Consider the following 140,840-nt stretch of genomic DNA (forward strand, 5'->3'; position numbering starts at 1 on the left):
GAGGGACACGTGGAACCACACGTGTTCCAAGCACAGAGAGACTGCGGGAGGAACCGCCTGAGGGTCTACTCAGCTGGCCAGGGTGCAAGGCCCAGCTCAGGCTCTGGGAGTCCACACAGACGCCTCGTCACACCCCCACAAATCTAGGCTTGGAAACGGGGAGTGGAGAGGCTTTGTCAGGGCCGAAGGATGTAGAGGAGGGCGGGCACGGGAGGGGCAGGAGGGAAACCCAGAGAGGACGGAGCCCGGACGGGCAGGAAAGCGGCAGGCGAGGTGCCCACCAGGGACACAGCTGGGGCATGCGGGCAGCTGGCGTCCACCTGCCAGGAGCCTCCTGAGCCTCTCCAGCCCCCCGGGAGATGGCACAGCTGGGCAGTCGGACGGCAAAGGCCTGGCCCTCCCACACCCATGGGTGGGCTCCGGGTGCTCAGCAGGATCCCAGAGGCCTGACCGTGCCCTCATCCGCCTCAGTGGGATTTGCACCCCTTCCTGCTCATGGGGAGACCCCAAAAGTAGTGCTCCTCGGCTGGCACTGAGCTGCCGGGGCCTCAGGGAGAAGCAGATGGTGGGTGGCTCGGGAAGGAAGCGAGCCTGAGGGGCCGGAACAGGGGCTCCTACTTCCCAGGGAGGCTGAGGCAGGACCATCTCCTGGTTCTTACATGCCCAGAGCAGAGGGCGGAACCCCCCTCAGGAAGGGCAAACCTCCCCCGCCCTGTAAACAGGCATCACGAGGTCTGAAGCCTGGAAGACCAACAAAGTGGCCAACAGAGTCAGGATTGAAATGATCAGCGTCAACTGTTCGTGGTCACCTGCTCTCAGGTGAAGCTCAGCCTGGCCCTCGGGGAGAGCTGAGCCTGGCCTGGCCGGACCCGGGGCTCCCCGGGGAGGGTCAGACAGCAGCCGGCCAGGGGGCCCAGACTGGGCTCTGAGACCCCACGAGCTGGCAGGGACAGCAGGAGCTGGAAGTGTGAGGACCAGCTCTCACTGCCCCCATGTTGGACGCCCCTCCCTGCCCCAGGGTCACAGTGCCCCGAGCAGGGCAAACCCGAGACCCCACCCACAGGCCCCAAGACAGCACGAAGCTGAGTGAGAGCGGGCCACGCCGGCACAGGCGGGAAGGCACTGCCCGGCCAACGTGTGTCCTCAGGGCAGGTCAAGTGTCCACTGAGACCCAGGGTAGAGGCCCACCATCCCTGTCAGTGTCTGGGGGTTCAGAAACACACACACCCACACTCATACATACAGACACTCACAGGCACACACATTCATACACAGTCACACACATACGCTCATGCTCTCACAGACACACTCATGCATACAGTTACCTTCACACGCATACACACACTCACGCACACTCATACACTCACCCACTCACCCATACACTCATACACATACATACACTCATGTATATTCACACACACGTACACCCACATACATTCACACATATTCACATACACATGCTCACATTCGCACGTGTACACTCACACATACACATGTATGTACACATTTACGTGCACTCATTCAGTTCACATAGGCACACAGTCGCACACTAGTGCTCGGATGCTCAGCCTCACCCCCACACACATGCAGTCACAGGCCGGGGGCATTGTGTCCCGTGGTCAGAGGAGGTGCTCTGTGGAGCTGTGCTGGCCGCCCAGATGGTGGCATGTGACATTATCAGTGCTCATGACAGCCGAGCAGGGAAGTGCCCAGGGGGAGCCATGCTGCGTGCGGGCTCGCTCGGCCTGAGGAGCGAGGACCGACCAGGGCGAGGGAGAGGCCGTAGCTGGGCTGGCTCGGGGGCCTGGAGAGGTGGGCTGAGACCAGCGCAGACCCTGGGGAGAGGCAGTGGGAGCCCTTCTGGGTGTGGGGTGGGTGTGTCGGGGCTGCTGCCCACGGGGACCTGGGAGGGCCACGCACGGCCCGGCCTGGGCCCTGGCCCCCGCGGTCAGGCTGGACACGGCTACTCTATGGAGAAGAGCCGGATGAGGGCACAGCCCTGCCCACCGCCGGAGGCCAGGCCTGGGTCTGACCCTGCTGCGGCACCTCTGTAAACCGCAGAGCCCAATAACAGACCCCACACAGACCCTCACAGACCCTCATAGATCGTCAAAGACCCTCACAGACCCACACAGGCCCGCACAGACCCTCACAGACCCTCATAGATCGTCAAAGACCCTCACAGACCCGCACAGACCCGCACAGACCCGCACAGACCCTCACAGATTGTCAAAGACCCTCACAGATCCTCACGGATCATCTGTGAGGGTCTGTGGGGGTCTCTGAGGATCTTTGAAGATCCATGAGGATCTGTGAGGGTCTTTGACAATCTGTGAAGGTCTGTGCGGGTCTGTGAGGGTCTGTGAGGGTCTGTGGGGGTCTATAAGGGTCTGTGAGGGTCTTTGATGATCTATGAGGGTCTTTTACTATCTGCGAGGGTCTGTGCAGGGGTCCGGGTCACTGACCCTCGCTTTGACCTGAGCCTTGGGCCGGGTCTCAGGCCAGAGCAGCTGTTGCCCGTGGCTGTGGGGCTCTGCTGCCCCACCCGTGTGGTGGACAGTGCCCTGCCCTGGGGTTCCCACCGCCCCCTGTGTTTCCCGCGCCCGGAGGCCATGACCGGGATGGTCCGGCCCCTCACATCCTGTCCCGTGTGTGGGCAGCTGAGGGAGCCGCATTCCACACAGGCCCACGGCCAGCCCAGCCCTTTCAGCAGGCGCCAGAGGCTCTTCCTCGCCCAGAGCCGGGCCAAGGGGCCTCTCATTCAGGAGGCAACGCAGCTCCTCTCAGAAGGGCCCCAAGAAAGGCCACGGGCACTGTGAAGGGAGCCTTTGTTGGCAGGAAATAACCCGCCCATTCATCCTCGGCTGCTTTCAGCGCAGGAAAGTGGGGAACTCTGAGTTAGCCGGGCTCTCTCCAGCACTGCCACCATCCCTCCCAGGACACTCTGACTCTCTTCAGGGACTCGACAACCTACCAGAGAGCAGGGCCCGCTCCCGTCCCACCCCCCGCCTCACCACGCGTGCACACGCGTGCCTACACGTCAGAGCCTGGCCGGGGCTTGTGTGCCTGCGACAACCACGCGTCATGTGTGTGCAGCTGTGTGCCCACATGTGTTGTGGGCTGTGGCAGGCGTGTGCATATATATTTCTGTATGTTTCTGTATGTGCATACTCATGTGTGGATTGTGTGTTTGTACCTGTGTGCAATGCACATGGGTCTGCCTACATGTGTGTGTGTGCAGGAAGTGTAAGCTGGTGTGTGTGTGTCTCTGGGTGTGACTGCGAGTGTGTCTGTGTGCATGCAGAAAAGGTGAGTTGGGGTGTGTGTGTCTGTATGCCTGAGTGCGTGCAGGAAGTGTATGTGTGTGTGTGCATGTGTGTGCACGTGTGTGTGCATGTGTGCACAACTACAGGAGGTGTGGACTGGGGTGTGTGTGCGTGTGTGCATGCACGCGTGTGTGTATGTGTGTGCATGTGTGTGTCTGTGTGCGTGAGCATGTGTAGGAAGTGTGGACTGGGGTGTGTGTCTGAAGTCTACATGTGTGTTCGTGCATGTGTGTGCGTGCATGCATGTGTGTGTGTGTGTGTGCGTGCGTGCGTGCACATGCGCCTGCAGGAGGTGTGGTAGGGGAGCACCAGGGAACCCAGAGCCGTTTGCTCCGTGGAGCTGACCAGTCATGAGCACAGGGACTGGTGGTCAGCAGTGGCCCCGGGAGGGCGGGTCACTGGGCTTAGCGCCAGGGTCTCCCAGCTCCCAACTGAGCACTGTCCTAGGCTCCTTCTGCAGGAGACCTGCCCCGGAGGAGGCCGGAGACCTTGGAGATGGTGGCAGAGGGGCCCCCGCCAGTGCTTGGGGACAGTAGTTCAGGCGCTCGGTGTGGCTTTGAGTCCCCGGGCCCTGCCCAATGCTGGGCCAGCTGTGGAGAGCAGGAGCCTCTCTGTGCCTGGCGACCGCACACTCAGGCCCTGCACCAAGCGTCTAGTTCAGAGGCCTGCAGGCACCCGGGCTGGTCGGTGTTCCAGGCCTGTCCTGGTGCTACACCTCACAGCCTCCCCTGGACACAGGGTGTGCCTCGGAGGGGCCAGACCCCTGGAACCAGCTTGGGGACATAGGGAAGCGACAGTGGCCAAGGCACCTGCATGGCTGCTGGGGGTCAATCCCAGCACCCCAGAGGGACCCACAGCCCCCCCACATACTCGGCGTTTCTGCCGGAGACATCACACAGGCTCGAGGTCATCCTGGGGGGAGCACGGCCAGGGGCTGGGGGCTCACACAGAGATGCCCCCGCAGTGCGCGGCTCGGGGCCCCTCGGCCTCTGCCCCTCTCCTATCTCCATGGCAGGGACTCCTGCCCTGTGGGAGAGCTGGGTGTGCAGCCTACATACCAACAGGGCCCGCCCGTCGCCAAGCGCCCTGCCCGTTCCCCAGGCGCTCAGACACTCGATGCTCGGGGGCTGCGTTCCCAGGGACCACGTGGGCGTCGCTGGTTGTGACTGGGGGTTCATGGGACGGGGCAGAAAGGGCCTGGGAGTGTGGCTGCCCCTGGGGCCACAGGCCACACGTGCCCCTGCCTGGGAGCCAGCCTCCACCCTCCCTCCCTCCCTCCACCCCACCCCCAAAACACTGACTTCACAATGACACCAGCCACTCCGAGACCTCTCAGGTGACTAGGAGTGACTCTGCCCGTGCGATAATAGGTGATTTTTTAAAGGTTCCTTTTTCCCATTTTCCTACACCAGAAAATCAAAACAGGTGCCTCCTGAGCAGTGAGCCAGGCTGTAATGCCCACCAGGTTCTCGACGGTCATTCCCTGTCCCTCCTGCTCAGCACCTCTCGTGAGTTTCTGCCCGTGGTGGCTCACTGCCCCATCCACCTCCCACTGCGAGGACGTCCCCACCAGACCATGTTCTGGAGGTGCCGTCCTGTGCTTACTGGCAGATGCTGCTGACCAGACTGGCCTGGACAGAGGGTGGCCGGCAAGGTCTCCTCCAGCAGTGTGGCCGCACACAGCCCCCTGAGAACCTAAGCGGTCGCTCGCTCCTGTGGACAGGTCACTCGGCACCCAGCACAGCAACATCAGTGTCACAGAGGGCCCAGCCCTCGCTGCCGTGCTCCCAGCAGGCCCAGCTGTGCTCACTGGCTGCCTAGCAAACGCGGTCAGCTCGTCTCAAGCCTGAGTGAACCGACCATAGAGAAGGAGCAGCCCAGGGTTTGACCCGGGCCCACGCCAGGGAATCCCCTGAGCAAGCCACAAATACAGCAGCAGGTGTGAGAAGTAGAACTGGCGAAGGGGACCGGGCAGCTCTGAGGAGCAGCTGGTGCCGGGCTCTCGGGAGAAGCTCCCACTCCACAGTTGCCCTGCACCAAGCAGAAGCAGCTCTGAGCACCAGTGTGTCTCTGGAACTGAAGTCAGAGCGATCCAGATGGCCCCACGCAGCCGGGCAGAGGCTGCCGGAGAGAGAGCGGGGGAGTGAGGCCGCTTTAAGGAGAAGCTCTTGGTATCGCTATGACACACGGAGCAAAGAATCTGCAGAGCAGATATTTATGGCGTGGAACGTGGAGGCCCAGCACCGACCTTCCCACTCTTCCAAATAAGAGCAGGGCTGAGCCGGTGAGGTGCACAGTGCATGGCCGCCTGTCTCTGTGGGTTGTGGCCGCCTGTCTCTGTGTGGGGTGTGACTGCCTGTCTCTGTGGGGTGTGGCAACCTGTCTGTGAGGTGTGGCTGCTTGTCTGTGGGATGTAGGTCCCTGTCTCTTTGGGGGGTGGCCGCCTGTCTGTGAGGTGTGGCCGCCTGTCCGTGGGGTGTGGCCGCCTGTCCGTGGGGTGTGACCACCTGTCTGTAAGGTGTGGCCGCTTGTCTGTGGGGTGTGGCCACCTGCCCTCGTGGGCCTGCTCCCCTTCTGCGGGAGAGCTCCTTGTGATCCCCCGCGTCTCCCCCGCAAGGCGCCATCAGAACACTCTGTGCCCAAACACCCTCCTACCCCCACACGCCTCTGCCTTGGTATGGAGTGTCCCAGCCTGTGTGCCGGGAAGGAGCCAAGCTGCTCCGGGACAGAAGTTCCGGGCTGCGGCCCTGGAGCGATGCCCTCCTGTGTGCAGAGAGAGACCCGGCGACCTGACTGGGAGCCCAGGCCGGGCCTTCCCGTGGGTGACGGAGCAAACGCTCCTCCTCAGGCTCCTCCAGGGAGTGGGGGCAGCCGCCCTCGCTGGCTGCTTTGTGGGAGAAGAGCAGCAGAACTCAGAGCTCCCGGAGAGCGAGAGGGTGAGCCCTCGCGGGCCAGAGCAGCTCCTGCTTCTGTGCTCAGGGGCCCGAGACACCCCTTGGCTTCTGGGGCAGGTGCCCGGTGGCCAGGGCGCGGCCAGCTCCCACCGCAGTGGTCTTCCCGCCACGGCACGCACGCGTGACTTTGTAAGGAGAGGAAACACTCAGCACTTAGCAAACGGACTCTCTGATCTGCTGCCCCAAACGTTTCCCCGCCGAGCAAACAGGGACCCACTGCTCCTGGACAGCAGCCCGCGGGCGGGGTCAAGGTCAGGGCCTGTGGCTGCTCTGATCCAAAGACCACACAGAGGAAAGTGCTCTGGGAGAGGGGGAGGAGAGGGGAGAGAAGGAGAGAGAGGAAGAGAGAGGGAGAGAGAGAGAGGGAGAGAGAGAGGGACTGAGGGAGAATGAGAGGGGGAGAGAGAGGGAGGACACACTGAACACACTTGAGCACGGGAGCGATGGCGATCATCCATGAGCCGTTCCTGCGGACGGACTCAGAGAACACTGTGCTGCTGAGTGTTAGGAGTCGCAGGCTGGAATGGTCCTGGAGGGGTGGGTCCCGCAGCCCCAAATCTCAGCAGGGAGCAGGGCACTAGGCAGCTGCATGCCAAGGCCCACCTGGCCATCTGCTGCTGCCCAAGCTCAGCACTTTGTCCAGGGTGTTTCCTACAGGTGCTCCAGGCCCCAGGACTCCTCGTGGCAGTGCTCAGGCCAGCTGTGCTGGGATGCCCCAGGGACCAAGCAGAGTCCAGGGCGCTGCTGGGCCATAGCAGCCTCTGGGCCCAGCAGCGTTTGACAGTGAGACAGTGAAGGTGATGCAGACAGGGCCCAGAGCAGGTCACTGACGCTTGAGCTTGGTCGGAGTCTGTGGCGACCAAGTGGCAGAAAGCAGAGCAGCAGCGGGATGGGTTGTGGCAGACGGGTCAGTGTGACGGCAGCCGAGTGTCTGACACACAGCACACACACAGCTGCACACACAGCCGCACACCCACTACCCTACACACACTCAGCTACACACATAGCCACACACACAGCCACACCCAGATGCACAGCCAGCCGCACACCCACTACCCTACATACACCAGCCACACACACAGAGCCACACACCCACTACCCTACTCACACAGCTGCACACACAGTCACACACTCAGCCGCACACCCACTACCCTACACAAACACAGCCTCACACACAGCCACACACACAGTCGTGCACACAGCCGCACACCCACTACGCTATACACACAGCCACACACACACACACACACACACACACACACACACACACCCCATGGGGCTGGAAAGAGGTGGCAGCTCTCCCCGCCCACTGCCTTGGCTCTCTGTGAGACCCTGTAGACAGGTATGGGGTCTTGAAGCCTCAGCTCCAACCCTCACGCACAGCCACTCCCACCCCCGGATGCTCCTGAGGGAGGCGCTGGGCCCTTGGACGCTCCCAACGGGGGCCCTGGGCCCATGGACAACCTGACAGGTCCCGGTCAGCACGGTTTTTCCTGCATTGTCGCTACCTCAGGTGTGAGCTGAGAACGCAGCGCCAGCACGTTGTCCCCTGATCTCACGGCACCCCCACTCCTCCTGGGGGTTCAGCCTTCCAGAGCAAGCCCAGAGGCCAGGCTCAGCCCAGCACCCCCAGAGGGGCAGAGGCAGCTCATCCCAGGACCTTCTCAGCCGCCGGGCCGACTTTGCTCCTCCGCAAGGCCAGGAGCAGCCCTGCTGACCACGCGGGCTAGCGCCCTCTGGAGTGAGACCTGGGTCCCAGCTGCAGCCCAGCAGGTGCTGTCACCCCAGGTGTCCTTCCGGGCCTTTTTGTCCCCTTTCTTGCTGCCCCCACCTGCTGAGCTCAGTCACCCTTCAGCTGTGCCCTTGGCCGCTCGGGACTGTGTCCATCTGAAACAAATCATTTACATTCGGGAAACTGGAAAAGAACAGAACAAACAACACTGAAGCGCCAGTGGCCTTGCTAAAGCCCAAGGCAGAAGGAAGGAAGGAGGGTCCGGGCAGCAGCGAGGGTGTGAGGTGCAGGGCCTCTCTGTCCAGCCTGGCCCCTCTGACAGGAGCCCCGGCTGGCTTGTCCTAGAGGAGGAGGTGACACTAATGACAGCCTGGGGGCAGCACCCACAGAAAGGAGGCGAAAGGAATGACCTAGAGCAGTGTCTGCAGAACAAGCACCCGCAAGGGCCCCTTCTCTAACTGCAGGAAGTCAGGCCGCCAGGCGCACACAGCTTGGGACGGTGCCCGGTGATCCCAGCATAAAGAGCATGGGCCGGCATGCAGGCGCCACACACCTGCTAGAGGGGTAGGGGGCTTCCCTCCCAGTGCTCATGAGGGCTTGCCTATCCCCCCAGAGATGGCTCGAGCTCTCACCCTGCACCCACTGTCAACATTCCCCACAGACTCAGATTCGGCGTCGGAAGTGCTGAGCCAAGGCCCAGAGAGTTTGTCTGGGGTTGGGCTCCTGCCTTGCCCGCGGCTGACCCAGGTCTGATGCCCAGCACCGAGCAGCAGCCCAGAGAAATTCCCAAGTACAGTCAGATATGAATGAATGAATGAATGAATGAAGAGAGGGGAGCTTTGGGTCCACCGCTGGCTCGGCCCCAGCTCCCAGGAGCAGAAGCCAGAGACCCTTAGCTCACACGACCCTCTGAAGGAGCAGGGTGTGGCCACTGCTCAACCTGGACTGGATGTACCAGCCAGCCCGTCGACACATGTGTGGGGTCCACCCCAGTAGTGAAATGACCCCCAGGGATTTATCCCATCGCTGCCCCTCCTCTGCAGGCCAGCCCCAAGCACTGGGCTCTGCTCCTTCATGCTTCTGACCTGTATCCGGGGGCACCGGCCTGTGTTCTGGAGTCTGCAGGTGTCCAGGAGGAGGAGAGTCTGGCGGGAAGGCAGAGCCAGGAACTGCCCAGCCGGACACTGCTGGCGGGGGAGCTGAGGTCAGCACAGAGCCGCGTGGACGGACAGAGATCCCCGCCGAACCCCCAACTATCACCCGCCTCCTCGGCCCCCTCCCAGGGCACCTCCCACTCTTGGACCTTCAGGCCCCCTCCTCCCTGTGCCCAGGGGTCTGTGATCCGCGAGGGCAGCGGCTTTGGTGAGGGGCCATCCTGAGCCCAGCGTGAGTGCCCGCCCCTCTGCTGCACCAGGCCCAAGCTCCAGCCCAGCTCATCTGAATTGCAGAAAAGCGAGTCATTTTGATGCAATCTTTCATCTGTCTTTCCCCTGCCAACCGCATTTCCAAACCAGTTGAGCGGTGAAATGAAACCAGCCTTCTAATCTGCATGTCTTTGCCTGGGAACAAAGTCCTCTGTGCCCTCTCAGCCAGTGGCCCACCCAGGTCCTGCCACCGTCCCAGGACCTGGGGGTCCCAGTCTCTGGAGGATTGCTAGGCGCCCGCCTCGACTCTGGAAGCATTTTTCAGATGCTGTTACCAGTGCGGCGAGCCGGACTTGATCTGGGGCCCAGACGTGCATGCTTGCTCGACTTAGCTCTGTTGCCGTGTTTTACTTCCAACTTGAAAGCTTCAGCCGAGCAGAGTTTAAATAACACTTCTGAAAAGTTTTGTCTTTTAGCCAAGTGCCAGAATGTCTAGGTAAACAGCGCTGCAAGCACTCACGGGCTTGATTTATTTCAGCTATTTTCCCCGGCTGGATTTCTGAGATGGGTTAAGACTGGATTTCTTCCAAGCAGCTCTGGGCAGGAAGAAAACTTGAAAGCCCAGGAGAGCCTGAAGTACCTGCACTCGGACCCTGACACAGTTACCGGGAGCTGAGTGCATGCAGTCTGAATTCTCCCCCTTGCCTCAAGTTCTCCTGCAAACACAAGACTCACTCTTCACGCACTTCTCTGGTCCGGTTATGGGACAAACATGGTGAGCTGTGAGTGGACCCTACACACTCAGTAACACACAGCAAGAGCAGGCTCAGTAAAAGACCCGAAGATGGGGAACTAACTGGAGCCTGATCACCCCAGAGAGGAGGAGGAGGGGACCACCCCGAGGCCCAGAGGTCTGCTCGGAGCATAACTGTCCTCTTCCGCTCCTATTTATTGTCTACTTGATTTGGTGGCCACGCCAGCAGTGCTCGGGGCGTGCTCCTGGCTCGATGCTTGGGGATCGCTCCTGGGGAGACCCAGGGGACCGTTCAGGGTGCAGAGACAGAAGCCGGGCTGGCTGCTTGCAAGGCGAGCAGGTTACCTGCCAGCTATCACTGTGGTTCTTGGGTTTGGTCATCACACGCTCAATGCTCAGGGTTTTCCCAGGGGCGCTGATGACCTAAGCCCAGGTCCTGTTTCCGCCCTGGCTGCTGCCCATGGTGGGATGAGCATGGTGCCCTGAACTGCAGTAGTGCTGTCACTGCAGAGTGACCTGCATCATGCATGACCTGTCCCCACCCACTGTGGCTTCCACGGCCCCTTCTCCTTCCCAAAGGGACTCGATCTTTTCTTCTCTTTGTGGAGCGGGACTGGAACCCAGCTCTCCTGCATGCAAGGCCCAGGGCCCCAGGAAGGCTCTGAGTAGCAGATTTGCTAAGGGACCATCCGGCGTCAGCTCGGGTGGGAGTGATGGAGGAAGACGCTGGCCTCCGAGAGTGCCCGCCTCCAGCACGCCATCCCCCTCTGTTCTTGTGGGCTACACCTGGCGGTGTTCAGGGTTCGAGGACCCCACATGGCCATGGGGAGAGACACAGCCGGCCTGCTGTGCTCGCTCCCACCCTCCTCCCGTTCTCTTCCACCCAGCAGGAACGTCACAGAGTGTAGGATGGGCTTAGTGCAGGCACAGTCCTGCCGGGCAGGACCCGGGTGTCGGTGAGGGGCTCCCACACCCCACTGCCCTGGCTTGCAGAGGCCAGCATCCCGGAAAGCTGGGGGCGGGGGTAGAGAAGCTTCTCCTGGCCAGAGCCCCTTCCTGGGGACAGACTCAGACGCCCACCTCTATCCTGCTGGTGCACGGCCTCTCTCTCAATGAGGAGGCAGAGGCAAACCCACTGACCACAGGGCTGGGATCCCGGCGGGCAGCACCTCCTGACACATGCAGCAGATGGGGGCTGTCCGGGACACACCTCGGCCAGCAAGAGGGTGAGAAGCATCTTGGAACCACGTGCCAGCCTGTCCTGGGCTTTGCTTCACGGCCAGGTGCCTGGTGACTCGGCCACCAACAGCACTACTCTGAGGAGTCCAGGGGCCGGAGCTTGGAGGGGCCCCTGCACGAAAGCTCCAGGCCAGAGGGGTCCCTGCATTAAGGCCCCGGCGGAGGGGCCCCGCCTGTGTTTCAGCCTCGCCCTGGGCTGCGTCTTTGGGTGAACTGGGGGAGGGAGGCAGCTGTGTGGCTTGTCGCGCCTGAGTTATCCTGGCCGAGGTGACAGGGAAGCTCTTAGTAGCTTTGTTAGACTTTGTTAATCTGAAGGTTCGCTGGTGACTGTCTCCACTTGGATTCTGATGCTTTGGCTGACTATGCTTTGGGAGTTTTGGCTGCACCTGTCAGCGCTCTCAGACCTCACTCCTGCTCTGTGCTCAGCCTCATGCTGGACTTGTGAATAACAGAGATGCTAGCCTTTTATTTTATGTTCACATTATTCACAAATCATTACGGGAAAGGTAACAGTGAGAATGTGTTTTAGGGCCAGAGAAATAGCACAGGTGCTGAGGCACTTGCCCTGCACGGGCCAAGCCGGATTCGACCCCTGAGCACCTCCAGTAGGAGGCCTGAGCGGGGAGCGCTCGGGGCTGAGGGCCCGGGACCCGAGGATCAGCCGCCCACACTCACTGCCGGCTCTAGGGGCTCTGCAGCCCACATGGCACCAAGGGAGCGGCTCTCCCCCGACTCAACTCAGCACTCACTGCAGCCAGGGCGGAGGCGAGGTGGGCGGGGTGGGCGGGGTGGGCGGGACCCTGGAGGGAGGGGCCGTGGTGGGGCGGAGCCAGTGTTGGGGCGGGGCCAGTACTGGGGTGGGGCCAGGACTGGGGCCTTGGCCCGTTCTGGAGGTGGGGCCAGGGCTGGGGGCGGGGCGAAGACCGCGGTGGGGGGGAATAGGGCGGGGCCAAGGCGGAGACGGGCATCATAGGGAAAGCCCGAGGGTGGGGGCGGGTCTTCACGGTCGGAGCGGAACCTCCTGGGGGCGGGACCTGTAGGGAAGCTGAGGGGCCCCAGGAGAGGGCGGGGCCTCCCGGGGAGGGGCGGGGCCTCTTGGAGGGGCGGGGCCTTCGCGCGGGCGCGGTCTCCCGGAGGGGCGGAACCTGCGCGGACGGGGCGTGGCCACCCGGAGGGGCGGGGCCTGAACGGGCGGGGCGGGCCTCCCGGGGGCGGGGCCTGCGCGGGCGGGCGGGGCTGTGCCTCCAGGCCGCTCTCTGCAGCTCCCGCCCGCCCGCGGCGACCCGGCCACCCACGGGGGCTCCGCGCGGCGCCGACCCCCGGGCGCGGCTGGGTCCCGCACTGCCCCCGGACATGGCCGGCCGCCCTCAGTCCTACCTGAGCCCGCGCGGGGTGCTGGTCACCGACTTCCCGGTGCACGGCGAGAGCCCCCCGGACCAGGCCGACCCGCCGGACCCCTCGGACCCGCCGGACCCGCCGGACCCCCCGGACCCGCCGGACCCGCCGGACCCCCCGGACCCGCCGGACCCACCGGATCCCCCGGACCCCCCGGACTCGCCGGACCTCCCGCGCCCCCCGGATCCCCCGAGCCCCCCGGGCCCCCCGAGCCCCCCGGAGCCCCCAACCCCCCCAGACCGCGCCCCGCGGCAGCTCATCCCGCGCGCGCTGGCCTCCGAGCCCCGGCGCCGGCAGAAGGCGCGCTGCCCGCTGGACGCGCTGGACGCGCCAGCCGCGCCGGACAGCCCCGGGCCCCCGCGCCGGGGCCTGCGCTCCACGTCCTACCGTCGCGCTGTGGGCAGCGGCCTGGAGCCCGCGCGCGCCGCCAGGAAGAAGAACCGCGCGTCGCAGCCCGCGCTGGCCGCCGTGGCCGAGGGCTGGGGCCGGCTGGCTGGCCGGGGCAGCATCCAGGTGAGCGGCCCGGCCGGGGCGGGGGCGGGCGGAGGCCCTGGGAGCCCCGCGGGGAGAGACCAGAACGGGCCTGAGCGCTAGGACTCCCGGGCTGACCAGGGGGCACCCAGGCCCACCCGGCCAACACCCACAGGCAGAGACCAGTGGACCTGGCTTTATGCTCTGTGTTCTGGGCCACACCAGAGGTGCTCAGGGCTGACTCCTGGCTCTGTGCTCGGGTCACTCCCGGCTCTGTGCTCGGGTCACTCCCGGCTCTGTGTTCAGGGTCACTCCCGGCTCTTGTGCTCGGGTCACTCCTGGCTCTGTGCTCGGGGTCACTCCTGGCTCTGTGCTCGGGGTCACTCCTGGCTCTGTGCTCAGGGCTGACTCCTGGCTCTGTGCTCGGGTCACTCCCGGCTCTGTGCTCAGGGTCACTCCTGGCTCTGTGCTCGGGGTCACTCCCGGCTCTTGTGCTCGGGTCACCCCTGGCTCTGTGCTCGGAGTCACTCCTGGCTCTGTGCTCAGGGCTGACTCCTGGCTCTGTGCTCAGGGTCACTCCCGGCTCTGTGCTCAGTGTCACTCCTGACTCTGTGCTCACAGCTCACTCCTGGCTCTGTGCTTGGGGCTCACTCTAGTGGGACTCCGGACCCCTGCCGTGCCAGAGATGGTACCCAGGTCCCCTGGTGCAAGGCGAGGGCCTTCCCGCTGTGTCTGGCCCCAGTAGCTGGCTTCTTACACCGCTGGTCACAGCCCCACGTGGGGCAGCATAAGTTTTGAAAAACATATTTTAAAGTGAATGTCCTGGTGACTACTTGTGGCAGGGGTTTGACCTGCAGCCCCTGACCAGGTGGCAGCAGTTTCTGAGACTGGAAGGGGCAGCAAGTGGCAAAGCCTGTGCCGTTCAGGCCAGGAGCAGGGGGGCCCGAGACACGGGGTGCAGTGAGGGGACATGCCTGCCTTGGCCGATCCGGGTATGATCCGGGCACCCCAGAGGATCCCCTGGGGACATGCTCGGGGGCCTCTGGGTGGAGCTGGGATGGCGGTGCCTGTGTCAGGGTGCTGCTGCAGGTCTCCTCGAGGCCAGGGCTGTGGGTGCTGCTTGGGGTAGCCTTGCCACGCACAGTGGGGCGCTAGTGGGGGACCCTGAGTGGTGGTCTCTCTTCCCCGGACCCTCTCCCGGGCAGCCACAGACAAGTGACCAGCAAGGCCTGAGTCCTGCTCCAGGGGCCGGAGTCTGGGCTCGAAGACCCTAGGAGGGAGGGGCCACGCAGCCTCGTGAGGCCGTTGTTCACCCCCTGCTCGTGCTTGAGCCTCCCCAGGACCCTGCGCTCTGGTCCTGGAAGTGCTGAATCTCCCAGCGACGAGAACCTCCCCCCCCCACCCCAACACACACACACACACACTGCTGCGTTTCCCGTTTGGCTCACTCACACAGTTTGCCTTTTCTTTCTCTTTTTTTGTTTTGCTTTTCTCGTTCCTTAGAAAAAAATGCTGAAAGGACAAGGAGCATTCGATGGGGAAGGTAAGTGTTTTGATTTCCAGACCTCGTGCTGTGTCAACGTGGAATATCAATTATAAATGGAAATCCCGCTGCAGTCAGCAAACATACCGAGGATGAGAAAAACGTCCGCTCGTGCCGTCACGCAGTGTGAAGCTGTGCACGCAGCTGGGTTTCCTGAGGGAGGCTGGGCTCACGGCAGACCCCTGCGGGCTGCCCGTTTCCTGATGCCCCATCATCTGCCTCCGCAGGGCCCGGAGGTGCTGTTCCTGAGCTGTGGGTTTGGGTCTGATGTCGACCCTCCTCCACTCCATCACGCGTCCCCGAGACATCCACTCTCTTTGGTTGGGGTCTGGGCGGGACTGGGGTCAGGCGCGGTGACACTCGGTGGCCTGGGCCGTGTTAGTCCATGGCAGGCCCAGCGGTGCTACAGCGTGAGGCCCACTTAGCAGAGGCGGCTGGCGCGGTGCCTGGCCACCCCCCAGCCCCAGATGTCTACTCTCTTAGTGTCGGTTCTTGTCACTCGCCTCCTCCCACCCACAGAAACAAGGTCCCCTAGAGCTTGTAACTGTGCACATTTGGGGGTTAAGAGAAAAGCCCCTTGCCAAGTGCTCAGGTCAGCGTTCGCTCTGTGGGTTTGTGGGGTCTGCTTCCAGCTGCAGGAGCCTGGGGGGCAGCGCCCTGCCCTGACCCGTCCCTGTGTCCCCCTGTGCCTTAGAGGACGCACCAGCGGGACCCCAGCCCCTCTCCGGCCCTGTTCTGTGCCTGTTTGGGTCCCGCCCGGCCGTGCTCAGGGCCTTCTCCCGGCTGTGCACTTGGGGTTCCTCCTGTGGGCTTACGGGACACACGTGGTGCCAGAAGTGGAAAGAGGGTCAGCGCATGGGGGTCCAGGGCCTGTCTGCCACCCGTCTCTGGCCGCCGCTGCCTTGTGCTCCCCGCTCTCTGTCACTGCAGCCCTGGCGCTGGGCTGGCGTGCCTGCTCACTCTGGTGCCATTGGGGCCTGCACACGGGTCATGCGTGTCCATCTATGCGGAGGCTGTCCCCGTGTGGGTCTCACAGTCCCAGCTCCCGCCTGTCTGTGCTCAGGAGACGGGTGAGGGGCTGGCGGCTCTTACCCCCCATGCGTTTGAACGCGACTGCTGGCTCCCAGGAGCCACCCAGAGCGGGTGGAGAGTCAGACTGAGTCGCCCTGGTCCGGTGAGAGGGAGCCACTTGGCGCGTGCTCCTGGCCAGCCCGAGCTCCCGTCTGGAATGCAGCAAGAGCCAAGCCAGTCAGGGCTGGAGAAGGGAGTGGCCTCCCGGGGAGGTGTGTCAGGCCCCTCTGTCCAGGGCAAGTGTGATACGCTGGAGTCCCTTGTACCCGCTTGCACCTGAGGAAGTGCGGGGGGGGGGGGGGGGGGGGGGTGCGGCGCGCGGGCCCCAGCAGGCACTGCTGTCCCCTTCCCTACCCAGCAGGCGGTGCTGGGAGTGTTGGGCCGACACCGCCCCAGGCCCAGCCTGCCTTCTCAGCCTTGGAGCTGGGGGCTGGTCTCACAGGAACACACACACACCCCGCCCCCACCCAGATCTACCGCGGGCCCCCCTCCCCCACTTTTCAGCCACACCTGGGGCAGCGCCTGGCCCGTGCCCAGCTCAGCACCGCCCGCCTGCTTGCTGGCAAACCCGTCTTCTGTCCAGCTCCTGTCTGGTGCTGTGCCTGGGCTCTGAGCCCCCACCCTGCATCTGTCCCCCAGGCCCTGTGTGTATCACCCTCCCAGGAGCCCCGGGGACCCCCTTCTCGCTGGGCCAGAAAGCAGCAGCCTCCTCAGCACCAAGCCAGACCTTCACGCTGACTCCCCAGCCCAGCCCAGGTCCTGGCACACGCAGCTTTGGAGCAGAGCCTGCCCCAGGGCCTTTGCACCTGTGGCTCCCGCACAGACCTGTCACTGGGGCTGTCTGGCCCTGCGGGTGCTGCCCATCCTTTCTTAGGCTTTTCCTCTCTGCCGCACTATGATTGGTCTCCTAGCTACTCCTGCTCCCAACTCAGCTGACCCCCAGAGAAGTAGCTTCATGTCCTTGCTCAGGGCTTGGTTAGTGGCCCAGAAGCCAGTGGCAGGGACACAAGGGCGGGGGGGAGTTTGGTGGTCTTGGCCCATGAGGCCTGGCAGGTGGTGCAGGCTGGTGGGGTACGGGAGGCGGGCGTGTGGGTGGTCGTGGGTACTGCCCTGCCCATGCACCCTCCCTCCTGCAGCGGGGGGGCAGTGAGGGTGATGGGCGGGTCGGCGGGCGGGCGGTGAGCTGGCCTGTGTCCGGCCCGCAGGAGATGCTGTCCTCCCCCAGAACCACCAAGGAGAGTCAGAGCCCAGCGAGCAGAAGGCAGACGAGAGCGCCGGGGCCCAGCCCAAGCCCGTGTCGCCCACCTGGAGCCAGCTATCCGCCGTGAGTGGCTCTGGGGGCCGGGACGCATCCCCTGGGTCTCCGCAGCCCCAGTGTGACTGTGGATACTGGGTTAGGCCGGGCTGCCTTATTCCGGACGTCTCCTCCTCTTGCTCCTCCTCCTCTTGCTCCTCCTCTGACTCCTCCGACTCCTCCTCCACCCTGCTGTCCTTGCAGGGACTGGCCAGGGCAGAGTGGCCAGTCCCGGGCAGGGCTGGGTGTCTGCAGCTCAGCGGTGCTCCCTGGGATGCTTGTGCCAGCTCGGGGCAGTGCTCCCCCTCCGTGGGCCACGTCTCTGGCCTCACAGGCTGTGGCTGTGGCGCAGGGCAGCCTGGGGTGGGCTGGAATCAACCTCTGGGCCAGCTGCCACCCTTCCAAGTGGGCACTGCCTGGAGACCACCGAGGCAGCAGTGGGCGGCTGGTGTCCTGTTGTATGGAAGCCTCCAGCCCCTGGCCTTCGCACAGGGCCTGGGTACTCGGTGGTGACTGGTCACTTCCTGTCCAGCGAATGACTTCCTGTCTTGGCCAAATGTGTGTTTGGATTTGGGGAGTTTGTTTTCTTGTTCTATGTTAGACCACCCCTGGGGGTGCTCGGGGCTTACTTCCAGTGGGCTCCAGGGACCCTCTTGATGCCAGGGATGGAACCAGGGTCAGCGTGTGCACGGCCAGCGCCCTGCCTGCCATCCCCTCCAGCCCCAGATGTGTGTCTGTGGCTGGGGGACAGTTTCCTGTCCCGGCCCCTGGGGTGTCCGGTCCTCTGGCTTGGCAGGTGGACACACGTCCTGTGTCAGGGTCCTGGCCAGTCGACTCTGGCACACTGGAGTGTGATTCCCCAAGCCGCTGGACTCACTCCCTATAGGAGACGGAGTGGGAAGGGGAGAAGCCTCTGCCCTGGCCTCCCGCGCACCGCAGGCCCCCGCCGCCCCCGAGAAAGAACCGCGCAGAGAGGGGGAAAGCTGGAGGTCAAGCAGCTCCCCGTTTAGTAGCTCTCACACAGGGGTATCTTTTTTTTTAATTTTTATTAGTGAGACATCATGAGGTACAGTTGTAGACTTACAGAATTTTGTGCTTGGTTTTCAATTATACAATGATCAAACACCCATCCCTCCACCAGTGCCCATTTTCTACCACCACGGGTCCCAGTATCCCATCCCCCTCCCACCCTGCCTCTGTGGCAGGGCATTCCCCTCTGTTCTCTCTCTCCTTTTGGGTGCTGTGGTTTGCAAAAGAGGCATTGAGGGGCATTCATGTTCGGTCCATAGTCTACTTTCAGCATCACACAGGGGTATTTACACATACATCTCCGAGGGCAGTCCACACAGCTTGGTACAGGCGCAGGACAGATGTTAGTTGATGATTTACATTTCCCGCCTTCAGGGCTGGGTGTGTTAACGGGCAGAGGGTGAGGGTGCGTCCTACCTCCTGTTATCCTCTCAACCAGGGCGCCTTTCTGGGTGGAGTGCCAGGGCAAGGAGCGCTCCTGTTTCCAAGGGCAGGGATTTTGGCCAACAGTCAAAGTGAGACCCCGACAGTCCTGCACCCACCCTCTCCGGAGTCTGCTAGGGACACGTCCCCAGAGTGGGGTGATCCTGAGCATGCGGCCAGGAGAGGGGCCCTGAGACAGCCCCGCCCACTGCCCACGGACTCCACATCTGGGGGAGTGAGACCTGCACCCCGAGTCCACCTGGCTCTGGATTCTTCATTTTTAAAAGATTGATCGTTTGGGACCTCCAAGTAGAGCTCGGGGGGCTGAGAACCCCTCCTGTGACAGGCCAGTGCAGAGCCCGGGCTGGCGTGTGTGGAGCCCAGGGCTGGCGTCTGCGGGGCCTGGCGTTGCCTTCTCTTCTGACCGTGGCCTCACGTGACCTGAGGGCTGGCATCCGCAGCAGCTGCCCTGCCCACCAAGCATTGCCGCCCCAGCACTATCTCGGAGGCAGAGACCTAAGCAGGAGTGCGGGAAGCAGGTTGCTGAGGGACCACGGGGGGGGTCCCTGCTGACTGTGCAGGCTTGCCCTCGTCTGACTCTGGGGTGGTTCCCAAGTCTGCATGGCTGTGCCCGGCCCTGCCCCATGCCCCGACCGGCCGCACTTTGGACCAAAACACTGGGCGGTGGGTGCACCTGTGTCTGGCTGAGGGTGTGTGTCCCTGGTAGGACAGACATCGCCCGCCCTGCCTTGGAGGGCGGGAGGCCAGGGGGCGCATGCACCTGCGGGGGGCCAGCTCGAGGCTCCATGACCTCCGGTCATCAGCGGCTGCACCACGACGTCCCTCCCGGTCTGGCACCTCGGTTCCGGGGGCCTGTCAGCTCCTGCTTCTGAGACAGGCCCCTCACCTTTCCCATCATTGCGTGCACATACATGCACACACCGGGTACATGTATGTGCACATGTGCAGGTATGATGGCAGTGCACGTGGGTGAGTGAGCCCATGTGCATGTGGGGTAAATATGTGTGCACACATGACTATGGGGCACATGTGAGAACACATGGGTGTATGCCCTCACATGTACACATGGGGTACATATGTGTGCATGTGTGACTGCAGGACACGTGCTAGTGAGCACACGTTTGTGTGACCTTACGCATGTGTGTACACACAGGATACATATGTGTGCACATGTCAGGTATGACTGTCGTGCATAGCACGTGGACATGTGCCCTTATACATGTGTGTGCACATGTGACTGTGAGTGAGCATGTGGACTTGTGCCCATATATATGTACAAATGTGGGAGTCTGCACACATATGTGAGCACGTGGGGTCCCCATGGGCCGGTGTGCATGTACGTGTGCGTGTACATGCACATGTATGTGTGCGTATGTGTACATGTATGTGCATGCACGTGTGCGTGTGTATGCATGTGTGTACATGCATGTGTGTGTGTATGTGCGTGTGGGCGTGTGTGTGTGTGTGTGTGTGTGGGGGGGGGGGGGGTAGGCAGGCTTTGCTCTCCCTGCAGCTCTCTGCATTCCTGCACCACAGCGGCTGACCCTCTCGCCTCCTTGCAGAGAGAGGACTGGAACCCGGTTTTCCTTTGAGGAGAAACATGTTCCGTGTGGCTTTGGGCACAGTCCCTGATGCTAGCCCTGGGCTTGTCCTCTGCCCAGACAAGACAGAGACCAGTGTGCTCCTTCACAGAGATCACAGTATCGCGGGGTCACAGATAACGGGCCGGAGAGAGGCCACACAGGCAGGGCAGTGGCCTGGCATGCGGCTGACCCAGGTTCTGCCCCCAGCACTGCCTGGAGCGAGCCCTCAACAGGGAATAGCTCTGAGCACTGCTCGAGGTTCCCCCAGAGGGAACAGGCTGAGCCCTCTCCTGGCTGACGCTGGGGGACGCTGGCATCTCAGAAGCCTGGGGGCGGCAGAACCAGCCCTGCAAGCCAGGCCTTTAACTGAAATGGTTCATCTGGTGAAGTTCTTTATGAGCATCGTTTTTGAATTTTGAATCAAATCTCTCATTTTCAGGGTTGGTGGCAGAACACGTTTCATCTGTTTGAGACCTAGGGTTCCAATCCCAGCACCCGAGACTGAATGGCTGGACGGACAGGGCATGGGGGGATTGTGGGTGGATGGGGGAGGAGGGACGGAGAAGGGACAAGTAATGGATGGATGATGGGTGGATGGGGATGAGGGTGGAGGAGGAATGGATGGAGGAGGGCGGAGGAGGGAGGGATGGCTGATGATGGAGGGATGGATGATGGTAAATGGTGTTTGGAGAGTATCCAGAATGAGGGTTGGACCACCCTGGCCTCACCTGGCCGTGCTCCGTTCCAGATTCTTTCTGGTTTTTACAGGTCCACAGGGCTGAGGGCTCACGTTTGCTCGAGGCATGGGCCGGGGGCACACGTGTGAGCCGAGGTGACCCCGACCCTGGCCACCGCAACTCACCTGCATACTCTGCCTAGGTGAGAAGGAATGGACTCTCCCAGACTGTGAGCCAGGAGGAGCGTAAGAGGCAGGAGGTAGGTTCTGAGGGTCGGTGCTGCGGCTGCTCCCAGCCCAGATAGACCCTCCACACTTCCAGCTGAAGCTTGCTCGCACGGCGTGGCACTGGGTGGGTGTGACACTCAACTGGTGACAGCCACCCCCAGAAAGGAGGTGTGATGTCCCCACGGCTCCTTATCTTATTGGAGCCTTGGTATGTCCCTTGGGCTCCCTCCTGGTGGGAGTGACCTAGGGGGTACCTGCTGGCTCTGGAGGCCTGGGACTGTAACCCGGTCAGTGGCCTGCCCTCCAGCCCTGGTTGTCTGGTTGGCCTGTTCCTGGCGGTGCTCTGGGCATCCCGAGGTGCGGGATGGGGTCTCCCACGTGCCGTTGGGCAAGGCCCCGCCTTCGACACTGAGTTCTCATAGGGCTCTGAGGTGGACAGAGGGTTGGAGAAGGGACATTGGTCGACGTGGGAACCGGCCAGGTGTGATGGAACCTGGGGCCCTCAGGAGCAGTCTGGCACCCCTGTCCGTGCATGGTGCCCCCCACCAAGCACGGCACAGCCCCGATGCCCAGGACCGCCCCTGGGAAAGGGTCTGCTGAGAAGGCGGAGCCACGTTGTGCCAGTTGGGGGCAGATGCCGTGTGGGCGCTGGGCGTGTACGCTGCCCATCTGTATCTGTGATGCATCACGTCCCATTCATCCTGCCATGGTAGCACAGCCACAGGGCTGCCCCTTACAGGCGGGAGGCTGACTCCTCACCCCGTTGCTCTGTCATCAGAGCCAAGGGGAACGCCAGGGCACCCCGGGAACGTGCTCTGACGTGCGTATTCCCCACGTCTGGGAGAGCAGAGCCATCCAGAATACCCGTGTCACTGGGCGGGGGACTGGCCAGCGTGGGCCACCTTGTCATTCTCTCTGGTTCAGAAGGGAGATAATGCCACGAAACGTCCACCCGGTTCTCCCCTTCCCGGTTTCTGGAGGCCTTGTGGGAGTCACCAGGACATGCCTGTACTTGGGCTATGGAAGTTATAGCCGGGGGAGTTGCAGCCAGAGCCTCCAACCAGGGGTTACAGCTGGGGGAGTTACAGCCAGAGCCTCCAGCAGGGTCAGTCAGAATCTTAATATAGTTGGGGGGTTACAGCCCAGGGTCAAGTCAGAATTACAGGTAGGGTTTCAGTTGGTGTCATAGTCGGGGGGTCACAGTCATGGGTCACGGTCAGGGGTCACAGGTTGCTTTCAGGGGGTCACAGCCATGGATCACAGTCAGTGGGAATAGGGCCACAGTCATGGCACAGCCAGACACAGCCGGGAGTCACAGTCGGGTACAGTCGGAGGTTTCCGTCAGTCCCATTGAAGGTCATAGTCAGAGGTCACAGCGGTTATAGCCAGAGGCTCCCATCAGAGTCACAGGGGTCACAGCTGTTCACAGCCAGGGTCATCCTCGGGGGTACAGTCGGAGGTTCCCGTCAGGAGGCGCAGCAGTGGGTGGTGAGCAGAGGGGCTGTGAGCACCCACTGGCCGTGACAGTCTCTGCACCTGCAGCCCTGGCGCTGTGCGTGGTGTTGCAGACACATGCCCTGACAGATGCCTGCTGTCCTGACAGGCCATCATGGAGGTCATCTCGTCCGAGCGCTCCTACCTGCTCAGCCTGCACACCCTCATCCGCATGTTCAAGGACTCCCAGGAGCTGGGCCAGACCATGACCAAGACGGAGAGGCATCATCTGTTCTCCAACATCACCGACGTGTGTGAGGCCAGCAAGAAGTGAGTGCTGGGCTGAGTCCTCCCTGAGTGCTGGGCTGAGTCCTCTCTGAATTCTGGTTGTGTCTCTGCCCCAGGACGTCCTCCCTTGGGGTCGGGGAAGGTGTCCCGCCCTTCCTTCCTCAGTGCCCCTTGCCCTGCCCTGCCCAGTGCCCTATGACTTCTTGTGGGGTCATTGCTAAATCGTGGTCACGTGGCCATTTTGTGTTTGCTAAGTGCCATGGGCACCAGTGGGGGAGATTCTGGTCTTGTTCCCCAAGGCCTCCCGACAGTGCCCAGGGCCGCGGGCACCCCACTGCCCGCCGGCTGGCTCAGGGCTGCTGACAGGATCTGGCCGGACCGACTGCTCTAACCCTTGAGCTGCTTTTCCGGCCCCCGATGTCTCCTGATGTGGTTGTTTGAGCCGCACCCCTGGTTCTCAGGGCCTCCAGCTCTCCTGCCAGTGCTCCGGGGAGTGTGCAGTGTTGGGACGGAATCCCGGCTCCCCTGAGAAAGGCCTGCCCCAGGGGCTCGGCTATAGGGAGACTTTCTCTCTGGTGCTCTCTCTCCTGGCCCCGGCAGGGAAGGAGTTTCAGTCACAGGCTGGCCGGAGGGGAGCGGAGCACAGCGGGGCTCTGAGGAGTCTCCGGCTCCCTGCGGGGAGAGCAGGTGAAGGCAGATGCTCTGGGTGGGATAAGAAATGCTCGAGGGCTTGGAACCAGGGGACGTGTCTGTGGGTGTCCGTGGCGGGGTTGCACCTGCCTCCCCCCACCTGTCCCCTAAGAACAGCCTATGTGAAGGTGTGGCCTGTCCCGGGTGCAGGTGGTCGGAGGCGGGAGTGGGCTGTGGGTGGGACACGCGTGGTCGGGGTGGGATTGGGCAGCCTTCATGTCCCAGGAGACCGGCCCCGCCCCAAGATGCTCTAAATGCTCGTTTCCAAGTCCTCGAGCAAACAAGTTTGTCCTTCTTGAACGCAAGAAGGACTTTTTAGTGGGGGCCACACCCGGCTGTGCCCACTCTGTGGACCCTGTGGAGTCCCAGGGCTGGACACGGGTTGACCATAAGCCAGGCACCTTCACCCCGGAGGGTCTTCCCGAGCCCCTGGAGTGCAGGAGCCCTTTAGTCTTGATGGCAGTAAATGCTGGAAACCCCACAGCCACCATCCTGTGTGTGATGGGGCTTGCGACTCCTGTTCTGTTCCTGCGCGGGGCAGGGCGTGTCTGGGAGTGTTTGGGTGACCCCTCGTGGGCCTGAGGCTTTAGCTCTGCAGGTGTTTTCTGCGGGGGTGGGGAGGGGAGAGGGAACAGCAGAGGGAGCGTGTGGGGGGTGCAGGGTGCCCGCAGCCCAGCTTAGCTCTGAGGGGTTTCTCGGGGGCTGAGAGGCTTCGGGAAGTGATCTGGACTCCGGGAAAGCGAGGTGGAAAGGCTCCATGGAGACCCCGAGGGCTGGGACAGGCCTTCTTAGTGGCGGGACCCAGACAAAGGCCCCTTTGTGGCCGAGCCCGGCTGTTGGCTGCTCTCGGCGCTGCTCAGAGAGGGAACAAGGGCCCGTCTGTGTGCAGACCCCAAGGCCATGCCCTGTGTGCGTGAGGGTCTTCGGGATGGGCACCCTCCCCCGCCTTGCAAAGCCCCTCCACCACTCCCCGGGGTGTGGGACTGGACGTGTTGGGTCCCAGGCTGGACCCTGACCCCGAGAGCCCTCCACACTGACCGGTCACACTGCCTGGTCCTTGTTGGAGGTGCAGAGATCTGAAATCAGGAGGGGACTAGAGCTGGGGGGAGCAGGACTGGGAGGGGTGGCGGGGCTGGGGGAGCAGGGCTGAGGAAGGGGCGGGGAGGAAGGAGCAGGGCTTGGCTTGGGTCACCACCCCGGGAGCAACAGCTCTGGGACTCAGGGCACGTGAAGTTCCATGGTAAGGGCCCCACCCAGTGACTCTTGTCACCTGAGATGCCATGAGCGTGTCCAACACACACATGTGTGCACACACGTGCACACGTGCACACACATTCATATACTCACATTCACACACGCACACACATTCACATGTGCACACATTCACACATGCACACATTCACAAACATGCACACATTCTTACACGTGCACACGTGTACACTTTCACACACATACACACGTTCACGTGTACATTTACACACATTCACACATGTGCACACATTCACACATTTATATACATGCACACATATCCACACTCACATTTACACCCTTTCAGTCACACGCACATTCACACACTCACACATAGAATCACACACACTCTCACATGTGCACACATTCATATATACACACATTCATACATGTGCACATATATTCACTCATGCACACACATATACACTCTCATACATTCACACACACATACATTCACCCACCTGCACATAGTTACAGGCATGCATACATTCACACACATTCACATATGCACATACTTCACACATATGCGCACATTCTCATACACACACATTCACACTGACACATTCATACACTTCACACGTTTACACACTCCCACACACAACATTCACATACTCACATTTCCACATACTTTCATTCTCACACATTCACACACATGTACTCATACATGCATGTACTCATACACACAACACTCACCTAGGTACATACACATGCTCACACATTCATGTCCACACAATGCTCATATTCACACACAGCACACACATGTACCTTACACACACATGCTCACACAGCACACACATGTACCCTCTGCACTCACATTCACACACAGGCACACATGTGTTCATGCACCACATGCTTACTCCCAGCAGCACCCGCACTGACTCATACACACACTTAGCCTGACACACCCGTCCAGGCTCGCACACACGCACACACACACTTCCTCAGGACCCTGTGCGTGCACCAGGTGGAGCAGGGCCCTTGCACATGCACTGTGCACCCAGACGCTGCCCGCAGCCTTGCTGGGCGCAGAGCTCTGGCTCCATCGGTCTCCTGAGGGCCGCGGGGCAGGGGTGCCGCCTGGCTGCAACCTGACGTCCATCCATGCAGGTTCTTCTCGGAGTTGGAGGCCCGGCACGGCGGCGGCCCCGGGGTCGACGACATCAGCGACATCGTGGAGAAGCATGCAGCGTCCGCCTTCGAGCCCTACGTGCGCTACTGCAGCAACGAGGTGTACCAGCAGCGCACGCTGCAGCGGCTGCTGTGAGGGCCGGGCTGAGGGGCCGGGGGGCCCAGAGCCAGAGCAGGACGCGGGTGGGGGCCGGTCTGAGCCGCCCGTCTCCTCAGGGACACCAACGCCCCGTTCAGGGAAGCGCTGTCCCGCATTGAGGCCCACGAGGACTGCCGGAACCTGCCCATCATCTCCTTCCTCATCCTGCCCATGCAGAGGGTCACCCGGCTGCCACTGCTCATGGACGTGAGTGAGGGCCGCCCCGACGGCCAGCGCTGCCCCCTCCCGGCCCCCGATGGCCAGCACTGCCGCCCCGCACCACCAACGCTGCCCCCCACCAGCCTCCAATAGCCAGCGCTGGCCCATCCCCTGCTCCTGGGGCCCCAACTGTCCCTGCTGCCCCCCTGCCCCTGAGGTCCCCTTGGGCTGGCACCAGGACGGCCACTGCTCACCCTTGTTTGCCAGGGGCCTCGTGGCTTCCAGGTGTCTAGGGCTGTGAGCTGCGCTGGACGAGTGAGGCTCTGGCCTGTTCCCAGAGGGGCAGCTCCTCAAACCTGTGCTCACGGCATGGGGAGGGGGCGGCAACTCGGGCCTGGGCTGGAGGGAGAGAAGGGGCAGCGGGCTGACTCTCCGCTTCTCCTGGCTGCGGCACTGGCCTGTCTGTCCCCATGAACGTGACCGTGCCCTCTCAGGGCTGAGGGTGGACCTTCATGACCTTCACGCGTGGAGGGGGAAGGCCTTGTCCAGGGCGGCAGGTCCAGGTCCCCCCACCCCTGGCCGCCCCTGCTACCCCCACCCCCCACTTTCACAAGGCGGCTCCCCGCGCCTGGGCCCCCTGCCCTGGCCGCACTTGACCTTGGCATGTCCTGGCCACCAGGAGCAGACAGCTGGGTGGGCTGGGGCGGCAGGGGTCCGACTGCCTCCCCCTGAGGCGGCCTGACTGCTCTGCTCCTCCACAGACAATCTGCCAGAAGACCCCCCGGGACTCCCCCAAGTACGACGTGTGCAAGCGGGCCCTGAGGGAGGCCAGCAAGGTGGGTGCCCGCTCCGCCCTGACCACCCCTGTCCTCTCCTCTCTCCTCTCCCCTCTCCCTCCCTTTCTTCTCCCTCTCTTTCTCCCTCTCTTCCTCACTCCCTCTCTTCCTCTCCCACTCTTTGAGAGAGTCCCTCTCTGTCTCTGTCTCTCTGTCTGTCTCTCTGTCTCTGTCTCTCTCTGTCTCTCTCTACCCCCCTTGTTGAGAACATGGGGAGATGAGTGCGCCTTCTAAAGGGGCGTGAGGACCCCTGTAGTGTTCGGCCCCTGAAGCATGAGCGGGGGCGGGGGGGGGGGGGGGACGAGGACGACACTCGCCTAGTGGACCCGAGGGCAGGAAGGGTTTGGGGGCTGGGACTGAGCTGACAGAATGTCCCTCGCATGGCTGAGAGGCCAGTGAGGGGTGTGGGGGACCCTCAGTGACCATCGCCCCATCAGGGAGCAGAGTGCAGGGTCTCGCCCCATCCTGATCCTGGGCACCCAGCAGCCGCATCCCTGCTGGGCTCAAGCGTGGATTCGGGCAGCGGCACCTGCTGTTTGCTAGGCCCGGGGGCCTGTCCTGGGCTCTCTGTGGTCCCTCCTCCCCCTGGGCTGTACCCGTGGGACACAGGGGCTGTCCCGAGTGGGTACCTGGCTCTCTCGACTTGCCTCGTCTGCCCATCCCCAGCTCGTCCGCTTGTGCAATGAGGGTGCCCGGAAGATGGAGCGCACAGAGCTGCTGTGTACCATCAACTCTCAGCTGGAGTTCAGGGTCAAGGTGACACCCAGCTCCTGAGTGGGTGGGTGGGTGGGTGGGGCGTCCAGGGCCTGAAAAGAGTTCACCTTCCAGAGAAGGGCTGAGGAGTCAGGTGCGTGGTGGGGTGGGGTATGTCCTGGAGTCGAGGAGAGAATGCACGGGGGTCGGTGCAGGGACCCCCATCGCCTGCCCCTGCCCCTCTTGTGGCTGCTGAGCTGCAGGGAGAGCCCTGGGGGCAGGGCAGGGCCGTGGGGGACACTAGGGGCCGTGGGGGACGGGGGAAACTCCGCGCTCACCCCCATGCCACAGCCCTTCCCGCTGGTATCGGCGTCCCGCTGGCTGGTGAAGCGCGGCGAGCTGACGGCCTTCGCCGAGGATGCGGGGCTGTTTTCCAGGAGGCCCTGCCGGCACCACGTCTACTTTTTCCTCTTCAACGACGTGCTCCTCATCACCAAGAGGAAGAGGTGAGTCCCGGGGCACACGGCAGCTGCCACCGCCCACTGACCCCACAACGCACCCCAGACGCGGGGAGCCCCTGCCCCCGGCCTGCGACCTGCTGAGACCCGCCCCTGGCCCCGTCTCCTCTTCGTGTCCTCAGGGAGGGTGGCCGTGGCAGCGGAAGGTCGAAGGCCGTGGCTCTGGCCCCTCTCTCCGGCCCCCACGTCCCCCTGACCGCGCCGCCCCTCCCCCAGTGACGAGAGCTACGTGGTCACCGACTACTCCCTGCGGGACCAGCTGCTGGTGGGCTGCTGCGACGGCGAGGAACCAGCCGTGTCCCCCGGTCGGGGCAGCCCTGCGGCCCTGCACGCCAGACTGGGGGCCGCCGGCCGACTTTTCACGCTCACGGCACTGAGCAACCACGCAGGCGAACGGGTGCAGCTGCTGCTGGGCGCCGACACGCAGTGAGTGTGGGCCGGGCGTGGGAGCTGGTGCCACAGACACCGCGTGCTTGTGTGTGAGAGAGTACGTGGCTGTGAGTGTGTGTGTGTGCTTGCATGTCATACATGAGAGAGTGTAGGACTGTGGGAGGGGGGTGCGTGTGTTTATTTACATGTGTGAGAGAGTGTGTGACTGTGGGTATGTATTTACATGTGTGAGAGTGTCTGGGTGTGTATTTACATGTGTAAGAGAGCGTGTGACTGTGGGGGAGGGTGTGAGCGTGAGAGATCGTGTGTGTTTGAGAGTGTGTGTGTGTGTGAGTGTGAGAGTATGTGAGTGTGGGGAAGCCGCTGAACCGCTAGTAGACTGTGCACTGCCAGGACTGAGTGGACAGCGGGTGCTTCCTGAGTGTGTCAGAGGTCACCAACTACTCTAGAAGCCACAGCGACTGTTGTGAGACTCTGGGGGTCTCCTCCATCTGTCTGCGCTTCAGCCGTGGTGAGCATTTGGGAACAGTCTGAAACAACGTCCCAGGATTTCTTTCTCAGCGAGGTGCATATCGGTGTTTTATTTGTCCGAAGAGGAAGGCACCTTAAAATAGGCTAAGACCCTCCGTAGGACAGTGCTCAGGGCCTGAGACCGGGCTGTGCCTTCAGGCACCCTGGGAGTGACTCAGAAAACAAAGTCCAGTTTCTCACTTGGGGTCAGTGGTTGAGGGTGAGGGACAGACTCACTGGCTTTGTCCATGGAGGATTGTTAGAGACAGCAACACTCTGACCCTCGATTCATGAGATCCGGCTTGTCATCCCCACCACACACACGCACGCACACAGTCACACACACTCTCTCACAGATACTACACACTCACACAAGCATACACACTCACGCACACACATATACACGCACACATGTACACACACAGTCACACACACTCACAAATACTACACATACAAACACATATGCACTCATGCACACACACATGTACACACACGCAAACATACATGCACACACGCACATACATATATGCACACATGTACACACACAGTCACACACAAATACTACACACACACTCACACTCACACACACATACACACTCTCTCAGAGCCAGACAGGGCCTTCCCCTGCTCTCCTGACAGTGCCCAGGATGAAGCCCCTCCCTGGGTTGTGTCTGTCCGGGTCCCCCTCCTGGACTCCTGGGCTGACCATGCCCCTCCCTGCCCAGGAGTGAGCGTGCCCGCTGGATCTGGGCCCTGGGGCAGAGCAGCAGGAAGCCACCCCCAGACCGGACCTGTGAGTACTGGGGACCGGAGTGCTCTGCCATTTCCTGCTGGTGCTGTGCTGGGTGGTTACAGTGGGAGCTGAGGGCTGGTGGTCGCCCTTTTCTATGCCCTGGCAGAGCCTGGAGGCTAACGCTCTGCTTCCTGGTGCCTTGGCTCTAAGCCAAGGCTTCTCGGCGGGTTCCCAGCACAGATTCCTGCCAGGAGCCTGGGTCCCCGCCCCTAGGGCCCCCAGCTCCGAGACCCCCACGGGAGCCGGTGTCACAGCTGAGTTGCAGGACGAAGTGGGCACAGAGCTGCCTGTACACCATGGGCAGGGGAGGGGCGGGGTGGGAGGTGCAGCTGCCGGGCCAGTAGTGCCTGAGCGCGGGACGGGGCCCTGCGGCCGTCCACTCCCAGAACCATTGCTGCCTGTCACGGCCCTCCCGCCCCCACCCCCCTGCACCCACCCCCCCGGACTCCACCCCTGCTCCCGCACCTCTTGCACCCCATGCCCCTCTCTTGCACCCCACACCCTCCTCCACCCCATCTCCCTGCACCCCCACATCTCCCTGCATCCCCGAACACACGGCTGCTCTTGCAGCACTGCCCAGGCTCACACACCAGAATCCTAACGGGCTCTGGATAAAGAGCAAAACTCCCACTGCCCCCAGGGCTGACCAGAACCTGGGCCGGGCAGTGGGTGGCTTTGGTGGCCGCGCCCTCTGTGGTCCAGGTTCATGCGCGTCTCCTGCAGCGCTGACCCAGGTGGAGATCGTCCGCTCCTTCACAGCCAAGCAGCCCGACGAGCTGTCCCTGCAGGTGGCAGACGTGGTCCTCGTCCACCAGCAAGTGGGCGATGGTGAGTTTCAGGGAAGGTCCCAGGTAGCCACAGACCACACTCCCCTCTGCGCTCCCCCTGCACCCCTGCTGCACTGCCTCCAAGTGGGGGCCGGACACAGTTCTTGCTCCAGAGATGCTCCACTGTCCTTCCCAGTGCTCAGGAGAAGCCTCATCTCTGGAGAGGTGCACGTGCACACGTGGCATACATGCACACACAGACACAAGTGCGGTGCATACGCGTGTATAGGAGGACACACAAGCAAACACAGGCATGCACATAGGGCACAGAGTACACACACGCATGTGGGACATGGTGCACATAAGCACTCAGTATACACATGCATGCAGCATATATGAAAACAGTGCACACAGCGTACACAAGCACGTGGGCATATAGGGGCACTCACATGTACACACAGTATACACAAGTTTGTGGTGTACACAAGCAGTGGACACATATGTCCTTGCACAGTGCACACACCTGCCCCTCCCACTGAGTTGCTGGCCCACACCCAGGGTCCGAAGTCCAGGCAGGCCCTGACCCCCCTTGTCTTCCTGGCTCCCAGTGCCCATGTCTCCCTCACTCTGGGCCAGCCCCACCCTCACTGCTCCCAGGCCTTGGTCCTCACAAGTTCCCCCCGCCCCACAGGCTGGTATGAGGGGGAGAGGCTGCGTGACGCGGAGCGGGGCTGGTTCCCCATGGAGTGTGCCCAGGAGATCACCTGCCGGGCGACCATTGACAAGAACGTGGAGCGGATGGGGCGGCTGCTGGCGCTGGAGACCCACGTGTAGCCTCACGCGCTCACCGTCCACCTCCAGTGGGGCCTGGGGTCCTTGCTGACCACAGCACAGAACTGCCGGTCTGGTGGCCCTTGGCGCGTCCTGTGACCCAGAGGCGAGGCGAGGCTGCCGGTCTGTGTGTCACTGCCCAGGTCGCCCCCAGAGGCCCGCTCAGCAGGCACGCACGGTGTGGCTGCGTCCCCGTCTGCACACAGCCAGAAGGGGCCGTCAGTGGCTCCCTACAGTGGGGCCGTCCTGGTGTCACCCCTGACCCATGACCCCCGAGGGATTGCGGGCAGTCAAGAGTGAGGTGCTGTGGCCACACGGAGGAGGTGGACAGGGTGGCAGTTGCCTGGGTCACCACCGACCCAGTTGGAACTGGAGCGCAGCCCTGGTCCTGCCCATGAGTCTGTGTGGAGTGATGGGCCCGGGGTATCTGCACGCCGGGACCCCCTCAGCTGGGACTGGAGTCCAAGCACCCGGCCTGCCCAATGGTCACCTCCGGGCCCGACGTGGACACGAGGTCACGTGCTGCCCAAACGCTCATGCACTTTCGGCGGAAGACTTTATAAAGTGTTTGTACAGACGTGCTGCTTGTGGCTCCGTTCTGTGGTCCTGGGTGCCTTGAGAGCTGGTTGCGGGGGCCTTTCCTGGACTCGAGCTGCCTCTCCAGGGCCTCGTGGCTGTCCCTGAGCTGTCCAGCCCCTGGGAGCAGTGGAGTGCGGCCCCTGCTGGCGTGGGAGGGGCACTGTCGGAAGGAGCCATGTGGTCTCCAGGGCCAGGAGGCTGGGAGACCTTTGAGCAGTGCCCGACTGTAGCAGCCCCGGCTGAGGCGTGACACCCTGAGTCTGAAGGGAGTCTGACTGCACACGCCCACACATGTGGTGACTCCTGTGATGAGGCAGTGGCCCTCCCCGAAGGGGTCTTGCAGGGCCCCTCTCCCAGAGCCCGGGACTGTGACCAGAAAAGGCACCAGTGGCAGAAACATCACCTGAAGCTGAGCCCAAGACCTGGACTCTGCCTTGTCTCACAGGAAGTGGGACCAGGGCTGTACCCACAGGGAAGGGCGCCAGGGAGCAGCAGAGACTGTACTAGGCAGAGAATGGGACAGAGCAGCAGGGAACGGGATGCAGGGTCAGGGAATGGGACACGGTGTCAGGGGAGGGGACTGAGGGTCAGGGGACTGGATAGGGGGTCAGAGAATGGGACGTGGGGTCAAGAAATGGGATCGAGGGTCAAGGAACGGGACTCAGGGCCAGGGAACGGCACAGACCTCAGGGAATGGGATAGATGTTCAGGGATGGGTTGGGGAATGGGACAGGGGGTCGGGGAACAGGATGAAGGGTCAGGGAAGGAGACAGGAATCAGGGAACAGCTCATGGTCGCTCATTGGGCATTTCAGAGCTGGTGTCAAACGTGGCCATGGCTGCAGCTCGAGCTGTGCAGACCCCGCACCTCAGGCCCTACACACAGGCTGCCGTTTCCCAGGAGGATGTCCAGAGCAGAGCCCCAAGAGGCGCCTGCCCGTGGCGAGGGCACGGGGGAGGACTGGGATAGGCGGTGCTTCCACAGGGTATTCAAGACCCAGATGCCTCTTGTCGTGCATCTCCCAGAACTCAGCTCACAGATGACCGTGGCCAACTGGGCCCCAGGGGAACCCCTGGTGCCCAGTGAATGGTAGGGCTAATGCCCTCACAGATCCCAGGGAGGAAGGCGCTCAGGGAAGTGAGTCGAGTGGAGAAGTCCAGATGATTTTGTGCCTGTCAGGGCCTGGAAGCGTGGAGAGGGCCACGCGGCAGGTGCCCGCCGCACGAAGCCAACAGCAGAGAGGAAAAAGGCTGGGCAAGAGGCAGCGCCCCCTTGTGGCCAAGCGAGAGCCAGCGCTGCAGGAAGCAGGGCCCAGGAGGGACCTAGGTTTGACCAAGGCTGGAACCAGGACACTGGCCACAGTGGGCCACAGCAACGGCAGACGGACAGACAGACGCAGACCTCAGGTTCATCCAGGCCAGGGGACACAGTGCTAAGGACTGGGAACACGGTGCTGAGGGCCAGGGACACTGCTGTTCAGAGGGAAAGCACACATGTGCACCCGCTGTCAGGGCAGAGTCATAGAACAAATGCCTAAGAACAAGCACAGCACAAGGACACTAGACACTAGACTGCACCTCTTTTGCTTCCTCTGCAGCAAGCACTGTACAGTGAGCTCCCTGAGAAGGCCAGGAACAGGGCGCAGCCCGGGAGAGTGAACTGACACCCACCCAGCCTGCCTAGTACTCACCAGGGGGGACAAGGCCCTACAAGGTTTCCCCTGTGGCCACGAGGACGGGGGGTGGGGGGGAGGAATTTAGAGGGAGTGAATGTTCTTGGGCAAGGTTGGAGCCAGCAACTGACAGGACAAAACATGGTGGAAGGCAATGAATTATACACTTGATTTTATTATATATAAAAAAAGAAACTTAAAGCTTAAAAAATGTATGGAAATACAACAAAATAGAATAGCGACACCATGCTTTCCTTTATACGTTCCACTTCCAAGTAGTACAATGAAATCCGAGCTTTACAATTGAGTAGGAACGCTGTTCTGAGACCAGTATTCTAGAGCGAGGGTGGTCTCGCCCGTCTCCTCCACTGGCTCGGCAGGCACCTCAGCTCACACTGGGGCAGGTCTGTCCCTGCCTGGGAGAGGACGCTGGTGCCTGACTCTGAAACCTAGACCAAGAACACAATGCACCAAGAGCTTCTGCCCCAACTGACCACTGGCCCAGGCAGTGCTCCACAGGCTGTGCTCCCAGAGATGCTTGTCCAGTGCACCCAGAGGGAGCTCCAGACAGGTGAAGCGAGGCCGCTTTCTGCAGGAACCTCTTCTCAAACCCTCATTTCCCCATGGAGCCTGCAGCCTCGGCTTCTCATACGTTTCTGTTTGCTGACGTGTCCGGCCAATGGAGCCGGGGAACAGATGACCAAGACCCACCACTGAGCCCAGGGACAGCACCCACGTGACGGGAATTGAGACAGTCCCTTGAAAGCAGAGGCCTGCCGTGGGTGTGCAGGGAACTGAGGGTGTGAGCTCAGCAGGCACAAGCCCAGGCCGGCAGCACAAGCAGACGGGCCCTGGGGGTGGGCTGAGACGTGTGGCTCATTTCCTGTCACCCTCGGGCCTCGGACGAGGGTGTCATCTGGAGCAGCAGCACATCCCCTCAGTCCTGAGAATGTGCCTGAGGCAGCAGCACCCGGCAGGTGGCAAGGGGTCAGAGCGGGATGAAGGCTGGGCAAGGGCCACACCACCCGCACTGCACCATCTCTGCCAAGCAGGCAGGGAGGGCTGGGGAGGAGCAGCATTCCCGGGGGCAGCTAGGACCTGGACGCGGTGGCCAGGCTCCAGGGCTGTCTGCAGTCCGGACCCAGAGTGCGGCCGGGAAGGGCCCGAGCCAGCTGAGCTGACACGGCACGGTCCATTCAAGGCGGCTTTATTGCACCAGCCCACATCACCGTGAAGATGGGCAGGGCTCAGATCCGTGCCTGACACGCTCTCCAGCCGCTCAGTCCACCGGGATCCCTCTGGGCAGGGAGCGGGCGTCTCACAGAACGAAGGCTTCTCGAGGGACATGGCCATGTGCGTGCGAGGTCTGGCGTCTGGATGCGGCCGTGCTCAGCTGAGCCCGGGACCACCACGGGACGTGCATGTTGTGCCAAGGCAGTGCCCCGCTCACGCGCTCACTCACCACCCACGGTGCCATCTACCATGCACTCGATCCCCGCGGTCCTGCGTCCCGCCCTGGTGTCTCGCCGGACACCTGCCCTACGTCGGAGATGGCCCCGACCCCTGGGTCCGCAGACCCTGTGTGATGCCGTCAGCTGCAGTAGCCCCCGTCTTGGAAGCAGGAGGGACCGTTCCTGGGGGCCGCCTTCTCCTGGGACTTGATGAGGTCGGTGATGGCGGAGAGCACCGCACACTCCCTGGACCCTGTGTCCTTCCAGTCGACGGGGTGGGGGCTCTCGATCTTCTCCTGCAGCAGCGTGTCCAGCTCCTTCCTCAGCTCCTGCGGGAGACACGCCCCAAGGATGGGCCTGGGCAGCAGAGCAGCGACTCCTAGGCCGCAGTCAACCACGAGCAGGGCGGACAGTACAGCGGCTCTCTTCCTGGCCCCCCACACGGTCCCTCAAGCATCACCAGGTGTGGCTCAAAAACTCAAAAAACAAACCAAATCCGAATCCCACTGGACAAAGTCACAGACAGGTCTGTAACTTCAAAACAAGAAAAAAAGGAATTCAGAGAAACAACCACTCCTCAGCAGTGCTGGCTGTGTCCGACAGACAGAGAGGAGAACGGCCAGGCCGCAGCCCGCCTGCCTCGCACGGGGGTCAGGCCTGGCTCTTCCCACCGAGGGCAGCGGCGGGCCCCGCGGACTCACCTTGACGAGATGGGCGATTCTTGCCGGGGACTGGAAGACGATCCACTCGTCCACAGCAATCGTCTCCTGCTCCTTGTCCTTCTGGATGGAGATGTCGCCCCCGAAGAACAACAGGCAGTACGGGGAGACCTCCGTGCAGTCGTACAGGTAGATCTGCGGAGAGCAGCGCCCACTCAGCTGGGACCAGGGACACAGCGCCCTGCACCCGTTTCCCTTAGGAAGATGACCAGTTTCCACTGAGAGGACTTTACAGGGCCCCAGAGAGCTGACGGCCATGCTGAGCACTGAGGCGTCCCCAACACCGCCCAAGAGCACCTTGAAAGCCATCTCTAAAGGGGAACGGCCATATCATGTGTCCTGTCATAACAGGTCGGACTAGAGCACGTGACAGTGACACGTCTTGGGAAGCGCTGAGGGCTCCACTCACGCTGCTCGTCCGCATCTTCAGATGGTAGATGAGCCAGTTGTAGCGGAAGTCCGTCTGCTCCACGTTCACAGATTTGGGGTGGATGGCAACCAGCCCATCCGGCTTCGTGTACACCTTCACCCTTCAGAGTCCAAAGGAAGCTGGTTGGAATAAAATTCTGGGGGAGCAGAGACAGCCCAGGACGAGGACTGTGTTTCCTGAGCAAACAGTTAGGTTTTGCCATATAAACTGCAACTGAGTTTGAGGAAACAGCATGGAAAGTGGCAGTTAAGAATACCAGAGATGGGGCTGGAGCAATAGCACAGCGGGTAGGGCGTTTGCCTTACACGCAGCCAACATGGCCGATCCAGGTTCGATTCCCAGCATCCCATATGGTCCCCCAAACACCGCCAGGAGTAATTCCTGAGTGCATGAGCCAGGAGTAACCCCTGAGCATCGCTGGGTGTGACCCAAAAAGTAAAAAAAAAAAAAAAAAGAATACCAGAGATTGTGAGCCCTCGTGTACCACGAGGTGGCAGAAACTACAGAACAACACACTGTTCCTGAAACCACGAAGATTCAGGCAAGACGGCCACCACAGCACCAACCGGGACAGTTCCCAACGATGCTGAAGGGGAAAGCTACCAGTACCACGGCACTGACAGGACAGTCCTTGGGGCACTGACAGTCGCCATAATGCTGACAGGGACGACTAGTCAGACAGGACACCCCCAAGATGCCTACACGTTAAGGAGGATTCTGCTTCAAGGGAATTTTATTGTTTTTACTGGGGTTTGTCAATTTTTTGTGAAGGCCGGGATGGCCACTCACAGTAGAATGCGCCCTGGGGCTACACCTGCCTTGAGGGCTCTCTGCAGCGCCTGAGGGGAAAACGGCCCACTCACAGCTGATCTGGAACACACCTGGGCACACCCAAGTCCAGCCTCTCAGCCCCCCAGGTTGGTGCAACAGATGGGCAAAGCCCATGCCAGCCCTGCACTTCCCCCGCCGCAGCGCTGCACTCTACATGCCTGTCAAGCCCACCCTGGGCTGACAATTCAGTCCCCGGCACCACGTAAGGGTCCACCCAACACAGCTAATGTGGCTAAACCCTCTCCCACAAGCAGCAGCAAGTCAGGGCATGGGGTCTACCTGCCACCGCTGCACGCTCCTCTGGGCGATACGCCCCAACACGGACAACAAACTAACAGGAAAGGCACACAGTAGGTACCTTCTAGGTGTGAGACAGTAACAAGCAATGCACAAGAATCCCCAATGCTTACATTTTCCGTTTTTTACCAGAGTTTAGGCGAATCTTCGCAACTTTGGGATACAACCCAGCACAGATGACAGCTTTGATGATCTTCTCGTTATCTGTCGGGGATGAGGAGAGAGGCGGGTAAAGCGTTGATCCCGTGAGCCACCGCAAGGGCAGGCCAGGGGCCAAGTGCTCCCCCTGCACCTGAGTTGATGTTTGATTTCGGATCTTTCGGGTTCCTGCTGCTCACGAACCCAGCCCCGAGGAGATGCTCGGTGAACTGCGTCTTCATGTTGTGCAGCATCTGGAGAGAGGAGATGCCGCCTGGCATGGGGCGCAGACTGTGTGGCCCCTGCAACCTGGCCCTCGCTGACTCCTGGCCCACTCTGACCCTTGAGGGTTTCCAAATGGGCCTCCCCCCAGCAGTTCAAACAAGACCAGGGAGGGTGGTTGGAGGCTTACGCCCCAACACACAACTGTCCCAACTGCCCCCAAAGAGAGGGGCAGACCCAATGCAGCCAGGCCTCTAGGCGGCACACAGTCTGGAAGCGCCAGTGACAGGTGCCACGTGGACATGTGCCCATGTTCCAGTCAGTCGAGCGGCTGTTTCCCAGGGTGCTCTCTGCAGCACCGGCCCCGATCCCTCCCTGTCCACGGGACGCAGGGGCAGGGCTCACACACGCCACAGGGCAAGGCTGCCATCCGGCTTTGGCGCTCACACTGCCCCCTGGACCCCCTGCCCTCCCCTTTCAGCGCAGTACTCCGGCCACCCTTTGCACCCCAGTGGCTCTTCGGGCTTTGGACGGGCTTTCCTCGGCACTCCCCACGCGCGAGCCGGCCGCCCAGTCAGCAACAAGAGGCCCCGGCCATGGCTCGGCTCGTCCTCGACAGCCCCGTACCTGCAGAGTGTTGGAAGACAGGAAATACTCCCAGCAATAGTCTTTCTCGCAGCGGAAGCCCCGGCGTCTGGCTTCCTCCCAGCCCTGTGGGGACACAAATGAAGGGAAGGGTCTCACACCCATCTGCACTCGGTTGCTACCTCAGTCCCCTGCGGAAAAGACAGAGGGGTTTTCCAAAACGGGCAAACGAGAAGCGCCAAGCCCCAGGGCACCCTGCGCTGGGACAGTCACTTGTGGGAGCGCGGATCTCTCTGGCTTCTGAGCCCAACAGGCGGGGAGCTGATGTCATGGTGCGACTCTTTTCCCTCAGACCATGACAGAGAGAAGCTCCGACATGGACTGAGCCCAGAGTGTGCACAACGGCGCCACAATCTGCCCCTGCAGCCAGAGTATGGGTTCAGCACAGGGAAGAGAGACTCTTCCTCAGGCACGGCCTCTGCCCTGCGAGCCACAGCCGGGCATAGGCACGAAGGCCTCGAGACAGACCCTGCAGAGGAGCTGCCAGAATGGACACGTTCCTCGGCACCGGCCCGTCAGTCCTCCATGTCAATAGGTCCCGGGCACTGCAAGGGGGCACGCGCTGCCCTCAATTGCCCCTCCGACCCAGTATGTCTGTACCTCGAATGCGTTCACGACCGTCAGGTGGTCACTCCTGGTGTCCTTTGCCAACTCCTTCCTCCTTGCGTCTGCGACCTTCTCTTTCCCCTGTCAGACAGCGACGGTGACCCCCCGCACGATGCCAAGGGAGGCCAAGGCAGGGCTGGCCCAGACGCCCACCCCTCACCAGTGGAATGACGAAGGGGTCTTTGAAGCTGAGGCTGGCCGCGATGGTGAGGACGGGGTCCAGGCAGCAGAACAGAGCCCCGAAAAGAATCATCTTCCCGATGTGCGGCTCCACCGGCAGCCGCGCCAGGTGCACCCCGAGAGGCGTCAGCTCCTCCTGCTTGTCCAGAGCGGTCTGTGAGGGGGAAGGGCTGCGTGAACACGTGCATTCCGTCGTCTGCTAAAGGCCAAACTGGGCGAATGGCCGCTCAGCCTCATGTCCATGATGTGGCCCCGAGTTTTCAGGCAGCAGCGGCCGAACACCGGTGAGATCAGCTGACAGGGAGCTGGTGGGGAGGCAGGGGCCCAGCGCAGGCACCACGCTTGGGAGGCCAGGCCTGTGGACACGGGCAGGGATGATGCGTCCATCCCGCTGCCAACGGCTGAGTCTGTCCTGCCCACTGCTCACCAGCACCGGCCCCGCGCCTGCACTCCTGCCCTGAGCTTCCCGACTCCCCGCCCACAGGCAGGCGCCTTCGCAGGACTCAGCACATGCCTCGATGCCCACGGCTACCCACACCCTGCAGACGCCCCGCCGATGAGGCCACAGGACTCGAGACCCACGGGGACCACTGGGAAGTGGGGCACAGGCAACTGTGCGAGGAAGCCTGCCTTTCAGGGGAGGGGAGCCTGCGCTCCCAGCCTCTCCCCTTCCCTGCTTCTCACGGAAGCCCCACCTGACCCAGGGGAGCCACATCCTGGGAGAGAGCGAGAGCAAAGGGAGCCGGGTGGGCCACGGGCCACTCCCGCCACACCCTTCATGAAGGCCTTGTGGCTTCTGTAAGCTGCCCATAAATCACTCAGGATTTGACAAAGACTCTGAAAACACCCTGGCGAATGAGGGGAAAGCCCAGTTAAAGATTTCAGACTTTTATGGAATTTTCGATCAGACCTAAGAAATAGTGAATGACAATCTCAGTTGTGTGAACGTTTTTGTAATGAACTGAAGCTATTGGGGCCAGAGACATGGTATAGTACGAAGGGCACTTGCCTTTGAACCCCTGGGTGCTCAGAGGGTCCCCAAGTCCTGCCAGGAGTGAGCCCAGAACAATGCTAGGTGTGGCCCAAAATAAAAAACACCCAACCCCCCAGAAAAAAAAAGACAACCACAGACCCCTTAGAGCTGCTATAAGAATCGGTCTGTGGTAGCCAACTGAACCGTGAGTCAACTCTGGATGCAGGGCCTCCTGAACCAAGTTTACCTTGCACACTAACAGCCCATCTCACACCAAGTCCGTTGCATGATGAGCCGGCTGGCGTGCTTGAACGCTGAGTGAGAATTTTTGCGGAAAAAAAAGACTTACCAGTTCGATCAGGTGTCGTATGGAAAGTGACACTGCTTCATCTGATGGGGGGTCCATCAGCCTGCCCAGGAAGTCAGCAATGCCCCCGAGTCTCAAGATCTGGGGAGACGAAACAGTCAGGACACAGGGTCTGCCCGTCAGTCACACACAGCATTGGTCAGTTAGTCAGGCACGGTGTCAGACAGAACTAGAGCTTAACTTCTCTTATCCAAGCTCAAGCGTTGGTTCCACAAACACAAACTCCAAGGTCGCTGGGAGCAGCCCAGCAAATGCTGCTCGTTAGGAGCTCCAGCAGGCCCAGAAAGGAGCTGCCGACGCTTTCACAGGGGCCTCACCTGGCGCTAGGGCGGGACTGGTCTCCACAGCAAAGCCCCATGCCCAGGGCCCCGCCGAGGCTAAGGGATGAGCCTCGGAGGCAGCAGCACCCATGGGTCTGGGAAGAGCCGGGTCGTGGCAGAGGCGCCGCGCGGGACTGAGGCCCTTTCCCGAGGGGAGGCCTGGCGCCACAGGGAGCCCAGGCACTGCTGGAGGTCGCCCACGTGAGCTCACCTTGATCTGCAGGCAGAGCTCCTCCAGAGGGGTCCTCAGTATCTCGGGCAGCTGGTAGTCGTCCAGCAGGCTGGCTCGGAGACCGTTGTACAGGTGATAGCAGTGGCCAGGCTGGACCCTTAGGGACATCACCGAGACACGTTAGAACTCCGGAGGGAAATGTTTCTTCTCGTCAACAATACCAGCACAAATCCCTCCTGACTTCACTCCTCTCTCCCAGGTGTCTATTTCAACCCGTAGATGCTGACTGTAACACTCACTGGTCATCCATGAGCCCCAGTGCTGTAGTGTGAGGGGGACTGCCCATGTGAGCACTGGGCCCACCGGTGGTGGGGGGGGTGGGGTGGGGCTCTCAGAGTAGCCGAAACCTTCTCCAGTGCTCAGAGCTCGGGCTGCAGTGTCTCACTCGGGTCAGTGTTAGGATGGAGGTCCGAGGGCCTCCATGCCCATTCTCAGCTGACCAGGACTCGGACAGGTCCTGGTGTGCCAGCAAATGTCGCCAGGTACAACCTTCTGCTAGAGATCCCAACTGTCTGGGGGTAGAGTCGACAGCCCTGGGTGCCCGGCCCACAGCTGAGAACAGGCCCGGCCCTCAGCTGGAAAGTTTATCGGCCAGAATTCAGGTCAGAGGCCTGTATCGGGGAGCCTAACTGGCCAGGTCCCTACTCAGGCTGCCCCAACAACGACAAGAGCCCAACGACCCAGCGAGTCTGCAGTGCTGGTCATCACTATCAGGAGCACCTCAGAGTTGAACAGTACGAATCATAAGAGCAAGCAAAGCATCCTGTTCCTCTCAGCCAAGCCAACCCCATTCCTCTCAGCCAAGCCAATTAAGCTGGAGGGAGAAAATCCCTCAAGCCAGCCAGTGACAGTGTGTCCCTAAGGAACACCGCCTAACTTCCCCAAACAAACACGCTGCAGAGCCATGGCCCAGAGGCCTGAGTACAGGCTGTGCCCACAGGAGTCCTGGTTCCGACCTGGTTCTGTTGGGCTGAGAGCACTGGCAGGAGTTGTGTGCCCCCAGTGAAAGCGAGAAGGGAACCCCAGCAGGACGTTCTGAAGCTACAGGGACGTGGAGAGGAGGAGCAGCTGATGGCAGGTGTCCTGCCTCAGACCCAGGCCTGCTCACCTGCCAGCTCGGCCCTTCCTCTGCTTGGCATTGGCGTTACTGACCCACTCCGCAGACATGGTGCTGATGTTGTTCTGGGTGTCAAAGTGCGTCTCCTTTATCTTCCCGCCATCAATCACAAAGACGACATCATCTATGGTGATGCTACATGGAAACACACAGGCGTCACGATCCACACCAAGGACCACAGACTCACAGAAACACGGGCGTGATCCATGCCACAGGCCACAGAAACCCACAGGCAATGTTAAATCCAAAGGATACAGATTCTGAGCGAGTGTTGGAGCGTAGGGTTCCCTGCAGGCATGCGTGTCGCACACAGCTCTGCGGGTCTCCTGTGCTACAAGGGGGTGGGGCCTGCCTATTTCTGGACCTGGCGGCTGGGCTCCAGGACAGGCCTGTGTCAGAGGCCGGCCCAACCCCTGGAGGTGTCTGGGGACACATGGTGTCTCCTACAGGCTACAGGCAGCTGATCAGCAAAGCACCAGCCACCAGGCCAAACCGGCAAAGGCGACTGACCCTGGTCCCCAGACCCGGCTTGCTCAGCAGCACAGGCTGGGAGCACTGAGGGCTGGTGCCGTGGCTTGGCACAGGGAAGGCCTGGTCTGGTCCCAGTACACCGCCAGGAGGGTCCCTAACGTTGGGAGTCCATCCCTCCAGCCAGCGCTAACAGCAGACCATACTGCAATGTGCTAAGGAAATGCCCTGCACACAGAGACGGGACCAGGAACTGGGATCGACATTCCCTACCTGGTCTCGGCGATGTTGGTCGCAATGACAATCTTCCGAACACCAGGAGGGGTTCTTTTAAATACCTGTAAGGAAAGACACGCCCACATCCCTCTGGCACTTTCCACCAGAACTGCTTCCAAACCAGCTGGTTTCCTGCACGCACTGGCCCACACCAGGCCCGTGGAGCTCAAGGCACCGTCACTTATGACGTTCCCTTCCTAACCCAAGGAAACCGCTCAGATGCCAGAACCTTCTAACATGCGTCCAAGTAAGAGGATCACTGAATTTATGGGATGTTTTAGACAAAAACTGGAGGCAGAGTTGAGGGAAATAAGCTGGAAGATAAAGACCACAAGCCCCCAGGAACTGCAGTGCAGCCTCTCCACCTTTGTTTGACCTGGTTCCTTCCTGGCACCCTGCCCTATCCCTGGGCCCCTAGTCTTCTGCCAAGACCCCCCCATTTACACAAGTTTCACCTGTATCCTGGGGCCCAGATGAAATGTGAAACCGAGGGTACCAGGTACCTGCAGGCGCCCACCACACCAGAGCTGCCAGCTGGCTGCCCATAGTCATAAGCCCTGGCTCTGGCACACAGCACCACTGTGCCAGCACTAGTGCCATGAGGTCTTATGCCAATGGGTGGTACCTGCTGCTCCTCCCACCCTAAGAAATGTGGCTGTCAACAGGGCGCCCGGCTCCTGCCAGCCGTGTTCTGAAGCACCCAGCTCCTGCTGGCTGTGTTCTAAAGTTTATCCCCAACCCCAAGCAAGTCATTGGTGAAGCCACTTTATTTTTTACTTTTTGGATCACACCTGGCGATGCACAGGGGGTTCCTCCTGGCTCTGCACTCAGGAATTACTCCTGGCGGTGGTCGGCCCTGGGTCGGCCATGTGCAAGGCATATGCCCTAGCCACTGTGCTATCGCGCCAGCCCCTGGTGAAGCCACCTGAGCATCATGCTGACAGAACTCATCTGATGTGAAGGTCAACCTGTCCCTGGAGCACAGGCCTGCCCTGGAGAAGCGCCTGCTGAGGCTCTCAGAGACATACTGTCTGGAACTAGGTGAATGCAGCAGCTCTGAAGGCGTGTGTCAGACAAGAGCAAGAACGCACACCTACCTGGGTCTGGTTCACGGTGGGCATCAGTGAATGCAAAGGGATAATCAGAAACCTGTCTGAAAAGCAGAAACAGAGAAGCCTTAAGATGGACTCTTGCGCGCTCTCTCGCTCTCTCTCTCACATACACACACACACACCACGAGAGGAGAGTCCCAAATCCCTTCAGTCTCCCTTTCATGCCCACAGGGAAGCTCGCAGAGACCCTCCTCCCTCAGCAGCCTCTGAGATGACGAGCTTTGTTTCTCACTGCCCACCGTGAGACAGGGAGGGCGCTCTTCATGACTGCGTCTCCGTCACACCATGTCCCTCCCCCGTGCCAGGTCGGTGCTGCTCCTCAGCCCTCTCCCAGGTCTCCCAGAGGGCAAGCCTTTTGACTACGGCCAACAGTCTGCCCTCCTGCTGCCTTCTCAGCTAGGTCTCCACTCAGTAGAAACACAATGACGTCAGGGGAGGAGCTGCCATTGCACGGCTTCCAGGTATCCTCCTCTCAGGAGGACCCTGTATCCAGAGAACGTGCGCTGCAAGCAGAGGAAGCAGTCCCCAGGATGGGGAAGGCAGTGTCCCAAGACAGAAGCCAGGCCTTACAAGACTGCCTGGTGCCTCTCCCCAAGGGGACTGAGCAAGTCAGACCTTTGCTACTGCAGCGGGCAATCCTAGCAAGTCTCTGGCTTTCGAGGAACGGGGATTCCAGCTTGGCGAGAGCTGCTCTCACCTGCACTGCTCTGAGGGTGCAGGCGTCTGTGTGCCGAGGAGATCTGCACAGTGCAGCCCTGGCTTCAGCTCCTCTCCAGCCCCTGGACCCGGCAGTGCTGGAGAAGCACCAGCCCATGCCCGCAGCCCCCCGCCAGGCCTCAGCGGGATCAGGGCCCACAACCCGGGCTGACCCTCCCCATGTCCACGCACAGGGAGTCCGGACCCTGCAGCATCCTTCAGGCGCGAAGGAAGCTTCCCCCTTTGACCCCAGCCCTGCTGCCGAGACCTCGGTGAGGCTCCTGTCCAGGTTACCTGACTTAAACATCACTTGGGACATCAAGAGGTCGTGTAAAGTGCTAATATTGTCCCAGCCAGGCAGGAAGACAAGCACGGCACCATCCTGTGGGGAAACAGCCGTCAGCAAGGCCCTCAGCCCAGTCCCCACGTCACAGGCAGGCACGGAGCAGCAGCCACTGATCCTAACTAGAAACGGGACTTAGTTTCTTTCTCTCTTGCTTTGGACAGTGCCCAGGGCTTGCCCTTGACGGCACCCGAGGGATCACATGTGGCATGGGGAGAAAACCCAGGTAGGTCGTGTGCAAGAGCCATACTGAGAACTTGCTCTAGCCTTGTCTTGCAATAGGTCACATGCCTACGTATTCTGATAGACGGAGATCCTGACTTCTTGTGTCAGAAAGTACCTTCTCCCATAGGCTATTTCAAACATCTAATAAAGCTGTTTTCCATTTTCCTAGACACGGAAACCCCGACGGTGCCCTGAGGCCCAGCTAACCTCCTCCTTCAGAGCGATGTGCCGGATGAGGGCGGCAATCAGGTTCAGGTCCACTTTATCGTCGTCTGCCATCTCGAGCGCTTCGATAGTGCTGGGAGAATACCTGTGCGGACGTGGCCGGTAAGTGCACAGCCCGAGCCCTGCCTCGCTCTGCAGCTAGGGCACCACGACCAAGCTCGGAGACCAGAGTACGCGGCTGGAACTCGAGGATTTCACCTCCGACTCGCCATAGGATTTTGGATGTGACTCTTACTACATAAATGTTTTTAAGACTGGACTGGTCTTAAATCACTTGTTACTGGATGTCCCGGGAGCCCACGGGAAACGAAGCTGTCCGAGTCCCACATGTCATTGTTCATGACAGTCCCGGGAGCTTCCTGGGCCCAGACAACAGCGAGCACGGGCTGTGCTCTGAGCTTCGAGGAGCACTCGACGCGGGGCAGTGCCACAGGACTCACTTCTTCCGCAGCTGCTGCAGGTAGCCAGGCCAGCGCTCCCGGTACAGGGCCTCCTTCTCCTCCTTGTCCTGCCGGTGGGAGCGCCCTTGCATGAAGCCCCTCTTAAACTGGGATCTGTGCTCCCTCTGCTCGGGGACGTATCTGAAATGCAAACACCATTCAACAGCGTGACTCCTGGGAAACTCTTCTGAGGCCCTGGAGCGTGAGTACTTTGAAACGCAAGAGCAGTGCAATGAGCATGGAGAGAGAGATGACGGGGCCTAGGACCGATGCCCCTGCACCCAGGTCCAGACCTGATGTCGGTGCCCAGTGTGCTCAGAGAAAGGCAGACGGGGTCACTGAGGTAGCAAGAATGAACACAGACCTGCCTGGCCACTGCCAACTGCTAGCCTGCTCCCGGGCCTAAATGATCCCCTCAAAGGGCGGACAGTGCACCCCAGGAGCAGACAGTGGGCAGAGCCTGCACACAAGAGCTGCACAGGAAGCCGTGGGGGGCTGGGGCCGCCCAGGAAAGCGTGGGCATGGACAAGCTGCAGGACTATTCAGAGACGTGGGACTCCGTCTGACTGGTTTCAAGCCACATCACTGGCACTGGGAAGGCTGGGGTGACTGTCACTCATCACATCTCCAAAGCAGGTCCCTTCCATACTACTCCTGAGTCTGCCCCGAGCTACCCAGGAGGGGGTCTGTGTGGACAGTTACAGGCCCCTTCTATAATCTGTCCACGCAGATGTGATGCCCTCAGCCAGAGCCGGTTCCTGGGATGCCAGCCAGGATCCCAGACGGGCACCCCAAAGACGAGCAGCTACTCAGTCAGACCGGGAGAGGCAGGCGGGGGTTCTGCCTGCTGCAACACGCTAGTACAGCACTGGAGCAGCACTGGATGCCGAGCCCCCGGCCCCACTGGGCTTACTGGTGTGGGAGCCCACTGAGTCCAGCCACATGCTGCCCGCACCTGCCCCAGGCCAGGATGTCTGACGGATTCGAGAGGAGTTTGTGTTCAGCCATGCCCTGCTCTGCAGGGTCGTGAGCCTCGAGCCCGCATTTCAGACCTCGCCACTCCCGGCAGTGCATGCTCCAGCGCGCCCTCCTCGAGCAGTGTGAGTGACACCTCGGGGCACTCAAACACCCGCTGACCCTGGCCACTGCTGAGGCGGGTGCCTGCAGGGTAGGGCCCTGACCCAATCCTGCACCAGGAAGCATCAGTCCCTGCAGGAGACCCCGCAATAGAATCTGGGTACTCGCAGGGGCCTCGGCTCCCCCAGCCAGAACCTGCAGCCCCGAGCCACACTGCCCACCCTGCCCCGTGACACGGGCTGCCCAGCGGTGTCCCACCCCCAGAGTCCCACAGACCCTCGGACAGACGGGAGCAGGCAGGGTAGACCCAGGGTCCTTGCCCAGCACCGCGGTCCTCAGTGGAGACGTTCGTTCTCCGGCAGTGCTCACGGTCACCCGAGCACAGGGCCGGGGCCGCCCTCACTGCCTGCACCCACGCACCTGTCTTCACACGCACAAACCTGGGAAGGGGGCAGGGGACGGCAGAGTAGACCCTCCTGGTAAATCCACACCCAGGAGCCGTGGCCTGCACACGAGCTAGAAGGATGGGGACGGGTCAATGTGCTAGAGGGGTGGACGGATGCTTGAAGCCATGGGACGAGCAGAGCTGCCATCCCCCAGAGCTCACGGCCAGGAAGGGACACACACAATGGCGCAGGCCTGGCAAACCTGGGGCCTCCTGGGGGAGAGAGCCTGGCTATGGCTCACAGCACAGCGGGAGCCACAACACGGGACCTCAGACAACAGCTCAGCAGGAGGCGAGCTCCAAGCTTCCTCTCTCTCCCACAGCTCCTCACCTTATCATCTCAATGACGTCCTCCAGAAGATACTCCACCACCGGGAAGGTGAACCCAGGGATGTGGATCATTGGACAGTGGCCTGTGGTGCAGAGAACAGGGAGGCCACCCCTGAGCGGAAGGCTGCCAGGGTGGCTGACTGACCCCCGGGCGCACCCTCCACGTCCCCGCCCCCGGAGTCCCCTCACCAAAATACTCTGAGAACTTCTCGGCGTTCAGCGTTGCGCTCATGAGGACGACCTTCATGTCAGGCCGGACTCCGAGCAGGTCCTTGATGACCGTCATCAGAACATCGGACTGCAGGTTCCGCTCGTGGATCTCATCCAGCACCACATGGCTGACGCTGGCCAGCCGCCTGAGGGGGCCCGGCGCATCAGCACTGCCCCCGCCAGCCCACCCGCACCCCCCCGGCAGGAACCCAGGCCTCACGGGTCTGACTGGAGCCACTGCAGGATGATCCCCGTCGTGCAGTACAGGATGGACCCTTGCTTCCGGGGCAGCCGACTGCAAGGACACGGGGACAATGAGCTCAGAAAGGGACAGAACTCTGCTCCCAGGATCACCTCCCATCTCCAGGGACAGAGCCTCAGAAACACGACTCCACAGGAAGGAAGGCTGAGGCTTCCTGCTGTTGCTGCCTCGGATGGGGGCTCAGCCAGCAGGGCTCCTGCATGGGCCCAGGAGCAAACGCTGGCTCTCGAGTTCCCTTCCCGCACACTGACAACAGGGACAGGCGGGCACAGACTCAGGGAAGGGGAATGTGCTTTGGGGCCACTCTGTCACTCACTGCCTCACAGAAACACAGGCTGAGGACACGACGGGCAGTGGGCCGGGAAGTCCAGAGCCGCCCCTCACCTCTGCAGGCGGATCTGGTAGCCCGTGCTGCAGCCTCCTCCACAGGACTCCGCGCGTTCTGCAGCCACCCGCTCAGCAACCTGGGGCAGAACCCAGAGTCAACTCAGGGCTCAATTCCTCGATGGAGACACCCTCCCCAACACGACCTAAACGCACGGGAATCCTGGAACACCACTTCGTCACCTCCCCACCACACACACACACACACACACACACACACACACGCACACACACACACACGCACACACGCACACACACACACACACACACACGTAAAGGGGCCCCCTGAGCACCAGCTGAGGGAGCCGGGCTCCTACTTGCTTCGTGGTTGCTCCCCGGCCGCAGAGCCCCCTGGAGGCCAAGTCCCCGTCGGAATCGGCAAAGCACCTTTCCCTAACTTTCTTCCGTTAGTCTGTACCATCTGCCTTGTCCGTGAGGAGAAAGCCACGGTCCACACTTTCTACGCTCAGCTTCATCACGCACTTTTAAATTTCAGCTTTTTAAGGGGAACCTCCCCAGGGGTGCCTGAGGCCTGGGATTCAGTGTTTAGGGGGGAACTGAGTACCAGGGTGACACTCGGAGCTCCCACTATGCATGTGATCTGACATGAAAACATATTCTGACCTGTGTGCTGCTTGGGCCAGAGACCAGGTCACCGACTACCAGGCAGAAGCGAGGCAGCTCCCATATGCTGGCCGGACGTGTGCACAGCACCAACACCACCCGTACCCGCCACCATCCCCTGCCCACCACCCCATGCCCCACACCCCACAAAGCAGCCTGTGCTTGGCCCTGGCCGCAGAGGAGTAGAGGTGAGGTGGGAGATGGGAGTCACTAGCCTTGAGGGAGCAGTTCTTGGGAATCAAATTCTCCCATCCACAGATCTAGAACTCACTGAGGAGCATTTGTACTACTTATTAAGCTACCCATTTAAATTCCAACAGATCTCAGAAAACCAAGCAGAAATAAATGCTGGTCGGCAGTCTTCCTGTTGTCAATATATCACTCGCTGCCCTGTGAAAACATGAAATCCTAATACACCTTAGCCGATACACTGTGTTATAGTCAAAGTATTTTTCACAGTTCCTAAGAAATCCCAAAACACTGTTAGAAATGACGGAGTCCCTGATCAGATCCTGTCTTATATGAGTCAGAGATGTGACAGAATATCACAAAACCAAACACAATCGTCAGTGATTTTAACGTCAACTTACATAATGCAGAAATCGCCTATGTACACAAGGGTTTAGAAGGTAATGCGGTTGGGTGACTTGTATGTTTAGGTTACCTAACTGAAAGGGAAATGTTGTCTGCAAGAACATGTTCCCTGAACGGCTAACGATAAACTTAAATCAATGCCTCTTTTTCATGAAAAATACCCTTACTGAAGCGCTTCACTAAAAGTAATCAGAGATTTTACTGCAAGATACACAGTAGAGCACAAAGGGCACCGGCCTGATGCTCAGCTGACCTAGGGCCAATCCTTGGGCAGTCCTTGTGCCCCCCATCCCCTAAAACATCAGAGATGCAGCACGGCCCCTGACCACCAGTGAGCAAACAAGCCCCAGCTCTGAATATTCAGTGAGGGGGAGGCTCAAGTCACTGGGTAAAGGGGATCATTTAGCTTATGACCAACAGTAAAAGGGGAGGACGCTTGCCTTGCATGTGGCTGACCCAAGTTCAATCCGAGCACCCCAGCGGGGCCTCCAAGCACACCAGAGGTGATCCCTGAGCACAAAGCCAGGAGTCAGCCGACTGGGTATGGCCCCCAAACCAATAAGCAGAAGTTGGTCGTTCTCCTTTGAGTGTCTCTTGGATCGCCGACCTCTCTCCTCGGAGGTCACGAGGCCTGAGACTCTTCTCAGGCAGGTACTCACTGAGATGGCGCTGATCCTCCGGGGCTGAGTGCACACGATGCGGCACGCAGACCCCTTCCCTCGCTCGATGTAGTCGTCCAAGATGAACTGGGTGACCTGAGTGGTCTTGCCACAACCAGTCTCGCCACTTATCACGGTGACCTGGTGGCCATTGATCATTTCCACCAGCTCCTGTTTCAGAGAAAGAAGAGGCAGGACGCTGCTGACCCGGGCGAGCGCGCACTTCCCCAGACACACAGAGCCACCAACAAGCATCCCACGGCCCTGAGCTCCTCCGCACACCCCAGCAGACTGCACGCAGCCCCACAGCATGGAAGAACAGGCACGCTCAGGTGCGGGTCGAGAAGAGACAGAGACTCGTTCCACAGGAATGGTGGCTTGGGCTTCCGGCAGACCAGCCGGTCCCCAAATGCCCATACAGCTCCCGGGGCCCTTATGGACCGACACGACAACCCAGAATCCGGTTCTGCCTGCAGAACAGTCTGATGCTCTGTCTAGGAGAGAGTGCTAGGCCAGCTGACCTGAGTTTCATCCCTGGAACCCTATATGGCCCCAAGGCCCTCAGGGAGTGATCTTCTCTTGGAGCATAGAGCCAGGAGTAAACCCTGGGCATGGCCAGAGAAGGAAGAGTATCATTACGTCACCATTTCCTTTTAAATCACTGCAACATTTTAACTCAAATGACTGAACTTCAAAGACATCTGACACTTCTTTGTGAAATTGGTCTTCGACTCTCAAAAACTAATATTTATAATATTAATATTTACCATGGGGTGGAGCGATAGCACAGTGGGTAGAGCATTTGCTTTGCACGCAGCCGACCCAGGTTCGATTCCTCCATCCCTCTTGGAGAGCCCGGCAAGCTACCAAGAGTATCCCACCCCCACAGCAGAGCCTGGCGAGCTCCCTGTGGCGTATTTGATATGCCAAAATAGTAACAAGTCTCACAATGGAGACATTACTGGTGCCCGCTCAAGCAAATCAGTGAACAAAGGGAGGACAGTGACAGTGCTACAGTGCATTATTTACCATATTCTAACACTAAAAGGGAGTAGGGGGGTAATGGGCCATTAATATCTACCAAAAATTAAAAAATTTCACTCCAATGCCACCTTGTAAAACTCTCCCTTTGATGCGAATATGGTGCTCACAAGAGAAGCTGGACACTAACAGCTGGTCACCTGATGAGGGCCCAGGACAGGAGCCAGATGCCAGTTCCTGCCCTCAGCAGGCCCTTCAACCGATGGACTCAGCAGACTTTATTGACCAGTTTTCATTTCTAACCTCTAAAACTCAGTGATAAGCTGAAGCACGAGAAAAGCGTAAGGAAAACTTTCTCATGGCCCAAAAATGGTCCCTGAATATGTCAAAAGAGTGAAATGGAATTCCAACAGTGTTTTTCAGAGGAAGGCTCGTGAATTTCCTTTTCTTCTTGACAACAGAGCAAAACTAAAAGAGTATGCTTAAATATTTCAGATATCACACAAAAACAGGATGGATTCCACTTACCTTCCGCATCCCGAATGAAGGCAGCTTTTCTCTGAAGCGCTGAAATTTAAAAAAAAAAGAAAATTAAAAAAAAAAATCAACATTCACAGGACTATAGAAATGGCAGCTGAAATAAATCGACAGTAAAATCCAAACACATCGCTGTCTAGGTTCAAAACCCTTTTATGATTTACTGAGCACAAGAGGTCAGTCAAAACTTAAACTGTGTCTTAACTGCATGTCGCATGGCCCAGATCACTGGTGGAGCCCCCAGACCCCTGACCAGTTTAGAACCCCCCACCCCCATGGTCTCACAGGGAAGTAAGCTGCAGTCTGAACCAAAACAGACCTGGTGTGACAGAGTTAAAGGGCAGATCTGAGTGTCCTCAGGACCCTGGTCTCTGCCTCTCAGGGCCAACATGCCAGCCCAACCCCAAGCATCACAGGGTCCCCACAATGAACAGCTGACCCATCGTCAAGAGGCACCCATGAAAATGGCAGACTGTTCTACAACCACCTGAGCGATTTTTCCCTTCTACTTTTCTTTTTTCTGATTTTTGGGTCACACCCAGTAGATCTCAGGGCTTGATTCTGGTTCTGCACTCAGGGATCATTCCTAGCAGGCTCGGGAGACCATCTGTGTTACCCAGGATTGAGCCCAGCCAACCTTGTGCAGAGACAGCTCCTCTGTGCTACCTTTGGTCCACTCTAAAAGGTGTCTTTTATGAGAACATCCCATGCAGTCTCTGCAAATCCAATGTGTGTGTGTGTGTGTGTGTGTGTGTGTGTGGGTGTGTGTGTGTGTGTGTGTGGTGGGGGTGGGGTCATAGAACATTTTTAAATGTTGTTTTAAAATAAATTTATGTAGAGACACACAGAAACCTCGGACCGAGCAACCTGCACCAGAGATGGCCCGAGACTTTGCAACAGACCTTCTCCGCTGGGTGTGCCAGGTGCCGTCCCACCGCCTGCCCTCCATGAGCTCCAGCGGTCGCTATTTTCTAGAAGCTAGCAAGAAGCACCAGCTCCCACGTGGCCACGATCCAGAGACACACACAGGAATCTCGGACTCGAGCAACTTGCGGCAGCGATTTCCTCAGACCCTAATTATTAAAACCTTAGAATTCCTGGAGAGTGGCTGCACAACATTCTATCCATTACAAGCAATAAAAAACACACTGTCTAGCAACTGTATTTTCAGCAGGTATGAGGGGTGTAGGACTGGTCTCAAAATATCAAAGGTAACTGGAGAAAGAAGACGCTGCAAATTGTCTGCCACATAGGCAGGGGAGGTGTGGAATGGGGGGTTGGCGGGGCCCGCGGGGAATACTGGGGATTTTGGTGGTGGAAAATGTGCACGGGTGAAGAAATGGGTGTTTGATGACCATATGATTGAAGCTCAAACAGAAAATTTTTGTTACTGTATCTCACGGTGAATGAATAAAAAAATTTTAAAAAGGGGAAAAAAGTTGAATATACTGAGAAATGTCTGATTCGCATTCACACCAATTTTAATAGACTGTTACATTTGGGATCATGAAAAATCTCAGGCAAAAGGGGCTCATACCGGGCAATGTTTACGGCCTGTGGACTTATGGTTAGTCTTAATATGAGCAATAGCCTCTGTTCACTTGATCACTTGACTTTCCGTTAATCATCGATTTGCTCAAGTGGGCGCCAGTAACATCTCCATTTGTCCCTGTCGGCCAAGACTCATGCACGACTGAAGCCCCACAGAACAAGATAAGCCCAACTCTGAGACCTTGGACTCCAGGCTCAACGGACCCGGGGACAGAGATTCTCTGCTTGCTCCCACCAACCACAGGTGATGAAGGGATTAAAATCAGGAGCCCCACACTACCCCTGCCCTGTCTGCTTCCACCAACCACCAGAGACCCAGGGATTGGATTGCGCACAGAAGACCCACCCTACCCCTACCGGGACCAGATAAATACCTCACTGGCAGACCTCCACTACCTCCACTACCCAGCCGCCACCACGCTCCAGGACACTTTCCGGAGCGCGCGGCTGCGACACATTATAAGACACTAAATACCCATCTTCCAGAATTGCCATACCATATTTGGTAAGGTTCAAATATGGTTTGAAGCATGGAAACACCTACAAGGGTGATTAGAGGCCGCCCCAAAAGCCTCTATCCCTCTCGGAGAGCCTGGCAAGCTACCGAGAGTATTCCGCCCGCACGGCAGAGCCTCACAAGCTATCCGTTGTGGATTCGATATGCCAAAACCAGTAATTACAATGGGTTTCATTCCCCTGACCCTGAAGGCGTCACCCATATGGCAGCATTGAGAAGGATGAGAAAGGAGAGGCCGATAAAATCTCAAGGCCGAACTAGGCTGCCACAACAAAGGAAGACAAAAACGATCGTCTGACTTTCAATGCATGTAGGCGAGCATCAGCCCCTGTTCAACACGGACAAATCACCGGCAGCCACAATTCACACATTCTCCCAGGACAAAGCACCTGTTCCGAAGCTGCAGATTCAAACCCAGAGCCCATGGCATGATGAGCGGAGAACTGGAAGCCTCACTCCCCTCACAGGAGCACCACACTCCAGAGGTTTCCACAGCAACACAACAACAGTTGGTCCACGGTCACAGACCTATCACCAATGCATCTCTCCCTGATTCTAAATGTGCTCCCGATTTAGAATTCCAGATGAGAATTCCAGCAGCAACTGGAAAATTGTGTTTACTAAATAGTGACCGGCACCAATACTTTATTGCCAAGGGTTAAGAAAGACGCAAGCACACCTGGCCCCATTTCTTTCACCAACATTCACAGAAAGCTTTCTTGCCTAAAAACACACTCAGGAACTGTTTGGCGGAGCCATTGGGCAGCTGAACGTGAAACACCAAACAGATCAGCATCCTTTCTTTGAAATTGTGAAATGGTTCTCATGCAAGCTGGAGAGGGTGCTGGATCTCACTCATCTGTCACCACACACAAAGGCACGAGGAGAAACTGGGCTGCAGCATCGGCACTGCAGGAGGTCGGGCTGTCACCAGCCATGCGCCCAGACGCGTTAGACACCTAACGTCCACATCCCCGGGCTGTCGCAGAGAGGAGCCGCCTCCCCACAGGGGAAATCAGAGAGTCAGAGGACGAGCACGGGAAAGTGCTCACAGCCAGCAGGAAGGCCGCTGTGGTGTTTGTTTGGCCCACGTGAGTTTAGCCAGCCATCACTGATGACTTGAATTGTCCTACCATGCCAAACAGATGACTACACCTTCTCCGTGTCACTGAGGCTATGGAAGGCATTTGACTCCCTAACACAGCCCTGAATCCGTGTCTGCTTCTCTGACGTTTAGCAGGACACCGACCTTTGCTGGTGACTGTGAACGGGTCCTGGCCCTCCCAAATACCAGCTAGCTGGCAGCATGTGCCGCACGGCAAAGATGAACGTCAGACTCCCTCAGGATCTCCTCCTTTTCAAAGACAAGCTCCCCCCTCCCCCAAGAGGGCAGCGGGAGACTGTGTGGCAGCCCTGCAGAGCACGACCCCTGGCAGCCCAGAGCAAGCCCTAAGCCAATGGATGTGGCCCAGGAATCCCCCCCTCCCCCCAAACCAATCCCACCACGCACAAAACCCAACAAAACCCAGCGGCCTTCCATGGCTCCATCCAGGGCACTGCATAAGGTCCCCAACACTGCCAGGGTTCCATCCTAACAAGCGCCAGGAACTGACCCTGAGTGCTGTGGGGTGTGGGTTTACCACCCACCTCAACAAAATCCTGTCTCTTTTATCACACTTCTCCCTAGAACCACCATGTATTAATCTGGGCTAAACTAGGCAAGGACAGAACATGCTGACACAGTCTGTGACTTAAGGACCCCGAGTGTGAGCCACCATGGGGACAGGGCGCTGAGGACTCAGGAGAACCCAGCTTGTCAGTCCTGACGTTGAAACATCTGGGGCTCAGAGCCACAAGGCATCTAATTCCAGGGACTAGTAAGAATCTTATCCTCTGTAAAAGGCAGGACTAAATTCAGTGGCCCAGGAAAGCAATTCTAACCCCGTTTCTTCAAGGCTGACAAAGGCATCTGGGAGCTAAGCCGAAGCGTCTGGCGCCTGCTTTCGCCTGGACTGGAGGCTGTTTCCGGTCCTAGAACATCTCTCTGTGCATGGGCTATGCGGGCTCCTCCACCACAGACGTTTTTATCGAACAGGGAAAGAGATGGGGTGTGTATCCCACAGCCTGCTTTCCATTACCTGCATCTCGATGTAACGAAGATCCGTCTTCTTCTTCTGCAGTTCCTCCAGTAACTGCTGGTCCAAGGCTCCATCCGGCTCGTTGTCTTGGAAGATATACTCAGCATCCCGGTCCCCGTATCTGTCCCTGACCCTGAAGGGCACCTTTTCAGGCTTCACCAGTCTCTTCTCGTGGTTCTCGGGCTTCTTCTCCGAGTGGGGCTTGCTTTGGGCAGGGACCTCGGTGCCGTACCTGTTGGACAGAGGGGAACATGCCAAGGTTCAACGAGAAGAACCGTCTTAATCCAGTGCGCCCTTTCCCCCAAGTCACCAGCAAAGCTGTTTCTCTGGAGAGGGGTGAGAGTGCTGGGGTCCCTCCCTGGGCACTGTGCTGCCCGCACACCGCAGACTCCCTTCATGGAGTAATGCTCTCTCCAGGACAGCTGATGGAACTTTCCCCAAACAGCAGGGTTTCAGGAATGAGGTCTCAGGAAAGAGCCCGGGTCTCTGGATCAACGGCTCTAACCCAACACAGATGACCATGCTCCATCTCCCCGAGGTGCCCCTGCCCCAAGCCAGGCAAGCACGTGTACCCGTGATCCTCAGGCTCAAACCAGGAGAGCTGGGGCTCCGTGTTGTCCCTTTCGCTCTTGGCCTGCACCGAATGCAGCAGCTGCACGATCTGCTCCTCTCGGCGCTCATCCATGTGCACCACGGCCCTCTAGGCAGAGGAAGCGAAGATCAGCTCAAGAACACACACGGACCACGGGCCGGACATGGAGACGCCACACGTGATCTAAGAACAAGCTCCACACACCCACCCACCGGGCCCGGGAGGAGAAAGTCCTTAGTGGGAGCCTTCCAGCCCCTCTTCTCTCGACTGTCTGGCAAAGGAAGCAGATTCTGCCGCACGAGTCTGGCCCCTGACTGCCTGTCCTCAGGCATAATGAATACAGTGACGCCCAGCTTCGATCCTCACACCCACGATTAGTTATTTTAACCCAAAGTGGTTCTGAAGACGCTGGGAACTGAAGCACTGTCCTGGTCGGGGTGAACACTAGGGACTCCTCCACAGGCGATGAGCAGGCCCGGGGCAGGGAGCAGTGATGACCCACTGGAGCCCCATCACACAACAGGGAAGCATGAAGAAGGCTCTTCTGCAACTGCAGATTCCAATGCCCAGAGGTAACCCTAGGGCCACAAAATCTTCAGGCTTGCCAACAGGAGGCTGGCTGGGCACCACAGTGGGCAAGAGTGACAGTGGGCCCTGGCACCGTGAGTATGCATGGCTTGTCTGTGTGTGATCCCCGCTTAAGGAAAGACTTTTAAAAGAAAAATGCCAGCCCTTGGAGGGAATTCCAGAAAGCTTTTTGAGGTGGGTGAGGGAAGGTTTGGGGCCAGACCCAGCAGGGCTCGGAGGCCGCATGGGAGGCTGGGAACGGACCCAGGCAGCACCCTCATCCTGCAGTCTCCAGGTTGGGTTTTAGACAGAGGGCAGACTGAACATGAAGCAGACCCTAAAAGAATTCATCCTGGTGGTTTGTGTGCGCTGTTGGGGCCAACTGACATTCCTGTCGGTGGTGATGCTCCCCACTGGGCACAGGAGTCTGGGGCATCCAGCCGGGCCCAGAGACAGACACAGCCACGGCTTGGGGCTGCATTTCATTTCAGCAGGCATTGCCCCCTTTCCGGACATCCTCAGACATTCCTTCTGGGCCCGGAGCGCCCACTCGACCACGCGGAGTCTCCCGGACTCCTGCTCAGTTCCCACTGCCGGGTACCCTCGGCCTTCACACCCAGGACAATACTGAGACCCCTCATCAGCTCCCCGACCCACCGGCCCGTCCATCCTCACCCCACCTCGCAGAGTGCGGGTCTCCGAAGAGGCTCGCCCGCGGGACTCCCCCACCCGCGGCCGGCCCGGCGCCCACTTCCGGGGCCGCGCGGCTGTCCGAGGTGCTGAGCCGGCCGGCCGTCGTCCACCGCGCGGGGAGCGGGCACCGGGGCCGGGCCTGACCACCACGTCTCCCCGGCCACAACCGGTCGTGCGGGCAGCCGAGCGGCCCCTCGCCCCTCCTCCCGTGCCCGCGGCCGGTCCACGGCACCCGCTGCCCCGCCCACGGCCAACGAGGCTCCAGCGCGCCCCCGGAGGGGGACGGTCCGGCGGCCGGAGTCCAGCCCGCACGGCGAGGCCCCTCGGCCCCACCAGCAGCCCCGCGCCGGCCAGGCCACAGCCCCTCGCAACTCGCGGGCGCCGTCAGCGCCGCCGCCCGCCCGCCCGGCCGACCCCGCGCAGCCTGAGCCCCGGCACGGCCCGGGCGGCTGCGAGCGGGGCTTCGGCGCGGCCCCGGGGAGCGGCGGCGCCGCGCCCGGGGTCCGAGGGCCGCGCCCGGCGCCCGCTCACCTCCTGGCGCTCGGCGTCGCGGCTCTTCTGGCCCTGCTTCTTGGCGTACCACAGGCCGATCTCGCGGCCCTTGAGGTGCCCGGGGTGCCGGCCGCGCCCGCCGCGCCCCCCGCCCCGGCCCGACCCGCGGCCCCCGCCGTCGCGGCCCCAGCCCTGCTGCTCGTGGCTCATGGTCGCCGCTCGCCGGGCCGCGGCCGTTGCAAATGGCGCCGGGCCGGAAGCGGCTGCGCGGCCCCTTCCGCCGTCCCGCGCGTCACAGGCCGGCGACCGCGCGCCGCCCCGTCCCCGCGTCCCGGCGTCCCCGGCGCGGGCAGGGGCCCGCGGGCCGCGGCGCCCGCGCCCGGCCAGGGCACCGTCCCGCGCGCCGTCTCCCGCTCGTCACTGTCCGCCTTTGTCCGGCCGCCGGAGGCGCGTCTGCGGGAGTGTCCGCGGGGAGGGGCGGCCACCGCGGCCCCGGGCCCAGCGGCCCGGGCAGCCTCGAGCCCAGACGCGGTTCCGAGGGGGGCGGGCTCCGGGGGTGCCGCCCACAAGACCCGGTGACCGAGGCCAGGGCCCCCAGCACGGTGCGGGTAGCGGGACTGGTTGTATCACCCCCTCGGTGAGACGCTTCGTTCAAGCACCCGCCTTTCCAAAGTTCCTCTGCCTGTGCCGCCGGCCCTAAAGTGGGCCTCGGGCAGCACCCAAGGTGGTAGGAGGTCAGACTCTTGCTCCCTTTGGTGGCCGAGCGTCCAGGCCCAGGAATGCAGGGGTGCAGGACAGCCGGGCACTGCACGAGGAAGTGCACTTACTTGAGCCCGTGAAGGTGAGGTCAGGTCATGTGTGCAGCAGCACCCTGGTCCCACACCATCTCCAATGCTGACCCAAGAGCAGGAAGCCGTCTGTCTGAGGGTTGTATCTTCTCTCAGTCCCAAGCAGAGTCCTCCCAAGGCGAACATCACGAATCCCCCCCCCCACCACCACCCCTTCTGCAGCATAAAGTCAAACGGGAGTGCCCAAGCTGGTGCTTTACAACAAATGTCACTTTGGGAAAGTCTGGAGAAAAATCTGTTCCTTGGGCTTCTTCCTCCCTTAGTTGGAAATAGCAATTCTCCTAGGTGATCCAGTGTGCGGTCTGAAGGTGTCCTGGCTCAGTGGCTCTGGGCCAGTGGAAGGCTGGCTCAGCTCTTCTTGCAGATGCCAGGCTGGACTCGGAATCTGTTCCCGCTGTCACACCTGTACCCCCGGAACTGGGTTCCCAGTTGCCAGCCTCTGGGGTGTAGCCAGGGGGAGCCCTGACCTGCCTCTGAGGGTAGTCCCCACGATGGCAGCCCTGCTCAGGGGATCAGGCATTGCTTTCTCCTTGCCCCCAGCCCTGTGCAACAACTATTAGTTCAGAAGGGCAAGAGGGGAAATTTTAGTGTTTTCGAGAACAGACCTCCTGGGTGTGGAGCAGAACCTGCAGAGAAAAGAGACTCATGGCCTCCATAGACAGATGTATAGCTCTGGCTTCAGAGAGTTGAGGGGGCTTGTTGGAGCTTCACCCCCACGTTCTTCCCAAGAATGCCTCCCCACCCGGGAGGAAAGTGGGAACGTGGCCACAGGGACAGGACTGTGGGGGAAGCAGGACTTGGGAAGGAAGCAGCCCTGAGGGAGGGGAGCAGGTGTGCCACATACACCTCCTGTCTTTGAGGACCACAGCTGTGCCATTCGCATGCTGCGTCAGCTCTGCTGGGCTGGATGTATCCTTGTCAGTTGTGGCTGAACTAGTGACATGGAGAGCAGCGCCCACCTGGACAGGCAGCTGCCGTGGATGCTGCCTCCATGTTGCCATCCCTCCCACCTCCAGCTCCCGTATCTGGCTGTGGGCACTCTTGCTGCTCTCCCACCGAGCAGGTCACGACACCTGCTTAGCAGCAGGGGATGCTAGTTTCTCTGGAGGCATCTTTTCTCTTCTGGAACAGCGACCCAGCATGCTCCTGGGAAGCGTGAGCCAAGGTCCCCGGAACCGGTGCTCAGGGCCTGGAGATGCCCGCCTAGCACACCAGCAGCTCTTGCCGCCATACTTTGAGTGTTTGGGTTTCCTGCTGTGAGCCCTGGAATCCCTTCTACAGTGCAAGTGGGTCTCCCCGTGCTCTTGTATGTTGGAGCAGAGACCTCACCCCGGGGAAAGACCCTGCCTGTGTCAGTCCTGGAGGCGAGTGTCGGAACCCAGGTGACAGGGTCTGCACTTGACACAACCCGAGTGAACCAGGGCGCTCAGAACAATGCAGAGTCAGAGAGCACAGCCCTGAGAGTCCGTGTGTGGCCCCTCACACCCGGGTGGTGTGCCACGGTGTTACAGCCATCACCGCGTGCACTGGGCTCTTACACCGCACCGAAGATCATTTCGCTGATCACTGCAGCCCTTCTCCGTTGCAGCTTTTTTATTCAGCAGCTGATGTTCGTTTTTTGCTACAGGCAACAACCAGGCTATTAGCTCGGAAGCTGTGGGGAAAGAGCAGGGGCTCCCACACAGTCACCTGAGTGTATATACCTCCCATACCCTGCCCTTGGTTGTTTCTGCTCTTTGATTGGGTACACACCATGAGACCACCCGATTGGAACAGTCAATCTGTTTGCATATGCAAATGAAGGCGTGGCGTGATTGTGGGACAACCAATCAGGTTGCACGTGCCCTTATATGGGCGCCTAAAGTGACCAACCGCTCTGGTCACATATGCAAATGAGGGCGTGAAGTGATTGTGGGACAGCCAATCAGACGGCACATGTCCTAATATGGGTTTCTGAGCCGCTGTCTTATGGAGCAGGGTCTAGAGAATGGTCAGTCAGATCACACACGCCCTAACATGGGCAAGTATGGTGCCTCTGTCCTCATGCAAATTAGGCCTATCGAACAACCAATCATATTACATATTCAAATTAAGGCGCGTCACCTGCTCCCCCTATTCTCTGGTACCTCCGGGTCCTTCCTCTGACAGCAGGGCCACCCAGCATCCTCATCCGCAGTGTTCGTGTACCATCCGTACCATCAGCATCCCCGGTGGTGCCGTGTACCACGTCCCCGCGGGAAGCTGCAGTCCCGGGCGGGCGAGTGGGAGGACAGGAACCCGGCCCAGAGCACAAAAGTCCTGTCCCCGTCTCCAGCCTGGCCTCTGATGAGGCTCTGATGCGGAGCCCAGCCTTAACTGAACAGGCATCCCCGACTCCCGGAGCACAGGCCCCGTGAGAAACGTGGAGAATGAGATCATTTACCTAGGTCACCCACAACACTCCTTTTATTGAGTCAGAGTCCCACACTGTCCCCTCTCCCCCAGGCCCATCACAACGCCTTGCACCACCCAAGTGACAGGAGGGCAGGGTCATCTCAGGGCTTTGTACCAGTGCTGACGTGTGTGTGTCTGTGTCTGTGTCTGTGTGTGTCTCTGTGTTAGGGTAGACCATATTAGGGACAGAAAGCAGAGTTAAAGACCACACAAAATAACATTTAAATATACATTTAATGTGTGTTTACAGAATGGCCCAAATAACTCAACCTGAAGGAGAGTTTGAGATACATCACCAGCATCCGCCTTTTCTGCCATTCCCACCCTTCCCATCACAGCCCAGTTGCAAGTGCATGTTTCAGATACTTAGCAAAGCACAGTGAGCTCTGCTTGGACAATGCTTCTCTGAAAAAGAAACTGGAAGCCCCTAACGCGTAATGGTTTGTGCTTCCAGAATGGCAGAGAAAGTCGGGCAGAGCTGAGGCTTGTGAAACATACTTTTAGAGTCAACACAAGTTTGATTTTGCCTCTTCCTCTGCTGCAACCAGATGTTTGTTATTGTTACCGGGTGCACCTCACATAAGCTCACTCTGTGGCGTTTTCCCCAGTTTTCATCCAAATGAACAGAACCTAGAAAGGCTGGAGTGTCCATTCACAACCACTGGCAACCACACTGGGGTTAGGATGACTAGTTTAACTTGAAGCAGGTGACATTTGTCGTCAGGACCAGGTTTTTCAGAGAGAAGGAAGCACCCCATCGGCATTAAGAGGGGAGCAATGCAGCTCTGCCCGGGGCATGCGTGGGTGAGAACTGAAAGCTGGTTGCTGTCTAGATATGTGTGCCTTCCCAGGGGCCAGTGGGGAGCTGCTGCCTGGTCTGCTGGCGGGGAGCAGCCTGGCGCTTCAGGAACAGCCAGGGGCTCCCCCTTTCCTGCAGCCCCCTCCCCTTTGGCATGAGGCCCAGCATGGCAAGGAGTCTGTGCCCAGGACAGCCGCTCACAGTGCACAGCGAGTGCCTGTTGGCTGTGAAGTGCAAACTGGTGGATACACCAGGCCAGTCTGACTCAGGAAGATTCTGGGAAGCTTAGTGAGAGAAACTTGGCCCCTGTGTGATAACACTGACCTCTCATAGGCCACCAACAGCACTTGTGTGCTCGCCATGTTCTAGCTGGGGTGAGAAGGGGTCAGCGAGTCTTGGGGGTGCAAGAACGTCTGACAGCCTCATTGGTGCCCTGTCCAGGCGGGCGCTGCTCTCCACCTCACTAGTTTAGCCACGACTGACAAGGATGCATCCAGTCCAGCTGGGCTGATGCAGCGTGTGAACGGCATGGCCGTGGCCCCCGAAGACAGGAGGTGTATGTGGCACACCTGCTCCCCTCCCTCAGGGCTGCTTCCTTCCCAAGTCCTGCCTCCCCCGCAGTCCTGTGCCCGCGGCCACTGTCCCAGGTAGGGAGGCATTCTTGGGAAGGATGTGGGGGTGAAGCTCCAGCAAGCCCCCCCGCCTGCCTCTCCGAAGCCCCCCTCAGGACAGGGCTGCGGCATCCTGGCTGCTGCTCGCCTGGCTGCCCTGGTCACCCCTGCGGTAAGCCTGGTTCAGCAGCTGAATTTCCTCCTGGTAGCCGTCCCCATCCCTCTGCTGCTGCCCGCTGGTCAGCCTGTGCGCCTCCACCGTGTCGGGGATGGAGATGCTGAGGCCGCGGTCGGGGCAGTCTGTGGGCAGGAGGAGCGAGTAGGAGGCGCTCTCCCCCAGCTCGCAGGACACGAACCTGTTCTCTCTCCGTGAGTAGCGCAGGGAGGGCGAGCGGACCTGAGCTGAGGACTGGCTGATGTTGCTGATGATGGACACGGTGTCCAGCGCTGCCTCATTCTCACAGATCTCCAGCACCTCCAGGTGTATCTTCACGCTGGTGTTGGCCACAGCGGGAGGCGAGTCCTCGGTGCTGGGGTCGTGGCCCACGCTCTTAGACCGGTACACTTCCGTCTTCTTGGAAGCCGGGCTGATGATTTGCCCCTCGGTGCTCACCTCGTAGGTGGAGAGGGAGAGGGTCTTCCCGGTCGGCGTTTGGAGCGACACGGTTCCCTGGAATGCACACAGTGGGACGGCCAGGGCCCCTCCGGAACGCTGGGGACAAGAACAGAAGGGTGAGGGGGTGCCAGCTCCCCAGCCTCCCTTCCAGTAGGCACAGACCCAGGGCCCTGGAAACCCTTAGCTCTGCTGGCAAAGTGCTGCTGTTCTCCAGGTCAGACACAAGGTCTAAATGAGGCTGGTCTGGAACCTTCTAAGTGGAAGTTCAACACAACACGTGCATGGGCACCGGCAGATGCTTCCAAGGTCAAGTGTGGTCATAGAATGTGAGGCATGCTTGTGATATCAACATTTTGTGCGGAGGGGCACACCAGGTGGTGGTTACTCCCGGCTCTGTGCTCAGGGATCACTCCTGACAGGGCTCAGGAGACCAAATGGGGTGCAGAGACCAAACCCGAGTTGCAGTCAAGGCAAGTGCCACTGGACTGTTGCTTCAGCCCCTGTGTTTCTTGTTGAGTTTAGCTTTTTAAAAGTTGCTAAGTTGGTGGTACAGGGGTGAAGGCACAGTCAACCTCAGTTTAACCTCCAGTACCATGTAGGGGTCCCTGAGCACTGCCGTAGGTGATCCCGAGCATCAAACATGAGAACGTCCTGAGCACTGCCTTGTGTACTGCCTCACACACCCCACACCCCACACCCCCCACACAAAATTTGGTAAGTTGAGAAGTCAGAGGGAGAAGCACAACACTGGATACTGCCCTGATCTGGGTACACAGTGCAGCCAAATGGTGTGGGATCAGGGCAGACCCATGGCCTGAGCCACAGCAAGGCATTCCAGGAGCATCCCTGTGTGTAGAAGCACGCTGTCCCGCGCTCAGGAGGCTGCTCAGGCCGGGAACCAGAACAGCCACTCGTTTCTGGGCCCACGTGGCTGAGACAGTCCTGGGCAGGAGCTGTCCACCATGGGTGCCCAGGCCTAAGCTCAGTGGCAGGCATGTGGGAGCTGGGGGCTTCCCAGCAGCTCTGGGATTCTCTTCATCTCTGCCTGGACCTGGGAACTGGCCCTTGGGGTCTGCTGGGCTATACTGAGGCGGCCAGAGTCCAGCTGCCCTCTGCTGGGCCGGGGAACCCTGCCTCTCCCCACCCTGCCAGGCCAGAGCCAGGCCAGGAGGCAGGTGGGTGCGGTCTGAATTTCCGTGTTTGGTCACTCTTGGATGAGGAGCTGTTCTGCACCAGGCAGAGCTTCCCAGGCTCTCTGCTCAAAGGCACTGCAGAAATTGGGTGAGGAAGATACAAAGCAGCAAGTAAAACTTAAAGTTCAAGTGTAGAGACAGGGGTTGTTTCAGGCTGGTTCCTGAAAGGGCAGCATCTAAAATGGGGCTTAAAAATCATGACAGTGACAGCCAGGGAAATAGTGTAAGGCCTTCGATTCCTTCCTAGCTCGGGAAGCAGCTCAAGTCCGGCCCACGAGGGCCCCTGGGCACAGCCTGGGCAAGCAGGTTCACAGCTCCGAGACCTCGCTGTCCAAACCTGAAGTTAGAGGGCCAAACTCTCAAACTTTAAAACTATCCTCTTGAAAAAAAACTGTGTTATCCAAGTAAAAACCTTTTATTTCTATTTCAAGTCAAATGGACTGAAACCGGGCTTTTTCTCCAGGAAAGGAGCCTGCCATGCCACCAGACTCCACACCAGGCTGTTTTACTCAGGGCGCACCAGAGTGGGGTGGGTGAGAGCCCTTCCCGCCCCAAAGGACCCAGCCCCGGCAACGAAAAACTTCCACAGCCCAACCACCGCCACACTCAAGGCTGCTTGCCACACGCTTGGTCTGAGCCTCACGCACGAGTGAACGTATTCCTGGACCACACAGCTACATATGTGGCTGTGTGACACATCATAAGACACTTCCTACCCATTCTCCAAGAGTACCACACCACATTTGATAGGGTTCTAATAGTAGGCAACCAATCATAGAGGGAAATATATATATGCATATATACATATTTTCAGATATATATACAAAAGTTCACATCACTCAACCTTTAACAGCATGTGAGTGATATCCTAAAGAATGTCTTAATGGCCCCTGCCAAAATAGAGCAATCTTCACACTATTTCCTCTACGGATATTTTTTGTAGCATTTTCAGCGTTTTTTCAGAACAAACAATACAAAATATATTATTTCAGTTGTGCTTTGGGACAAGGATTGGGGCTTGGGATGGAAACATCCCAATTATGGTGGTGGGAAGATGTAAAGGTGGTGGGATTGGTGTTCAAATATTAAATGTAATCAAATATTGTGAACTATCTTATAAAATAAAAAATTTCAAAAAAAATGGACTGAGACCTTATTTAAGCAGACCATTGCTGCGGGCTGCCCTGGACAGTGGACAGCAGGGTCTGGAGAGTCGACACACCCCTCCCTTCCCTCCGAAGGAGGGAGGAGAAGCAGCAAACGGTCTCGAAGTTTTCTCTTCGACATAGTGCACCAAAGCAGTGCCAGCTTACAGAAGACAGAGGAAAACAGAAGAAAAACAGTTTACAGAGGAAGCACGAATCAGAGAGAAGTGGCTGGTCAGACAGGGCCCTGGAGTGTGGGCCTGTCCGTCCACGTAGGGGAACTGGACCGTATCTGAACGTGTGCAGCCAGCATCACTGATGAGCCATTCACATCAAAGCAAATCTGATAAAGAATTTTTGCATCTGCATAATGCATACTTCTAAGACTCCCCCATGCTACCCTTATCTTCAAATAAAAAACAAGCCCTAGTGAGTTATCAGATGACAGCTCATTAAAATTGGCATTTGAGAATTGCAGAGTGCCTGAGTTGAGCTTAGTTTGAAGTCTGGTTATGCTGGAATAGCACAAAATGTCTCAGGGTTAAGAATTATGGGACAGTCTGATTCAAAGGGATGGTGTTCTTTTGAGGTTACAGGAGCAAAAATGTTACATAGGCATTTTTACATAGAATAAATGCAAAGTTGGCAAGTTAATTTTAATGGAATAATACTGTCTATGAAACTAATTAGGGTTAGCTTTACTGGTTATAAAAAAGTTCATGTAAAAACTTCTGACTTCTATAAGAACTAGAAGTGTACAGTACATTGTACATCTTGGAGCAAAATCTTAAAATTTTGACAGTTTTATCTATAAATTCATTTATATATTTATAAATTTAAAAAATTTCCCCAAAAGACTTGTTGTTTTTTGAGTTAGAACATTACCATGGGTCGGGGGAAGCAGGAATAGAGACAGGAATTCAGAGACGGCACTGAGAGAATTTGAGTGAAAGGAATTCTTCAGCTCTTTGAGGACACGGAGTGGGAAAGAGGACCAAGGAATAATGAGCACTGTCACACTGTAGGTCTGATGCAGGGCAGGTCTGCAGCCCTGGGGGAAGCCCCTTGGAAACAGGAAATTCATCTGCAATTGTTTTACTTTTTTAATTTTTATTTTATTATTTTTTGAATTGTTTTTTACATTCATGCTGCAACTGGGAGATTCTTTTTTTTTTAATGTAAGAGTACTGCTATTTATTCAGCCATTGATTAGTTGATTGAATTGGGCATGAACTCCACCTTACTTTTTTCCCCATTTTTTATAAATTTATTGAATCACTGTGAGAGCAGTTACAAAGCTTTTGGGTTTAAGTTTAAGTTTAAGTTTTGGTCATGCAGTGAAACACCCGTACCTTCACCCGTGCCCATTCTCCACCAACTAAAAACCCAGTAACCCCCATTCCACACCCTCCCCCTAACTGTGGGGCAGATGATTTCCACATTACTTTCTCTCTACTTTGATCACATTGAATATTTTGACACCAGACCCACCATTATTATTTGGGATTTTACCCCCAACACTCAGATCTGCTGAAAAGGCAACAGTAGACAATTTGTTTTCTATTGCTGGTTAAGAATAACATACGATGTCACATGGCTGCAGTAGTGGCCGTGCAATTTTGAAATTCCGAAATTTTAACACTTAAATCTGGAGGGATTTCTTCCAAAACCTGCTGGGTTCTGAGATTTGTTCCTGAGTCTCTGGGATCATGGCCATTAAGCAACTTGATCAGGATCCAGAAAGGCAGTTCATGGGCGGCAACTCAGGGTCTCGTTGGGATGGGGAGGAAAGGGCCGGCTCACCCCCATCCCATGAGGTCCCATGTGTCTCGTCACTGAGGGCCCAAACCTGACTGCCCAATGGTCCCTGGAGGGTGGCAGCCACCGAACTGCCTAGGGGAGCAGGCGGAGGGACAGCACCCTTTCCCCCCTGGGGTGACCTGGCGACAGTAACCTACTTGGGAACCAGATGCATTTCTGCTAAAAGCCATTGGGTTTCGAGATTTGTTTCTGAGTCTCTGGGATCATGGCCGTTAAGCAGTTCAATCAGGAACCAGAGAGGCCATGTCTCCAATTATATAGCTGAGCCGGAGGTGGTTTGTGGGTGTGTCTCCCACATACCTAACTTTTGGCCGTTTACTTCCTTGGTAGACTTTGCCCCAAGTTTTTGGGGTCTGGCCAAAGACACAGCAGTGACTTTGGGGTATCTGGAAGACTGAAGGCGCCATCAGGCTGCTGATGCACTCAGGCGAGGTACAGATTGACCTGCTGGCGACACCATACCCCGACAACTGGGAAATTCTGAGACCCAGAAAAGCCAAACTTGGAGCGAGGGCAAGGAAGAATCCTTTTTGAAGCAGGGCTTATCTTACAGATGAGCGGAAAAACCAAGTTGAATGCTGTTATTTAACATTTATCCACAGTCCAGGCTGGGCAAAATCCAGGAAAAGGAATACAGACCTAAAAATACTGAGTATGAAGACACAAAATTATGGTTTACCCTTGAAAATATTAGAAAATTTAGAGATGCAAACCTGAAAAGACTAATTCTGAAGTTTAATGGGATGGCTAAATTCTAGGTAAACATTAAGAGATCAGATGCAGTAATAAGACAGTAATAAGAAAATTATAAAAACTATGTGGACCTGTGAGAAAAATGCTGGGATAATAAATGTTCTGGATAAATAGACTAAAGGAACATGGTTCCCAATGGAAAGCCCCAGTAGGACTCTTTTAGCTTACGAATTCCAGATAGTTTTAATAAAAATGTCAGTGGAATCTTGATGGAATTTTGTTCTGTAACTTGGAAACCTCCCTCTAAGACTTAATGTTTAGAGAATGAAAAATCTTTCCAGAAACCAAAGATACACCAAAGGGGGTCTAATGGAGAAAAACAAAACAAAAGAGGAAATACACAAAGTACACTCGAAAACAACGGAGCATGACTGCGGTTAAGGAACCCAGGAGCAGAGACATTCTCCACAGTGTCGTGGTCTAACCGGCATGCCACCCCAAGATGCCGACGGGAGAACGGAACAGAACACTGGGTCCAGCGAGCACACAGTCAGCAGGCTCAGCCTCGGGGAGGGAAGCCGCGGGGAAATGAGACCTCCAGAAACTATCAAACCTGACACCTAAAGGAACCCGAAAAGAAAATACAAAGCCAGTTGTCAGGATAAAGAAACCAATAATAACAAATGGGAATAGACAGAAATGAAATCAAACTCCCCTACCCCCCAATAATAGATGCCTGAAATAGAGAACCAGTTCTCTGAATGCACAGAGGAAAGCTCCCCAGGGAAAGCTCTCACCAAAAGAATCTGATTCAAATTTGACAAGATTTGATACCCTAAGATAAAACTTAAAATTTGATAACAGAAAGAATATGCTTTAATGCAATAAGGGATGTTTATGATAAATTAGCGTATATATCAAGCCATGCACATCATGTATCACACATGCATAAACAATCTGACCAGCTATCACTCTCAATGGTGAAAAAATGGAAGCTTTTCCTGTAAGATCTTCCAAACCAAGCGGCCTGGTCTTGCTCCAACTGCTTGACATATTTTCAGATGTGCTCGTCCAGGCAGTGAGGCAAGAAGGACTGAGGCAATCCAGACGGGGAAGGAAGTAAAAGCCTTAACTATTTGCAAGTATACATAGAAAACCCTAGAAACGCCACTGTAAAACTGCTAGAAATAAATAAAAAAGTGAAGATAGTAAAGTAAGATGCAAAATCAATATACAAAAAAACCCCCTCGCGTTTCTATATGCAAACAATGAATCAGAGGAAAGAGAAATAATGAAGCAAATCTCAGGTATGACCTTACCAAAATGAGAAAAATGCCTGGAAGTAAACCAAGAAGGTAAAGAGTTTATAAACACCAAGACAGTGTTTTAAAATAAAAAGGATAAAAGAAAAGAACACAAAGAAATGGCAGCACCTGTGCTCACGGGTTGGAGAAACAACATGGAGGAAAGAGCCATGTTACCGATACACACAATCCCACTCAAAATCCCAATGGTCGTTTTCAGGCAATTCTGTCATGAAGCAGTGTAGTATTAGAATGAAAACAGGAAATAACTCCCTACAGGGAAAGACAATTTATAATAGGGAGCCGTGGACATACAGTGGGGAAAGGAATGTCTCTCCAGTAAATCTGAGTTGGACTCCTGGCTATAGAACCGAAAAGTATGTGTGTATTATCTATGTCTTTATGTGATATGGTAGGGCATATACACATAAAGACATATACATCTTGCACGCAGCCGACACGGCCAACCCGAGTTTGATTCCTCCGCCCCTCTTGGAGAGCCCAGCAAGCTACCGAGAGTATCTCGCCCACACGGCAAAGCCTGGCAAGCTCCCCATGACGTATTCAATATACCAAACACAGTAACAACAAGTCTCATAATGGAGACGTTACTGGGCCTGCTCGAGCAAATCGATGAACAACGGGAGGACAGTACAGTATATGTGTATACAATTATTATAATAATATATAAGGGTGATATGATGTAATGTCCTTGAGACTCCAACAGCAAAGGGAACAAGAGTGAAATTAAGTCAGTGCTCTCATGCAGAGAAAGTGTCACTGCAGGAACTAGCAGGCAGCACGCAGATGGGGAGGAGGCACAGGATACCAGACACGGAACCAGGGAACCCAGGTTACAGGGAACTCATGTAACAATCAGGAGACGTGCAGATTTTTAAGACAGTTACATGATGAAGACGCTGATGGGAAACTCCCAGTCATTAGGGCAGTAAAGACGAGGCAGAACGAGAAGCTCCTCAGCCCCGTGAGAAAGGAAAGTCCTGTGTCCGAGAGGCTGAGTCAGGGCTGCCGGGGTCCAGAGGCAAGAGGCACATGGCCAGCGAGGTAAGCAGAGTGGAGGCGTTTCGGAAATGAAAGCTAAAAGCTCCGCAGGGTGCAGCAATACAGCCCAGGCTATTTATCCAGAAAATAAAAATATATATATTTCAAAAGATACGTATACCCCCGTTTTCTGCCGCATCAGCCTTCCTGAATGCTAATGGGGGGGGGGCAGGGGTTTCGGAGGGGCTCACAGGGGCTGTGGGTTGGAATGCTGAAACCTGCCACTGATCAAACTGTAAATCGTGGCTCCTCAGAGTTTTAAAGAGGGTTTAGGTAAAGAGCACAGGGGGAGCGACTGGTGCCCTGCAGGGGGGACAGAGGCAGTGGCCCTGTGGCCGCTTCTGAAGCCGTGAGGTCAGTGTGCCTACAGGGGGCTGGGAAAGAGAAGCAGTGCCCTGAGTGCACGGGCAGTGCCCTGAGTGGATGAGCACCTGCACAGGGAGCTAGAGAGAGACCAGGAGAGGCCGCAGTGCCGTGAGTGGACAGGCAGTGCTGTAAGTGGACGAGTAGTGGCCTGAGTGGACGAGCAGGGCGTGAGTAGACAGGCAGGGCCCTGAGTGGACGAGCAGTGCTCTGAGTGGATGGCACCCCCACAGAGCTTCAGTGGTGCCAGGTCACACAGACGGGGCCGTGGAGAAACCAGGCTGCGGCTGTGCCTCAGGTCACCCTCCACCACCTGCAGAGAAAGAGCAGAGACTGCCAGGGAGTCTGAGGCATCCACTCTGGGCACTGTCCTCTGAGTCATCGTCCCTCCTCAGGTCAACTCAGTGCATGTTGTTTCCCTCAGGCTCAGTCCCCCACAGACACCCTGAATACATGTGGTTTGGAAGAGGAATCCTTGAAGCTGTTGGCAGCCAGTCTTCACCACACGTTCCTGGAAGATGGAGCCCAGGGTGGCGGGAACAGCCCTGCTGGTCTGCTAAGCTCCAGTGACTGTTTTCTTACCTGTGAAGCGACACTGTTGATGCCCTGTGTTACTCGAGAACAGCTGCCTGGGGAGGCTGCCCTGTAGAGCCAGGTGGCGCTCTGAGCTGTCAGACTCAGCCATGGAGCCCTGCAAAGCAGGGTGGAGGGAATCAGACAGTTCCCCATGGGAACGCCCACCAGAATCCACTCAGCAAATCTCCCAGCTGCGAAGTAAGAACAGACACTCAGATGCTTGCATACTTGGTCTGTAGTTCAAAGATTTCGCCCCGAGTCTGTTGGGAAGCTTCACTGGTGGTTTAAAAACGAAGGGGTTTTTTTACTTTTTTATCTCTAAATGGAGAAAGATGCTGATGGTTTTGCCTTCGGAAGGTCCTTATGAAGTGCCAGAGGAAGCGAGTATGCAGGAAGTACTTGGGGCCCCAGGACGAGGGCTGGGACGGAGGCAGTGACCTGTGGCCTCAGTGGACGGGTCATGTTGGGGTTTGTGCCGTGGGTGAGGTTCCTGTTGCATCTCAGTCTGTGGACAGGCTCTGCATTTGCTGTTGGTTCTGGATTGGATATGGCTGGGTTTCGGGCTGGGTCCGGGCGTGTACCCAGCAGTGCTCAGAGACTGGGAGTTGCCCCTGGGGACCCCGAGGCTGTGGACAGGCTGGTGGTGCAGTTCATGCTCAGGACAGTGGGGTCATCCATGATGTTTGGGCCCCTGGGGCTGCCCCAGGCTCTGCTTACACGCACAGCACCTGCGGCCACTGTCTGGGGCACCTGTCTGGTCCCAGCCACACACTAGAGGTGCAGAGAGCATCATGTGTAATAAGAGAAAAAAAATCAATAGAAAAGCTCTAGGCAGAAAACATTGAGGCCACATTGAAAGCAGCAAAGTCTGATGAATGGGAGTCTCCCCACTAAGTTCACAGGAAAATGGTTGATAAATATTTGATGAACAGCTATCATTGCAGATTTTGAGTTCAAACAGACTCTCACTTCATGTATCAAACAGTTGCGGATGAAGTCGTTCAGAAATGTAAACACAAAAGTCAGGAACTGTTGCCGGGCAGGAAGGGTGAGAAGCAGTGACCCTCGAGTGCTGGCCAAGCTGTCGGCTCCATCCTCTGCTCTTGGTATTGGGTGAGCACCCAGAGCTTAGACAGCCTCAGAAACAGAGTCCCAATAAGCCCCCATGAATACCTAAAGCAACTCTTGGGAAAAAGAAAATGGGAGGAATCAACCTCCCTAACTTCAAACTCTACTACAAAGCGGTAATAATTAAAACAGCATGGTACTGGAACAAAGGCAGAGCTGCAGACCAATGGAACAGGGTTGAATATACTGACATCTCCCCTCAATCATATGATCATGTAATCTTTGATAAAGGAGCAAGAAATGTGAAGTGGAGTAAGGAAAACCTCTTTAACAAATTGTGCTGGCAAAACTGTACGGCTACATGCAAAAAAATGGGCTCAGATCTCTGCCTAACACCATGTACAAAAGTAAAGTGAAAATGGATTAAAGACCTCAACATCAGACCGGAATCCATAAGGTACATTGAAGACAAAGTTGGCAAAACCTTCCATGACATTGAAGCTAATGGTATCTTCAAAGATGTCACGCCACTGGCCGAACAAGTGAAAACAGAGATAGATAAATGGGACTATCTTAAGCTAAGAAGCTTCTGCACCTCAAAAGAAACAGTGACCAAAATACAAAGACAGTCTACAGAATGGGAAAGTATATTCGCCGAATACACATCTGACAAGGGGTTGATATCAAGGGTATAGAAAGTACTGGTTGAACTCCACAAGAAGAAAACATCCAACCCCATAAAAAAATGGGCAATGAAATGAACAGAAACTTTCTCAAGGAAGAAATCCAAATGGCAAAAAGGCACATGAGAAAATGCTCTACATCATTAATCATCAGGCAGATGCAGTTCAAAACCACAATGAGATACCATCTCACACCTCAGAGACTGGCCCACATCCAAATGAACGAAAGCAACCGGTGCTGGTGCAGATGTGGCAAGAAATGGACCCTCCTTCACTGCTGGTGGGAATGCCGACTGGTTCAGCCCTTTTGGAAAACAGTATGGATGCTTCTCAAAAAATTAGAAATTGAGCTCCCATTTGACCCAGCAATACCACTCCTGGGAATATATCCCAGAGAGGCAAAAACGTATAGTCGAAGTGACATCTGCCCTTGTTTGTTCATTGCAGCACTCTTTACAATAGCCAGAATCGAAAAAACCTGAGTGCCTGAGAACAGATGACTGGTTAAAGAAACTTTGGTACATCTACACAATGGAGTACTATGTAGCTGTTAGAAAATATGAAGTCATGAAATTTACATACAAGTGGTACTACATGGAAAGTATCATGTTAAGCGAAATAAGTCAGAAAGAGAGGGATAGACAGAGAAAGTTGCATTCATCTGGGAAACATAAAGTAACAAAATAGGAGACTAACACCCAAGAGTGACCGAGATTAGTACCAGGAGTTTTGCTCCATGGCTTGGAGGCCAGCCACACATTCTAGGGGAAAAGGGAGCTCAGATAGAGAAAGGAGCACCAAATAAAGGGTATTGGGAGGATCCTCCCAGGATGGGAGAAGCATGTTGAAAGTAGACTATAGACCAAACTTGATTGCCACTCAATGCCTCTTTTGCAGACCACAATACCCAAAAGGAGAGAGAGAACAAAAGCGAATGCCCTGCCACAGAGGCAGGGTGGGATGGGGGGGAGGGGGGGAGGGATACTGGGATCCATGGTGGTGGGAAATGGGCACTGGTGGATGGATGGGTATTCGATCATTGTATAATGGAAACCCAAGCACAAAAATTTGTAAGTCTAGAACTGTACCTCATGGTGTTTCACTAATAAAAATTTTTTAAAAAAAGAAAAGAAACGGGGTCCCTGCCCATGTCCTCAGCTATGGAGAGGCCATGGCGGGGGCAGTGGGGCAGTGGGTGAGCCTCGCTGTCCTGCGGGTGGACAGGCTGATCTGGGACCTCCTCAGATCAGCCCCGAGACCCCTGATGGGGCTTTGGGCTTCAGATGCCCGAACAGTCTGTCTCCACCTTCCGAGTTCCTGCAGACTCACCTCAGCACCCGAGGACAGTAGAGACGCAAGTCGACAGGTGCTTACAGAACTGAAACGGAACTGGGCACTGCCCCCGCACCACCTGCAGTGTGGCTGCAGGGAGGCTGGCTGGGGGCTCCTCTTTGGCCCCCACAGGCCACCCGTGCAGCAGCGTGTGCCTGAGGGAGGATGCGCACCCCCTGTGGCTCTTCAGAGTGTGACTTTCTAACTCCCCATGCGGAAAGCCAAGACCCCTTTCTAAACCGTCACTGTTCAAAATACATCTTATCTCTCAACAGCCCTCCTGAAAAAGTGAAAGTCGCAAGGGCAAGTGAAAGGCAGGTTGGAGCCTCTTCTTTTCACCAAGTTAAAATAGAGCCTTAGGGGGGCTGAGTTGCTGTGAAAGCCAGTTGCAGGAGAAAGAATGATAGCTTCAAAGCGCACAGAGGCGCTGCTTCCCTCCCTCGAGAGTCTGCGCATTAGCATATGCTGTCACAGGAGAGCATCCTTTATCACTGTGCTCCTGGGCGTGGGTGGCCGGAGCTCTTTCTCCGGAGATGAAAGGCACAGCTCACCCGACAGGGGAGAGGCCACTGCTCTGCTCCGGGGTCCTGGGGCTGCTGAATCCCGATAACTGCCCCCCCTTCCCCGTTTCTCCCCTAGCAAGGTGATGTGCTGGGGGGGGGGGGGGGGCTGGAGTCACTCAGGAAAGAGGGTCAGAACCCAGGTGGAAGCCTCCGAGAGGGTGGGCTGGTGGTCTCCTAGGCCTGAGGGAGGGGCTGGAGTGGAGGCCAGGGTGCTGTGTGGGCAGAGGACGGCCTGGGACTTGGTATTCTCCACTGCCCACTGCTGCCACCAAGGGGGAAGTCCTGCCCCCGAGTCACGGTGAGCGCCCACACCAGCCAGGTCAGCTACGAGGGCATCGGCTCCGGCAGTCCTCTGCCTCGGGGCAGCAGGCGAGACAGAGGTCCCACACTTGCAGTCCAGCCAGAGCCTCGGGTGGCCCGTGGGAAGCAAGAGGGAAGGGCTGGGTCACAGGAACGCCAAGGGACCCTCAGTGGCGACGTTGGTGAAGTACCTGCATTCCAGGTAGGGCACTTCATGAGGCAGAACAGTCAGAAAAGGGTCTTCCATGGAGGGAGAAGCAGAGCAAAGGCAGCCAGACCCGGGCAGTCACGGGAAGAGAAGAGAGACAGCAAAGGCAGCCGAGACCCGGAGAGTCAGGCGGAGTGGTGGAAGCAGATGGGCTTCAAGTCCTGTTCCTGGCCCGGAGCTTGGTCGCACCCTGCTTCTGCCTCTGACCCCGAGCGGGGATGAGTTCAGGAAGTGAGTATCCTTCGTGCAGTCAGCACACCCGACCGTGGGACCCAGCCACGTCCGGCTGGGAGGGGTGCAGAATCGCTGCTCTCACAGACTGGGGCAGCGCTGGGAAGAACCTGCTCAGGCCGCCCGGGAAGCTGGGCACCGACTGAGACGGGAAACAGCTCAGGGTCCAGGCATCACCCGCTGGGCTCAGAGCCCCGGGGAGGCCAGGCCAGAGGCAATAGGGCCCTGGGCTGAGTGCGAAGGGGAAGGGCCCCCACCAGCCTCACGGCCAGGAGTCGGGGGCGCACAGCCTGCTGGGCCGCTCTCTCCCACTCCTCAGCCACCGCTGCCTCGGCAGCATTTGCGGCATTGACGCAGTTTTCTCGTGCTCGAGATTGCTGTGTGCCCTGCTCATGGTAAATGTTCCTTCCTGGGAGGGGAGAGAGAGAGGTCTGGGTGCCATCGGAATTCTGGCCACTCAGCTTCTGCTGCTACTAAGAGAACAGGCTTAGGAGGATGTAGATGGTTTAACGTTCTTTCTAACGGTGGTCACCTCATAATCTGACAACAGTTGACTCTGCAAGCTTTTCTTCTCAAGGTCTATATATACTAAATAAAAAAAGCAGTTGGGGCTGGAGAGATAGCACAGTGGGTAGGGCATTTGCCTTGCATGGGGCCAACCCGGGTTCGATTCCCAGCATCCCATATGGTCCCCTGAGCACCACCAGAAGTAACTGAGTAACTCCTGAGTGTAGAGAGCCAGGAGTATCCCCTGTGCATCGCCAGGTATGACCCAAAAAGGAAAAAATAAAAAAGCAGTTACTGGGCCAGAGAGCTAGCACAGCGGGGAGGGTATCTGCTTTGCACGTGGCCGACCCAGGTTTAATCTCCTGTATCCCATATGGTGCCCTGAACACTACCAAGAGTGATTCTTGAGCGAAGAGCTAGGAGTAACCCCTGAGTACCACCAGGTGCGTGTGTGCGCGTGCGCGCGCACGCGCGCGCGCGCGCACACACGCGCGCGCGCACACACACACACACACACACACAGAGCAGTTATTTCTGGAGTAAACTGAAAACACGATTCAGATCCATAGTATCTATAAGATAAGGTAAAGGTAAAGGCCCTCCCGTTGATCGTCGATTTGCTCGAGTGGGCCCAGTAACGTCTCCATTGGAGACTTTGTTGTTACTGTGTCTGGCATATCAAATACTCTCGGTAGCTTGCCGTAAATATCAACTGCACTGCTGCACTGCACTGCACTGTCCTCCCGTTGTTCATCGTTGTTCATCGATTTGCTCAAGCGACCCAGTAACGTCTCCATTGTGAGACTTGTTGTAACTGTGTTTGGCACATCAAATACGTCACGGGTAGCTTGCTAAGCTTTGCCATGCGGGCGTGATACTCTCGGTAGCTTGCTGGGCTCTCCGAGAGGGGCGGAGATATCAAACTCAGGTCAGCCAAGTTGGCCTCGTGCAAGGCAAACGCCCTACCGCTGTGCTATCTCGACATGATCATTTAATATGATAGAGACAGACTGAAAGTAAAATAATAGAGAAACTCTCACACAAATATCAGCCAACAGAAGGGCAGTGTCTGATGTTAGGTGAGATGCAGACTTCAGATCAAAGGAAAGTGCGAGTTAGAGGCCAACAGGGCATTCCTGCTATTGGCGTGTCTCGGTGCTTTCCAGATGTGCGACTTGACCCACCAGGCACCGACCACCCCACTCTCCCTGCCCAGGTTCCTCCTGGGCGGGCGGGTTCCGAGCCCCTCTCCTCCTGCTGCTTGCCTTACTGCTTAGATTTTTAAAATGGAGAGCACATGTTATTTTCGTAACAATGAAGGCATTATTCTTAAGACAAAAGAGAAACGAGTTGCATTACTCTTTTGAAGAAAATACCAAGGAAAATTTCAATTCTCAAAGTTGTATAAAAAGACTGCTCCATTCTTCTCACACTTACCTGCTGTCTCTTCTCACTACTTACAACACACAAAATGAGGTGGGGAAATTGTTCTCTAAGATTTGGAAGTCAAGTTATCCAAAACCATCCCATCCCACACAGCCAATAATCAGGCAACTCTTTTTAAAAGCATATCACAAAGATCCCTTAGAAAAACAGTGTCTTCGTATATCATTAAACCTCCAGGGGAGAGCTGCCATGCGGCAGTTCTACATGGGCCTCTGCTCCATTATTAGGATTTAACCACCTGGACGGTCCTGCAAGGACCACACACACACGCATGACACCGAGACACGCGTGATACCCAGACACACAAGCCCGTCCCAGCCTCAGCATCTGCTGATGGAAACTGCGAGTGTCAGCAGTTCAACTCTAGGTGGGTGTCTCGCCCGGGGTCTTTGTGAGACTGGCCTTCCCAGATGGACACTGAAGTCTCTGCACAGCGCTGGCGGTGGCATGGTCTTGGGGCGGGCAGCTGCCCTGCTAAGCCCGTCCAAGGGGTGAGTGGTCTGTCAGGCGCCTCATCTTGAACCCGACAGTTCTCTTGGGGCCGGATCGGTAGTGCGGTGGGCAGCACATTTGCCTTGCACACAGCCGACCAGGTTCAGATTCTGGCATCCCATGTGGTCGCTGGAGCCCCTCCAGGAGAAATTCCCGAGTGCAGAGCCAGGAGGAACCCCTGAGTATCGCCGGGTATGACCCTCCAAAACCCAAATCAGAACTTGAAGGTTAACAAGCTACTCCAGGGGCTGGAACAATAGCACAGCAGGTAGGGCGTTTGCCTTGCACGCAGCCGACCCGGGTTCGATTCCCAGCATCCCATATGGTTTCCCTGAGCACCACCAGGAGTGATTCCTGAGTGCAGAGCCAGGAGTAACCCCTGTGCAGCACCGGGTGTGACCCAAAAAGCAAAAAAAAAAAAAAAAGCTACTCCAGCTGTGCCTTCCTGATAAAATACTGAACACCTGAACAAACAAGATGGCCTCCTAGCACCTGTACTACAAAGCATAATGCACAAAAGCAGGGAGAACAAGAAGGAAAGTGCCCGCCATAGAGGCTGGCTGGGGGTGGGGGGAGGTGAGGGGAGAGAAACTGGGGACACTGGTCCTGGGAAATTACACTGGTGGAGGGATAAGTGCTGGATCGTTGTATGGCTGAGACACAATCACAAACAGCTCTGTAATGTGCTATCTACGAATATTCAATTAAAACTTCAGAAAATAATAATAAAATCTGTAGCACTGTCCTCCTATTGTTCATTGATTTGCTCAAGCGGGAACCAGTCACGTCTCCATTGTGAGACCTGTTGTTACTGTTTTTGGCATATCAAATACACCATGGGGAGCTTGCCATGCTCTGCTATGCAGACAAGATACTCTTGGTAGCTTGCCGGGCTCTCCAAGAGGGGCGGAGGAATCGAACCTGGGTCGGTCGTGTGCAAGGCAAATGCCCTACTTGCTGTGCTATCTCTCCAACCCAATAATAAAATAAAATAAATTTTTAAAAGGATGGGAAGAAAATGGAGGGAGATGGTGAGAGCCTTAGCACAGTGGGGAAGGTGTTGCCTGGCACATGGCCGACCTGGGTTCTAACCTGGCATCCTCTACAGTTCCCTGAGCACTACCAGGGAACAGCATTTGCATTTTCCCAAATGATTCATCTTTGTAGAAGTTTGTTTCCTCCTCATGGAACTCCTCTTCATCCTGTCCTTAAAGCATCCCTGGGCCTCTCTGGGGAGTTCTGCCCAGCTGAGCTCAGGCAAGTCTTGGGAATGAATGAGATGGTGTCCACCAGGGGATCAATGGGTCGGGACATTCCTCTCCATGCTGGACAGATCCTAACTCTGACACTTCACCATGAATCACATTTCACTTCCTCCTAACTCACCCTCACCGTAGCAGTCGGTCTCAGCAAACCTCATGAACGATGGAGCACGCAGGCATTGCCCAACGCCCCACTCCCATGACCAAGGTCTGCAGTGTCCGACTTTCATCATTAGGTCTCAGCCATCCGACCTTCAGTCCAAGAAGACAAGACGTTCCTCCTGGCAGCCCAAGTTCCCGCTCAGCTGGGCTCCTTGGTGAATGTGTTGCCCTGATCTGCCTTTCCTTCCCTGGCTGGGCAGTTGCTCTAAAGATCTCTATGGTTTGGAGGTCACACCCAGCAGTGCTCAGAGCTCCCTTGGGCGCTGTATTCAGGGGCCACTGGGGGCTGGCGTGCTTGGGGGAACGAGCTGCCATATGGGGGTGAGCTCTGGGCTGGTAACGGCAAGGCAGGCGCCGAAAGCCCTGTGCTCACCCCATCACTGGTTTATTTGCTTTATTTTGTTCATGCGTGTGTGTTTTCTATGAATCACAGATGAGTGGGATCAAGTTTATCTCTCTCCACCTGCTTTACTTCATGCACGAAGGTGACCTTCATTTCTGCACCCCTGTCAGTGTTCCAGTGATGTGGCGTTTGCATGAGAGTCACTTTGTTTAGGTCCTTCCTCCTGACATACATCAGACACGTCTGATAAAGCAGAACGCATCTAGAGATGAGTAATGGAAACAAACTTAAACGTCTATCGGGAAACCAGAAAAACGACGATGAAGTGTTTACTCTGGATCTGCGTGTATTTACACCCACTAAGTGTCACTGTGGAGAATTATGGGTGACACATCTGTAGTGGGAACACGTATGCCCTGTTCAACCTTGGGGCGGGGAGGAGGAACGGCACATGCTCACTAGGGACTCTGTTTGGGCTGGGGGCATGGCGCAGCCGGCAGCCAGGGCAGGGGGTGCAGCCAAGGTGGGGGTGCAGCTGGCAGTCAGGGCAGGGGGCACTACACAGCTGCTGTCACACCAGATGCCCCCCAGAGCTTCTGAGCTGCCTGTCTCGGGCTTGAGCTGCACTCCTGCTTAGGGCCCACCTCGCCCTTTAGATCTGGTGGTCCCTGAGAGCCACCCTGTGCCTCAGTTTCATTTCGTATAATGGGGGGGGGGATAATATCAGCTATTAATTATCAGTAAAGGTAGGCAGCAGACCCAGGCCTTAGTCTCTGGCCATCAGAATAGAAGGCCAGGGAGTGGGCTGGAGTGGCTGACCTCAGGAAGGGCTAGTGACGAGAAGGCAAGGAAGGGGGATGGCCGGGCAGCTCCTGGAGCAGGGGCATCCAGGAGGGCAGCCCCCCAAGCTACAGTGAAGCTTCCATGGGAACCCTGCTTGCCGAGAGGTGGGAACTCCATGTTCCAAGCATCACTGAGAACTCTAACAAGCATTACTGGGAGATAGAATCCCATTTGTGGGAATACCGAGAGGCTGGGACTGTTTGCCAGGTACTGAGTGACACATCACCTGTCTCCGAGTGGGACCCCCAGGATCATACTCCAGCTCAGGCTGCGATGCTGCGACCTTGCTCTGGGAACGTGCTCCTCCTGCACACGGTGCCCTGCTGTAGCCGTCAGCTATGCCTCTGCTCACGCCCACAGCAGCTGCGCACGGGCCAGCCATCTGCAGAGGTTTCGGATCATAGCTCTGAGCACTTTAGGGCGCACATCGGTCGCCCTTCCTCCCCCAAGAGCTGAGCCTGAGTTACTCCCACCACAGGGCTCCCAGCACATCCATCCCATCAGGCAGTCCCAGTCCCCCGTGATGACCCTGACCCTCTCCTCTGTGCTCTTCGCCCCCATCTTCAGTCACTGTCCTCCCGTTGTTCAGCGATTTGCTCGAGTGGGCCCAGTAATGTCTCCATTTTGAGACTTGTTGTTACTGTGTTTGGCATACTGAATACGTCACGGGTAGCTTGCCAGGCTTTGCCATGTGGGTGAGATACTCTCGGTAGCTTGCTGGGCTCTCCGAGAGGGGCGGAAGAATCGAACCCGGCTTGGTCGGGCCAGTGGCGCGCAAGGCAAACGCCCTACCACTGTGCTATCGCTCCAGCCATCTGCAGTCACTAATATCTCCAAGTCAGGCCCTGTAGCGCGTAGGCCAAGCCTTCGGATGACTCTGGATTTTGTATTTGTAAGTGAAATATTGCTTTTCTCTGTCCCTTATGTCCTTTGCATAGTTTAGAGCAATGTCCCTTTCGTATAGACACAGGACAGCTGATGCTTTTGTAACATGGGAGTAAATAAACTCCAGATAATATTCACTCCTGAGCACTCATCACATTTACTTGTCTTAAGCCTCAGTTGCCCTTAGTTCCTAGCACCCCAAAAGGAGGGTCCCACGAAGGGATTTGGATATATTGAAGATAAGCTGTAACTACCCTAGTTTTGAGAAGAGACAGGCTTAGCGCCATAAGAAGTATAATAAGTTAAGAGCACAGTCATGGACAAAGAAAGAAATAACTGAATAAGGACCCGGCTGGGGCTAGGAAAGACTCTCTGGACTGAGGACTGTTGTCTGGGATACATAGAAAGACCCCAGGAAGAGCCAACCATTAAGCGTAATATATCCCTTACTGTGTTCATACAAAATGACTAGAAATATTAGTAAAGTAAAGGCCCTCCCGTTGTTCATCGATTTGCTCGAGCGGGCCCAGTAACGTCTCCATTGGAGATGTAAACTTACTATGATTGTTCAGGTGGATAGTGGCTGAGGAAAGGAGAAAGCAATATGCCCTGGATGGAATCCTGCCCCCTGGGCGCATCTCCTGGTATCAATGTAGAGTGCTGGATCCCCTGGGTGAGATTCCGTCCTGGGGTGGGTCTCCTAGAAGAACTTCCCTGAAGGAGGGACTTTGCATCTGCTCACTGTTTATTTTAGTGTCCAACCACACCTATGTGCAATTGCTGCCTCAATGCTTCACAGTTTCTCCATAACTAATGTTGAGACTGGAATAAATGGCCTCTGATTACCAACCCAGTTACTAGCTGTGGCCCCTGTTTCTTTGTCCATCCATCAGCTAGGGGGATGGTCATTGGCCCCAAATGCACCAAAGGACCCCAGTCACTGTGGACTGGTGTTGCGGACCAAGTGGCCGGGCTGTGTCTCGTACCCTCTGGGCCTGATCCCCAGAACGACAGGTCCCCGAGGGAACTTCCAGCTCAGCTGCCCGAGTGCTAAACACGTGGACTTAGGAGGCCCGTGAAAAAAACTAAGAAACAGAAATAACCAAGAAGAAAATACACCGAGTAAGACATAAGGGAGCAGATACGGCACGCAGCCATGAGCAACCAACGCTGACTGCGCAGAGGGGCCTGGGGTTGGCGTGAGCTCCTGAGTGGGCGACGCGGCTGCCCCCTAACAAGCATCTCAGGGAGCTATGGCGGGTCAGGCACCTCGAGAATAGGGGGAATGCCAGTGAAATATTCTGGAATGTTTAGTTTGATTCTGAGTTTTGCAAAGTTGATGGGCTGTGAGCCACTCGTGTGACTGCATCTGCTGTGAGGAAGGCTGAGGAGGCAACACTGCACAGAGAAGAGGAGACTAGAACCATGAAGCCTTACTCCACACCAGGACTGGGGTGAGATCTGGCACCAGAAACCAGAATGGGGTCCACTACCACAAAACAGTGAGGTCCAGCAAAACTCGCCAGAATTAGTTCAGCCTCCATTAGAATGGGATCACCACTCATTGGATGGATACCCACCCCACTAACGAGGATGAGATCCATGCAGGACCCAGTTGCCCCGGCAGCCCCTTCCTCCTGTAAGCAGGAGTCATGCCCTCGGTACCTCAGGGGGAGGCCTCCCCGACAGAACCCGGTGGAGTCTCAGCACGCAGGATTCTCAGGTCCTTCTCACGCCGACGCTCAGCGTGGGCAGTGCCATTTCCGACTCCTCCCCGGCCTGGCCCTGTTTGGCAGCTCACAGCCCCCATGACCGGCCCGTGCCTTCCCCGTGACGCTCCCCTCTGGCCCTGAGCCTCCACCCTGTCTGAGTGGCAGATCATTACATTTCATCATGTTCTGTTGAGGCTAAAATCAGATTCCCAGGGATTAGATTTTCTGTTGGCAAACTGTTTTGGAAGGTGGTTTTAACCATTTTCCCCACCAGCAGTTGTTGAAGGACATGAATTTCTAAACCCAGGTTTCTGCTGATTTCTTGACCCTATTCATCCCGGTGAAAGCTGCCGCCGGGGGTCATGGGAGACGTGTGTGTGGGTCATGGCTGTTCAGAGACATCCATGGTGCCTTGCTCATTTGAACCCGGAGGGACTCGTGGACCCCTAGATGCCCATGTGACTATGGCAGTTTCCAAAAGCAGGTCTCTGTGGGCTAGTCACAGCTGTGTCTGGACACTCAGCCTGGAGGTGGGGCAGTTCCCCTCAACAGTTTCCACGGAAGACGGTCACACTCTGGCTGCAGGGACTGCCTGCGACCAATTAGGCCAGACAGGGCAATTCCAGGCGCACGTCCGAGTGAATCGCGGGAACACCCACGTTGGCGGGCATATAGCTGACCTTTGGAGCTGTTGGCAAACTGTTTTTGAAGGTGGTTTTAGCCCTTTTCCCCACCAGCAGTTGGGACGAGTCTTGATGTTTCACTGTCATCAGCTCCTGGCTGTGTCAAGTGGCGTAATTTTAGCTTTTCCCGTGGGAGCTCAGTGATCTTTCTGGCTATTTTAATCAAGATTTTCTAGAGCCTTAACGAGGTGGCACAACTTTATGTATGTCTATGACTGTTCTGTCTTGGGAATTTCCCCACGTGATATGGAGTTAACATATTTTGCTAGTATCCTGTTGGGCTGTCTTAATTTATTTTCTTGACTTATTCTTAAGTTACATATTCAGGATACAAGTCCTCTGTGATATATGCTTTGCAAATAGCCTCATCACATGCATTTTGAAAAACCAGCAAGCAAACACTGATTCCCAGATCTTACTCCACACCCACGGAAGGAGACTTCCTGGGAGAGGAATTGTGGAATTTTCCAAGGTCGCCCAAGCGACAGGGGTCAGTGTCAATGAGAGAAGCCCCCAGCCTCTGCAGAGCACATGGGCTGGGGCAGAGACTGGAGGGCTTCTCGGGCTCAACCTCGGGAGACAGTCTGCAGAGAGTCAGTCAGCGGCGGGAGAACTGACTGCCAACTCTGCCTCAGGCTGGGCGTCACCCACTGATCTGGCATCCTGCCAAGGAGAGTGGGTTGGGCCAGGGAGACAGCACAGGGTTACGGTCCACAGGTTCAATCCCTGATGCCACATGGCACCCTGGGCCCTGCCAGGAGTGATCCCTGGGAGCAGAGCCGGGAGTCAGTCCTGGGCACCACTAGGTGTGGCCGTCCACACAAGTAAACAGAGAATTTGAGCAAAGGAGAGAAAGTGGCTGGTCTGGAGAGCCTGCAGCTGAGAGAAGGCCGAGGGCAGAGCAACCAAGCTAGCACGAAAGGCCAGGGATGTTAGCCACGAAAGACATGACTTCGGCTTCCACAAAGTCAGGGTTTCTGGGAGAAGCAGCCAGCCCCATCATCAGTTAAATCTTACGACTCACGGACTTTGACAGATTTTTCTTCTCAGAAAGCATTTCACAGTGAACAGCTTAACTCTGCCAATGGGGCACCCCGAGTGAAGTGATTTGTGGCGAAGTTGGTCACCAAATCACCCCAGCTCGAAGTGTCGGGGTTGCTCACTCAGACCTACACTACGGGCTTCTTTGCCCCTCTCTCTGGCTCAGCGCCAGAGTTCCCTGAGACTGCGCACACACCCCCGTACCTACGTCAAAGGGGACAGTAGGATGCAAGCCTGTTCCTCAAATGGAGCCGCCCCCACCCCAATACCTTAGAAAGCAGAATCGCTTCAAGTCACGTGGAATGGGGGAGGGGGGAGGCGCCAAGTCCAGAGAGCCACAGACAGTGGCTGCCACCACAGCGAACCAACACTATAGAGCACCTTGTGTCATAAATATGTTCACGTGTGACAGGACACATGGGAACGACTGAGTATGGCTCCAGATAGCTGCAATCCTCCAGAGACGGCATGAAGTAGAGTGGGGAGCAGGGCAGGAGAGATCAAGAGGATTGGTGACACTTACACTGTCTCTCACACTCACACACACACACACACATCCTCTCACACAGTCCCACAGACACCACACACACACCCTCTCACACATTGTCACACACACCACTCACACACATACCCTCTCATTCACACACCACTCACACATACAAACACCCGCTCACACCATCTCACAGACACACCATTCACACATACACACATATACCCTCTCACACACATATACCACTCACACAAACACCCTCTCACACACTCACATAGACACACCACTCACATACATCCTCTCACTTTCACACTCTCACCTTCTCTCATACACACTCTCACATATACTCACACTCACACAACACTCTCATACTCACATATTCTCACATGTATTCTCACAACATAAGCTCACACCCTCTCTCTCACACACACTTATACTCCACATATATTCTTTTGCACTCACACAACCCTTTCTCACACACACACACCTTTTCTCACTCATACACTCTCATGTATATTCTCACACTCCCCCTCATAAACTCACCTATACACTCACATACAAAACCCCCTCAGTCTCATAACACTCACGTACATAACACTCAAACATGCTCACATATACTCTCCCCCACATACACTCACACCCTCTGTCACTCTCACAAACACAATCCTTTCAACAGTCATGCACTCGCACTTGTACTCACACACTCATTGTTTCACACAAACTCTCACACTCTTAGCTGCAGATTTTGCCTCTTGGGGCCTTGCAGGGACTTGGGCTGAGACTTTCAGTGGCCTCTGGATGGAGTTCTGATGCTGCCATGGGCTGTCCTGCCTTTCTCTGAGACCGACTCCCCCTGGCATTTTCAAACGTGTCTAGACTAGGAAGACAAGCTACCCCCGCCCGTTTTCAAGCACTGTGACCGGGGGCCAAAGCGGGGAGGGCATTTGCTTTGCATGCCGCCAACCCGGGTTCAATCCCCAGCATCCCATGTGGTCCCCTGAGCACCGCCGGGAGTGATTCCTGAGTTCAGAGCCAGGAGGAACCCCTGAGCATCACCAAGTGTGACCCAAAAAGCAAAACAAACAAGCAAACAAAACAACAAACACTACTGTGAGGTGCTCGCCTGTGGGAGGCCGGCTGGGCCCGTCCCCTCTGCCCGTCACGCTCAGACTACCGCGGTCACTGTACCTGTCGCGGGGTCCTCTCCGACTTACTCCGGCTCCACTCCCAGTCCCAGAGCTCAAGCTTCCGGCTCTCCCCGCTGCTGGACAACCTCCTCTCAGGGCCCTCACTGCGCTCCTCGCCTGGGGCTGGGCCCCCAGCGCTGTCCGCGGTGCTGGTGGGATGGCTGGTGGGCCGCGGGGAGCTGTCCAGCGAGGGTGCGGTGCTGACCTCCACCTGGACGGCCTGGAAGGTGTGCGGCGGGCCCCTCCCGCTCTCCCGCGTGGCTTCACCCTCGTAGCTCATGAGATTGTGGTAGGATGTGGAATTCTGGCCATCGTCGTAGTAATCCTCATGTGCAATCTTGTAGATCCCATAACTCCGTTGGAACGAGAGGTTGAACTCAAAAGCCCGCCTCCTGGCTGAATGGGAAATAAAAGTAAGATTCGGTGGTTCGGGAGCTCAATGACTCAGCAGACGGATGTACACAGTGACAACAGCCAGAGCATCCCTCCACCTGCTATGAGTGTCAACAGGCTCTTATTTACCTTCTGGTCCTACAAAGACAACATTGCCCACTGGTCCTAATCTTTCTTGCTGCCCCGTGAAGCCCCTGAAGCCCGTACACTCCCAGGGAACCTTTTGCCTTTTAGGTAGCTTGATGAGAGCCAGGAGCTGGTACAGGGGCTTTGGCGTGATCCCTGAGTATCCCTGGGCATCCCTGCGAGCACTGCTGGGGGTGGGCCTGGTGTCCTCAGCACCACGGGTCCAGACAGCTCACACCTTAGGTAGGTCCTTGCACTGAACTGTCAGCCCGACCCATGGGCCCCCGAACTCTGCTAGAGACCCCTCCAAAGAAAAGTAGAAAATAAATGAAGGAAAACTTCATGACAAAATTAGAAAAATTTTAAACACATTAAGTTTCCTATATTTTTAGTTTACCAAATATCTTCATATTTTTCTAGGGGTAAAAATATAGTTATTTATATTTTTATTTTTATTTTGAATTTTTCTAGGAATTAAGTAGTCCTTAGTATAATATGTGAATGCATCTGATAGTAGCAGCAGCTCACAATATTGCTTTAAACATTTGACATATACCATTCTGGATGCTTAAAAATTTATAGATGCTTGGGGCTAGAGCGATAGCACAGTGGATAGGGTGTTTGCCTTGCACGCGGCCGACCCGGGTTTGATTCCCAGCATCCCATATGGTCCCCTGAGCACCGCCAGGAGTAATTTCTGAGTGCAGAGCCAGGAGTAACCCCTGAGCATCACCGGGTGTGACTCAAAAAGCAAAAATAAAATAAAATAAAATAAAAGTTTATAGATGCAGACCTTAAAATTAGACAATACTGAAATGCAGTTTTTAAACATTTAACCACAACATGTACGTTTATGATACATAAAAATTTGAAGTGAATTGCAAAAATGAATAGAGTTATATTTTTGTGAAGCAGTTTACAACATCACTACAAACCTTAAGTACAATTTGAGTTTAGAAGGAATGCACAAAACTTTTTAGGGTTCCCATCTGGCGAAATATGACACTATCTGAGTCTGGCGTAACCCGCTGGGTCGGACACCCTTAACAGATGTTGAGCCTTACTAAATAACATGGCAGAATATAACGGAAAGTGAGTTTTGGTGTGGGAATGTCATTAAGCATTTTTTGTTTGGCTTTGGTTTAGTGCCCAGGGCTTCTCCTGGCTCGTGCTCAGGGATCATTCCTGGGGGTACTCTGGGGACCCTCCCTCAGCCCACCATCCAGAGCAGATTCTTATTTCGGGGCCTTGGAGGGATGCTGTTCGGTTGCCTGCTGCATTTATTGTTATCATTGTTAGTGTCTGGTTTGGGGTCACACACTGACTCTGGGCTTGGGAGTGACCCCTGGCCATGCTCGGGGGGTGCCCGTGCTTCAGCCCAAGGTCGGCCTTCACTTGCAGGCTTTGCCCCTGGCCCAATGCTGACCGATGCTTTCCTGGAGACCGGGGCGGGCACTTAGGCTCACACCTGTCCGGACCTGAAGGCTCCCAGAATTTGCTCGAGGGATGATGGGGTGTCAGGGATCAGACCAGGGCCAGGGACATGAGAGCGAGACCTCTGAACCCTCTGAACCTTCCAGCTGGAGTTTCCAAGGACCCTCAGCTACATAGATTTTGATACATTAGTACATAATTAAGGTTGGTTTAAAATAACTGCAAGAGGTCTGCAGGATGTTTGCTCCAGGGCTTGGAAGCCAGCAACCCATGGCAGCTCAGATAGAAAAGGGAACACCAAGTAAAGGATATTTGGAGGACTCGCTCGGGATGTGAGATGGGTGCTGAGAGTAGACTATAAACCGAACACAATGGCCACTCAATACCTCTATTGCGAACTACAACACCCTAAAGGAAAGAGTAAGCAAAAGGGAATGCCCTGCCACAGAGGTGGGGTGGGGTGGGGGGGATAGGGTAGGGGGTGGGAGGGCTACTGGGATCATTGGTGGTGGAGAATGGGCACTGGTGGAAGGATGGGTACTCGATCATTATATAACTAAAACCCAAGCATGAAAGTTTGTAAGTCTACAACTGTACCTCACGGTGTTTCAATAAAAACAAAACAAAAACTGCAAGAACCTTTTTCTCTAACCCAGTGCAGCTCTGGGGCTGTCTTAGTACCATCTCTGCTAGTTCCCTGGAGCTGTAGGGCCCTCTGGGCCGCTGCTGCCCACAGAGGTGTTTGCTGAGCAATCGAGCAGCCATGGTGTGGCTAGAGATGGAGGGGCAGGAGCCCTGGGTTCAGCGGTGCCAGCCAGACAGAAAGGTCAGCTTTCAAACCTGCCTCTAGACAGCCAAGCGACCAGCTTCTGTTTCCACACCACCGTGAAACATTGGTGAATATCCTTAAAACTTTTCACATGCTGGTTGGGGAGGTGCTCAGAGGGCTGGAACCCAGACTGTTTGCCCAGCCCAGATTCGATCCAGCCCAGCACTGCGGGGGGGCCCCGAGCACCCAGCCAGAAGTGGAACCTGAGCACTAGCAGATGTGGCCCCCAAATAGCACCTTGTGTGTAACAGAGCCTTTCTCAGACAGCCATCTGCCCGAGCAGCAGCACATGCCTGTGCCCGTGCATACACAGCCTTGGTGAGACACACTCGTGTGTCTGTGAAAAAGCAGAAGGCCCAACGCCCTGAGGAAAGCTGGGGTGAGTTCTCCCATCTCCAGGTCGTGCCGCAACCACAGGCCTGGGACATGACAGCTGCCCAGGAAGAGTGTCCCTGCTGTAGTCACCAGGAGCCAAACAATAAGAACAATGAAAGAGCCGCCCTGGCTTCTTCTGGTCGGCCGGTGGTGTGGGTGCGGATGCCCTCTTAGATTGGACCAGCCAGGTCCTGTCCGGCCCACACCGGGAAACTGAGGCTGTGAGCAAGACAGTCCCTCAGTTTCCCTCCTGGGGAACGCACCCCTGGTTGGGCGCACAGGCTGGCACCGTGTCCTCTCGGGCAAACTGTGTGCGGGACAGAAGTCACCGAGACCCAGTGTTTGTCTGCCAGCCAGTGTCGCCCACTCCGGCATCCACCGAGAACTGCCCCTGCCTGGGAGAAGCGCTGCGAACACTGCAGAGGCCTGTCCAAGGATTCTCCATGGGACTGGCCAGCGGGGCTGCCGCCTCCTCCGCCCTCCTCCCCAGCCCAACCACTGCAGCCTGTCCAGCCTCCCGCCCCCTCTGCTCCGGAACCCGTGGGCACCCAGACTCACCGCCTCTCCCCCCAGGGCTCTGCTCACAGTCGATGGCGCAGCCGCAGGGCAGGTGGCCCCAGTGTTTGGACAGGACAAAGGCGGGTGTCAGCGTGGCCGCCAGGAGGGTCAGCAGGAAGCTGAGCGTCTCCAGGGGGAGGCTCTGGAAATCCACCATGTGCTGGGCCAGCAAGTGGACCTGCAAAGGACACCACGTCAGCCCTGCTGGCACCACACACACACGCACACACACTCACACACGCACACAACGCACACACACGCACACATGCACTCACACACGCACACACATGCACACACTCACACACGCACACACGTATTCACACACACACACATGTACACACTCACACATGCACACACACGCACTCATGCACACACACACACTCACACAGTCACACACACTCACACACACACAGACTCTGGCTGGGGCCACTGGTGCCCACATGAGGAGGAGACTGCCCGTCGGCCCCTCACCCCTGCCCACTGACTCCCTTGAGTCCCAGCTGGGCAATGGCTCCTGGGCTGGGGGCCGGCTGCCTGTCACCTCCACTCCAGCCCGCTCCAGCCTTCTCCGCCCTCCCTTCTCCCCCGCCACCCCCTCGCTCCCTCCTCCCCTTCACTCCTTCTCAGGGTGGCCTTGGAGTGCGTCCTGGTCTCCCGGACCCTTCACTCTCTCCCTCCACCCCCTCCCCCCCCCCGCCCCCCGTCCCTTGGTACAGGACAGGGTGGCCGGCTCGGGGGACCCTCTCCCAGCGCCTGGTCCCCAGGACCCTTCACTCTCTCTATACCGCCCCCCCCCCCGTCTCTGCCGCTCGCTAGGGTGGCCACGGCGTGCGCCCCGGTCCCCGCCCCGGCCCGCGCCCCCGTTACCATCATGGGCAGCCAAAGCGCCGCCTTGCCGAGCGCCAGCGCCAGCGAGAAACGGCCCTGCGCGGTGCTCTCGGCGTGCTGGCGCGCGCGGCCCGGGACCCGCGGCTCGGGGGCGCACAGCAGGCGCGGCGCGAGTGGCACGGCCAGGCCGGCCAGCCCCGCGAGGCCCGCGGCGTAGACGGCGCCGAGCAGCAGCGCGAAGGGGCGCGAGCCGGGCCGGCAGCCCCAGGCCGAGCGCACGAAGGCGCCCCAACCGCACAGGGGCAGCGCGGCCAGCCCCAGCCCCGCCGCGCCCAGCGCCAGCGCGCCGGCCAGCGCCCCCGCGCGCCCTGGGCCCGCCGCGCCCCGGGCCGCCCGGCGCAGCGCGCAGCGCGTGTAGCAGGCCAGCAGCGTGGCCTGCAGGCAGCTGGACAGGCCCTGGCCCAGGTAGAGTGCGGCCCAGGCGGCGCACAGGGGCGGCGGCGCGCGCGGCCGGAGCAGGACGGCGCCCGCGGCCAGCGCGCCCAGCAGGTCGTCGGCTGCCCAGGCGGCCACGAGCAGCGACAGCGCCGTCCGCGGCGGCGTGCCCAGCAGCGCGGCCAGCGAGAAGAGGCTGCCCGCGCCCGCCGCCAGCGCCAGCGCCCCGGCCAGCCAGAGCAGCGGCGGGGCCGGCGTGGACATGCTGGGCGCCCCCGCCCGCGAGCCCCGACTGGGCGCCCGAGCGGGGCGCGCGCGGGGCGGAGCCGGCGCGGGCGGCGGGCGGGGACGCGGCGCGCAACCACTCGCGCTCCGGGAGCCCGGGACCCCCGCCGCGCGGAGCCGGGAGGACGCCCACGGGGACCGCCCGGAGTGGCCCCAGCCTCACGCCCAGCCCCATGCCCGGTCACGCAGAACTGAGTGCGCGCGGGGGTCAGTGCGGGGGGGGTGGGCGGGGAAGGGGACGTGCCCACTTTGGACCCCGGTCCGCGGGCGCCTGCGAGGAACGCCGGGTTCCCTCGTCGTCGTGGCTTGCTCTCTCCAGTGAGAAGGGCTTCTCCTGCTGGGGCTCCCTGGAGGTGGGGGCCAGGAACCTGAGAGCTTGGAGAACCTAGTGATGTGCCGGGCGGGCGCAGGAGTTGGGGGCTGGGGCCAGGTCTGGGTAGGGTGCCGGGGGGAAGGTGGAGTATGAGCTGGAGCTGCTGGCAGGCGCCTGAGCAGTCTTGATACCCGTTTCCGTGGCCCTCCCAGCCTGGCCCTCAGCAGCGGCAGTGCCGTTGGAACCATGTTCCAAGTGTCTCGTTCTTCAGTTTGCACCCATCATGCCTTTAGCAGATTTGGGATTATCAGAGCCTGGCCCTCGGGTAGCCCCACACCGAGTGGACACACAGCTGTCACATGGACAGTGTCCGGGTGCTCAGTACTGGCTCCCCACACCTCCTTTCCCTTACACTGTCCACTCGAGCTGAAACACACCAGCCAGAACATGCAAACTCCCCACCGAAGTCACTCAAAAGGCTTTTGTGCCCAGAGTGGTTTCTGAGGGACCAAGAATCCCCCTCCGGCCTCAGAAAATGAAAAGACAAGATTAATAAATAACAGAACGCAGACATGCATGGTTTCTCAAGACAGAGGTGCTTTCTCTTATCCATGCTGTGTTCCAGTGACCCAACACTGCCCATGAGACAGGACCGAGGCCTGATACAGCCAGCTCAGCATGCCCGGGCACCTCCTGTGCCTCTCCTTGTCTCTGGAGAGTGGCCCTGGACAGGGTTCCCTGCCGACAGCTGGCAGCCGAGTCTCTGGCTCAGTTATGTGTTTGCCGATGTGTTTGTCGACCACCGTGCGCCCCAGTGTGTGTGACAGCTGGCGTTTCCTCTGACAGGTGGTGTCTAACGGTCGGTGTTCTCTGACAATTTTCTGCCTGACAGTTGGCATTCCGACAGCTGTATTTCCTCTGACAATGTTCTGTCGGACAGTTGGTGTCCTCTCTCTGACAGTCTTCTGTGTGACAGCTGGTGTTTTCTCTGTGAGTGGTCTGACAGCAGGTGTTCCGTGTGACTGTCAGAGTTTTCTCAGCAGCTGCTGCTCTGTCTGACAATCGGAGTTCTGCCTGACAGTTGGTGTTCTCTCCGAGCCAGTGTTCTCACTCGCAGCGGGTGTTCTGACAGTCAGTGTTCTGTGGCAGTCGGGGTTCTCTGAAAATCCTCAGGGCCTAGAGACCCACGAGGTTCTACGGCAGGTGAGTGTACAGAGCTGCCTTTTAGCAAGATGGAGTTCTGGGAGTGGAAAAGCAGGTGCAGGTGCTGGAAACCTTCAGCCTTGTTTTACGAAAAGAAGATTTCCAGAGCTTTAGAAAAGCAACCGGAAGGGCCAGTGTGCCACAAACAAGGTTTTGTAGTAAACCTCGGAGCTGAGGACCCCTCCAAGGGAAGGTCTCACGTGTGCATGTCTGTGATGTTCACATAAAGCCTGGATCTCATCAGCACGTGGGTCTGTGGAAAGTAAGGGGCCTGTAGCACCAGGCCCGAAGAGGGGGCACCTACATGGTCGGCATGGGCCGTGCTCCAGTGTGCGCCTCCAGCCCCAGAGGAGGCTGGTCCCCAGGACCGCTGAGGGTTCTGGTTTCCACACAGAACTGAATGAAGCCCTAATGGATTTTGCAGGGACCGTCCCCTCTGTCAGAGGTGAAACAGAGAGAACAGGTGGCCCTTGACACACAAGCTGCCGAGGAAGGTGTCACCGCTGCATTTTTCAAGGCAGGAAGTGGCCCTGCACGCGGCACAGAGCAGGTGTCCAGGCTGCGTGTGGCGTCTCCTCTCTCGGGGGTAGCCAGGCCAGTTCTGGTTCCAGCCCGCTGCAGTTCTCTGAGCCTCAGTGCACATCACATGCCCTGGCATGGCCCACACCGAGTCCACCCTGAAAGCCCGATTCCCTCTCTTCCGGTACGATAGTTGCTGGCCCTCTCCAACAAGGCCTTTGTGATGTTTCAGAACCTTCCCGCCTCCCGTCAGCTAAGGCTGTGGGAGAGCCGGGTCTCTGTGATGCTGTCCCGGGCCTGCTTTCCTGCCCCCTGTCAAGCGTGGCTTGGCCCCTGGCCCCTCCTGGCACTGATGTCGGTGTCCTTAGGCTGAGGTCTGGGCGTCAGGAAGGGAAACTGGCTTTAAGCATGTAGCAGAGTTCCAGTTTCCTTCATTGGGCAGAAGCAGCTGGGATGGCGTCCCTGCTTCTGTGTGTGGTAGGAAAAGGGCCTTTCTCTCAATAAAGCGTTATTAGAACTCAGCGCCCACCTCAGGGATGTCTCCACGCAGTGAGAGCCACATGCTGGAGAAAAGCCAGTGCCACCAGAGCCTCCTCACCCGGACGCCCCCCAAGACTTCTTGCCCGGGCGCCCCAGAGCCTCCTCTCCTGGATGCCCCCCCAGACTTCTCACCCCAGACGCCCCCCGCAGACTTCTCCCCCAGATGCCCCCTCAGACTTCTCGCCGGGGCATCCCCGCAGATTTCTCATGACTAACAGCTGTGAGGCCAGCACTGGTGGTCTCAGTATGGCTTTGCTGTGCTGCCCACACTTTCTGAGCCACCACCTGGAAGTGCCTCCCCCCACCCATGGGCTCATGTCTGAGAGCCCCCGTGACACCTGCACCCCCCCATGGGTTTCTCCTCATGTGTCTATGACAAATTTCCTGTTCCCTCAGGACCCCTCACCGCCCGTGTCCCTCTGATGACCCTTCATCCCCAGTCCCCCTCAGGACATCTCACCCTCCTTATCCCCCTCAGGACCCCTCAACCCCCATCCCCCTCAAGATCCCTACCCCCTGTCCCCCTCAGGACCCCTCACCCCTTACCTCTCTCTGGCTGGGGTGTGGCTTTGGGACCCAGGGACAGGGCTGGAGACCAGGAGAGGTGACGGTGCTCCTGTGAATCGTTACTCTCTGTGAGGATGACCTGTGCTTCTTCGAACCCCCTTTTGCAGACAAAGGCACCGAGGCCACAGCTGCCTGGGGACGCAAGACAGCCTGGCTGGGAGCAGGTGGGCACAGCCAGGGGGACCGTTCCTTGGAGGCTGGAGTTACCAACCCCTTTCTCCCAGGCAAGTTTGGGTGTCCAACCTCCTCCTCCTGTTCCGGATCCCCAGGACTCTGGTCTCTGCACAGGGTCAGACACCCGAAACTCAGAGGCACCTGAGGCCTGACATGGGAGGGAGAGTAGGCTCAGGTGCACCCCAGGGCCAGGGCCAGAGGGTCTGAGGGAGGCCGAGGGAGCAACAGACCAGAATCAGAAGGCATGGAAATCATAAAAGAAAATGCCATTATGTTCAGATTTTATTATATCATAAAACAGGCTTATGGTGTCATAAAACGGGAAACAGGGGTTGCCAAATTATTATGACTAAATCCAGTTGTTAGCCCAACTTCAATCTGTGAAAATTCATCGCTGCTATAGCCAACTAGGAAAGCTAATGAAATATTTATCTCATAATCTCATGCCTTGTGACCGTAACATTTGTGAACTCTGAGCAATGCTGACTGTGAACACATAGACCCGATTCGGAAACAGTGGACACTCAGCAAAGGGTCCTTCAGGACAGAACGGTGCACACAGAGCACTGGGTGAGGGGGCACGGCCTTCCCCCGGGTGCCCCCGGTGTCTCTGTGTTCCATGGCATCCTACCGAAAGATCTAGCTGAAGTTCTGTAGCCTCAGACAACCCACGTTAAGTCTATTTGGAAGAACAGCAGCAGGCCTGGGAGGAGGGAGGGAGGCGCTCGGGACCAGCACTTGTGAGTGTGGGCGCAGCACGGAGACGTCCCTGTCACCACAAGCCTCAGGGCTGGAGGAGACTTGTGTGCTGGGCAAAGCCCAACAAAGGCAAATCCTGCTGCACAGAGGCAGTTTCATGCATCTGTTTGTGTCTCTTTGGGTCTGGCAGTGCCCGGGGTGACTCCTGGCCTTGCACTCAGGAATCGCTCCTGTGGGTGCCTGGGGAACATTCTGTGGGGACCAGACTGGGGCTGTCCCTGGCCTGGGACGAATGCTGAGTCTGATTGGTGATTGTCCATGGGCCCGAGACCTGAAGGGAGGAAGGTGTGACCCAGCTCCTGTGTCCGGCCCAGTGAAGGTCTTGTCACCACAGGCTCAGTGACGTGAGGCAGGAGAAGGGGCAGCAGGGAAGACAGACAGACTCGCCCACCCGGGGACAGAAATCAGCCTGGCCACAGGGGACTCTGCAGGGAAGAAGACATGCGGGGGGTGGGGGGGGGGGCGACGGTGTTTTGGCAGTGGGTGTTCTGTGGTATTTATTGGACCCCTCTAACATCAGCAAGCATTCACCCGGAGTGCGGGTGAGGTGACACGGAACATGTTACTGCATTTACACTGAGCATGTTACTGCGTTTACACTTTTCTAGCTGCCCCTCACCCTGCTGACCCCTCCGTCTGGAGGAGCTTGTTTACCTCAGGAAGCCCCCTGGCGGTTCCTGTCTCTATCCTGGGCTCCTGTCCCATCTCCCTCCTCTCTTCCCTTCCCTGCCTTTGTTTGTTCTGGGCTCTGCAGGTCAGACTGTAGCCACCCTCTCTCCTAATGCCAGGAACAACCCTCCCTCACAGGGGCCATGTGCCTCCCCCGGGCCCGTTTCTGCTGTCTGCCTGCTGGACACGCTTGCTGGCCATTGCTCGGTGAGGGCTGCAGGGCTCTGCATCCACCTTCACTCATTAGGGGTGAGAGTTCTGGACAGGCGGGTTCCCCATCCCCACCCAGCTCTCACCGGGCCAAGCACATTCCCAAAGCGCAGAGCAAATTCTCGAAGGTTTCCTTCCCCTGATTTGATGCCCTCTGAGCTGACCAGTAACTGTCCTTAAAGCCATGTTGGAACCTGGAAATGCAGATTCGGTTTTCTGTGGCCACAGCTCCTTCCTTTCTCAGTGCCCTGACTTCCATCTGGCTAAGCGCCTCCTCTCTGGCTCTGGGGTCCTTTGAACCAGCCCCAGCAGACTCCTGAGAGCTTCCCGGCATTCTAGGACAAGAAGTAACTGAGCTAGTCATGTCTGCTTTCTGCCCAGACCTGGCTCCAGTGGTTTGCGGAACAGGAGACTTGGCTGGCAGCTGGTGAGGCCCCGGGGGTGGCCAAGCGGGAATCGTCTCTCCGAGGGCCTGTGTTCTCTCCTGCCAGCTCTCAGCACTGTCTGCACTGCTGAGGGTTGGAGCTCGCCAGAGCCACAGCCCAGACTGCAGAACCAGAACCGCCCCGCACTCCCAGGGGCTCTGCTACAAGCGCTCTGCTCTGGCCGGCCCCGTTGGTAGGCTGAGACCCCCGTTCTCAGAGAGGCTGGTCTGAGGGTCCTGGCAGTGGGAAGGTGGGGCTGGGTGGGGGGGTTGTGCTCTCTCTCCAAGGAGCTGGAGCACAGCAGCAGGATGGGGCGGGGGGGTTGTCTGAGTGCGTCTGTGTGTATGGACCTGAGTATAAATGTGGGAGTGTGGGTGTGAATGGGTGTGAGTGTGGGTATGTATGAATGTGTACGTAGGGGTGTGTGCTTGTGGGACTGAGTGTGTGAACATGAATGCGTAAGTGTGTATGTGTGAGTGTGGGTATGTGTGTATGAGTGTGTGCATGTGAGTGCATTGTGTGAGGGTGTATGTGTGTGAGTGTGGGTATGGGTACTGTGTGTGAGTGTGTTTGTGTGAGTGTGTGCATGTGTGTGAAGGTGTGTATGTGAGTATATTATGAGAGTGTGCGTGTGTGGGTATATAGGTGTGTGTGAGAGTGTGTGTAAGAATGTGTGCATGTGTGAGAGTGTGTTTGTGTGTGTACATTTCTCCTGCCCCAGTTCCATCTCCTACTCCTTTACTCCATGTTGCATTAAAAATAAAAGCCCTTTTCTGATATTTGTTTCATGACTTGCTGGATATGAATAGCACAAGGCTGACCTTCGAAATAAATCATTTCTACGATCTCTGCCAAATTGCTTGTGTGCGAGCAAACAAAACGTCAATTTTAATATGCTCTGCCCTTAGCCGGAAGCCTGCTAGTAAACACTCATTTCTGCTGGGAGTGTTGTCGGACCACACTAGATCATGTACTGTCAGAATCGAAGGCAGCAGGCTGGTGGCATGGACTCTGGGCCCGAGAGACAGCACGGGGTCAGCACAGGCCTTGCTCTGGCTGACCCCAGGGTGATCCCAGCACTGAGTTCCCCAAGCCCTGCCAGGAGTGACCCTGAGCACAGCCAGGCATGACCTAACCATCCTCCCTCCACCCAAAAGCAAGAATAAAATAAGTGAAATCAAAGCAGAGCCACCAAGTATGTCATGGGAGGCCAGGGCACGGAGACAGTCCCCAGCCTGGGGAAGTGTGGCAGACCTGGCCGCCCTGGTCTGCTTAACCCTAACCTCGAGAGGTGGACCCACAGGAAGCCAGAGCTGCCCTCTGGAGGGATGTCTCTTGCCGGGAGCCTGGCTCCAACCCGCTGCCTGGCTTCTTGGCCCACAGGCAGGCCTTTCTGTGTGGCTCAAGGCTTCTCACACGATGCCAAGATGTCTCAGACTCATTGAATAAATGGATTATTCTGGAAGAGTTCTCACTAAACCTGGTGGAAAAAGTTAACTTCTGTAAGAATTGCAGCATTTAACGATCTGCTTTCTGGGAAGCATTTGTTATCAACTAAATGTCTTCATTAAAGGCTGTTGTTTTTGCTGACAAGTTAAGAGGTTTGACTAAGTTCAGGTAACAATAGCACCTTTGTGCCCTGGTGATATGCATCATAATAGTCCTATAAATAGAAATAATCAGAAGTTCTTCTGTTTGCTTTTTATTTGCATTTATTTAAAATACAGCTGAGGTGACATTGGTTTGCCTCCTCCTGTGGGCTTCAGGCCTGCATGCATCCTTAAGAACCTCCTCTGACTGCCAGCTGCTCACCACTGCAGCCCGGAGTCTGAGGGCTGATTCCTTGGCCCTGCTCCACCATGGCTCAGTCTCAGCTGTGGTTAGAAACCTGACTCTCTCTTTCAGGACCCGGAATCAGAGGAGCTGGCCATGTGCTGAGTCCTCTCAGAAAGACACAGCCGGGGTAAGGCAGCACAGCAGGGAGGGCACTGGCCTTGTCTGCTGACTCGGGTTCAATCCTGGCATCCCCAAAGATGCCCTGAGCCAAGAGGGATGCCTGAGTACAGAGCCAGGAGTCACGGACCATGGACGTTTACCAGTAAGACGTGCCAATTCCTTAAGGATAAACTCCTGAGACCAGGAAAAATCCAAGAAATACTTCCAAATATGTTGACAAAGTCAGCTTACAAGGGTGTAGAAATAAGAAAATCTCTTTGAGGAGTCAGAGATAGTACAGAGGGAATGGTGCTGGTCTTGCCTCGGGTTTGGTCCCTGGCAAATGGTCCACCAAGCCCTGAGTGATGCCTGAACACAGGGCCAGGAGTTAGCCCTGAGCATAGCCAGATGTGGCCCCCAAACCAAACCAAACCAAACCAAACCAACACAAATCCCACTGCAGAGCAATATCCCTGATCAATTTCTGCAGAAATTCTCAAGTTGTTAACAAGTGAAAAATCAGCAATGCATCCTAAGGTTTCTACATGGTGACTTACAGGGGTTATTCCAGGCATGCAAGGGTGGTCCAGCACACACAGGTCAGTGAAATGTACCGTGCCCGTGAAAAGAGAGTGGGCCTCACTCATGATGACATTCCAGGCCCAGAATGCGCTTGGCGGAGCTCAGGACCCACTAACGATCACAATTCAGTAAAACCGGGATAAAAGGAACGTGCCTTGGAGAGGCAGCACCACACACGCTAGACTCTTGGCCTGCAGCTCACTGCTGATGCCAAGTGCAAAGTGCTTTCAGGCAGTCACCAGGGGCTGGAGCGGTGGCCTCAGCTCCCGGGCTTCCGTGAGCCTTGAGTCAGCCACCACTGAGGCAGGTCTCTGAGCTCGACCCCTCGTGCATCCAGGTGGTCCTGTAGCTCCCTCTGCGGCTCCCACAACACCCAGTTCTCACCCTACCTTCTAATTTAGTACTGCCAGGCAATTATAAAGGAACGAGAAATAAAAAGAACCCAGATGAGAAAAGAAATGAAGCAATCATTATTGCAGATGACAGATAAGAGAGATAAGAAACCCCCCAAGATTCCTTGAGAAAAGCTGCTCAGAGCAATTGAGTACAGGGAAGTAGTTGGCTACAAATTCAACATACCAAAACATACTGCATTCCTGCATGCAATTGATGCGCAGGAAGAAGAAATTAAGAGAGCAATTCCACTTTTAATTGCATCCAAACGACTGAGTGCTTAGAAATAAATTTGGCAAAGGAGGTGAGAAAATACAACAAACATTAGGACAGAATTCGACATCAAGATATGAATGACACTGTCTGCTCAGATGGGGAGAATTAATTTGGTCCAAATGTATTTTACCAAATACATTTAACATTTTACCAAAATTAATATGTAGGTTTAGTGCAATCCAGTGAAAATACCGGTTACATTTTCGAAGATAGAACAAACAGGCCAAGATTTCTACAGAATCACAAAATAACTTGGAAAACTGCTAGTCCTGAGGAAGAAGCAAGGCAGAGGCGCCCACTCCCGACTCTCACACACTCAAGAGACCAAAGCTGTGCGTCTCCCAACATCCCTGCAGTGCTGCGCCCAGCCGGAACCGGGAAACACTCCCGGATCCAGATAACTGGCGAAAGGATGCGTACACTTGTGGCTGGACGGGAAGATGAGATCGTGCAGTTTGCTGCGTTGGAGTTTGGGAAGGAGAGCCTCGCGCGGCTGATGCAGAGCACAGCTCTCTCATGTGTGGGAAGCCAAGCACCGAGCAGGGACCTGGTCTGTGATGGGAAGCTCACCCCAGGGAAGCCAGGAGGGACACTGGGGCAACGCTGGAGGGAAGCAGGAGACACTGCAGTGGAATATGGCGTGTGAAAAAGCACGCCACCATCAGTGTTGTAAACCGTCATGGTTCATACTATAAAATAAAGATTTAAAGAAATGGTTTGCAATTGGCATCAATGTGCACAGAGGGGAATAGAATTGAAAGCCCAGAAATAAGTGCACGGGCTTACCGACACGTAAGTTACAACCAGGGACCTCAGAGTCTCCAGCAAATGGCGCCAAAAGCAGGATGACCACACGCAGGAGAAAGCTGGGTTTCTGTCCAGCCCTGCCCAGAAGCAAGCCCCAGCACCTCAGGGGCCTCCTTAGCCCTCCAGACCAGACAGACGCAGCGCGACAGAACTTCCTCAGCCTCACCAACCGCAGAGCAGGGAAACCAGCATGTCTGTGTTTGCTTACTGGGTCCGGTTCTAACTGGGCTGTGTTTATTTACTAAGCCCGATCCCAGTGCAGCTGTGTTTATTTACTGAGCCTGATTCCAACGCGGCTTTACTCACTCACTTGACTTGATTCAACCATGACTCACAAAGTTGCTAATAAGAGTTTCCAAGTCTCTGGAACAATAGCACAGTGGGTAGGGCGTTTGCCTTGCATGTGGCCGACCCGGGTTCGATTCCCAGCATCCCATATGGTCCTCTGAGCACCGCCAGGGGTAGTTCCTGAGTGCAGAGCCAGGAGTAACCCCTGTGCATCGCCAGGTGTGACCCAAAAAGCAAAAAAAAAAAAAAAAGAGAGAGGGTTTCCAAGCCCCCACCGTTGTCAGCGACCCCCACCAGTGACCCAAGTTCCTCCCTCACCTACCTGCCTCCTTAGCAAACACATTCGAGATTATTTTCCTCCTTCAGTTTGGGCCACACACTTCCCCTAGGGCTGACTAATGGCCTTGGTCTGCAGAGGTGCCCACCTGAACATCCGACCCTTGGCCAGCCCCTTGTGCCACCGTTGTCGCCTCCTCCTCCCCATCCCATGGCTCCTTCCTGGCCATTCTCATCCCTGCGTAGGCCAAGGGCTGCCCATCGTTGGGGTCTGTCTCTCTCCTCACCTTCCTGCCCTGTGCCCAGAAGTGAGGGAGGATATCTGGCACCTGTCCTGCCCTCTGATGGCCAAGTCCCCCAGTCCCCTCCAGGTTGCCGTAGGCTACCCGGTCTCATTTTCTCCACAGCAGCCCAGCAACCCAGGGCTGGCCAGTTCTCCCCCGCCCTTGGACATCTGGGCTGCCTCCATCCTGGCTACTGCACGGAGCCCTGCACGGAACACCCCTCAGTGTATCTTTGCAAATGAATGTTTTGTGTTTGGGCGGTTGATGCCGAGAGGAGGAATTGCCACAGCCTGCCCACTCTGGTCGCTTAGAGTTCCAGGATCACAAGCCATAACCACTGGGCAGAAGTGACGTGTCATTGTTGTTTCCTTTCGGATGTCCAGTTGATGGCGGCAGTGAGCCCTTCAGATGCCAGTTGGCCTCTGTATGTCTGTCTCCAGGAAGTATTGGTTCGTCTCCTCTCCCTAATTTTTGGTGGAGTTATCCGTATTCGATTGTTGTTGGGTTTTGCATTTTCCGTATCTTAGACCTCAGCCCTTGTCAGATGTTGCAGTGGGAAGACTCTCTCCAAGGAGAAGCTGTCTTTGCTTTAAAGCCCCACGACTCATTTGCTGCCTGACTTCAGATTCTTAGAGATGCGTCTGATGCAAAGACTCTTCCTGACGTCTCGAGACTGACTGTGAGGAGTAGGAAGTGCTGCTTGAGTGTTCCTTTACCAGCCTTAGGTTCTGGCTAAGCCTCTGCACTTCCTCATGGCAGATGGAGGCAGCGGGATGCACAGCACAGCTTTCTGAAGTGAATATTGAAGGAAAACAGTGCTGTTAATTGCTGCCTGACTGATGCACTGTGATATTTGTCCTTGGATATTGCTTAGTTTTGAAAGCTTACTGAAACATTTGAGTCCCTTTTGACGTAGCAATAGTCAAGATTCTACAAAGAGGTGGATATTTCCTTGATGGTGAGGGTTCATGGGGACATTGAACAGCCAAAGATGAGGGCAGGATGAAAGAGTCATCTGAGAGAAGTCAGACTAGGAGGTGCTCGGAGCCATTTCCTTCTTATCTTGGTCTCCAAGTAGAACCCGTGACATACTCGATATGCCGAACACAGTAACAACAAGTCTCATGATGGAGACGTTACTGGGCCCGCTCCAGCAAATCGATGAACAACGGGAGGACCGTAACCGTGATCATGTTTCTCATGGATGTCTCCAACTTAGGTATCCCACAGTCTCTTTCTAGAGAGAAATCACTCCCCACTCTTGCCCGAAAATCTGCCTTTTTACAGAGACTGATGTAAAGTACCCAGTTCCCATGCTGCCGTCTCCCCCACATCATCTCAGCACTACCCTGAGCATTGCCTCGGTCTGGACACAGACTCAGCGCTGTCACATGTGTTCATTAAGCCACAGCCCAGTGTGAACCATCAGTGGCCCACACCAGCCTCATAAATGTACACACATGCCGTAAGCGTCTTCGGCGTAATGGTCACTAAATCTGCAGCCTTGTGAGGCAGCTGGGGTTGTCTCATTGTGGACACAGGCTTCTCTTGGCCATGTGCAGGTTTGAACCCCAGTCCCTGCTTCTGTCTTCCACTCCTCTGGATTTTCGTCCCCGTCTTTGTTTCCCAGGCTGGGGTGTGGTGCTCCCCTCCGAATCCCCTCAAGTCTATAGGATAAGCCCCCGTGATTGTTAGCTCGGTCGCCTCCTGACTGATCCCAGTTATTGGGGTCTTCCCTGCACCCAGAACAGCAGTCAGGACAGTGAGCAGAGAAGTGCAGAGGGCGACGCTGAGAAGAAATGTTGCCTCAGCCCAGAGAGAGGGGCAGCTTGGAGCACGGGGAGCCTGGGAGCACTGGGAGCTAGGAGCACTGGGGCTCAGAGCATCACGGGGTGGAGGCTCTTGGTCACAGCCAGTATGAGTCGGAGCTGATGTCCAGTCATGAGTGGGGAGGGCTGTGTTTCTGGAAGTGTCTGTACTGACATGGGCTTCTTTCTTTCCTTCCTTCCTTCCTTCCTTCTTTCCTTCCTTCCTTCCTTCCTTCCTTCCTTTCCTTCCTTCCTTCCTTCTTTCTTTTTCTTTCTTTCTCTCTCTTTCTTCCTTTCTTCTTTCTTTCTTTCTTTCTTTCTTTCTTTCTTTCTTTCTTTCTTTTTTTCTTTCTTTCTTCCTGTCCTGACGGGAAGCCATGAGCCCAAATCTAAAGTCTTCAAGTCTGAGACATTCTGAGAACAGTGCTCTCCTGTATTTGCTTACACTGTGGCCCCGAGTTGTGTAGTGGGGACCTTGCTGTCATGGGGAGTGAGGGTAGCCCTGGGGTGCTGGTTCTGAGTCCTGCAGTCACATCCGGTGATGACCAGACTTACTCTCGGCTCTGGACCCAGGGATTCCTCCTGGTGGAACTTGTGGGGGCTAGAGAGTGACAGAAGTGAACACGGGTCAGATGCACTCCATAAATTAAACTCCATACTGTGTCTCTGGCCTCTGGAGGACAGTTTCCACAAGGATTTCTCCACACCCAACTAGGAGAGTCAAGAAAGTATTTAGAGGAGGCTGCAGAATTCCCAACACGGGTGTGTGAACTCTGGGCTGTGACCAACTGACTGAGGCCTGACAGGGTGTGTGAGCTCTGGGCTGTGACTGACTGACTAAGCCCTGACAAGTGTGTGAGCTCTGGACTGTGACTGACTGACTGAATCCTAACAGGTGTGTGAGCTCTGGGCTGTGACTGACTGACAGAGCCCTGACAGGATGTGTGAGCTCTGGGCTGTCACTGACTGACTGAGTCCTGACAGGTGTGTGAGCTCTAGGCTGTCACTGACTGACTGAGCCCTGACAGGTGTGTGAGCTCTGGACTGTGACTGACTGACTGAATCCTGACAAGGTGTGTGAGCTCTGGGCTGTGACTGACTGACTGACTGACTGAGCCCTGACAGGGTTTGTGAGCTCTGGGCTGTGACTGACTGACTGAGCCCTGACAGGGTGTGTGAGCTCTGGGCTGCGACTGACTGACTGAGCCCTGACAGGGTGTGTGAGCTCTGGACTGTGACTGACTGACTGAGTCCCGACAGGTGTGTGAGCTCTGGGCTGTGACTGTCTGAGTCCTGACAGGGTGTGTGAGCTCTGGTCATGACTGAGGCTGCAGTCTCAGCTGATTGCTCCTTAAACCCTCTGCTCATCCAACAGTTGCTTCACCTTCTCATTTTTTCTCAACTTTCTCAGGCACCGTGTGGGGCTGGTCCCACGATTCAGCGGACTCTGTCCTGTCCCTCCGTCACACATGGCCAAACTTGAAGCTGTGACCAGTACTGAGTGTGGTCTCGGGATTTCATCCCCCTCTCCCTGCAGTCTGCATGCTGGACAAACCCCCTGGCAGACCTAGAGCATTTGCTCAGCTGGTCACTGCGAACCATGTGTGACCACCCATTGGAGTCTGCAACTTGATCTTACTGGAAAAAATGTACACTCAGGACTACAGAGCTTGTGATTATAAAACTTAAACTAAAAAATATCTCTGTGTTTCAGAATTTGCGAAGAGCTAGAAATAGCTTCCAGACAGAAGGGCTGCTATGAATCGGCCCAATCTTCAAGCAAATAATGCCAGAACAGCACAGCAGGGCTGATGAGGACAGTACTCCGTGAAGAGGGAGGAGTCTTCAGAACCCAGGAAGAAAGCCACGCTAGTGCTTCTCTGTCCTTGGCTGCTCCGGGGCTCCTTTCTCTGTTCAGGAAAGTTGGATACAGCAGCCGAAAATGAATTCTTCCTTCCAACCAGCTCTAAGTGCACTTGTCATGTGTGAGACAGAGAGACACTTTGAACTTTTAAAAATGGAATCAATTCCAAAGCGCAGGAACAGAGGGCAGGAAAGAACTTAGAGAGCAGTTATGTAACCTGGCGGAAACTACCAGGAGGCAATTTAGTCCCAGGGCGTTATCAGAGAAGAATTTGTACCTGAAATAAGTCAAAATTCATAGCCAAGGCACACGTCTTTTTTTAAAAAAAACTTCACATTGGCTGTCATTCTCCTACTTGAGGAAGCTTTATGTGTATTCTGTGGGTCGTACAGGGATGGCAGCTTCTGTTGTCTGAGTCTGTGGGTCACGGAGAAGTGGTCTCAGGCCAGTAGTGGGATGTCACACAAGTGTCCCTCAGGGCTACGGGGGGCTCTGTGTGATGTGTGCTGTGTGTGTGAGGGGTTGTGTGTGCTGTGTGTGTGCCATGTGTGCTGTGTGTTCTGTGTGCCGTGTGTGTTATGTGTGTTGTGTGTGCCGTGTGTGCCATGTGTTCTGTGTGCTGTGTGCTGTGTGTGCTATGTGCTGTGTGTACTGTGTGTGCTGCATGTGCTGTGTATGAGGTATGTGCTGTGTGTTCTGTGTGTTGTGTGCTGTGTGTGCTGTGTGCTGTGTGTGCGGTGTGTGAGGTGTGTACTGTGTGCTGTGTGCTGTGTGTGCTATATGTGCCGTGTGTGCTGTGTGCTGTGTGTGCTGTGTGTCGTGTGTTTCGTGTGCGCCATGTGTGCTGTGTGTGCTGTGTGTACTGCGTGCTGTGTGTGCTGCATGCTGTGTGTGCTGTGTGTGCCGTGTGTGTCATGTGTCCCATGTGTGCTGTGTGTGCCGTGTGTGCCGTGTGTGTCTTGTGTGCCATGTGTGCCATGTGTGTTGTGTGTGCTGTGTGTGCTGTGTGTGTTATGTGTGTTATGTGTTGTGTGTGCCGTGTGCGCCATGTGTGCTGTGTGTGCTGTGTGTACTGCGTGCTGTGTGTGCTGCATGCTGTGTGTGCTGTGTGTGCTGTGTGTGTCATGTGTGCCATGTGTGCTGTGTGTGCTGTGTGTGCTGTGTGCTGTGCATGCTATATGTGCCATGTGTTCTGTGTGCTGTGTGTGCTGTGTGCTGTGTGCTGTGTGTGCCGTGTGTGCCGTGTGTGCCGTGTGTGTCGTGTGTGCCATGTGTGCTGTGTGTACTGCATGCTGTGTGTGCTGTGTGTACTACGTGCTATGTGTACTGTGTGTGATGCATGTGCTGTGTGTGCTGTGTGTACTGTGTGCTGTGTGTGCTGTGTGTGCCGTGTGTGTCATGTGTGCCATGTGTGTTGTGTGTGCCGTGTGTTCTGTGTGCTGTGTGTGTTGTGTGTGCCGTGTGTGTTATGTGTGTTGTGTGTGCCGTGTGTGCTGTGTGCTGTGTGTGCTGTGTGTCGTGTGTGCCATGTGTGCTGTGTGTGTTGTGTGTACTGCATGCTGTGTGTGCTGTGTGTGTTGTGTGTACTGTGTGCTGTGTGTGCTGTGTGTGCCGTGTGTGTCATGTGTGCCATGTGTGCTGTGTGTGCTGTGTGCTGTGCGTGCTATATGTGCCGTGTGTTTTGTGTGCCGTGTGTGCCGTGTGTCATGTGTGCCATGTGTGCTGTGTGTGCTGTGTGTACTGCATGCTGTGTGTGCTGTGTGTGCCGTGTGCCGTGTGTGCTGTGTGCTGTGTGTGCTGTGTGTCGTGTGTGTCGTGTGTGTCGTGTGTGCCGTGTGTGCTTTGTGTACTGTGTGTACTGCATGCTGTGTGTGCTGTGTGTCGTGTGTACTGTGTGCTGTGTGTGCTGTGTGCCGTGTGTGCCGTGTGTGCCATGTGTGTCGTGTGTGTCGTGTGTGCCATGTGTGCTGTGTGTGCTGTGTGTACTGCATGCTGTGTGTGCTGTGTGTACTGTGCTGTGTGTGCTGCATGTGCTGTGTGTGCTGTGTGTTCATGTGTGTGTGTGCTGTGTGCTTTGTGTACTGTGTGCTGTGTGCTGTGTGTCTTGCGTGTACTGTGTGCTGTGTGTGTTGTGTGTACTGTGTGCTATGTGTGCTGTGTGCTGTGTGTGCTGTGGGGACTTGGGGCTGCGCCTTTGCAGAGGACGAGCAGAAGCCACTGGTGAAGGTTAGGGGTGCGGAAGGGGCATTCCCGTAGCGGTCATGCTCTCTGGAGGAGGCCCACCTGGGACCGTGAGCGTCCAGCCTGCATCTGTCAGGAGGCTGTTCCGTACCAGCAGCCCCACTGGGAGCAGCCGCGGCTCAGCTGGAGAGCGCCGGACTCTGCAGGTCGCCCTCACCTGCCAGATGGAATATTTCCCTCTCTGCTGGTGGAGATCAAGGGCCAGAGAGTCGGGGCAGCGTTGGGCCTGGTGCCCTGCCCACGTCCCCTGCAGCCTGGCAGGGCCCGGCAGCTGCCCCTCCAGGGGGTGGGTAACGGGGTTCGGCATGAGAGCTCCTGGCAGATAGCCTGGGAGGCTGCGGGCGACAAATGCATCTGCCCCTGGTTTCTAGAGCACTGCACCCAGTCTCAGAGGAATGAGCCCCACTTCTGGGTCCAGCGAGTCTGCTCACATGCTGAGGCAAAGGCAGGAAGAGGCGCTCCCTGCTGGGCGGCAGGGGGTCACCCTGCATCCTGCGCACACAGCACAGCGACCAGGGTGGGCCAGGGGAGATATTGGGGTCCTGGTGCCGTCAATAGGGCTCATCTGGGGTCTTGGGCCTGGGGGATGGTCCCCCAACTCAGGCCCTGCACAGCAAGGTCCCAAGTCCGTGTGAGATTGACTGTGGGACCCAGGTCACACTCAGTGTGGGACCCCGGGGACCCCAGCAGGAGGCTTGTGGGGCCAGCACCTGTGAGCGTGTTTGTCCAACTGTTTGTGAGCATGTGTGTTGAGTGTGCATGATTATGAGTAGATTGGTGTCTGTGTGTGAGCGTGTGTGAATGACTTTGTCTGTGTGTGACTATGAGAGTATTTGTGTGGTGTGTCTGTGCCTGTGTGTGTGTGATTGACTGAGTAACTATGAGTGTATTTGTGTGAGTGTGTCTATGTGAGTGTGTCTGTGTGAACGTGTGTGTGTGTCAATGACTGTGAGCCACTATGAATGTATTTGTGTGGTGTGTCTGTGTAAGCATGCGTGTGTGAACAATTGTCTGTGAGTAAATATGAGTGTATTTGTGTGGTGTGCCTGTGCCTGTGTATGTGATTGACTGAGTAACTGAGTGTATTTGTGTGAATGTGTCTATGTGAGACTGTCTTGTGTGAACGTGTGTGTGTATCGATGACTGTGAGCAACTATGAATGTATTTGTGTGGTGTGTCTGTGCCTGTGATTGACTGAGTAACTATGAGTGTATTTGTGTGAGTGTGTCTATGTGAGTGTGTTGGTGTGAACGTGTGTGTGTGTCAATGACTGTGAGCAACTATGAATGTATTTGTGTGGTGTGTCTGTGTGAGCATGTGTGTGTGAACAATTGTGAGTAAATATGAGTGTATTTGTGTGGTGTGTCTGTGTGGATGTGTGTGAGTGTGTGTGTGTGTGTGTGTGTGTGTGAGTAACTATGAGTGTATTTGCTTCTGTGAGTGTGCCTCTGCGAGACCATGTGTCAGTGATGAGGCAGGTTGTCTCTGGTGGCCGGTAGCCGTGGGACCTGTGCTTGGGGGCAGGCAGCGCCCCCCCTACTTTAGGAGGCTATGGGGCGTCTGTCCAGGCCCAGACTTACCCCCCCCAGCCCCTGCCTGCTTCTGCACCAGCATTTCAGAGGGAGGAAACGGTGCTGGGTAGAAGCCGAGACCCAGCTGCCGGGAGGTCCCAGCTGTGGAGGCAGGACAGGGCAGTGGTAGAGGCGGGGAGCCTGGCGCTGTGGGCGCCCGGATGGCCAGGCAGGATCTGAGCTGAATGCCTTTCTGCTTTTTTTTCCCTCATACTCGAGTTGGCTCTGGGTCAAACCTGATGGCTGCTGAGTCCCCAGTTCGGTAACTGGTTAGGTAACTCCGTGCTAAGGGCCTGGGGAACATTCATCAGTGGTGAAAAGAAAACACATCGGAAACAAGACTACGAGGATCCTGTGAGCTGTGACTGATCAGTGTTAAACTCACTCTGGGGACGGGACAGTACAGTGACAGGACGGCAGGAAGAGCTGGTCTGGCATGTGTCCAACCCGGGTTCGATCCCTGGCACTCCAAGGATTCCCCGAATCTCTCCAGGAGTGATTGCTGAGTACAGAGCCAGGAGTCTGCCCTGAGCATCAGTGGCCCAAACACCAAAACCAAAGCTCAACTTCCAGGTTCTCACTGGGACTTCGGAGCCACGGACTCAGATGCTGACATAGAGTCCAAAGGCCAGAACCTGCAGACGGCTCCTGCTGCAGGTCCATCCGCTGGGAATGACGGGCTGGTCTGCTCACGCAGTTCTAGCCAGCGGTAAAGCCCCCTAGCATTTCAAATCTTACATTTAAAATGTTTTCCACCTGATTTTCAAAGTTTTTATCTTTATTTGTTTTTTGTTTGCTTGTTTTGGGGCCACATGTGATGGTGCTTAAGGCTCACCCTTGAAAGTGCCCAGGGGATAGAGGGGGCCCAGGACATGCCCTCTCCTCTGACTTGACTCTGTGGATTCACTCTGGGCTCACCATACTGCGGACGAGCAGTTTCAGCAAAGAGATGCTCTGTGCCTGGGCCTGAGCTCCCGTCCCCTCAGACTCTGTGAGAGGTGAGGGTGGCCAGGGGCATTTCTCCTGGTGACCCGGTGCAGGTGCAGGTGCAGTGACAATCCAAATGCCATTAGCAGCTCGAGGGAGCTGGAGGGAGACGGAGGTACTGGGCATGCCGAGTTTCTTGGTTTTAGCTGATGCGTAGTTAATGCCAAAGGGCTCTTGGGGAAACGCTTTGCTAAACATCCATTTTTAACAATTAGGGCCCTTGCATCTCTGGGTTCTGAAACGGCTTGGGCTTGCCTTCCTGAACGCCTCAGGAGAGCAGGTTTGATCTCAGGCTGTTGCCTGGGAACTTGGGAGATGAGAACACGGTTGTCCCCCTCTCTGGGGAGGGAGCCTAGCTGTAGGAGCCTGGCAGTTGGTGGCTGGCACAGCTGAGCCACCTCCTCGCCTCCGTCCCAGTGCCCAGGGCTCCCCGGGGTGTTTATATGCACATGCGTCTCTGCTAGTCCAATGATATGTACGTGTGCAGTGAATGTGCGTGCATGTCTATGAATGTGTGTGTGTGTGTGTGCCTGATGCTATGTGCGCATGTATGTGTGCTCTGCGCATTTGTGAATGTCTCTGCGTCGTGTCTGTTTGTGTCTGTGTCTGTCTGCCTTGATTATGTGTATGTTTTATCTGTGTGTCGTGTACCTGCGAATGTACATGTGTATCTGAGTGTCTGTGTGCATATAGGTGTATGCGTGTGTGTGGTGTGTGCTTTGAGAACAATGTGTGACTTTGTGTGTCTGTTTCTGTTGCAAGCTGTGTGCATGTTTTGTATCTGTGTTTTTGGGAATGTATAGCTGTGTCTGACTTGTGCTTGTGTATGTCGAATGTGTGTGTGTGTGTGTGTGTGTGTGTGTGTGTTGTGTTGTGTTGTGAAGGTCTGAGTGAATCCATGTGACTGGCTCTGGCGTTCTTGGTGAAGTGTGTTTGTCACCAGTAGGGGGGGCTGGTCTGCCACGAATACTGCGGAGAGCCAGGCGGGAGGGAACTTCAGAACAAAGAGCCTCTGAGATCCCGCCTTTGTTTTATCCTGGGCTCAGACCTTCTCCCTGACCTGTGACCGTGACACACGGTCCTGCTCCAGCCTCAGCCCACGCCGGGCTCCTGACAGACCAGGAAGCCGCTTGGACACAGACCTGGAAGGCCCAGAGATCCCACGGCAGCCAGAGACGCGCAGGGATGCGCCTGAGTGGCGTGAAGGCCGTTGCTCAGCCATGCAAGCGTGTCCTTGGGACTGAGGGGGTGAAGCGAGGGACATGCTCCCGGGACTCTAGGCAGCCCTCGGAGCCTCGCACCAATGGCCCAAATAGCGGCTCTCGGAGCCAGGAAGGGGAAGAGAAGCCCCTGCAGCCTGCGTGCGGCTGGGGGACACAGTGTGGGGCACCCCCTGCCGGGCAGCTGGGCCCAAGGCCTGGGCAAGATTCGCTCCTGGTCTTGAACTTCGTTTCTCTGAGGCTTCACGAAACCTGCTTCATCCTTTCCGGAGACTGCGGAGGCCATGGTGAGACTCGCTCCCTCGTCTCGCATGGATGCAGGCACACACGCCCCATGCTCTGCAGGGCTGGGCGTCCCGTACTGGACGAACCCAGCTCGGCTGTGGAGCTTCTGAGAGCCTGGGTCTCTAGCCTGCATGAAAGCCCTCAGAGGCTCCTCAAAGCGCGACTCTTGCTTAATGCTCCTTCCTTGAGAATAACCACTTGGACTTCAGAACCGCAGCTCCAGAAGAGTGACGTGTGTGTAGTGAGTGGGGGCAGCCCACCAGGCTTCCCTGCGAGTTTGCTTTCTCTCCCCACACACTCCCCGTCTCTCCCCGGGAGAATGCCCGGGAGGGGCTGCGGGCTAGTGCAGGTCACTGCATCCTGCCCAGGTGTGTGTAACTGCATCCTGTCCAGGTGCGGGTCACTACGTACTGCCCAGGTGCAGGTCACTGCATCCTGCCTGGCTGTGTCTCCCGGCCTCAGCGTGGAGTGTCGCCTCCAGGGGGCCCCACAGCTTGAGCACCAGCTCTGTGTGACCGGGGCCAGTCCCTCAGGAACCGGTGGGTCGGGAAAACCAGATGCCCCAACAGCCCCGGACCTGCTCTGCTCGGACCCTGCTCTGGGCCCTGCCACATCTGCGTGCCCCCCACCAACAACTCTCTCTCCGTGACCTTCTCAGACACATGCTGGACTCTGTTCTGTGTCCTCCTGCCTGTGTCCTCACCCTCTGCTCCGATCCAGGTCAGACTTGGACTCTCAGACTCGGACTCTTCAGGCATGGCTGCTGCCCTGGGCCCCCACAGATGGGGAGAGCTGAGCAGGAATGTGGGCCACAGAGAAGTACGCGCACACGGGTGCTTCCTGAAGGGTGACCCTGTCAGCCAACAAGGGAAGAACAGTGAGCCCCGGTCAGCTTCCTCCACCGAAACCATATAGCCACCACCTCATGCCATACCCAAGTCCATCCTCACACAGCATTCACCGTCACCTCACCCAGCACTCACCGTCACCTCACACAGCACTCACTGTCCACCTCACACAGCACTCACCGTCACCTCACACAGTGCTCATTGTCACCTCACACAACACTCAATGTCCACCCTCACCTTCACTCACTGTCCACCTCTCTCTCCCCCACACTGCAGCTGGCCTCCAGCTTGCTCCGCCCTCGGGTCACCTCACTCTGCTCTGTCCCAGCTCAGTGGGGGCCTCCTCAGCCTGTCCCTTGTCAGCACTCAGGGCGGAGGGCAAACTGCCCCCCCCACCCCAGGCAGCAGCGTGGACTATTGATGGTGTGGTGAGCCCATCGGCAGTGTCGGTGCGGGCAGCCAGCTGGATGCTGACCATGGGTGACCTGCAGAATGGGCCGTGGCTGGCAGTGACTCTTGGTCTCCACAGCCCTGCGTGTTGGCTCAGGATGATCCTGGGATGACGCGGGGTCAGCTCGCTGCATCCTGATTCTCTGCAGGTGCCGTGCTGAACGCTGCATTTTCTCCTTGCCCCTGAACACCGGCACTCAGAGCCTTTCACTGTCCCCTGTGGAGGGCAGCTGTGTGTGTGGGGGGGGGGGGGTCCATCCTTGGCTTTGTGGCCATTGCGAGGGCACCTGCTACAGTTTGTGGAGAGATTTTGTGAAAGTGTCTTGGCCATAGGTGTTTTTTCTGCACTTCCACGGGTTGGTGGGACCTTGATGAAGGAATGTCATGGTTCCCATGTGCTTGTGTCTGTGCCCAGAGCGTCTCTCTGGAACCCTCCTGTGGACAGTGCCTTCAGCTACTCCCCAGCCCTTTGAAGTCAGCCTCCCTGTAGTGGGCAGAGAATTCTGCATCTGCACACATCAGAGAAACTGGCCCATGTCTATACTCTGTCACATTGTCATCCGCTTTGATAGGGGGGCAGGAAATTGGAAAGTGAGTCTGGGAACTTCCCTTTAGGGGAGAGTAGGCAAAGTGGGGCTTACCTTCTGTAAAAGTCTGTGTGTCGTCCAAAAGAACAAACCAACCTGTGTTGGTACGGATGTGGCGAGAAAGGGACCCTCCTTTACCGCTGGTGGGAATACCGACTGGTTTGGCCCTTTTGGAAAACAGTGTGAACGATTCTCAAAAAATTAGAAATTGAGCTCCCATTTGACCCAGCGATACCACTCCTGCGAATATATCCCGGAGAGGCAAAAAATTACAGTCGAAATGACATCTGCACTTGTATGTTCATTGCTGCATTGTTTACAATAGTCCAAATTTAGAAAAAGGCCCGAGTGCCTGAGAATGATGTCTGGTTAAAGAAACTTTTGTACATCTACACAATGGAATACTATGCAGCTGTTAGAAAAGATGAAGTCATGAAATTTATATACAAATGGTTCTACATAGAAAGTATCATGCTAAATGAAATGAGCCAGAAAGAGAGGGACAGACATAGAAAGACTACATTCATCTGGGCAATATAAAATAACAGAATGGGGGTCGAATACCCCAGAATAGTTGAGATAAGTACCAGGAGGTCTGCTCCAGGGCTTGGAAGCTGGCAGCACATGCTGGGGGAAAAGGCAGCTCAGATAGAGAAGGGGAAGCGATAGCACAGTGGTAGGGCATTTGCCTTGCGCACGGCCGGCCTGGCCAAGCCAGGTTCGATTCCTCCACCCCTCTCGGAGAGCCCAGCAAGCTACCAAGAGTATCTCCCCCGCACGGCAAAGCCTGGCAAGCTATCCATGATGTATTTGATATACCAAACACAGTAACAACAAGTCTCACAATGGAGACGTTACTGGGTGCGCTCGAGCAAATCGATGAACAATGGGAGGACAGTGCTACAGATAGAGAAGGGAATACCAAGTAAAGGATGTTTGGAGGACTCGCTTGGGATGCGAGATGCATGCTGAAAGTAGACTATAGACCGAACACGACGGCCACTCAATACCTCTATTGCAAACTACAGGACCCTGAAGGAAAAAGTGAGCAAAAGGGAATACCCTGCCACAGAAGCGGGGTGGGGTGGAGGGGGATAAGGTTTGGGGGTGGGAGAGCTCCTAGAATCATTGGTAGTGGAGAATGGGCACTGGTAGAGGGATGGGTACTCGATCATTGTAGAACTGAAACACAAGCACAAAAGTTTGTAAGTCTACAACTGTACCTCATGGTGTTTCACTAATAAAAAATAAATAATTTTTTTAAAAATTAAAAAAATAAGTCTGTGTGTTTGAGAGAGTGAGAGAGAGGGAGGGAGAGAAAGGGAGAGGGGGAGGGAGGGAGAGAGAGAGGGAGAGAGAGAAGGGGAAACACACCCACTGTGCTCAGGACTCACTCCTAGTGGGACTCAGGAGACCGTATGGGGTAGCAGGGTGGAACACAGGTTGGCGCGTGCAAGGCTAGCACTGTGCCCACTGTCTTGCCGCTCCAGCCCATCTTTCTTTAAACGTTTGGCAGAATCCTCCCCCAGAAGCTTCTGGTTTGGGCTTCTGGTGGGCAGTGCAGGGTCCTGGAAGCCCAGTGCTGTCTAGCCAGCAGCGCACCCCGCGGAGGACACTGGGAGCCTCCCGTGCCCAGTCTCTGCAGCCAAGTCTCTGCAGCAACAGGACCTTCCCCTGAAGATCTGGAAGCTTCCCCATCCCTGAAGGGCACCGTCAGCCATCCTGCAGGAAACAGTTAGTTCCTCAGAGCCGGGGGGAGGGGGGTGGCTGGAATGTTATTTCTGGACGGAAGGGCCTCACCACGGAGACGGTCAAGGCCGGACGCTGCCAGGGCCACTTCAGATCGGGGCTGTGCTCCCTGTCCCCGAGGGTCCCTCAGTGCCGCTCTGCATTTCAGGTCCTAGAGACCCTCTCCTAGGAATGTCTGATGGTGTTCTCTGATCTCGGGCAGCTGCGGCCAGGTCTGTGGTTGGGGTAATGCCTCAGCGTCCAACCAGAATCCTTCCTGGTCTGCAAGGCCGTGTCACCATCGCCCAGTTCTGAGTGACTCTGGCGCTGGACCCCGTCCATTACACTGAAGGATGACGGTGGAACCCAGGCTTAGCTCATGTCACATGCTTCCCTGCGGGGCACAGAGGGTCTCGGGCCTGGCTGGGGTGAAGCAGGGCGTGCAGGGGGCAAGGCCTCTCTCTCTCGGGACCCACCGGCCTCCCACTTTCTTCGTTGCTCCTCAGACTGACTTTCCTAGCAAAGAGACACGAGAGCTGGTCCCTGGGGTGTGTCATCGACCACCTCCCCCCCATACTCCCAACTCCTGGGTCCTCCCGCCCCTCAGGAGAGAGGGGCTGTGGAGAGGAGACTCCTGCTTCCTCTGTCTCGTGCCCACAGTGGGGAGGTCAAGGAGAGGGAGACGGGTCCCGAGTCCAAGCATCTTCCAGCTCACGGCTGAGAGGCGAGCTCCGGGAGGGCCGAGCAGATGGGTGACGGAGGCAAGCTGTAGCTGACACCCACACCTGACCCACCCATGCGGCCCTGCTAGGAGCTTGCAATTAACAGGAATTTGAAAAATAACTTTGGAAGGTGGGAGATTCTTGGAAACCAAGCAGGGCACGTCTGTCTGAGAGCCCGGAACCCACTCACTCTCATTCCTGACCCACTGGGCACAGGGCAGGTGCCCCCCGGGTACAGCACAACCCCTGCTGCCTATCCTCATGGTGACCGGCCCCCCAAGCTCCACCGTCACGGCTGTGAATACAAGCTCCAAAGTTTCTCCTCCAGTTCCCCCCTGATTTCTCTCGCACCTGCACTTCTACACACACACACACACACACACACACACACACACACACACACACACACTTCCTCTACACGCATGGCCCTTCCTCCACACACACACCTGACTTCCTCTGCACAGACACGATGCCATCTGGACACTGGGCTGTATCTAGGTCAAGGTTCCCGTGAAGGGCCACAGAGAGGTGCACAAAAGCGTTTTTGAGCAGCGGGTTGGGCCCTAGGACAGACCCCGAGAGAGAAGGGGGGTTGCTGGGTGGGTGGAAACAGCTCTTGGCTCTGAGGCGGTCCACACTATTTTCCAAGGACTCTGGACAAGTCGACACGTCCAGCATGGAGGGTCCCCGCTCCCGTCCTTACTTGGGCTAACCATGTCCCCCAGCCCACCCTTGCTGGTTTGGACTAACCGTGTCCCCCCAGCCCACCCATGCTGGTCTGGGTTGGCTTCATGAGGTTCAGCCTCGCTGTTCACCAGCCTCTTGGCATGTGGCTCCGGCTGACGCTGGCCCTCGGCGTGGCAATGCTCTAAGCTCCTGCTCTGTAGCAAAGGACTCTGAGAGTCGGAGGGTGGTGGTGTTGTGCTTTCTTGTGGAGAGATCAGGGCCTCTGTGGAGACACTTTCATGGGGCTTTAAATCTCCCAGCTTCTGTGATTTGTCCAGCTAGGAATAATGGGTGAAAGCAAAACAAATTTAAATATATTTTTCTCCTGCTATTTATGGTAAAGACAAAGAGCCAAAGCTGCATCAACCACAAGACAGCTGTATACGGTTTTACGGCATTACCTTGGGTCAAATTTTCGTTTTGCAGCTGCAACTGTAAACTTTGGTCCATTTTAACAAGTGTGTTGCTGCCCCGGGGATTAAGCTCGTAAATCTGTGGGTACCAGCTTCTCCGCTTTGTAATCAAAAGCAGGACCAATAGGCGAGAGGCAGGAATGGCCCTTTCCATTCTCAGAGGACGTTTAGACAGGACTGCCAGGCCAGGCGCTCTGGGAGGGACCTGAGGGATGACCCTCTGCCGGCCATCCAGGCATAGCTAGGCACTTGGGGTGGGTCTGGCCCCGGGGACCCAGACGAGAGCTGGTGTCCCCCCAGGAAGTGTGTTAGGAGGGGTCCCAGCTCCAGGGGAGCAGCTGACCAGCTGGGAGGGACCAAATAGACCAGTGCCCATTCATGCTGCTGCTGTCCACTCCCGGGGACACGTGGCCGTCCCGAAAGACACCCAGGTGTCCGGCTGCCAGGCAGGGGTCACACCCCTCAGCCGCATCCTGAGTGAGAGGTATCTCTGCCTACTCCTACTGGTGACACTACCTCCTCCCCAGGTGCCATCAAGAAGACAGAGTCTAGGGCACGAGCCCCGAGGAGAACAAGGCCCAGTCCCCACTCGGTGCCCGGGGCCGCCGAAGGACGAGGGATGCTCCTGTTCCTGCACATCCCGTCCCTGTCAGGGCTGGGGCTTGTCCTCCCTCTGGTGACCACTGGGTCTGAATCCCCAAACCCCTGGGGTCACTCTTGAGCACAGAGCCAGGAGTAGCCCCTGAGTACCTCCAGGTATGTCCCAAAACAAAAAAATAGATTAAAAGTTTGTTTAAGTGACTCATGCAAGATGATCCGACGGTCACTGCTCCCTGCCAGGGCTGAGCCCACAGAAAGCAAATCCCCGTGGCTGGAGGGAAGACCCCCCCCAGCAGGCCCGCGATGGCCAGAGGGAAGGACACCCCCCCCACAGCAGAGGGAAGGCACCCCATCCCACGGCAGGCCCTCAGCCCCCTGACAGCTGCGGTCTCTGCTGCCCGGGAGAAGCCCCGCAGTCCCTAAGCGCTGAGCCCACCCTCAGCCCCAGCTCCCGCTACTCTCTCCCCCAGCCAGACCTGGGGCTCCATCCAGCCTGGGGTGTTCAAGAGTGATTCCAACCCTTGTTGAAGTGGAGTACAGTTTTCTCTTCCATTCTTAGTGTTTGATAATGACCCTCAAACGTGCCGGCTTCAAACCTGCAAATCTCACCACTCAGACTCTCCCTCTGCTGTGAGACGTTAGACGCTAGAGGAGCTGGTCACTAGCACAGCTGGGCACACACACGCACACGCAATACACTCACATACTCACACAGGCACACACGCACTCACAGATACACATGCACTAACAGTCACACACACATATATGCATGCACTCACATATTCATACATGCATACACACAGATAAGCACACATGCACTCACACGTTCACACACACAATTACACACAGATACAGATATGCACACATGCACTCATTCTCACACACACACACTCACAGATAAGCACATGCATACACAGTCACACACACACTTGCACATATGCACTCACTCATTTACACACATATACATATGCACTCTTACATTCACACAGGCATACACATACACTCAGTTACACACACAGCTACGCATGCATACACTTATACATTCACACATGCATATACACAGACTCACAGTTACATAGACACAAATACTCACAAATACACACAGACACACAGACACACATGCACTCACATATGCTCACGTACATAGTCATACACACACAGATTCTAGAGGAAGATCTGCAGGTAGGAGGGAGATGTGTATGGAGAGGAAGTTTCACTTACTCACTGGAGCCACTAGAACTGGACCATGTGGCACGTGGGTGCGCAGAGGAAGCTTTTCCTACCGAATCCGTTTCTTTAAAGACGGGTGATCGAACTTCATCACCATGGAAGACTTTGACCACCCGAAGGTGCTGTGAGAGAAACTGAATAGTGAGCAGAGCGGGTGGCCCTGGGTTCAGCAGGGAGCGGGCTCAGGGAAGGCCCCATGGGCTTCACTCGGCCTTGCCACTGACTTTCGGACCCTCCGTGGGCCGAGCATGTGTCTGTGGCAGGTCCAGCTCTCTCTGCTCTGGTGCATTTTCTCCTGGTCCCAGTCACGACCCCTCATGACGTCACTGTCCTGCACCCCTACGGCCACTGCCACCAGCCACTAGCTCTTCCTCGGCCCGCGAAAACCCGCCACTCTTACAACTGCTGCTTTTGGCGGAACTTAGAAGTAGTTTCTGCCATAACATTCACATTTTTTTATTCTCTACAAAAATAATTTATTACATATGTTTTCATATATTTTTACTATCTGTAACTTGTCTCTTTCTTTTCTTTTTTTTGGATGTTAGAGAGAAATGTTTTTTTTAAATTTTTTAAAAATTTTTATTAGTGAGAAATCATGAGGTACAGTCACCCATTGCCTCTTTTGCAAACCACAACACCCAATAAGAGAGAGAGAACAAAAGGGAATGCCCTGCCACAGAGGCAGGGTGGGGTGGGGGATGGGGGGTGGGAGGGATACTGGGATCCTTGGGATCCTTGGGAAATGGGCACTGGTGGAGGGATGAGTATTTGATCATTGTATAATTGAAACCCAAGCACAAACATTCACATTTTTAAGACTAAATTACGTGTCTGTTTCCGCTAAAGCTCCTGCTTTCCCAGGCCTTGGTTTGACAAGTCTCCCACCCTCTGGGTCACACCTGGCTCTGCCGTGAGTGTCTCACAAACTTTCCTCCTGGTGTTTTACAGCCAAGCAACCATTTCCCAGGCTTCGTTCTGGCGGGACGTGCAGAGCACTGCACGCCTCGCACGGAGTCTTGGAGCTGCCGAGGTCACTGTGAGCTCTTGCACACCGAGCTCTAGGTCCCACTTGCCGACTCCAAACTGCGGCTCGTCAATCTGGTGAGACCCCGGCAGTACACAGAGAGAGGCCTGCAGGCCCAGACCCTGGCTGTCCTGTGGCTCCGTCCCTCTGGACTGTGTCTGAGGAGCTTTTTTCTTTGAGTGGGATGTCGGTGAAGAGTTGCTCTGGGCTCCCAGTGCTCAGGTGGAAGGTTCTGAGGGGCCCCAGAGACCCTCCCAAGCAGGACACCGGCAGGCACAGGCCCTGCTGCTGCATGTTCTGTCCACGCACAGACGTGGGTCCCCTCGGGGACCACGGGGGGTGTCCTGCCCTTGCAAGGACGGGGTGAGCCCAAACAGCGTAGACCCACCGGGCAGACACTGGTGAGCGTCCCCTTACAGGAGTCTCTCCACCCCTACAGCCACACCGTAGGCTCTGAGAAACGGTTTCACTGCCCGCTGCCCACTGCCCGGTGCCTGGTCGCTATTCCTCCCCTAAGCGCAGTGGCCACCAGTGGCCAGGAGAATCTCAGGATGGGGACGGCTCGTGTGGCGTGACCCACATCTCATGTCCACACGGGCTGCCATGGACAAGGGGATGGTGCTGCCCGCGGCCTGCTGGCGCCTGTGGGTCGGGCACGGAGGGCCAAGCTCTTCCCTCTGTGGAAACGAGTGTGAATGTGGGTCAGCCAAAGACCTTCCACGGTTTCCCCATCTACAAAACAGGCTGTCCGGCGCCAGAACCAGCCAGAAGAAACACCCACATGCCCCCTGGGTCCCACTAGCCCTGCGGAGCACGTCTGGGCCTTTCGAGGGAAGACGAGACTGGGGGGGTGGGGCGGCGCTCCCTGTCTCTCCGTGGGGGCTACTGTGTGGCCCGTCCCAAGTTCTGCTTGCTTTCAGGGACCCGCCTCCTTGCTCCCCGGCCCCCGACGGGTAGGGGCTTCCAGGCCACAGACACAGCAGCCTCTCAAGGGGGCATGAAGGCGGCTCTGTCGTGTTCTAGCCCGGGGCCAGAACAGCCTCTGGGCGGGCAGAGGCCCCTGGCAGGGAGGGGATGCCGGGCCATGCGACCTGCTGGCATGTGGGTGCATCTGGGACAGAGCCGAGGGCCTCACTCCGGGTGTGACGGCAGGGGCTGAGCGGCCTTCAGGGAACCTACCACGGGGGCAGGGGGTGTGGGAGGGCCCCGGACCAGGGGCAGGAGAATGGACGCGCCAATTGTGGACATGCTGCTAAGAACGTTCCAGGCGAGAAACCCTGTCATTAACAGTCTTGTAAACCACAGTGCCCCAAATAAAAAAAAAAAAAACACATGGTAAGGAATGGCTAAGTTGTGGGTTGAATACCCAAAAATACATTTATTTTCTCTTCTGTGTAAAGGCATACTCTTAAAAAACATTTTTGTTGGAATAACTACCTAGTGTTGGATTTATTGCCGTCTGCAAAATGAAAACCACCCAAGTTTCAGCACCTTGGGTTCAGCTGCGGCAGCTGCACTGTGAGGGATGGTGGATCCTGGCGTCAGGATCCGTTCTCGCCGATGGGGCTTCCCTCCGCGGCTTCTCCTCACAGCTCTCGGGCCTGGACCCGGACACTTGTTGGTCCCGGGTGCGAGTGCCTAGACCCGTTTCAGAGTCTCTGAGTGGAAATTTGGGGAAAAGTGGCCTACGTCGTGCCTACATCGGGAAGGCAGAGGAAACCACAGACATCCCGTATTCTCGGGGCTGAGTCAGCAGACACGTTTGGTTTCCCAGAAAAATAATAAAAGTGGCAAAAGCACATTTTAAAGGGCCTGGAGGAAGTCCAGGGGTGTGTGTGGGCTGGAGAGGGTCACAAGCTCTCTGGGCTGACCTTGCTTAGCATGGGGGGTCTGGGGTAGGCCCCCGAGACAAGACCCTGCTGGGAGGCCGCCTTTCTGCTCTCTTATTTCTGTTCTTTTATTTTATCTATTTTTGTTGTTGTTGTTGTTTTTTGGGTCACACCCGGCGATGCTCAGGGCTGACTCCTGGCTCTGCACTAAGGAATTACTCCCGGCAGTGCTCAGGGGACCATATGGGATGCTGGGAATCGAACCTGGGTCGGCCATGTGCAGAGAAAATGCCCTCCCCACTGTGCTATCATTCCAGTCCCTTATTCCTGCTCTTAACAAAGATTAAACACACTTTTTAAAACAAGGTTCGTTCTTTATAATGGTACTTAAGTCATTATTTCTTTGCTACTTTGATTCTTCTCTTTATTTGGTTGCAGGGCCCTGCCTCCAGCCCACCCAGATGCTTGGACCTTCAGGGAGATGGGGAGCAGGGGATGCCCGATTTCAGAAGGGCCCAGGGTCCCCATTAGCACCCAGGTGACCCTCAGGGGTGACCCCAGAGCCCGTGGACTCCCTCCACTGCAGACCCCTCTACTCGAACCCACGCCGGGAGCGTCCGAGACAGTTTTGCCCTTCGGAGATGAGAAGTCACAGCTTGATTTGAGCGCAACTTGCTGCTTTCATGCCGGCCCCGACTCCCAGTGCTTTGAATCCTGCCTGTGGTGGGTGTGGCAGAGGCCCCTGGAGCCCTGACCACGGATACTGCAGCACCTGCGGGTCAGTCCTCGGAGAGCGAGTGGAGGACGGGCTGGGGAAGCCCTGGCTGCCACTCTGGGCCCTATTCTGGCATGAAACTTGTTCTTTTCTTTCACTTAAATTTTAATTTTAATTGTGTCTAGTCAATCAGGGCATTCAAGCCCAATACATCAGGATCCTCCGTGAGCTGTATTGCGGATTCACTACCAGGATCTCACCATTCTACAAGGAGGTGATCATTGATGTCAAGAGAGGGATTCAGCAGGGTGATACTATTTCACCGAAACTCTTCAGTGCCACCCTCGAGAACATCATGCGACGACTGGAATGGGAAGGAATGGGAGTGAAGATAGATGGTCGGCAACTACACCACCTCCGCTTTGCTGATGACATTGTTTTTTTTGTTTTTTTTTTTATTTTATTTATTGAATCACTGTGGGAAAGGTTACAAAGCTTTCAGGTTTATGTCTCAGTCATGCAAATATCAAACACATTTCCCTTTACCAATACTTATTTTTTACCATGAAGAACCCCAATAAAACCCCACCCCCCCCACCCCTCCCCGTCCCTGTGAGGCAGATGAATTCTAGTTAACACTCTATTTGCTTTGATTAGATTCATTGTTTCAATAAAAGATTCACCACTATTATTTAGAGTTTACCCCCCCCCCCCAAATCAGACATGTTGAAAAAGCATTGTGAAGTGATTTGCTTTCTACGGCTGGGTTCAAGAATTAAATGTTGGTTTTGGATTTCTGCTCTTTTACCTATTGACCCTGGAAGTATTTCTACTGAAAGTCAGATAGTTAAGAAATTGGTTTCTGTGTTCTGGAGTCCTGGCCGTGCTGGAGAGCCGCTCGCGGGGGGCAACCAGTGGCCTCGGTAGGGCGTGAAGGGCGGAGCGAAACGCCCCCCTTCCCATGAGGTTTTAGTCGCCCCCACACTCCCGGCTCATACCTGCTGTCCACAAGGCTCCCATGTGGCCGCCATCTTTCTTTCCAGAGAGGAGAGGGCGAATGGGGCAACACCCTTTCCCCTCCGGCAGACTTGATGGGCTGGATCAACGCATAGTCCGTTCACTTTTCTGCTCCAAGCTGCTGGGTTCTGCATTAAGTCCTTGTGCTTCTGGGGCCGTGGCCGTGCTGGAGAGCCGCTCGTGAGGGGATGACATTGTTTTAATAACACCAAACATCAGCCAAGTGGCACAAATGCTGGCCGACTTTGACTGTGAGTGTGGAAAGGTAGAACTACAGCTGAATCTTACGAAGACAATGTTTATGAGAAACAGCCTTATTCCTGATGCCCCATTCGCTCTCAACGGAACGACCATCTCCGAATGCAACAGCTATGTGTACCTAGGTCGAGAAGTCAACATGACAAATGACCTGGCACCCGAGCTGCGCAGGAGGAAGAGAGCGGCTTGGAACACCTTCAAGAGTGTCGAAGAAATAGCTAAGAGGACAAAGAACCTCCGGCTCCAGGCACATCTCTTCGATTCCACTGTTCTTCCTGCATTAACATACGCCTCAGAGACCTAGGCCCTACGCAAACAGGATGAGAACGCTATTCGGGTCTCCCAAAGAGGAATTGAAAGAGCTATGCTTGGAATATCACGTTTCACTCAAACGAGAGAAAGAGTCCGGAGTTCCGACATCCATTGACGATCAAGAATCAGGGACGCTGTCTCATTTGCCAAGGTGTCAAAAATCAGATGGGCTGGTCACATAATGAGATTTAAAGACGACCGCTGGACTAGAGCTGTTACCGACTGGATTCCACGGGATGTCAAAAGACCGCATGGCCGCCCACCTTCCAGATGGTCAGACTTCTTCGTCAAGATCATGAACGATCGGTTTGAGGCTCTTCATGTTCCTAGAGAGAACAGACGCCATTGGGTTACACTAGCACGCGACAGGGACAAATGGAGACGTTACTGGTGCCCACTCGAGCAAATCGACGATTAACGGGAAGTCAAGTGATCAAGTGATCAATTGTGTGTGTGTGTGTATGTGTGTGTGTGTGTGTGCCTTTTTAGGTCACACTCGGTGATGCTCAGGGGTTTCTCCTGGCTCTGCACTCAGGAATTACTCCTTGCAGTGCTCGGGGGACCCTATGGGATGCCGATGATTGAACCCGGGTCAGCCGCATGCAAGGCAAACACCTTCCCCACTGTGCCATTGCTCCAGTCCCTGGCACGGAACATCTGCTGCCCCCAGGCTGGAAGCAGAGGCCCAGAGAGATGGGCTCCACAAGGGCCCACAGGAGCAGCTTTCAGGACCCCGGAGGCAGTGCTGACATCTGTACAGAACCACCTCACTCAGCCACCGCCTGGGACTTGTCAAGAACATATTGGGTTGCAAAATGCAGAAAACCCAACTTGGATCAGACCAGCGGGGGGAGTTGGCCCCAACGACCAACGCCCGCCATGCCGGGGGGGAGGGGGGCTGTGATGGCCGCAGGAGGCACTTACTCACTCTGCCCCGTGGCTGGACCCGGAGGGGCATCTGTGGGCACTGCCTGACCCAAGGCCCACGGGCGAGCTACGTGTCCTCCGGGGTCCCTTCAGGCTAGAACCTCATGTGTGAGCTGGGGGGCAGGGGGGCTCAGTGCAGCATGCCTGACCTCTCGGACACTCCCTGGGTCAGTCTCAGCTGGACAATGTTTCCTCTCCCCGTCCTCCAAGCCCTCGGGGACCGGCCAGACGGCCACGATGTTCTTGCCGAGTGGACGCCCGCCGTGTCCACAGCCAAACACCTGCAGCCCGCGCCTAGCCAGCGCATGTTTGCAGCGTGACGCGGCTGCTCATATCCTGCTGAACCCACCGCCGAGGCCAGCCCTGAGGGGAGCTCCTCCTCGGGTCAGCGGCCGGCTGCCCTGGGTGCGTCCAGGGCCTCCTGCTCCCAAGGACGCGCCTTGGGTGCTGCCCTTCTGGGAATCCGTGCGCCCACCCCTCGCCACAAGACAATGGGGTCCGCCCAGTCTCAGTCCCACCGAGCACGTCTGGCCATGAACTCCGTCCCTCTGAGACGCTGCCCACGTGCCCCTATTCCATACCTGCGCTGCGGTTCTCGGAATCTAGGCCAAAGTGTCCTGGGCTGAGGGCACCAAACGTTTCCTCTAGTGACTGTGAGTCTTAGGACACCGAGCTGGCTCTGTCCTCACCGGCATGACCACTGTGAAGTCAGCCACACACGCCCGGTTCAGCTGCCCGCCGCCCTGTCTACAGAGGCTCGTGGCTCCCCCCTCGCCCTGTTTTTCTTTTCTTTTTTTTTTTTTTTTGCTTTTTGGGTCACACCCGGTGATGCACAGGAGTTACTTCTGGCTAATGCACTCAGGAATTACTCCTGGGAGTACTCAGGGGACCATGTGGGATGTTGGGAATAGAACCTGGGTCAGCTGCGTGCAAGGCAAACGCCCTACCCGCTGTGCTATCACTCCAGCCCGCACCGCTCCCTCGCCCTGTTTACCCGAGACTTTTGGCTGCCCTCTGGCTGAGAGAAGCCTCTTGCGTTTCAGGACTGGCTCCCCGATGAGAACAACCGCACAGAGTTCACGTGGGACTTGGCGTAACAGGGGTTTTAATGACTTTATAGCAGAAAGAAGAAAAACCAAGTGGATCTTCCTCCACTTGAGCCGAGCTGGGAGGCCCCGGGCGATTTGCTTCCGTGAGGCTCACAGATGGGCTCCGCGTGGACACCGCCTTCAGATGGGCCATGCAGACGTGGATGCGTGCTGCCACGTCCGAGGCCCCAGACGCAACTCGGTTTCTCAGGCCTGTTGGAGGTCCCAGGGTGTGAGGACAGAGGCATCGCTCCCTCCCCAGCCCTTCTGCTCTGTCCGTGACTGGGCAGAGCCCGCACTCAGAGCTGCAGTGAGGAGGAGGACTGGACACGTGTGCCACGGGCACGGGGCCCCTCCTCCAGGACACCAGGGATGAGGGCCACAGAGAGCACGTCTGGGGGAACCCGCAACCAAGGCGCAGGACCTGCGCGGCTGGCACACGCTCCCATTTCTCTTGGCCTCGGTGTTGGGCAGTTCTGGGACCTACAGAGGTGACAAGGCTGGGCTGCCCACCCCCGTCCACCCTCAGCTCGTGCAATCCATCTCTGCCGACCTCTGTCCACCTGCCCCACTGCGTCTCTGGGGAGTGGGCCACTCTCACCTTTGCCAATCCCTGTCTGCCCTGTCCTGGCCCCCTGCTGAGCCTCCCGACCTCTCTGCACCCAGACCGAGACGAGGACAGCCTCGCAGCCTGGCCTGAAGATGCTCACACAGCAGGCAGCATGAGGGCCATGTTCTATGGCTGCCAGCAGGCAGGCAGGCTGGGCAGGGGTCTGGCTTTCACTTCTCTCTGGGCCGGAGCCACCGGGCCCCGTCCTGTGACCTAGAGAGGACCCGGGCAGGGCGCGGCATGGAGCATGAGGAAGCAGCAGGAATCAGAGGTCTCGAGTTGGCCAGTTACCACCCACTCAATAGCCAGAGCCAGAGTGCTGGTCCCCAGGAATAAGAGCGTTTCCGTGGCCTGGCCGAGCCACGTGGGTCTCATCCTCGGGGTCCTGCTTGCCCCAAGGAGGGCTGGGTGGGACCTGGCATTCCACACATCCACAGGAAAGCGGGTCCTGCTGTCCTTCCCGCGGCCCTCGAGGACAGACTCCTAGGCAGGCGACGCCAGAGCCTCACGGGCACAGCCCGAGCTCCAGCAGAGGGTGTGGCCACGCCCCCAGCTGAAACTGCATTTCAGCCTCAGATCTGGCATCTGGAGCACCCAAGGGCGACTCAGTGGGAAGCACCGTCTGTAGGCCGGCCGAGCCTCGAAAGCTCCACAGCAGACCCCACCACCTGCTGCTGTGCCCCTCGCCCGGACTGGCATCTTCTGACTGAAGTTGGCACAAGTGGAGTTTCCTTTCTTTCAGCCGTGCGACACTGGGGTGAGACATGAGAGACCCAGGAGAGGGTCGTGGGCTCTGCCCCACCCGTTCACTCTCACAGTTCAATGAGGATGACATCAGCGTCCACATCTGTCCCCCTGCAGTCTGTTGGGCCTCTTAAGGGACAACGAAGCATTCACACATCAGATGCAGTGGCAAAGAGTTTTGTTTTGTTTGGGGTCACACCCAGCAATGCTCAGAAGTTACTCCTGGCTCAACACTCAGGAATTACTCCTGATGGTGCTCGGGGGACCATATGGGATGCCGGGGATTGAACCGGGGTTGGGCACGTGCAGGGTAAGTGCTTCCTCCTGTGTGGTCTCTTCAGCTCCAAGCGGCTCTTAGGATGAGCCAGGGGACACCCAGCACAGCCGACCAGCAACTCGGGGGACCATATGGGATGCCGGGGATTGAACCGGGGTTGGGCACGTGCAGGATGAACTGCAGGATGCACGTGAACTGAGGCTGGATGTGCCTGCAGCTTTCCAGCAGCTCTTCCTGCAGCATCTTAGATCATCATCCTGAAATCCCCATTTGGGGTGAGCGGTGTCCCGGGAGTGATGTGGCGTGAAGGTCTGACAATCTTTACACAGCCCGTCTCCCTGAGGCCCGGCTGTGTAGCTCAAATCCCTGAGTATGTTTAAAGGAAACAGAAGTTGGAGAAAGAACCATCCTGAGACTCAAGCGTTTGGAAGGTTGGATGCTTCCAGGGACACACAAAGCCTGGTTGTCTTCACTCGCAGGCGTTCCTGCTCAGAGAATGATGAAACTCATTTCCCTCCGTGTCCTGGTCAGACACGCCGAGACAGAGTGGACAGGTGTCTTGGCTCTCCGTCCTGTAGGATCACTGGATGTAGATTATTTGCTGCGTGCTGGACTCGCCCAGGCCAAAAGCTCACCCCATGTGCAGCCTGGTCTGCTGACGGAAGGGACTTCCTCCTGTGAACCTGACAGCTTCCTGGGTCCCGGGTGAGCCGAGCTCGGAGCTGGGGGAGATCCGATGAAGGCCAAGCTTCCCCACTGCTTAGAGCAGCAGGACTGTACCGGAATCGTGACTCGGCCCACTCAGCCCAGGGCAGGTGCTGGACCCCCGCTCACTCCGCTCAGGAGCATAGGGTATCAAGGACCAATTGCCAGGGAGCCAACTCAGCCCCACCCCCTTGAGGGGACCCCCAACCTGGGGCCAACACCCCATACCTCAGAGTGTGGCAGCTCTGGGGGCACAGCACTGGCTGCATCCAGGGATACAGCACTGGCCGCATCCGGGGGCACAGCACTGGCCACGAGCACAAAGCCCGGCTCTGGGAGGGGGATGTTGGCGTGGGGAGAGCCAGAGGATTGTGAAATGTGGGGGTCTGCCCAGAATTCCTTCGTCCCGTGCCTAAAACAACATTGTCCTCCTTTTACGATCGAAGGGGAAGTGTCGGGAACTCAGTGTTTACGGAATTAGAAAGGCCGAGGCCAGTGGATGAAAGGCATGGCCTGACCCTCGGCTGCCTCAGAGGCTGTGCCAAGGTGCCAGGCAAGGTCCCGGGTCACCTGGGACAGAGAGTGTGGCCAGTCAGGCCAGGCTTTGGGGTCTGGGAAAATAACCTCGGAGAGCAGGGTGGGCATGGCACTGAGCGGAGAAGCAGTCTGAAGAGAGTCACCCTGTGCAGAGGCCGGGAGCCACAACATTGCCAGGAGCAGGGTGAGTGGGTGCCAATTTCGTGTTCCGTGAGAGGAGTTCCATTTCCAGGGAGCCGGGGGTCCCTGAGAAAGGGCTGGTGGGCCAAAGTGCCTGTGGGCTCGAATCCACCTTTGAGGTGGGGTGTCTTCATCTGGAGATGACAATAGACATTTTATAGGGTTCTTGTGAGCAGCGGATGGAATCACATAGTGCAGGAATTTGTCCACATCGGGCAAATAGTGATGACGGTGACAGTGGTCATGGTGGTGGTGATGACGGGGATGATGGTGGTGATGGTGGTGGTGGTGACAGCGGTCATGGCGGAGGTGATGGTGATAATGATGGTAGTGAGATGATGGTGATGGTGGTGATGGTGACAGTGGTCATGACAATGGTGATGATGGTGGTGATAGTGATGATAGTGGTGATGATGGTAGTAATGGTGATGGTGGTGATGGTGATGGTGGTGATGGTGGTGGTGATGATGATGGTAATGGTGGTGATGGTGATAATAGTGGTGATGGGATGGTGATGATGGTGGTGATGGTCACGACGGTAATGATGGTGTGATGGTGATGGTGATGGTGATGATGGTAATGATGATGGTGATGGTGGTGATGGTCACAATGCTGGTTGTGGTCACAGTGGTCATGATGGTGGTAGTGATGGTGGTGATGATGATGGTGGTAATGATGATGGTGATGATGGTGGCGGTGATGGTGATGGTGGCGGTGATGGTGATGGTGGCGGTGATGGTGATGGTGGTGGTGATGGTGATGATGGTGATGGAGGTGGTAATGGTGATGATGGTGATGGTAATGGTGGTGGTGGTCACAATGCTGGTGGTGGTCACAATGGTCATGATGGAGGTAGTGATGGTGGTGATGATGATGGTAATGATAATGGTGATGGTGTGATGGTGATGATGGTAATGATGATGGTGATGGTGGTCACAATGCTGGTGGTGGTCACAGTAGTCATGATGGTGGTAGTGATGGTGGTGATGGTGATGATGGTAATGATGATGGTGATGGTGGTTACAATGCTGGTGGTGATCACAATGGTCATGATGGTGCTGGTGGTGATGGTGGTGGTGAGGGGGTAGTAGTGAAGATGGTAATGATGGCTGTGGTTTAGATTCTGACGTTGGTGTTGCTGTTGATGAACTACAGGCAGCAAGGTCACTCCCAGAGCAGAGAGATTAGGTTGAGTCGGGCTGCACATTCTCCTCATCAACACTGTGACTGGTCCTGACACCTGAGGCCCCCGAACACTGCCAGGTGCAGCCCTGAGGGCTGAGGCACTGCTGGGGTGGCCCAAGGGTCCCCGCATCCCTGTGTGGGCCCCGGTTGGGCTCCTGTGGACTGCGCTGCTCTGGGCACAGGGCCCTGATGTCCTTTCAGAGCAGTGTCTTGGGTCCAGTGGATGAGCTCAGGGTCGGTATCACAGAATCTTCTGGAATTTCCATGTTTGAGTTTTGAGGAACCTTCAACTTACTTTTTCCTTCTTGGCTTAGGGGCACACCCAACTGCTCAGGGTCACTCCTGGCAGTCTGGGGGCCCAGTGCTCCTTTTCTGTGTCCTGGGGTCTGAAAGGCGAGTGCCCATGTGTCCATCCACTGCCCAGCCCTTCCTCCCTACCTGTCCCCACACCTGTTTGTTTGGGGTGTCTTTCATTTAATCATTATCATTTGGGTCCTTGCTTGTAAGAGACCACACCCATTTGAACTGAGTGTATAGGGATGGGTGTGTGGAAGGTGGGTGTGTGCTCAGATGGAGGAATGACAGATGATCAATACTTTGCTGACTCTCCAAACCCTGTTCTTGCCCATGAAACAGATTCATTAATGTCCGGGGTGTGAAGGTGACTGTTCTTGGGAGGGCGGTGTCTCTGCAACTCACAGTCCAATGCTCACCTGCCTTTCAGAGCTGAGGCTGGGCCCTCAGAGCCCTCGCTTAGCCTTGAGAGGTGGGGACCCCGGGGAGGTGGGCTGGCTGGAGTTGGGGATGAAAGGCCGGACACAGGCTCAGAGCTGCTTCTGGAAGGAGCGGGCCTGCTTGGTCCTTCTGGGATTGATACCCAAGAACAAGGTGAGCCCGAGTTTAGATTCTGTGACACAGGGCCCTGGGCCCGTCTCCTGCCCCACATCCCCAGCTGCAGTCGGTGAGTGGGGAGGGGGCAGTGGTTCTGGGCCTGCCCCTCACAGGGTCTGGCCTGGGGGTAATAGTGAACATCCTAAACTTAGTTCTTGTTCTTCATACCTGGAAGGCTGCCTGGCATTGGAACGACGTCACATTCTTGTTCCTGCCTCTCTCAGGGGCTGGGAGCTGGCGGGACCCCAGCTGTAGCTGCTCTACCCCTGGGTGCATCTGGGCGCATGGCTGTCTCTCTTCTGGCCCAAGTGGTCCCTTCAGATGGTACCTCCGTCCCGGTGTACCCTGAGCCACTGGTCCCCACAGCTCCTGCCCCACCAACCAGAAGCCTCCTCAGGGCCACAGGAGAGCAGTGGAGCACCCCCGGAGAGTGGCCATGCCCTCACCCACCCACCGTCCCGCTTCTCCTGGGAAGGTCTGGGCTGAGAACCCAGGGGCTGTGCTTGATTTATTTCCTTTTATTTGGGGCCACACCTGGCAGTGCTCAGGGGTCGCTCCGGGCTCTGCACTCAGGAATTAGCCCTGTAGGGCTTGGGGACGACATGCAGTGGCAGGGATGGAATTCAGGCCAGCCACACGCAAGGCCAGTGCCCAACCTGCTGTGCCGGATATCCAGCCCTTGGCAGGAGACGCGTGTCTCTCCCCGGGGCTGTGCTGCCCAGAGCCCAGGGCAGCTGCTGACCAAGGAGGAGTGTCCTCGGGGGAGACAGTGGTTCCTTCCCGGGTTGCCACGTCACCTATGTGCCATGTGGTTTTCCTGCTGGTGCCCATGCATCTGTGGCACTCAAGGATGGGCACAGCTTTGGGGAAAGACTGTCTGGCCTCTGCGACATGGCCGTTCTGTTTTGTTTTGTTTGTTAAGGGTCAGACCTGACTCCTGGCTCTGTGCTCAGAGCTCACTCCTGGAGGGGTCCTGTGGAAAGCCAGGTATTGAACCCAGGCTGGCTGTGTGCAAGGCAAGCACCCTGCCCACTACTTTCTCTCTCTCTCTCTCTCTCTCTCTCTCTCTCTCTCTCTCTCTCTCTCTCTCTCTCTCACCTACATGCCAGCTCCTTATTCTAGAATTGACTTGAGAGGAATGACCACTCAAGCCATTAGTGTCCATAATGAGTCCGAGTTCCCAAGACTAAAAATAACCCCGAGAGCCACACACTGGAATGAAACTTTCTATTTTGTTGTTATTGTTTCAACTGGTCCTCGACTCTGAGGTCATTCTTGCAAATATTTATGGGTCACACATTTACATACGAAATATTAAAGCACGTCTATAAAAAAACACTAAAGGAAATCTTCCCCCTTGAAATGAAGATAACGACTTTGAAGTCACAGTAGCGCGAGGCGTGTGCGCTGCCCGATCTGATAGAGCAGCTGCCTGTAGTGCTGCTGCGTGTTTGGTAAACAGCTGCTCCTTAATTAAGCCACATCAGAACCAGCCCGGCCAGTCAGCGCTGCCCGCTGAGGCGAACGGGAAGGCTGCAATTACCTCGGCTCCCTGCACAGTGCTCCACGTGTGCACACCTCCTTCCTGCACCCTGCTCTGTATGTCTTTCACACCAACTCACACACACTCACTCACACACACACATACACACAAACACACACTCACGCAATAAACACACTCTCACACACACAAACACACTCAGACACTCACACACACACTAACACACACTCACACACACATTCACACACTAACATACTCAGACACTCACACACACTCACATACACACACATACTCACACTCTCACCCACATACACACAAACACACACACATTCGCACTCACACATACACACATACTCACACACTCCCATGCAGACCACACTCACACACACACTCACACATACACAAGTACTCATACACACTTACACACATACACAAACACACACTCCCACACACTCATACACACAGGCAGACACTCCCACACACACAAACACACACACACACACACACACTGAGTTGTGAGGTCCAGGCAGCTCCGCTGTTCCGGCAAAGGAAATTTAGCATTTTAATGGAAGGTGGAAAAAACATTTCCTGTGATTCTCCAGCCGGAGCTCCCCCTGGGTCTCACCTCAGGCGCCTTCCGCGCTCCAGAGGGGACCTTCGCCCCATCCATCTGGGCCGGTGGAAGCCTTGGGCGGCCCGGGGGGTGGCAGCGTGCCAGGTGGTGCTACACATTTCCGTCCTCACCTCGGCGCCTGGTCAGAGGCGTTCGTGCCCACGGGTCCCAGCCACCACATGGCCTGGGAGGAGCTGTGCCCCCTCCCCCAGGCCTGGACTCCAGAAGCAATTTTCCATAAAGTGCGCATTGACCTCCCTCATCTAACTCCCCGAGAGCTTGCGTCGAAGGCCCGGGCAGCCCTTCAGAGCGGAGCATCGAATGGCTGCTGGAGCTCATGGCTCAGGAATGTAAACTTGACTCGGGCTGCTGAAGTGATTCCTTCTGGATCTTTCCGACTGATTGTGCCCTGAGTCTGCTTCCCGCACGTCTCAGAGGTGGGGGCCTATCCGCTCACCGCCTCCAGCCTCCTGCAAGGAGGACCAGATCACCCAAATCCCTGCTCAGAGGAGAAACTAGGGCGGAAGGAGCAAAGACTGTGTTTTCCTTCAGCAGGGAATTCAGATCAAAATAAGCTGGTCGGAGGGACAGTACAGCAGGGGGGCACTGGCCTTGCTCGCGGCCGACCCCCGTTAGAGCCACGGTACTCCATAGGGTCCCCCAAGCCCCAGGAGAGACCCCTGAGCACAGAGGCAGGAGTCAGCCCTGAACACCCGAGCCAAAGAATAAAATGAGCTGCAGAGTGAGGAAGCTGAAAGCAGTCTCTTTGTCATTTACAGTTAATCCCCTGACTTGTCCTTATTTGGGGCAGGGTCTAAGGCACGACCTGACTCTGGCCCAGGGGTTACTCCAGGGGTGCCCAGGGAGCTGAACAGGTTGGGCTGGAACCTGCCCCAGCCTGTGACCCAGTTTCCCAGAGATGGAACTTCAGTTTTTTTTTTTAAAGTGGGTCCCGCGAGGGCCTTGGTCGGCCCATTTCAGTCCCAAGGCCGGTGGGTGTTTCAGTAGCCCCTCGGGACTGTCCCGACCACGTCTCAGCCCCAGAGCAGGGCAGGCCCCAGATGCCCAGACCTTCGTCGTGACTAGGCTGGCCAACAGCCTGCAGGGCGGGTGCCTGGGAGGAGGGGAGGACGAGGACGCACAGCGGTGGACACCGGGCTGAGCAGCTTCCTGGTCACCCGCATGCTCAGGTCGGGGGTCGGGGGCCGGGGATCAGAGGGAAGCTCCCAGCAGCTCCCTGTTACTGGCGGGCTCGCCTGAGCTGGTGGGTGGCATGAGGCCACAGTGCCCTCGTTCTCTGCCTTCTCCTCACCAGGCGTGTGGCCAGGAGCAAGCACCGTTGCCCTCCACCTTCTCCAAGTCTTGTCCCGGCCCTGAGCCCTCGGTATGGGGAGAGCTGGATATGCCGTGGATGAACCTACAGCAAAGACAGGTGGTGACCACTTCACGGGGTGAACGAACACCCTTCCCAGCCCCAACCTGCGAACACACGGGTTAAGCCCCCTCCCCAGCCCACCTGGAAACCAGCAGCGAGGGGAGACGGGGCACTGGTGCCAGCCACTGTGTGGGGCCCGCCCCCCTCAGCCCCCCCCCCCCACCACCACTTCCTGCACCCTTGGCCCTGGCTCAGTTCTTGGCCAGACCCTGGGAGGTAAATGAGACCTTTTCATTGGTCTGTTCGCTCTGCTCCCCGGAGACATTCATTCACCTCCTGAAGGGTTCCAAGAAAGCAAACTCTGGGCGGATGCCTGGCTCTTAAACGCCTGATGAGAGGAGGGGGTTTATTCCCACCAGCTCACTCACTGTGACTCATTCTGCCTGGAAGAGTCGCCGAGGAGTTGGGATGCTAGAGGGGGTGGCCACCACCTCGGGTTCGGTCTGCTGATGGCTGGGGCCGGGGGTGGGGGGGATTTCCACCCTACTGGCCAATAAACAACCACAGACCCAGTGACACAGTGACTCCTGCACTGCTGAGGAGGGAACAGCTCGGCTTCGCTGATGATTCCCGTAGGAGTGACCCCATGTCAGGCCTGCAACTGACCCCACACCCAGTGATGAGCAGGCAACCGCAGGATTTCCTCAGAAGGGGCTTCCAGGACCTCTGGGGACAAAGCCAAGCCTGGGAGAGCCTAACGTGAATAGACAGTAGGCGGTGGGCACGGGTGACCAGGGAGCCACTCAGCTCTTCTCTGGACACACCGTGAACTCGAGACCAGTCGTGAGAACTCGCAGTTTTCTCCAGAAGGTCCCACGGGGCTCGTGCTCTGAGTGTCTCCTGGGCTCCTCGGGACCCGCGAGGCATCTCTAAGTGTGGGAGGGCATGCAGCCTGGCTAGCTAAAGCCACGCTGTGGCCCACCAGACAGTGTCCGCAAATGAGCCTTTGCCTGCAGGCACTGAGAGCCTCAGGGACCTGTAGGTTCAGACCCTCCCTCCCCCCACCCCAGCCCTGAGGTCCCCACGGCCTCACTCCTGAGGAGAGGAGGAAGTGTGCAGCACAGCTGGCCGCTAGCTGGTTATTTTTAGTCTTGAAATATGTCTTTGTGGCCTTGCTCCATTGATGACCCCCTAATGATGATTGCAGAGCCCACAGGTTTCACGGGCCTGAATGGTCACTCAGTGCGGCATCTTGGATCTGTCAGGCCAGAATGCGCTCACCCAGCTTGTACCCAGAGTGCATCACCCACCTGTACCCACCTGTACCCAAGGCCCATCACCCACCTGTACCCAGGGTGCATCTCCTAGCCTGTAGGCTCAGAGACACAGTTCCCCCCCACCCCCCAGAAGTCACTGCACCCTGCAGCCTTAAGGGAGGGGTAACGGGTGGTCACTGCTGGGCCTGGCCATGGGCCCTCAGGAGCTTCCAACCCAGAGCAGGACGTGCCACAGGGACAGATGTCCAGCTGCACAGCTCCCTCCCGGGACCAAGCCCCGCTGTGGCTCAGCAGAGTGGTGAGGGGCTGCCTTTGGCCTGCAGGACCCGGGGACAAGACCGGCGGGGCTGGATGGACGCCTTGGCCCTGGGGTGCGGCAGGACAGTTGTGAACCGAGGCCACGTTGGAATCAGCGCATCGCCACGTCCACAGCACACGCCTCCTGACCCCAGAGGCCCCCGTGGCTCCCCGTGTCCCCACTGCCCATTGCTTGGCCTCCTGACCTCGGGGCAGCACCCGACCTCCAGCTCCCCACGGAGACCCCAGCAGGTCAGTGCAGCTTCCCTGGCCATGTCAGAGGAGGCTGGTCACTGCTGCTCTGAGCTGTAATGGAGTGACCGGGGTGACAGAGAGGCACAGGTCCCCGAGGGGTTGAGGCGGGAGTGGGAAGGAGGGTGCAGTGCAGGGGTGCACCTGCAGGGGGCGCTCTCACCCAGCTCTCAGGAGAGGCATTTGCCCACTTGCCCCCTCTGCACCCCCGGGCCCTGCCCCAGTTTCTGATCTCACCATTTGGGGTGAGAGCAAAGCGGGTTCTGGAGTCACGCTCTGGGTCCAGCATCCTCCTGGACCATGCTTGGGGCTTGCACAGAGAAGGAGAACTGGGGGGGTTGGGGGGGGAGGGGATTCAAATGTCTCTTCCTCCGGAGCACCAGGAGCTAAGGGCAGATGAGCACTCTGCTGCGAGTCCAGGGAACAGCATTCGCAGACTCAGGCAGCGACACACCCTGGACTCCCTGAGAAGCACCCAGACTCCATGATTGGCGTGGGTGGGGGTTGGGGGGGAGGTGCAGGCCTTTCCCGACCCCGAGCCCACAGGAAGGAGCACGAGCTTCTCAGGGATGCAGGGCAAAGGCTCAGCAGAGTGGTTGAGGCGCTGAGCGTAACTTCCCCCTCCCTCCCGAGGGACATGGGCAGCTTCCCTCACCCCCAATCCACAAACACTCTCAGGATAAGAAAAAAATCTTGGCAGTTTCAGAGAAAATCTCGTGAGTGAGAGTCAGATAAAGTGTGTGCGTCTCCTTTCAAGAGGAAAATGGATTTGAAAGGTTCCCAAAAATGTGAGAAGCAGCCATTAGACACGATTTTTACATTGGAATTTGAGAAACTTGATTTCCTAGAGTAAGATTTCTGAAAAAAAAAAAAAACAAGTTATAATTTAGACACAAAAGTCTTTTGACAAATGGGTAGGTTATTCTACTCTACTTTGGATTCTAAAACAATATTCCAAACGCGGCCTGATCAAGCAGCTAACACTCCCCGGCCTCTCCAAGCTGCCTGAGAGCCTCTTCTTGTTCTCTGTTCCACGGCACCATGTAACCGACTCTTTATGAGTTACCCCGAAACGTGGCACAAGCCACTGAAACCACCAGCGCCCAAGTGGCATCTCGACCACGCCATCCTGCTGGCCAGGTGCCGGGCGGCCTCTGCTAGCAGAGGCTGAAGTTGAAGCCAGTTCAGACCTGCTTCTTAGTCTCTGCCTTTGTGTGGGGAAGGGAAGTGACTGGAGCTCAAGGTGGACACTGGCGGGTTGGGAAGCAGCTCTGCCATTGGCCCTGAGCCGGTCGGTTCTTTCTCTGCCTCGAAGTAGTATGTCAACGTGGACCTGAGCTGAGGCTCGCTGACCGCTAGAGGGGAAGCAGCGGTTCCCGCCACATCCTGGCCTCTGAACAGCCACAGAGCCTGAGGACTCGGAGGGACAGCCATATAGCAGCAGACAGACGCATGCAGAGAGATTTAGACCCTCCGTGCCTGCTCCGTGGGGCCCGAGCCCCAGGTGGGGGGCCCCGATCTTCCTGCCCACCTGGGTTGTGAACACAGATGCCCATCCCCAGCTGTCCACGTCTAGTGAGGCGAGCAGGGGCTTCTTTGCTTTGATCTTTTCTTCCCCGTCCCGGGCTGGCCCTCCTGGAAGGTTGTGTTGGAGCCGTTTAGGGCAATGGAGCTCGGGGCTGGGGGGGCGGAGGTGTGGGCCTCGGGGTCCCACTCCGGCCCCAGAAAGAGAAACTGCCACGGGGCCTGTGTGTAGTGAGTGCTGGCGAGGCCGGGGGCCCCCTCCCACTCCCCCGTCACCTGGAGATGGATGTGACTGCTCAGGCTCCGGAGGCTGGCCCCTGCCCGGCCGCTCTGAGCTCTTCCCAAGACCAAGGGGGCCCTCGGGGGGCGAGCCGAGCGCGGTGCCCACCGCAGACTGCCTGTGTGGTCGCCCCTCGCAGGCGAGATCCCAATGGTGCCCCCTGGAATGTGGGGTCCCCGTCGAACTGGCCACGAGCTCTGCACGGAATCACTTTCCCCAGCGCCTTAATCACCCCCAACGCCCTGGTTCCCACCAGATTTGATCTCGGGTGGGGGGCAGCAGGAGGCCGCGGGGAAGGAAACAGACCCGCAGGGAGAGGAGGGGTGGGCACGTCTGAAGCGCTTCCAACCGTACCTTTATTCCTGGCAGCATCTCAAAGAAAAGATCAGGGTGGATCAGGGTGTTTTCGGAAAGAATTTCAAAGCCCAACCCTGGTTTCTCCTGGTTTTCTGGCTCCCAGCGCGGGGGGTGGGGGGGGAGGGGGGCTGCTGTGTTTACTTGTTTACTTGCTCTATGTACTGCCCCCAAATGCAGATGCTCGAGAAAGGCCCTGCCCAGCCCTCCTGGGAGAAAACCATCTTCCCCCAGCAATTCTGCATGCAGAGCCAGCCACGAGCAAGTCTGCTCAGAATTCCCAGTCAAGGCACTAATGACCTTACTGATGGTAAGAATGAGACACGAGTATCCAAAGTCTGAAGTGCTGACCTAGCTGGAAGAGGAAGTAGAAGGAGATTCCAATCCAACCTTGGCGAGAGCTCCCAAGTGTAGTTAAAGTGAATCATGCGTGCGCCACAGAGAGCACAGCGGTAAGGCGCATGCCTTGGTCTCAGTCGACCCTCAGGTGGTCCCCAGCACTTCATACGGTTGCCCAAGCCCCACCAGGAGTGACCCTGAGCACAGAGCCAGGAGTCAGCCTGGAGCATCACTGGTGTAGGCCCCAAACTGAACCAAACCAAAGCAAACAAGACAACCAAACTCAGCTCTGAGGACAGAGGTGGGTGTGGAGAAAA

At 56.9% G+C, this 140,840-nt stretch overlaps 3 protein-coding genes across 3 annotated transcripts; 1 reads left to right on the forward strand and 2 right to left on the reverse strand.

Annotated features, from left to right (window-relative positions):
• Nucleotides 1-12,722: 12,722 nt before the first annotated feature.
• On the forward strand, nucleotides 12,723-31,554 carry ARHGEF26 (Rho guanine nucleotide exchange factor 26). Its single transcript, XM_056114311.1, has 14 exons — nucleotides 12,723-13,277; nucleotides 14,739-14,778; nucleotides 17,055-17,173; nucleotides 21,079-21,135; nucleotides 22,707-22,867; nucleotides 25,871-26,023; nucleotides 26,108-26,237; nucleotides 26,951-27,025; nucleotides 27,692-27,781; nucleotides 28,070-28,224; nucleotides 28,453-28,662; nucleotides 29,862-29,929; nucleotides 30,653-30,757; nucleotides 31,388-31,554. Exons 1-14 carry the CDS (start codon nucleotides 12,723-12,725, stop codon nucleotides 31,528-31,530), a joined length of 2,061 nt encoding a protein of 686 aa, XP_055970286.1. The 3' UTR covers nucleotides 31,531-31,554.
• A 2,381-nt stretch (nucleotides 31,555-33,935) lies between these two features.
• DHX36 (DEAH-box helicase 36) lies at nucleotides 33,936-58,956 on the reverse strand. The gene is made up of 25 exons (XM_056113946.1): nucleotides 58,784-58,956; nucleotides 56,973-57,100; nucleotides 56,401-56,632; nucleotides 52,186-52,224; nucleotides 50,677-50,847; nucleotides 48,800-48,879; nucleotides 48,374-48,448; nucleotides 48,133-48,299; nucleotides 47,945-48,026; nucleotides 46,092-46,232; nucleotides 45,634-45,736; nucleotides 45,153-45,240; nucleotides 44,148-44,203; nucleotides 43,048-43,112; nucleotides 42,298-42,441; nucleotides 41,169-41,286; nucleotides 40,620-40,718; nucleotides 39,278-39,451; nucleotides 39,112-39,198; nucleotides 38,494-38,577; nucleotides 37,799-37,898; nucleotides 37,620-37,710; nucleotides 36,358-36,478; nucleotides 35,931-36,083; nucleotides 33,936-35,558 (listed from the first exon to the last, which is right to left on the reverse strand). Exons 1-25 carry the CDS (start codon nucleotides 58,952-58,954, stop codon nucleotides 35,370-35,372), a joined length of 2,958 nt encoding a protein of 985 aa, XP_055969921.1. The 5' UTR covers nucleotides 58,955-58,956; the 3' UTR covers nucleotides 33,936-35,369.
• Nucleotides 58,957-63,547: 4,591 nt separating this feature from the next.
• Nucleotides 63,548-92,916, reverse strand: GPR149 (G protein-coupled receptor 149). Its single transcript, XM_056114312.1, has 4 exons — nucleotides 92,229-92,916; nucleotides 91,362-91,539; nucleotides 87,648-88,042; nucleotides 63,548-64,147 (listed from the first exon to the last, which is right to left on the reverse strand). Exons 1-4 carry the CDS (start codon nucleotides 92,886-92,888, stop codon nucleotides 63,548-63,550), a joined length of 1,833 nt encoding a protein of 610 aa, XP_055970287.1. The 5' UTR covers nucleotides 92,889-92,916.
• Between the last annotated feature and the right edge of the window lie 47,924 nt (nucleotides 92,917-140,840).

Source organism: Sorex fumeus, unplaced genomic scaffold, assembly GCF_029834395.1.
Source record: "Sorex fumeus unplaced genomic scaffold, SorFum_2.1 ptg000024l, whole genome shotgun sequence".
In the NCBI taxonomy this organism is placed as follows: domain Eukaryota; kingdom Metazoa; phylum Chordata; class Mammalia; order Eulipotyphla; family Soricidae; genus Sorex; species Sorex fumeus.

Coding starts and splice junctions, on each gene's coding strand:
- ARHGEF26 (XM_056114311.1), top strand. CDS start 12,723: ATGGCCGGCCGCCCTCAGTCCTACCTGAGCCCGCGCGGGGTGCTGGTC. Junction 27,026..27,691: donor CCCTGAGGGAGGCCAGCAAG/GTGGGTGCCCGC, acceptor GCCCATCCCCAG/CTCGTCCGCTTGTGCAATGA. Junction 28,663..29,861: donor CTGCTGGGCGCCGACACGCA/GTGAGTGTGGGC, acceptor CTCCCTGCCCAG/GAGTGAGCGTGCCCGCTGGA.
- DHX36 (XM_056113946.1), bottom strand. CDS start 58,954: ATGAGCCACGAGCAGCAGGGCTGGGGCCGCGACGGCGGGGGCCGCGGG. Junction 44,204..45,152: donor CCAAGTGATGTTTAAGTCAG/GTAACCTGGACA, acceptor TCTGCTTTTCAG/ACAGGTTTCTGATTATCCCT. Junction 36,084..36,357: donor TGAAGATGCGGACGAGCAGC/GTGAGTGGAGCC, acceptor TGCTCTCCGCAG/ATCTACCTGTACGACTGCAC.
- GPR149 (XM_056114312.1), bottom strand. CDS start 92,888: ATGTCCACGCCGGCCCCGCCGCTGCTCTGGCTGGCCGGGGCGCTGGCG. Junction 88,043..91,361: donor GAGCCCTGGGGGGAGAGGCG/GTGAGTCTGGGT, acceptor TTTCCCATTCAG/CCAGGAGGCGGGCTTTTGAG. Junction 64,148..87,647: donor CGGAGAGGACCCCGCGACAG/GTACAGTGACCG, acceptor TCTTGTCCCCAG/CGTTCCGGAGGGGCCCTGGC.